Source organism: Amphiura filiformis, chromosome 2, assembly GCF_039555335.1.
Source record: "Amphiura filiformis chromosome 2, Afil_fr2py, whole genome shotgun sequence".
NCBI classification, from domain to species: Eukaryota; Metazoa; Echinodermata; class Ophiuroidea; order Amphilepidida; family Amphiuridae; genus Amphiura; species Amphiura filiformis.
The window spans coordinates 97,370,008-97,514,186 of NC_092629.1; the positions used below are offsets into that span (position 1 = coordinate 97,370,008).

General features: G+C 37.9%; 4 protein-coding genes across 6 annotated transcripts; 2 read left to right on the forward strand and 2 right to left on the reverse strand.

Annotated features, from left to right (window-relative positions):
* The first annotated feature begins 29,751 nt into the window (after positions 1–29,751).
* Positions 29,752–51,781, forward strand: LOC140146885 (protein-L-histidine N-pros-methyltransferase-like). Of its 3 annotated transcripts, none has more exons than XM_072168775.1 (6): positions 29,752–29,879; positions 37,724–37,873; positions 39,783–39,973; positions 40,691–40,900; positions 45,418–45,599; positions 48,128–51,781. In XM_072168775.1, the coding sequence occupies exons 1-6, from the start codon at positions 29,853–29,855 to the stop codon at positions 48,391–48,393; spliced, it is 1,026 nt and encodes a 341-aa protein (XP_072024876.1). In that variant the 5' UTR covers positions 29,752–29,852; the 3' UTR covers positions 48,394–51,781. The 3 variants fall into 3 exon arrangements, with proteins under 3 accessions (XP_072024876.1, XP_072024877.1, XP_072024878.1); XM_072168776.1 differs by lacking the exon at positions 29,752–29,879 and adding an exon at positions 31,748–32,111; XM_072168777.1 differs by lacking the exon at positions 29,752–29,879 and adding an exon at positions 35,244–36,192.
* A 4,112-nt stretch (positions 51,782–55,893) lies between these two features.
* LOC140146884 (large ribosomal subunit protein eL14-like) lies at positions 55,894–73,468 on the reverse strand. Its single transcript, XM_072168774.1, has 5 exons — positions 73,426–73,468; positions 64,155–64,256; positions 59,115–59,309; positions 57,887–57,940; positions 55,894–56,330 (listed from the first exon to the last, which is right to left on the reverse strand). Exons 1-5 carry the CDS (start codon positions 73,426–73,428, stop codon positions 56,256–56,258), a joined length of 429 nt encoding a protein of 142 aa, XP_072024875.1. The 5' UTR covers positions 73,429–73,468; the 3' UTR covers positions 55,894–56,255.
* Positions 73,469–82,843: 9,375 nt separating this feature from the next.
* Positions 82,844–114,538, forward strand: LOC140145344 (probable D-lactate dehydrogenase, mitochondrial). Its single transcript, XM_072167099.1, has 14 exons — positions 82,844–82,900; positions 84,153–84,268; positions 85,668–85,728; positions 86,520–86,661; positions 97,352–97,511; positions 98,305–98,463; positions 100,726–100,842; positions 101,019–101,124; positions 103,590–103,683; positions 104,928–105,056; positions 106,943–107,070; positions 107,986–108,076; positions 109,968–110,079; positions 112,865–114,538. Exons 1-14 carry the CDS (start codon positions 82,844–82,846, stop codon positions 113,049–113,051), a joined length of 1,659 nt encoding a protein of 552 aa, XP_072023200.1. The 3' UTR covers positions 113,052–114,538.
* A 4,290-nt stretch (positions 114,539–118,828) lies between these two features.
* On the reverse strand, positions 118,829–143,356 carry LOC140146886 (nudC domain-containing protein 1-like). Its single transcript, XM_072168778.1, is given in 10 exon segments — positions 118,829–121,359; positions 121,362–121,716; positions 122,880–123,011; positions 123,458–123,602; positions 124,179–124,386; positions 124,999–125,187; positions 129,917–130,262; positions 131,250–131,438; positions 137,191–137,345; positions 143,118–143,356. Coding segments are annotated over 10 exon segments (1,923 nt in total). The 5' UTR covers positions 143,227–143,356; the 3' UTR covers positions 118,829–121,264.
* Positions 143,357–144,179: the final 823 nt, after the last annotated feature.

The window sequence follows — 144,179 nt, forward strand, 5'->3', positions numbered from 1 at the left end:
ATAGTATAAGGTAAAAATATAGATAGGAAGGAAAATCAACGGAAGTACAAAAGAAATCAAAATGAAGGGACCATCTTGGATTAAAATTCGTTGAATTATGGTTTCTGGTCTTTGCGTGCTCTGTATGGACACACGAGGGTTCAGAGGTCAAATGCGCCCCTTAGATGTCAGCAGAATGGCCCAAATTTTGGATATGTTATAGAGTAAAGTATAAGGTAAAAATATAGATAGGAAGAAAATCAACGAAAATACAAAAGAAATCAAAATGAAGGGACCATCTTGGATTAAAATTCGTTAAATCACGTTAAATTATGGTTTCTGGTCTAGATGCGCTCTGTAGGGACTCACGAGGGTTCAGAGGTGAAATCCGCCCTTAGATGTCAGCAGAATGGCCCAAATTTTGGATATGTTATAGAGTATAGTATAAGGTAAAAATATAGATAGGAAGGAAAATCAACGGAAGTACAAAAGAAATCAAAATGAAGGGACCATCTTGGATTAAAATTCGTTGAATTATGGTTTCTGGTCTTTGCGTGCTCTGTATGGACACACGAGGGTTCAGAGGTCAAATGCGCCCCTTAGATGTCAGCAGAATGGCCCAAATTTTGGATATGTTATAGAGTAAAGTATAAGGTAAAAATATAGATAGGAAGAAAAATCAACGAAAATACAAAAGAAATCAAAATGAAGGGACCATCTTGGATTAAAATTCGTTAAATCACGTTAAATTATGGTTTCTGGTCTAGATGCGCTCTGTAGGGACTCACGAGGGTTCAGAGGTGAAATCCGCCCCTTGGATGTCAGCAGAATGGCCCAAATTTTGGATATGTTATAGAGTATAGTATAAGGTAAAAATATAGATAGGAAGGAAAATCAACGGAAGTACAAAAGAAATCAAAATGAAGGGACCATCTTGGATTAAAATTCGTTGAATTATGGTTTCTGGTCTTTGCGTGCTCTGTATGGACACACGAGGGTTCAGAGGTCAAATGCGCCCCTTAGATGTCAGCAGAATGGCCCAAATTTTGGATATGTTATAGAGTAAAGTATAAGGTAAAAATATAGATAGGAAGAAAAATCAACGAAAATACAAAAGAAATCAAAATGAAGGGACCATCTTGGATTAAAATTCGTTAAATCACGTTAAATTATGGTTTCTGGTCTAGATGCGCTCTGTAGGGACTCACGAGGGTTCAGAGGTGAAATCCGCCCCTTAGATGTCAGCAGAATGGCCCAAATTTTGGATATGTTATAGAGTATAGTATAAGGTAAAAATATAGATAGGAAGGAAAATCAACGGAAGTACAAAAGAAATCAAAATGAAGGGACCATCTTGGATTAAAATTCGTTGAATTATGGTTTCTGGTCTTTGCGTGCTCTGTATGGACACACGAGGGTTCAGAGGTCAAATGCGCCCCTTAGATGTCAGCAGAATGGCCCAAATTTTGGATATGTTATAGAGTAAAGTATAAGGTAAAAATATAGATAGGAAGAAAATCAACGAAAATACAAAAGAAATCAAAATGAAGGGACCATCTTGGATTAAAATTCGTTAAATCACGTTAAATTATGGTTTCTGGTCTAGATGCGCTCTGTAGGGACTCACGAGGGTTCAGAGGTGAAATCCGCCCCTTAGATGTCAGCAGAATGGCCCAAATTTTGGATATGTTATAGAGTATAGTATAAGGTAAAAATATAGATAGGAAGGAAAATCAACGGAAGTACAAAAGAAATCAAAATGAAGGGACCATCTTGGATTAAAATTCGTTGAATTATGGTTTCTGGTCTTTGCGTGCTCTGTATGGACACACGAGGGTTCAGAGGTCAAATGCGCCCCTTAGATGTCAGCAGAATGGCCCAAATTTTGGATATGTTATAGAGTAAAGTATAAGGTAAAAAATATAGATAGGAAGAAAAATCAACGAAAATACAAAAGAAATCAAAATGAAGGGACCATCTTGGATTAAAATTCGTTAAATCACGTTAAATTATGGTTTCTGGTCTAGATGCGCTCTGTAGGGACTCACGAGGGTTCAGAGGTGAAATCCGCCCTTAGATGTCAGCAGAAATATGGCCCAAATTTTGGATATGTTATAGAGTATAGTATAAGGTAAAAATATAGATAGGAAGGAAAATCAACGGAAGTACAAAAGAAATCAAAATGAAGGGACCATCTTGGATTAAAATTCGTTGAATTATGGTTTCTGGTCTTTGCGTGCTCTGTATGGACACACGAGGGTTCAGAGGTCAAATGCGCCCCTTAGATGTCAGCAGAATGGCCCAAATTTTGGATATGTTATAGAGTAAAGTATAAGGTAAAAAATATAGATAGGAAGAAAAATCAACGAAAATACAAAAGAAATCAAAATGAAGGGACCATCTTGGATTAAAATTCGTTAAATCACGTTAAATTATGGTTTCTGGTCTAGATGCGCTCTGTAGGGACTCACGAGGGTTCAGAGGTGAAATCCGTCCCTTAGATGTCAGCAGAATGGCCCAAATTTTGGATATGTTATAGAGTATAGTATAAGGTAAAAATATAGATAGGAAGGAAAATCAACGGAAGTACAAAAGAAATCAAAATGAAGGGACCATCTTGGATTAAAATTCGTTGAATTATGGTTTCTGGTCTTTGCGTGCTCTGTATGGACACACGAGGGTTCAGAGGTCAAATGCGCCCCTTAGATGTCAGCAGAATGGCCCAAATTTTGGATATGTTATAGAGTAAAGTATAAGGTAAAAATATAGATAGGAAGAAAAATCAACGAAAATACAAAAGAAATCAAAATGAAGGGACCATCTTGGATTAAAATTCGTTAAATCACGTTAAATTATGGTTTCTGGTCTAGATGCGCTCTGTAGGGACTCACGAGGGTTCAGAGGTGAAATCCGCCCCTGAGATGTCAGCAGAATGGCCCAAATTTTGGATATGTTATAGAGTATAGTATAAGGTAAAAATATAGATAGGAAGGAAAATCAACGGAAGTACAAAAGAAATCAAAATGAAGGGACCATCTTGGATTAAAATTCGTTGAATTATGGTTTCTGGTCTTTGCGTGCTCTGTATGGACACACGAGGGTTCAGAGGTCAAATGCGCCCCTTAGATGTCAGCAGAATGGCCCAAATTTTGGATATGTTATAGAGTAAAGTATAAGGTAAAAATATAGATAGGAAGAAAAATCAACGAAAATACAAAAGAAATCAAAATGAAGGGACCATCTTGGATTAAAATTCGTTAAATCACGTTAAATTATGGTTTCTGGTCTAGATGCGCTCTGTAGGGACTCACGAGGGTTCAGAGGTGAAATCCGCCCCTTAGATGTCAGCAGAATGGCCCAAATTTTGGATATGTTATAGAGTATAGTATAAGGTAAAAATATAGATAGGAAGGAAAATCAACGGAAGTACAAAAGAAATCAAAATGAAGGGACCATCTTGGATTAAAATTCGTTGAATTATGGTTTCTGGTCTTTGCGTGCTCTGTATGGACACACGAGGGTTCAGAGGTCAAATGCGCCCCTTAGATGTCAGCAGAATGGCCCAAATTTTGGATATGTTATAGAGTAAAGTATAAGGTAAAAATATAGATAGGAAGAAAAATCAACGAAAATACAAAAGAAATCAAAATGAAGGGACCATCTTGGATTAAAATTCGTTAAATCACGTTAAATTATGGTTTCTGGTCTAGATGCGCTCTGTAGGGACTCACGAGGGTTCAGAGGTGAAATCCGCCCCTTAGATGTCAGCAGAATGGCCCAAATTTTGGATATGTTATAGAGTATAGTATAAGGTAAAAATATAGATAGGAAGGAAAATCAACGGAAGTACAAAAGAAATCAAAATGAAGGGACCATCTTGGATTAAAATTCGTTGAATTATGGTTTCTGGTCTTTGCGTGCTCTGTATGGACACACGAGGGTTCAGAGGTCAAATGCGCCCCTTAGATGTCAGCAGAATGGCCCAAATTTTGGATATGTTATAGAGTAAAGTATAAGGTAAAAATATAGATAGGAAGAAAAATCAACGAAAATACAAAAGAAATCAAAATGAAGGGACCATCTTGGATTAAAATTCGTTAAATCACGTTAAATTATGGTTTCTGGTCTAGATGCGCTCTGTAGGGACTCACGAGGGTTCAGAGGTGAAATCCGCCCCTTAGATGTCAGCAGAATGGCCCAAATTTTGGATATGTTATAGAGTATAGTATAAGGTAAAAATATAGATAGGAAGGAAAATCAACGGAAGTACAAAAGAAATCAAAATGAAGGGACCATCTTGGATTAAAATTCGTTGAATTATGGTTTCTGGTCTTTGCGTGCTCTGTATGGACACACGAGGGTTCAGAGGTCAAATGCGCCCCTTAGATGTCAGCAGAATGGCCCAAATTTTGGATATGTTATAGAGTAAAGTATAAGGTAAAAATATAGATAGGAAGAAAAATCAACGAAAATACAAAAGAAATCAAAATGAAGGGACCATCTTGGATTAAAATTCGTTAAATCACGTTAAATTATGGTTTCTGGTCTAGATGCGCTCTGTAGGGACTCACGAGGGTTCAGAGGTGAAATCCGCCCTTAGATGTCAGCAGAATGGCCCAAATTTTGGATATGTTATAGAGTATAGTATAAGGTAAAAATATAGATAGGAAGGAAAATCAACGGAAGTACAAAAGAAATCAAAATGAAGGGACCATCTTGGATTAAAATTCGTTGAATTATGGTTTCTGGTCTTTGCGTGCTCTGTATGGACACACGAGGGTTCAGAGGTCAAATGCGCCCTTAGATGTCAGCAGAATGGCCCAAATTTTGGATATGTTATAGAGTAAAGTATAAGGTAAAAATATAGATAGGAAGAAAAATCAACGAAAATACAAAAGAAATCAAAATGAAGGGACCATCTTGGATTAAAATTCGTTAAATCACGTTAAATTATGGTTTCTGGTCTAGATGCGCTCTGTAGGGACTCACGAGGGTTCAGAGGTGAAATCCGGCCCTTAGATGTCAGCAGAATGGCCCAAATTTTGGATATGTTATAGAGTATAGTATAAGGTAAAAATATAGATAGGAAGGAAAATCAACGGAAGTACAAAAGAAATCAAAATGAAGGGACCATCTTGGATTAAAATTCGTTAAATCACGTTAAATTATGGTTTCTGGTCTAGATGCGCTCTGTAGGGACTCACGAGGGTTCAGAGGTGAAATCCGCCCCTTAGATGTCAGCAAAATGGCCCAAATTTTGGATATGTTATAGAGTATAGTATAAGGTAAAAATATAGATAGGAAGGAAAATCAACGGAAGTACAAAAGAAATCAAAATGAAGGGACCATCTTGGATTAAAATTCGTTGAATTATGGTTTCTGGTCTTTGCGTGCTCTGTATGGACACACGAGGGTTCAGAGGTCAAATGCGCCCCTTAGATGTCAGCAGAATGGCCCAAATTTTGGATATGTTATAGAGTAAAGTATAAGGTAAAAATATAGATAGGAAGAAAAATCAACGAAAATACAAAAGAAATCAAAATGAAGGGACCATCTTGGATTAAAATTCGTTAAATCACGTTAAATTATGGTTTCTGGTCTAGATGCGCTCTGTAGGGACTCACGAGGGTTCAGAGGTGAAATCCGCCCTTAGATGTCAGCAGAATGGCCCAAATTTTGGATATGTTATAGAGTATAGTATAAGGTAAAAATATAGATAGGAAGGAAAATCAACGGAAGTACAAAAGAAATCAAAATGAAGGGACCATCTTGGATTAAAATTCGTTGAATTATGGTTTCTGGTCTTTGCGTGCTCTGTATGGACACACGAGGGTTCAGAGGTCAAATGCGCCCCTTAGATGTCAGCAGAATGGCCCAAATTTTGGATATGTTATAGAGTAAAGTATAAGGTAAAAATATAGATAGGAAGAAAAATCAACGAAAATACAAAAGAAATCAAAATGAAGGGACCATCTTGGATTAAAATTCGTTAAATCACGTTAAATTATGGTTTCTGGTCTAGATGCGCTCTGTAGGGACTCACGAGGGTTCAGAGGTGAAATCCGCGCCGTGGATGTCAGCAGAATGGCCCAAATTTTGGATATGTTATAGAGTATAGTATAAGGTAAAAATATAGATAGGAAGGAAAATCAACGGAAGTACAAAAGAAATCAAAATGAAGGGACCATCTTGGATTAAAATTCGTTGAATTATGGTTTCTGGTCTTTGCGTGCTCTGTATGGACACACGAGGGTTCAGAGGTCAAATGCGCCCTTAGATGTCAGCAGAATGGCCCAAATTTTGGATATGTTATAGAGTAAAGTATAAGGTAAAAATATAGATAGGAAGAAAATCAACGAAAATACAAAAGAAATCAAAATGAAGGGACCATCTTGGATTAAAATTCGTTAAATCACGTTAAATTATGGTTTCTGGTCTAGATGCGCTCTGTAGGGACTCACGAGGGTTCAGAGGTGAAATCCGCCCCTTAGATGTCAGCAGAATGGCCCAAATTTTGGATATGTTATAGAGTATAGTATAAGGTAAAAATATAGATAGGAAGGAAAATCAACGGAAGTACAAAAGAAATCAAAATGAAGGGACCATCTTGGATTAAAATTCGTTGAATTATGGTTTCTGGTCTTTGCGTGCTCTGTATGGACACACGAGGGTTCAGAGGTCAAATGCGCCCCTTAGATGTCAGCAGAATGGCCCAAATTTTGGATATGTTATAGAGTAAAGTATAAGGTAAAAATATAGATAGGAAGAAAAAACAACGAAAATACAAAAGAAATCAAAATGAAGGGACCATCTTGGATTAAAATTCGTTAAATCACGTTAAATTATGGTTTCTGGTCTAGATGCGCTCTGTAGGGACTCACGAGGGTTCAGAGGTGAAATCCGCCCCTTAGATGTCAGCAGAATGGCCCAAATTTTGGATATGTTATAGAGTATAGTATAAGGTAAAAATATAGATAGGAAGGAAAATCAACGGAAGTACAAAAGAAATCAAAATGAAGGGACCATCTTGGATTAAAATTCGTTAAATCACGTTAAATTATGGTTTCTGGTCTAGATGCGCTCTGTAGGGACTCACGAGGGTTCAGAGGTGAAATCCGCCCCTTAGATGTCAGCAAAATGGCCCAAATTTTGGATATGTTATAGAGTATAGTATAAGGTAAAAATATAGATAGGAAGGAAAATCAACGGAAGTACAAAAGAAATCAAAATGAAGGGACCATCTTGGATTAAAATTCGTTGAATTATGGTTTCTGGTCTTTGCGTGCTCTGTATGGACACACGAGGGTTCAGAGGTCAAATGCGCCCCTTAGATGTCAGCAGAATGGCCCAAATTTTGGATATGTTATAGAGTAAAGTATAAGGTAAAAATATAGATAGGAAGAAAAATCAACGAAAATACAAAAGAAATCAAAATGAAGGGACCATCTTGGATTAAAATTCGTTAAATCACGTTAAATTATGGTTTCTGGTCTAGATGCGCTCTGTAGGGACTCACGAGGGTTCAGAGGTGAAATCCGCCCTTAGATGTCAGCAGAATGGCCCAAATTTTGGATATGTTATAGAGTATAGTATAAGGTAAAAATATAGATAGGAAGGAAAATCAACGGAAGTACAAAAGAAATCAAAATGAAGGGACCATCTTGGATTAAAATTCGTTGAATTATGGTTTCTGGTCTTTGCGTGCTCTGTATGGACACACGAGGGTTCAGAGGTCAAATGCGCCCCTTAGATGTCAGCAGAATGGCCCAAATTTTGGATATGTTATAGAGTAAAGTATAAGGTAAAAATATAGATAGGAAGAAAAATCAACGAAAATACAAAAGAAATCAAAATGAAGGGACCATCTTGGATTAAAATTCGTTAAATCACGTTAAATTATGGTTTCTGGTCTAGATGCGCTCTGTAGGGACTCACGAGGGTTCAGAGGTGAAATCCGTCCCTTAGATGTCAGCAGAATGGCCCAAATTTTGGATATGTTATAGAGTATAGTATAAGGTAAAAATATAGATAGGAAGGAAAATCAACGGAAGTACAAAAGAAATCAAAATGAAGGGACCATCTTGGATTAAAATTCGTTGAATTATGGTTTCTGGTCTTTGCGTGCTCTGTATGGACACACGAGGGTTCAGAGGTCAAATGCGCCCTTAGATGTCAGCAGAATGGCCCAAATTTTGGATATGTTATAGAGTAAAGTATAAGGTAAAAAATATAGATAGGAAGAAAAATCAACGAAAATACAAAAGAAATCAAAATGAAGGGACCATCTTGGATTAAAATTCGTTAAATCACGTTAAATTATGGTTTCTGGTCTAGATGCGCTCTGTAGGGACTCACGAGGGTTCAGAGGTGAAATCCGCCCTTAGATGTCAGCAGAATGGCCCAAATTTTGGATATGTTATAGAGTATAGTATAAGGTAAAAATATAGATAGGAAGGAAAATCAACGGAAGTACAAAAGAAATCAAAATGAAGGGACCATCTTGGATTAAAATTCGTTGAATTATGGTTTCTGGTCTTTGCGTGCTCTGTATGGACACACGAGGGTTCAGAGGTCAAATGCGCCCCTAGATGTCAGCAGAATGGCCCAAATTTTGGATATGTTATAGAGTAAAGTATAAGGTAAAAATATAGATAGGAAGAAAAATCAACGAAAATACAAAAGAAATCAAAATGAAGGGACCATCTTGGATTAAAATTCGTTAAATCACGTTAAATTATGGTTTCTGGTCTAGATGCGCTCTGTAGGGACTCACGAGGGTTCAGAGGTGAAATCCGCCCTTAGATGTCAGCAGAATGGCCCAAATTTTGGATATGTTATAGAGTATAGTATAAGGTAAAAATATAGATAGGAAGGAAAATCAACGGAAGTACAAAAGAAATCAAAATGAAGGGACCATCTTGGATTAAAATTCGTTAAATCACGTTAAATTATGGTTTCTGGTCTAGATGCGCTCTGTAGGGACTCACGAGGGTTCAGAGGTGAAATCCGCCCCTTAGATGTCAGCAAAATGGCCCAAATTTTGGATATGTTATAGAGTATAGTATAAGGTAAAAATATAGATAGGAAGGAAAATCAACGGAAGTACAAAAGAAATCAAAATGAAGGGACCATCTTGGATTAAAATTCGTTGAATTATGGTTTCTGGTCTTTGCGTGCTCTGTATGGACACACGAGGGTTCAGAGGTCAAATGCGCCCCTTAGATGTCAGCAGAATGGCCCAAATTTTGGATATGTTATAGAGTAAAGTATAAGGTAAAAATATAGATAGGAAGAAAAATCAACGAAAATACAAAAGAAATCAAAATGAAGGGACCATCTTGGATTAAAATTCGTTAAATCACGTTAAATTATGGTTTCTGGTCTAGATGCGCTCTGTAGGGACTCACGAGGGTTCAGAGGTGAAATCCGCCCCTTAGATGTCAGCAGAATGGCCCAAATTTTGGATATGTTATAGAGTATAGTATAAGGTAAAAATATAGATAGGAAGGAAAATCAACGGAAGTACAAAAGAAATCAAAATGAAGGGACCATCTTGGATTAAAATTCGTTGAATTATGGTTTCTGGTCTTTGCGTGCTCTGTATGGACACACGAGGGTTCAGAGGTCAAATGCGCCCCTTAGATGTCAGCAGAATGGCCCAAATTTTGGATATGTTATAGAGTAAAGTATAAGGTAAAAATATAGATAGGAAGAAAAATCAACGAAAATACAAAAGAAATCAAAATGAAGGGACCATCTTGGATTAAAATTCGTTAAATCACGTTAAATTATGGTTTCTGGTCTAGATGCGCTCTGTAGGGACTCACGAGGGTTCAGAGGTGAAATCCGCCCCTTAGATGTCAGCAGAATTGCCCAAATTTTGGATATGTTATAGAGTATAGTATAAGGTAAAAATATAGATAGGAAGGAAAATCAACGGAAGTACAAAAGAAATCAAAATGAAGGGACCATCTTGGATTAAAATTCGTTGAATTATGGTTTCTGGTCTTTGCGTGCTCTGTATGGACACACGAGGGTTCAGAGGTCAAATGCGCCCCTTAGATGTCAGCAGAATGGCCCAAATTTTGGATATGTTATAGAGTAAAGTATAAGGTAAAAATATAGATAGGAAGAAAAATCAACGAAAATACAAAAGAAATCAAAATGAAGGGACCATCTTGGATTAAAATTCGTTAAATCACGTTAAATTATGGTTTCTGGTCTAGATGCGCTCTGTTGGGACTCACGAGGGTTCAGAGGTGAAATCCGCCCCTTAGATGTCAGCAGAATGGCCCAAATTTTGGATATGTTATAGAGTATAGTATAAGGTAAAAATATAGATAGGAAGGAAAATCAACGGAAGTACAAAAGAAATCAAAATGAAGGGACCATCTTGGATTAAAAATGCCCCTTAGATGTCAGCAGAATGGCCCAAATTTTGGATATGTTATAGAGTAAAGTATAAGGTAAAAATATAGATAGGAAGAAAAATCAACGAAAATACAAAAGAAATCAAAATGAAGGGACCATCTTGGATTAAAATTCGTTAAATCACGTTAAATTATGGTTTCTGGTCTAGATGCGCTCTGTAGGGACTCACGAGGGTTCAGAGGTGAAATCCGCCCTTAGATGTCAGCAGAATGGCCCAAATTTTGGATATGTTATAGAGTATAGTATAAGGTAAAAATATAGATAGGAAGGAAAATCAACGGAAGTACAAAAGAAATCAAAATGAAGGGACCATCTTGGATTAAAATTCGTTAAATCACGTTAAATTATGGTTTCTGGTCTAGATGCGCTCTGTAGGGACTCACGAGGGTTCAGAGGTGAAATCCGCCCCTTAGATGTCAGCAGAATGGCCCAAATTTTGGATATGTTATAGAGTATAGTATAAGGTAAAAATATAGATAGGAAGGAAAATCAACGGAAGTACAAAAGAAATCAAAATGAAGGGACCATCTTGGATTAAAATTCGTTGAATTATGGTTTCTGGTCTTTGCGTGCTCTGTATGGACACACGAGGGTTCAGAGGTCAAATGCGCCCCTTAGATGTCAGCAGAATGGCCCAAATTTTGGATATGTTATAGAGTAAAGTATAAGGTAAAAATATAGATAGGAAGAAAAATCAACGAAAATACAAAAGAAATCAAAATGAAGGGACCATCTTGGATTAAAATTCGTTAAATCACGTTAAATTATGGTTTCTGGTCTAGATGCGCTCTGTAGGGACTCACGAGGGTTCAGAGGTGAAATCCGCCCCTTAGATGTCAGCAGAATGGCCCAAATTTTGGATATGTTATAGAGTATAGTATAAGGTAAAAATATTGATAGGAAGGAAAATCAACGGAAGTACAAAAGAAATCAAAATGAAGGGACCATCTTGGATTAAAATTCGTTGAATTATGGTTTCTGGTCTTTGCGTGCTCTGTATGGACACACGAGGGTTCAGAGGTCAAATGCGCCCCTTAGATGTCAGCAGAATGGCCCAAATTTTGGATATGTTATAGAGTAAAGTATAAGGTAAAAATATAGATAGGAAGAAAAATCAACGAAAATACAAAAGAAATCAAAATGAAGGGACCATCTTGGATTAAAATTCGTTAAATCACGTTAAATTATGGTTTCTGGTCTAGATGCGCTCTGTAGGGACTCACGAGGGTTCAGAGGTGAAATCCGCCCCTTAGATGTCAGCAGAATGGCCCAAATTTTGGATATGTTATAGAGTATAGTATAAGGTAAAAATATAGATAGGAAGGAAAATCAACGGAAGTACAAAAGAAATCAAAATGAAGGGACCATCTTGGATTAAAATTCGTTAAATCACGTTAAATTATGGTTTCTGGTCTAGATGCGCTCTGTAGGGACTCACGAGGGTTCAGAGGTGAAATCCGCCCCTTAGATGTCAGCAAAATGGCCCAAATTTTGGATATGTTATAGAGTATAGTATAAGGTAAAAATATAGATAGGAAGGAAAATCAACGGAAGTACAAAAGAAATCAAAATGAAGGGACCATCTTGGATTAAAATTCGTTGAATTATGGTTTCTGGTCTTTGCGTGCTCTGTATGGACACACGAGGGTTCAGAGGTCAAATGCGCCCCTTAGATGTCAGCAGAATGGCCCAAATTTTGGATATGTTATAGAGTAAAGTATAAGGTAAAAATATAGATAGGAAGAAAAATCAACGAAAATACAAAAGAAATCAAAATGAAGGGACCATCTTGGATTAAAATTCGTTAAATCACGTTAAATTATGGTTTCTGGTCTAGATGCGCTCTGTAGGGACTCACGAGGGTTCAGAGGTGAAATCCGCCCCTTAGATGTCAGCAGAATGGCCCAAATTTTGGATATGTTATAGAGTATAGTATAAGGTAAAAATATAGATAGGAAGGAAAATCAACGGAAGTACAAAAGAAATCAAAATGAAGGGACCATCTTGGATTAAAATTCGTTGAATTATGGTTTCTGGTCTTTGCGTGCTCTGTATGGACACACGAGGGTTCAGAGGTCAAATGCGCCCCTTAGATGTCAGCAGAATGGCCCAAATTTTGGATATGTTATAGAGTAAAGTATAAGGTAAAAATATAGATAGGAAGAAAAATCAACGAAAATACAAAAGAAATCAAAATGAAGGGACCATCTTGGATTAAAATTCGTTAAATCACGTTAAATTATGGTTTCTGGTCTAGATGCGCTCTGTAGGGACTCACGAGGGTTCAGAGGTGAAATCCGCCCTTAGATGTCAGCAGAATTGCCCAAATTTTGGATATGTTATAGAGTATAGTATAAGGTAAAAATATAGATAGGAAGGAAAATCAACGGAAGTACAAAAGAAATCAAAATGAAGGGACCATCTTGGATTAAAATTCGTTGAATTATGGTTTCTGGTCTTTGCGTGCTCTGTATGGACACACGAGGGTTCAGAGGTCAAATGCGCCCCTTAGATGTCAGCAGAATGGCCCAAATTTTGGATATGTTATAGAGTAAAGTATAAGGTAAAAATATAGATAGGAAGAAAAATCAACGAAAATACAAAAGAAATCAAAATGAAGGGACCATCTTGGATTAAAATTCGTTAAATCACGTTAAATTATGGTTTCTGGTCTAGATGCGCTCTGTAGGGACTCACGAGGGTTCAGAGGTGAAATCCGCCCCTTAGATGTCAGCAGAATGGCCCAAATTTTGGATATGTTATAGAGTATAGTATAAGGTAAAAATATAGATAGGAAGGAAAATCAACGGAAGTACAAAAGAAATCAAAATGAAGGGACCATCTTGGATTAAAATTCGTTGAATTATGGTTTCTGGTCTTTGCGTGCTCTGTATGGACACACGAGGGTTCAGAGGTCAAATGCGCCCCTTAGATGTCAGCAGAATGGCCCAAATTTTGGATATGTTATAGAGTAAAGTATAAGGTAAAAATATAGATAGGAAGAAAAATCAACGAAAATACAAAAGAAATCAAAATGAAGGGACCATCTTGGATTAAAATTCGTTAAATCACGTTAAATTATGGTTTCTGGTCTAGATGCGCTCTGTAGGGACTCACGAGGGTTCAGAGGTGAAATCCGCCCCTTAGATGTCAGCAGAATGGCCCAAATTTTGGATATGTTATAGAGTATAGTATAAGGTAAAAATATAGATAGGAAGGAAAATCAACGGAAGTACAAAAGAAATCAAAATGAAGGGACCATCTTGGATTAAAATTCGTTGAATTATGGTTTCTGGTCTTTGCGTGCTCTGTATGGACACACGAGGGTTCAGAGGTCAAATGCGCCCCTTAGATGTCAGCAGAATGGCCCAAATTTTGGATATGTTATAGAGTAAAGTATAAGGTAAAAATATAGATAGGAAGAAAATCAACGAAAATACAAAAGAAATCAAAATGAAGGGACCATCTTGTTAAAATTCGTTAAATCACGTTAAATTATGGTTTCTGGTCTAGATGCGCTCTGTAGGGACTCACGGTGGGTTCAGAGGTGAAATCCGCCTTTAGATGTCAGCAGAATGGCCCAAATTTTGGATATGTTATAGAGTATAGTATAAGGTAAAAATATAGATAGGAAGGAAAATCAACGGAAGTACAAAAGAAATCAAAATGAAGGGACCATCTTGGATTAAAAATGCGCCCCTTAGATGTCAGCAGAATGGCCCAAATTTTGGATATGTTATAGAGTAAAGTATAAGGTAAAAATATAGATAGGAAGAAAAATCAACGAAAATACAAAAGAAATCAAAATGAAGGGACCATCTTGGATTAAAATTCGTTAAATCACGTTAAATTATGGTTTCTGGTCTAGATGCGCTCTGTAGGGACTCACGAGGGTTCAGAGGTGAAATCCGCCCCTTAGATGTCAGCAGAATGGCCCAAATTTTGGATATGTTATAGAGTATAGTATAAGGTAAAAATATAGATAGGAAGGAAAATCAACGGAAGTACAAAAGAAATCAAAATGAAGGGACCATCTTGGATTAAAATTCGTTAAATCACGTTAAATTATGGTTTCTGGTCTAGATGCGCTCTGTAGGGACTCACGAGGGTTCAGAGGTGAAATCCGCCCCTTAGATGTCAGCAGAATGGCCCAAATTTTGGATATGTTATAGAGTATAGTATAAGGTAAAAATATAGATAGGAAGGAAAATCAACGGAAGTACAAAAGAAATCAAAATGAAGGGACCATCTTGGATTAAAATTCGTTGAATTATGGTTTCTGGTCTTTGCGTGCTCTGTATGGACACACGAGGGTTCAGAGGTCAAATGCGCCCCTTAGATGTCAGCAGAATGGCCCAAATTTTGGATATGTTATAGAGTAAAGTATAAGGTAAAAATATAGATAGGAAGAAAAATCAACGAAAATACAAAAGAAATCAAAATGAAGGGACCATCTTGGATTAAAATTCGTTAAATCACGTTAAATTATGGTTTCTGGTCTAGATGCGCTCTGTAGGGACTCACGAGGGTTCAGAGGTGAAATCCGCCCCTTAGATGTCAGCAGAATGGCCCAAATTTTGGATATGTTATAGAGTATAGTATAAGGTAAAAATATAGATAGGAAGGAAAATCAACGGAAGTACAAAAGAAATCAAAATGAAGGGACCATCTTGGATTAAAATTCGTTGAATTATGGTTTCTGGTCTTTGCGGGCTCTGTATCGACACACGAGGGTTCAGAGGTCAAATGCGCCCCTTAGATGTCAGCAGAATGGCCCAAATTTTGGATATGTTATAGAGTAAAGTATAAGGTAAAAATATAGATAGGAAGAAAAATCAACGAAAATACAAAAGAAATCAAAATGAAGGGACCATCTTGGATTAAAATTCGTTAAATCACGTTAAATTATGGTTTCTGGTCTAGATGCGCTCTGTATGGACTCACGAGGGTTCAGAGGTGAAATCCGCCCCTTAGATGTCAGCAGAATTACCCAAATTTTGGATATGTTATAGAGTATAGTATAAGGTAAAAATATAGATAGGAAGGAAAATCAACGGAAGTACAAAAGAAATCAAAATGAAGGGACCATCTTGGATTAAAATTCGTTGAATTATGGTTTCTGGTCTTTGCGTGCTCTGTATGGACACACGAGGGTTCAGAGGTCAAATGCGCCCCTTAGATGTCAGCAGAATGGCCCAAATTTTGGATACGTTATAGAGTAAAGTATAAGGTAAAAATATAGATAGGAAGAAAAATCAACGAAAATACAAAAGAAATCAAAATGAAGGGACCATCTTGGATTAAAATTCGTTAAATCACGTTAAATTATGGTTTCTGGTCTAGATGCGCTCTGTAGGGACTCACGAGGGTTCAGAGGTGAAATCCGCCCTTAGATGTCAGCAGAATGGCCCAAATTTTGGATATGTTATAGAGTATAGTATAAGGTAAAAATATAGATAGGAAGGAAAATCAACGGAAGTACAAAAGAAATCAAAATGAAGGGACCATCTTGGATTAAAATTCGTTGAATTATGGTTTCTGGTCTTTGCGTGCTCTGTATGGACACACGAGGGTTCAGAGGTGAAATCCGCCCCTGAGATGTCAGCAGAATGGCCCAAATTTTGGATATGTTATAGAGTAAAGTATAAGGTAAAAATATAGATAGGAAGAAAAATCAACGAAAATACAAAAGAAATCAAAATGAAGGGACCATCTTGGATTAAAATTCGTTAAATCACGTTAAATTATGGTTTCTGGTCTAGATGCGCTCTGTAGGGACTCACGAGGGTTCAGAGGTGAAATCCGCCCCTTAGATGTCAGCAGAATGGCCCAAATTTTGGATATGTTATAGAGTATAGTATAAGGTAAAAATATAGATAGGAAGGAAAATCAACGGAAGTACAAAAGAAATCAAAATGAAGGGACCATCTTGGATTAAAATTCGTTGAATTATGGTTTCTGGTCTTTGCGTGCTCTGTATGGACACACGAGGGTTCAGAGGTCAAATGCGCCCCTTAGATGTCAGCAGAATGGCCCAAATTTTGGATATGTTATAGAGTAAAGTATAAGGTAAAAATATAGATAGGAAGAAAAATCAACGAAAATACAAAAGAAATCAAAATGAAGGGACCATCTTGGATTAAAATTCGTTAAATCACGTTAAATTATGGTTTCTGGTCTAGATGCGCTCTGTTGGGACTCACGAGGGTTCAGAGGTGAAATGCGCCCCTTAGATGTCAGCAGAATGGCCCAAATTTTGGATATGTTATAGAGTATAGTATAAGGTAAAAATATAGATAGGAAGGAAAATCAACGGAAGTACAAAAGAAATCAAAATGAAGGGACCATCTTGGATTAAAAATGCGCCCCTTAGATGTCAGCAGAATGGCCCAAATTTTGGATATGTTATAGAGTAAAGTATAAGGTAAAAATATAGATAGGAAGAAAAATCAACGAAAATACAAAAGAAATCAAAATGAAGGGACCATCTTGGATTAAAATTCGTTAAATCACGTTAAATTATGGTTTCTGGTCTAGATGCGCTCTGTAGGGACTCACGAGGGTTCAGAGGTGAAATCCGCCCCTTAGATGTCAGCAGAATGGCCCAAATTTTGGATATGTTATAGAGTATAGTATAAGGTAAAAATATAGATAGGAAGGAAAATCAACGGAAGTACAAAAGAAATCAAAATGAAGGGACCATCTTGGATTAAAATTCGTTAAATCACGTTAAATTATGGTTTCTGGTCTAGATGCGCTCTGTAGGGACTCACGAGGCGTTCAGAGGTGAAATCCGCCCCTTAGATGTCAGCAGAATGGCCCAAATTTTGGATATGTTATAGAGTATAGTATAAGGTAAAAATATAGATAGGAAGAAAAATCAACGAAAATACAAAAGAAATCAAAATGAAGGGACCATCTTGGATTAAAATTCGTTAAATCACGTTAAATTATGGTTTCTGGTCTAGATGCGCTCTGTAGGGACTCACGAGGGTTCAGAGGTGAAATCCGCCCTTAGATGTCAGCAGAATGGCCCAAATTTTGGATATGTTATAGAGTATAGTATAAGGTAAAAATATAGATAGGAAGGAAAATCAACGGAAGTACAAAAGAAATCAAAATGAAGGGACCATCTTGGATTAAAATTCGTTAAATCACGTTAAATTATGGTTTCTGGTCTAGATGCGCTCTGTAGGGACTCACGAGGGTTCAGAGGTGAAATCCGCCCCTTAGATGTCAGCAGAATGGCCCAAATTTTGGATATGTTATAGAGTATAGTATAAGGTAAAAATATAGATAGGAAGGAAAATCAACGGAAGTACAAAAGAAATCAAAATGAAGGGACCATCTTGGATTAAAATTCGTTGAATTATGGTTTCTGGTCTTTGCGTGCTCTGTATGGACACACGAGGGTTCAGAGGTCAAATGCGCCCCTTAGATGTCAGCAGAATGGCCCAAATTTATAGGGGTCAAATCGCGGCTTGTATTCAGCGTCTGTTGACTCTAGTTTATAATTTGTATTATATCGTGAATTTCAAAAAATTAAAATTATTTGATATCAGAAAGACATTCTTCGTATTCAGAATGCAATTCAATATGTCTGATATGCTCTCATGTCCCACAAAAACACAGTCGAAACGCTCAAAGTGCTAATTCCAGATCCCTTAAAGGAAATTGTATGAGTAATCCAAAGATGTCAAAATGTTTTTTCAAATCAATGTATAGATAATGCATGATTAGTTGTCAAGACTGAAAGTGTCAGTCAACAAATTGATCTTTTTCACGTTTCTTTGTTGCCATAATATTTTTAACTCTACCCAGGCCTGAAATGTTCTAATGTATTATATAGTGAAGTTGCCCTCTAATTTGCATAATTAATGAGCTAATTTGTATAAATGATAATTATGCAAATTAGGGCAGCTAGCTAATTAATTATACATATATTATCTGGAAGTCATCAGGAACACTTTGACCAAGTTTGAAGCCAATATTCTGTTAAATAAAAATGTAATGAACATTTATTCATTGTTTTCAGCAAAATATTGGTAAAAATTACATATTAATGAGCACTTTCAAGTCATATTATAGGCAAAATAACGAATTGTCGATCATAAGAGGATGTACCTTCTTCAACAGCGTACTTTTCATGGAATAACACGATTGCGCAATCTGCATGACCGAACCTTGACCTTGCCTAGCAACGAGCGTGTGATTGGTCAATTCTCAAAAGCTGTGTTTGCGCTGTAAGCACCGGTCTTTGCGTAGTATGCTCTACACCAGTGGCGTAGATTTCTTTTCGCCATTGAGGGGGATGGGGTTAGAAAAAATTTCTTGAAGTCAGCACCTTTTGGCGACAAAATAAGGTTATGGTACAAATGCGCGTGAAGCGCGCGAAAAATTTTGCAATATTAAAGCTAAACTGGTGAAATATTGTACAAAAATTGAATAAATTCGCGCTGAGCGCAGCGAGCAGGAAAATTTGCATATTAAAGCGTTTCATGAATGTGTGCCTAAATCGCTTCCCCCCCCCTCCCTTTCGGCTTGCCAAAGAAACCTCAAAAAAGGAAGTTGGAGGGGGTGTGAAACATGTTTATTTTTTCTAATTTTGCATAACAATATAAACATAAATAATATACAAAACATCAATAATACAAATAGGTATAAACAAAATAGGTTGCATTATTTATATTACTCAAGGTTTATTAGAAAAATGCACTTCGCAGCCAAAGGCTGATTTACATACATTGCACATATAAAAATACATAAGCTAAATAATGAATGGCAAATAAATATAAATTGACAATATTTTAAACAAAGACACTTTAAATGCAAATAACCTTCCTTGCTCGCTCATACAATTTACAAACTGTCACTCACATTTACACAACTGCAACACTCACTTTAAAACACCCACCACTCACCAAATATCACCAATAAAGTTAAATGGTTTACCAGTAGTGCAGTGATTTATTATTGTTTGACTTAATATCCCCTGTTCCGGAAAAATACACAACTATTTTTTTTGGAATTAAAAATATATTATGTTTTGCCAAATGAAGCATATTGTTATTGTTATCATTAATTACACAGGAAAAACTTTGATACAAATTAGGCTCATTTCGTGCAAAAATTCGCAATTTCACTATTTTATACCAAAATCAATGTTTTGACCAAATGTGTGCATATTGAAACCCTACTAAGAACACGGAATATTTCCTTTTCTTTTTCTTTGAGTTGGGGGGGGGGGGGGTCACACCCTTGCCCTTTCCCCACACAGTACATGCCACTGAAAATTTGCCATGAATGATAAGCATACTAGAGTGTCATAGAAAAAATAAATTGTTAAAAGACTAGGAAAAATTTAATCTAGGCATTATCAAAATGTTTACTCAATATTTGATACCACAAAGGTTAGAAATTAAAGTTTAAACTAAGAATCCGAAAAAAATCATGAGACTAAAAATAATTCATCAGGCAATCTGACCAAGGCTGCCGCATGTGTGCGTAACCGGGTTTGAAGACCCCATACAATGTTTGATATTCACCATACTATATGAAAAGTATACATTTTCTTAAGGGATGGCGTATGAGCGTTTGGACAGTATTTATTGTGCGACATTAGAGCACATCAGACATATCGAATTGCATTCTGAATACAAAGAATGCACTTCTGATATCAAATAATTTTGATTTTTTTGAAATTCGCAATGTAAAAATTGTAATACACATTTTATGGCAAATGATTAAAATTTATATTTTGATATATAACGGTACTCAAGTAAACTTTATAAATCTGATGATATGTACTTAAAGTGTATGTAGGTGGGATGAAAATCCGGCGATCAATTTACAATTTTGACCTTTCGTATTGAAGATGTGGATTTTTTTCAAAATTTGAAAATTTTCAATTGATCGTCGGCTTTTCCTCCAAGTTACATACATTTTAAGATATCATTAGATTTATAAAATTTACTTCGAGGACTGTATATATATCAAAAATGTAAAAAATATCAAATTTTAATACTTTATAATTTGTATTATATCGTGAATTTCAAAAATTAAAATTATTTGATATCAGAAAGACATTCTTCGTATTCAGAATGCAATTCAATATGTCTGATATGCTCTCATGTCCCACAAAAAACACAGTCGAAACGCTCAAAGTGCTAATTCCAGATCCCTTAAAGGAAATTGTATGAGTAATCCAAAGATGTCAAAATGTTTTTTCAAAACAATGTATAGATAATGCATGATTAGGGGTGGTGCAATAATTATGTGTACCCCGGGGTGAATTCTCAAAATGGTCTGCCAAAAATCGCTTGTTCCCCCCTTTGGCCGTGCCAAAAACCTGTGCCCCCTTTCGACGTGCCAAAAACCTTTGCCCCCTTTTGACATGCCAAAAAATCTTTGCCCCCCCCCCCTTACACATGCAAGATTTTTGGGAACCCAATTTAAAACCTTAAATTGTCTTAACATATAATGCGAAAGAGCGAGCAGGAAATTTTGCATATTTGAACGTGTTAAATAGCGTTTTCCTCGCCTTTTAGGGCGTAATATAGAAACGGTGCCCAAAATATCTGTGCCAAAAATTGCTTGCCCCCCCTTTCGACCTGCCAAAAATCGCTGACCCCCTTTTGACCTGCCAAAAATGCTTGCCCCCCTTTGGCCTGCCAAAAAATCTTTGCCCCCCTATAATTCACCCCGGGGTACACATAATTATTGCACCACCCTTAGTTGTCAAGACTGAAAGTGTCAGTAAACAAATTGATCTTTTTCACGTTTCTTTGTTGCCATAATATTTTTAACTCTACCCAGGCCTGAAATGTTCTAATGTATTATATAGTGAAGTTGCCCTCTAATTTGCATAATTAATGAGCTAATTTGTATAAATGATAATTATGCAAATTAGGGCAGCTAGCTAATTAATTATACATATATTATCTGGAAGTCATCAGGAACACTTTGACCAAGTTTGAAGCCAATATTCTGTTAAATAAAAATGTAATGAACATTTATTCATTGTTTTCAGCAAAATATTGGTAAAAATTACATATTAATGAGCACTTTCAAGTCATATTATAGGCAAAATAACGAATTGTCGATCATAAGAGGATGTACCTTCTTCAACAGCGTACTTTTCATGGAATAACACGATTACGCAATCTGCATGACCGAACCTTGACCTTGCCTAGCAACGAGCGTGTGATTGGTCAATTCTCAAAAGCTGTGTTTGCGCTGTAAGCACCGGTCTTTGCGGAGTATGCTCTACGCCAGTGGCGTAGATTTCTTTTCGCCATTGATGGGGGATGGGGTTAGAAAAAATTTCTTGAAGTCAGCACCTTTTGGCGACAAAATAAGGTTATGGTACAAATGCGCGTGAAGCGCGCGAAAAATTTTGCAATATTAAAGCTAAACTGGTGAAATATTGTACAAAAATTGAATAAATTACGCTGAGCGAAAAATTTAGCACTTTTAGGTTGAAATGGCCAAATATGGGGTTAATTTGATTGGAAACCCATATACAGGCGTCAACATTGGGGGATGATTGTATGGATCATCCCCCTGGTAAAATATTGGGGGATAAATCCCCCATCCCCCGGATCTACGCCTATGCTCTCTGCTGAATAACTGTGTGTACCCAAGTTGGCTCTCATGATCAAGAATTAAATATTTTGCCTATTGCTCATATTGATTATTGATAAAAACAATACAATACAAAGACATTTAAAATATTTGTATTATGAAAACTGTATGTCCGATTAGCTTTGAAGGCATGTTGATCAGTATTCTTTGCCCTACTCAATTAATCTGCTTTAAAACATGAATAGAGTACTTCCAAAATGCCTCAAATACCACCTTAAAAGACACTTCTGACTCATCAAATTACTGAACTGTTAATGCAATTTAATATCAACAGAATACTTTATGTGTTGCAAAGAGTGTCACCGCTAATTTACTGAAAAAGAGAGCTTGGGACTCTGGCTTGGAGGGCAAAGCTATCACAGTGAGCAAATCTGCAGACTTCTCGAGTATTTAAACTCGATCCTGAGTACCGGGCCTGACTACAATGCAAAATAAAAATCAAGCATAAAAATACTACTCTCTCACGAGGGGCGGTCAAAAGTTCAGAGAACAAGGTATGCTAATTTGTTGCACGGTAATGAATTTGGTATCATTTGAAAGCTTGTTCCTTCAAAACATTATTGTAAAAATATTCGATTTTTGCATCACTGTATATGGTTAGGACACCCTGCAGAAGAAGCCTACCTCCTTGAATTCACAGGTACTACCAGAAGTGAACACAGGGTCATCATGTAATTTGCTCCAGACGGATGTGAAACCCATTTAAAATTTAATAATGTACAGTTGCTGTAAATGGTAATGAAGTCCTTGATATTCAACAGTAACGAAATTGTCCTTCGAGTTCAAGGATGGAATGAGCATCCTTGAAGATCATCCAAGGTCCAAAAGACTTGCTGATGTCACCAATAATGATATACGTGCTGGTACAGAGGCATTGATAATGAATAAAGAACCAAACAAGAAATATGAGATAGCTATAAAATATAACATCTCTGATAATAATAACGAACATTTATACAGCGCAATATATCTGCGATCCCAGAGCGCTTTACAATACAAAACAATATAACAAAAACTAATATCTACACCCTAAAAATACCTTAAATTTACACAACAATATAAAGCAAAACATGAGTAAAATAGGTGGAACGCGGCAATTTACATGCAACACCTATATAATATCTACACCCTAAAAATACTTTAAATCTACACAACAATATAATGCAAAACATGAGTAAAATAGGTGGAATCAAGGCAATTTACATGCAACACCTATAAATATAATACGACACATGATATAAAAGCATCAACAAGAAACTGTCATAAGCAACAAGAACAAAAATAATCACCAGTTAAAGAGTTCTGTTTTGAGAAGGCTCTTGAAAGTGTTCACGGACGGAGCCTGCCGAATGTTAACAGGCAGTTGGTTCCAGAGCGTTGGCGCTGCGGTTACAAATGCTCTGTCGCCGTAAAAGCGCGTGGAGGACATCCGTGGGGTTTTGAGCAAGTTTTGAGAAGAGGAGCGAAGATTTCGCGAGGGGTTGTAAGGCATGGCATGGCCTCCAGTTAGCGAAACCTATTTCGGAAATTTATGCTGATGAGCCTTCACTGAAGAGTGGCTCAGGGAGCAATCGAAAGACTTCCATTTTGTTGACATAGGTTTCAGAAAAAATTGAGACAGGTGCATTAAGGTATGTAGATTGACCATGTTCAAGAATGAGAATTTGGTTAGTACTCTTTCAAGAAATGCGAGGGCGGTCAATAAGTTAGTAGAACAAGGTACTTGAAAGAGTACTAGCCAAATTATTTCTATCTCACTCTTGAGCATGGTCACTACAAACCTTAATGCACCCGTCATGCGATTTTTCATGAAACCTTCTATGTCAACAAAATGGAAGTCTTCCGATAGCTCCTTTAGCCACTCTTCAGTGCAGGCTCTCCAGCATTGATCACCAGCAAACCTGATATTATGAAGCTAGGACTTAAAATTCTAAAATAGGTTTCACTAACTGGAGGCCATGCCTGAACCACAATGTGGTTACTTCAGTTAACTGACCCCTCGGTCGTGAATGGCAGCTTGACAAACTAAGAATAGCGTACAGGATACAATCCGAGAACAGTCACATTCCTACCATCAACCTTCTTCACATGATGGCTTGCCTCAATTTTGCTATCAAAATTGTATGATATATGCCTATGATTGTACTTTCATTTGGCAAATGCTCTGTCATCAAGACTCTCCCTGGATCTCAGAAACAGCGACGAAGTCCTTGCACTATGGTGACCGAGTGATGATCTTCTTAGGTGTGGGAGATCCAGGTGCTTCCACTAAATGCTCTCGTAATTCCAGTGATTAATGTATGTTTTATCACCTTTAGCTACATATAGATCAAACTTGCCTCAGTCTTCATTCTAAGTGTATAAAAGGCGTGGACCTGAATATGTCAATTGGTATCAAATTTGTACATTACGATTCTGGGACCCCATCTAGAAGACACCCTGGAATACCCAATGTTAATGGATTAATGTTGAAAACACATTCAACAGAGTTGTCATATTTTGTGGCTATCTCATCTTTCTTTTTTTGCTCTTTATCCATTATCAATGCCACTTTACTAGCACGTATATCGTTAGTGGTGACGTCAGCAAGTCTTTTGGACCTTGGATGATCTTCAAGGATGCTCATTCCATTCTTGAACTCTAAGAACCATTTCGTTGCTGTTGAATATCAAGGACTTCATTACCATTTACAGCAACTGTACATTGTTAAATTTTATTTGAGTTTTCACCGCCGTTCGGAGAATTTTCTATAATGACCCTGTATTCACTTCTGGTAGTACCTGTGAATTCACGGAGGTAGGCTTCCTCTGAAGAGTCTCCTGCCCACATACAGTGATGCAAAAGTCTAATATCTGTGCAGTAATGTTTTGAAGGAACAGGCTTTCAAATGAGACCAAATTCAATACCGTGCGACAACGTAGCATACCGAGTTCTACGAACTTTTTGACCGCCCCTCGTACCTTGTTCTCCGAACTTATTGACCGTCTCTGCTACCTTCCAGTTGGTATTAGTTTGTACAAGGTCCTATACACACGCTTAGCGTCGTGTGCCTATACGCGAGGAATAACATAATAATGGCATCGATAATTGGAGACTTGTTATTGTTAAAGGGTGTCTCCGGCAATCACAACATGCCTTGTATGTGAGAAAAATAATTATCAAGCACAAATCACATGGTTTTATTTAAACCAAACCCATATTGACCATAAAAACAGATAAAATATCGGCACTCAACACGCAATATTCAAAATTCCTGCGCCAAAATTGTCTAGTGCAATGACATCATGGTTACCTGTGCTCAATTGTTGTCAACCTTCATTGTATTAAGGTCATTGCACCTGGCAATTTCAGCGCCTGGGAATTTTGAATATCACGAGTTGAGAGACAGCTGTATTAATTTGTTTTTATGGTCAATACGAGTTTGTTTCAGATAAAACCATGTGATTCGTGCTTGATTAATTTTCTATCATATAAGGCATAATGTTGAGATTGCCGGAGACATCCTTTAATGATAGTTAAGCTGAATAAAATAAAAACATGTTTAGCATCCAGGTTTTTGAAAAATTAGGAAGGAGGAGGGGCTTTTTTTTTTTCTTGTGGAAAAACCCTAGTTGGTCTGCTTTTGCATGGCAAAAAAAGGAGGCCTGTTTTATTTGATTTTTCTGGTAGGTTTATAGGCCCCTATACTGATCACAAAACTTTCCTTTAAGCACCTGAAGTGCTTCTTATACATTTGTAAGGCTATATAAGGCTATAGAACTTCTCGGAAATGTGCTCAGTAAATTCCTGAAATAATAATAATAAATAAAAAGAAGAATCTTCAACAAAGGAAGCGGGAGGGGACACTAAACATGTTTGTTTTTTACTCGACCTTATTTTATCTATGAACTTTAGTCAAAGCAAATGTGTAAAGTTTTTGAAAAATAAGTTTCTAAGTGACATGCTGCAAACATATAATCTGGGTTGGGCACACCTGTACAACAGAGTTTTTTGTAGGTCTCTTTTAAATAGTGAGACGAAGGAGCATGTACAGATGACTTGATATCCACTGCCACTCTCATAGGAATTCCATCTTGAATTTCATCATAAACCAAACAATTACCTGTCTTGTGTCTATAAAATTTTAGCTTAAGTTGCACTGGTGAAGACCTTCTTTATGTTGGGATTTGAACTGGCCCAGTTCCTTGGATTACAGTGGCATAGCTAGGGGTTGTGGCGCCCAGGGCTAAGGATGCATAATGGGACCCCTCCCCAACCCTTGAAAGAAGTGTGCAAAAAAGAATTGGCACAAATAGGGCCTATCACTTATTAATTTTGGTTATATAAGGAAGTTTAATATCGGTCTTAAACTGATCTTTCAAATGATCTTGTGCTAAATTGCACGCGAAGCACACAAAAATTTTGACTTTCATCGCTAAGAGGGGCGCAGAATCAGTGCTGAATTGGGCAATTTGGTGCCCCCTAAAGGTGGCGCCCAGGGAACGTAGCCCCCTCTGCCCCCATCGCTACGCCACTGTCGCTGTCGGATTACGAGGTCACAAAGCAGCCGAGAGGGCGCCACTTCTGAGTGCTACTTCCAGCGGGTACAGGTCGCGGCACTGGGTCCAGGGCTATAATAGTTGGGACATGTCCAATAATAACTCCAGAATACAAACCTTTGAATAAGCCTCACTGTGGTCACATGCATCATCTCTCCACTAAACACACAAAAGACAAAAAAAAAAATATGACGTTATAAATATTATGTACAATTAAATTTTAAAAGAAACAAATATTGTAGTGCTGCAGTCACTATGCTATTCAAAATCAATGACGTGTGTACATGTGTATTTGAAACAATAAGGCATGTGCACATAAAATTGGTATAGGCCGAAGACGTTGATACACCAACACTTTTCAAATCTATAAAGAGGAACTTGCCAATAATTGATATTTTTCAGTGACGAACAATTCATCATGATCTCTCAGCTAATATAGATGAATATATTACTAAATAGATAAATAAATTCTAGCTATTAAAGCATGTTCAGATAAATATACATAGATAGACAAATAAATAAATACAAATAATTATTTGGATTTATTTGGTGGCTCCACCAATGGTGACCCGCTTAGTTGATATTGTTTAGTAAATATGGTTCATTGCTTATGCATATTACGCACAAGCATAGTAACATCAACCTCAAGATGCACTAGTAATGGTAACAAATAGCTGAGACGAAAATTTCAGCAAATGGTACGTTTGTGCAGTGTTGTAATTGAAGCGATTTGGTGGACCATTTTGACACTAGTATTAGGGTGTAAAATTTTAGTTTGAAAAAGCCCAAACATTTGTGAAATGAGCATGAAGCCTTTTATGCGCGAATTTTGTGGACAAGTTTTCCCTATTATTGTAGGCGATAAATTGTGTTAAACAAATATTGGGAAATGTCGAAAGCAGAAGCGAAAAATGGTCATTTGTTTGACCGTAATTGAGGGGGGGTGTCTCAGGGGATGTTCCCCTCAACCCCTCAGAAGTAAGAAACTTTTGCAAAATGAAGACCTAATTGAAGTGATTTGGTGGACCATTTTGACACTATTATGGTGTAAAATTTTAGTTTGAAAAAGCCCAAACATTTGTGAAATGAGCTTTCCCTATTAATTGTAGGCGTATAAATTGTGTTAAACAAAAATTGGGAAATGTCGAAAGCAGAAGCAAGAATGTTAACGCAGGGGGTGTTATGTTTGGGGGGGATGTTTGAAAAAGCCCAAACATTTGTGGACAAGTTTTCCCTATTATTGTCCTATAAATTGTGTTAAACAAAAATTGGGAAATGTCAAAAACAGAAGCGGAAATGGTCAGTTGTTTGGCCACAACGCAGGGGTGTAATGGGTGGTCCTCAGAAGTAAGGAACTTTTGCAAAATGAAGACCTAATTGAAGCAATTTGGCACTATTTTGTGTAAAATTTTAGTTTGAAGTCTTTCGTGGACAAGTTTTCCCTTGAACAGAGTAAAAAACAACCATTATTTCATAGTTGCAAGATAGACTTGCTTTTTACCACACATACATCCGCGTAAATTGTTCAAATGAATAAAATGTCACACAGCGCAGTCATTAAGCTACGCCACAAGACACAGTCATTATTACTTGAGAACTCTAGCTTTGAATTTGCACACAATAGTTACCAGACCTGAAAAAAAGTCATTAAAAAAAAAAAAAAAGGAAAAAAGCTGAAAATGCTCAGAAAATGCTGGAAAACAGTGTAAAATCAGGTAAAATGGCTCAAATTAGGCTGAAATAAAAGAATTTAATTCATAAATTTCAGGAATAAAAAAAGAGGAAATCAGCTGCAAAGAGGAAAAGTTTCAGGTCTAAGTTACGCATGTGATGCTAGAGTACATTGCTATCATTTTTCTGTCGGACAGCATTGACATTTTTTGCAACGGATGTTATTTATGGATGTTAATATGGATGAAAGTTATTTTGATGAGTCATCTGTGGGCCTATCTTTTGAGTAAAACCTGCCTATTTTGAACAGTCTAAAATTTTGATGAAGTGCAATTTTAGCAACAGTTTTGATGCGATCGCTCGTCGTGATCTTCTAAACTTGGAGCGTGGCTGAGCGGTTAAGGTGTTGGACTGTGAATCCAACGGTCATGGGTTCGAATCCGAGGTCCGCCTGAGCTCGGCTGGCTCTTTGTGTCCTTGAGCAAAGCACTTCACGTGGAGGGCACGTTAAGCTGTCGGTCCCGTGTACATGTATTTCTCACATTAATGCAGTGTGCACGTTAAAGAACGTCACAGGCTATTCGAAAAGAGCAGGGGGGATCATCCCGGTACTGCTGACTGTACTTCAAAAATACACTCATCTACTCTAGGTTCCAGAGTAAAAATAAGTACAGCTTGTCTGTACGCAGTGCGCATTCACAAGATATGAATTATCTTCAAGTTTGGTAATGACGTTAATGGTGATTTGCGCCGCAAGGTGCTAGTGAGTGTGCTGACAAACTGCGCTTGTCATGTGTGCGCGAGTATCTGCGATTAATATTATACGCACTGGCACACTCACCCTTGCACCGCTCTTAGACAAAGAAGTCCCTCAGCTTTATTACATTCAGACATGTGCCATGATGATGTGGATATCCTAACTGAGTATATACTGATATGCGAGCGATTCAATCATTCAATACTACGGTGGCTGGTCTGGTGAAATAGTCAAATACACACGTCACATGTACACGTCACGTCACAACCTGAGGTGAACCAAATTATAGAGTACTCAAGTAACTTGGGCTTGGCTAGACTTCTCGAGTGAGTAACTTACCATTTCATATGGCATGGACATGCATGCATGGTGATGGAAAAATTTTAGCAGGTTGATCAATGAACAGCTGGAGTTTGCTAAATTTTAATACCTCGTTTATCACACCGGTAACACAAATACACATCACGATTGAGGAATCATAAGCAGCAACCAATGAAGCACATACTTGGTACATATCATGATATTCAAGCACAAATTATAGCACTTTTAATCTAAATTTGATTGCAAAAGCATTTTGCCATGCACCTCGCGCTTCCAGTTAAACACAGCCTGTGTGAAAACAAAATTAACAGGAAAATATAGAGCACCACCACTATTCATGCGCCCAATTAGAGTATCGATCATATTGACTGCTCAGCTAATTCCGAATCATTCTGGCAGCTTCACAGTTGTCAAATTTTTGTCTTCGGCCGAGCTATTTGTGATGTTTTTATCATGAATAAATTCGATATATAAACGTCAATGAAGCCCGACAGCAGTTAAAACGTTCATGTATGAGCTCAATTTATACCAAACAGATGGTAAGTATCAAATGCATGGGAATATTATTATTATAAAAGATATGTAGCTGACCAACTATAGTGGAAATTCCAATTGAATGAACGCAGCTTTCAATAGCGTGACGAATTTTTGCGTACACTGCGCGATGTACGCCAGCGTGTGCGACTGTGCGTGAGTAACGCGGAAGTGAATCCAACCATGCCAACGCAGTTGGAGGGCCATTCAACTTTGACGCGCTATTATTAAACTGTACGCTATGAATACGCACACAACGAAAATTCAAATTTGCTTGGTCTGGGTTGCAGTTTTAAAAGCTTCCAAAATTCTCTCTACAACTCCTAATAGCTATATATTTTATAAATAACTATAAGAAAGGCTTTCAACATTCCATATATGTTCACAAAAAATACCGTAGCTTTGCAAGGAATATGATATGGGCACATAAACACAAATTTTTGTCATGAATTGAGATAAAAGAGTAACAAAAACTACTATATTTTAAAACTGGTGCGAGTTCATAAATCAGGAATTTGCATATGATTAGAAACATGGCTTATTATCCTCATACTAAAAATCAAGATTTTTGGTTGGTTAAGACAAAAACCTGCCGGGATGAAAAGGGTATTTTACAAGACGGAAAAATACCAGTATTCAGTAGGCCATGCGACAACAACATTGAGAAAATAAAGTTCATGCGAGCAGTGTTAAACTGCGCGCGCGTATTTCACTGAACGCAGATGAATGGCGCGCTTAGGCGCCAACAAAGTCGCTGCGTGTACTCGCTCATGGTGTCAAGTCACGCTGGTATTGTTATGAAGTTGTTTACTTAATTTTCCTGCATGGGCGAATCTGGGTAACCAATTTAAACCATTATAACAACTTAAATTTTTAAGTTCAATATTTGGGACAAAGACTAATCGATAGATAAAGGTTGAAATTACTTGTCTGGCTAAAAATTAGAATGATTAAAGCGTTAAGACAGAAAATGTCCGGGTTAGAAGTCCTTAGCAACGAAAATAAATATGAAGATAAAGCAAACGCAAAAATCACAAATTCTAACAACAAAGTAGACAAAATGGGAATCAAGTAGAGAATTGTGAAGATATTTTCAATACAAGCTTATTTGTAAATTGCCCAAGATGATTGGCTACACATAATACGATACATTTTAAATAGAAGTTTTCCGCGGGAAAGGTAAAAAAGCATACCCAAGAGTGCGACGGTCATTTTTGCAAAGGTCGCGTACGTTAATAATTTGACCTTTAACGGATGACGCGCACGATGGCCCTCCGACTGAACGCACTCGTGATTGGATAGCATTGTATCCAAGGTCGTGCGTTCGCGTTGTAGTTTGAAATACGCAATATACGATCGCAGTTGGATCGAGTGCAGCTGTTAAAAGCTGCGTTCATTCAATTGGAATTCTTACTATAGATTGTTCGAAATGTTCTAACTTTCGTATGAACAACCGATAGCTTGTGATACTGAAAGTTAGAACTTGCAAGGATGTTATCGTATGTAACGTACTTGTTTACATGTACGTGTGATACATGCACGCAGTTGCCATACAGAGTACAATTTCATGCATATGAATAAAAACTTCTTCCTCAAGTTAGTTGTTGTCTCCAAAATATCATGAAATAGTTCGTGACATATTACCGACACACTGTACTATAATATTTTCTTAAATTTTCATACATGTACTTACGAAAAACGTCAATATTCGTTCTCCGAACGGCTTCGATCAACGCCGTGTTTCTGCTGTATATGCACCCACTGACCTCCAGCAGTGTTGCCAAAAATGTTAGCCCAAATCGCGAGTCAAATAAATTAAAAGTCGATTCATACATTGGTATCTATGGGATAGCAAAATAGGCCTACCATAAATTGCCTACGCCAGATTTGAAAAGTTGCTCAATTACTTTCTTAACCATCAATTGGTGTCTATTGGACAGGAAACTGTAGTGTGGAAAATCTTCAAAAGTCATCCTTTTGGGCTACTAAGTCGCTGCTTTGCCAATCCTGAACTCCGCACGTGCTTATTCCACCAGCCGTCTACACTGCGCATGTACTGTGACCACTGATCAGTGACTGTGACTGATTATGACCCGGATGTACCCAATTGAAAAAGGTCGTCTCTAGCGTGTACATCGGTGACAGTAAATCGGCCATGATCATTCCTTGGAGCATCGCACTGCTGTGACCTAAAACATCTCCAGAATGTACTTCAAAGATGTATTTTTTCTCTAAAAGTAAGCAACCTTGAATCAAGATACATTATGTTAGTCCAGGAAAATTGTAGCCAAATGTGACATTCGAAGAATGTTTTTACTTATGCTATATAAAAAGTATCAACGCTATGCAGACGCGTTTTCAAATAGCAGAAAGTTCTATCTTACATGTATGCACACATAACTCTCGTGTCGTCGTGCATAAAAGATAGATTTTTCGATCAACAACTAGACTATGCCATAGTCGATTTTGATAAATAAAAATATGTTATTAATCATGATGAACGCATTCAGTTGAACTCGAAATTATACTGATATTTATTACATCAAAATACTAGAATGAAATGGTTATGAAAAAGTTTATATAATTATATTTGTGACAGTAAAAGTAAAGTATACGTAGGCTTATATGATTGAATGCAACATATCAAAATGGTATAACTATAAATGGCACTTCAATACTGAACAATTCTAATTTTAGAATCTGCCAGTTTATTACGAGTTAAAAATCGACTATGGACTTTCACTTTTAAGCAGAACTTTACCCAGGGACTTCGTTCTCTAAAACACACTGTCAATCATACTTAAATTTATCAATCAAATCACAAGACTAAGCATGGTGGTACAATACGCGCTAGATGCGTACGTTCATCCACCAACTTTCGCGCCAGCACAAAAGCACCGCATTCCAAAGATAGATGTGTACCATGTAGGCCTATAGTTAATGGTAATGGTACGTGTCGGGAGGATTTAAACAATAACAAGATCTGGGCGACCAATCGCATGCCAGATTCATTTAAAGATGCATTACATCATGACCAATTTTAGTTAGGCCAGAAATTGGCCTAACTCTCCATAGAGTCCCATGTTAAGAATGTTAACCGCAATCCAAAGTCAGTAGTCCACTTGGGAAGCTAACATACAGAGGGAGTACGGTGACTGAAAAGATGATCAGTTGTGAAAATCTATCAATTGTGCACAAATTAATTAAATCAGAGTTTTAAGCTTAAATGCAATATCCAGAGTATGCACAATCATGACAATGGGCAAGTGGAATACGGAGTAGTCTACTGACCAACATGTCATGATGGCCAAACCATGCATCACATGACCTACATACATCGAATGCATGGAGCCGGTATATAAACCATCTCCATACAAACAAGGTAATATAAAAGTTCTCCAGAGAGTCAGTACAAAATGTGTAAACGTAAATACAGTCAGATTGTCATCACTTTTGTCTACATCTTAGGCCTACCGCATTCCTAAAATGCGAAAAGCCATAACTCACACATACGATGGGTGTACACATGACCTTCCGAATAATCACTCAGTCCTAGAACAAATGATTAATTTCTGACATGATCGTGTTCTGGGTCTGAACTGTTTCCATATGAAATCTTGATGGCAAATTGGACAAAAGAAGCACATGGTTCTACTTGACAGCTTTTTAATCCCTATTCATGTTACGTGAATCACGCTATTGTGGACCATCCTTCTGATACTTGAGTGTTTGGACAAGCGGAACGGTCTTTTGTCTACCTAGCTCTGTTTGTAAACAGACGAGGAGGTCGAAATTGTCATCCTCCCCAAATAGGAAAGTCAGCATTATAATAGTACGGCACTACACATGACCATAATAAAGCTTAATTTATTCTCGATCGCCGAGCGATTGCGATTAAACGCTTTTAGAAAGCGATGGACAATCGCCGAATTTTGCGATGCATCGCCTGTCGCTTTTGCATTTATACTTATCACGGCGACAATTAAAATATTCAAAATGCCACACAATACATTTTTAAAACATCAGTTGCTTGCGGACAATAATTATTGCTTTGAATTAATTCATCACCAAAAGTTAATAATCGAGAAAGGTAAATTAATTAGCAACATAAGGGGTGGTGCAATAATTATGTGTACCCGGGGTGAATTCTCAAATGGTCTGCCAAAATCGCTGTCCCCATTGGCAGTGCCAAAAATCTTTGCCCCCCCTTCGACGTGCCAAAAACCTTTGCCCCCCCTTTGACGTGCCAAAAATCTTTGCCCCCCCCTTACACATGCAAGATTTTGGGGAACCCGATTTTAAAACCTTAAATTGTCTTAACATATAATGCGAGCGCAGCGAGCAGGAAATTTTGCATTTATTTGAACGTGTTCAGAACGCTTTCCTCACGCCTTTTAGGGCGTAATATAGAAACGGTGCCCAAAATATCTGTGCCAAAATTGCTTGCCCCCCCTTTCAACCTGCCAAAATCGCTTGACCCCCTCTTTCGACCTGCCAAAAATGCTTGCCCCCCTTTGGCCTGCCAAAAATCTTTGCCCCCCTATAATTCACCCCGGGTACACATAATTATTGCACCACCCCTAATAGATCCAGTTGGTTGTATATGATTGGTTGATGCATTCATGTGTCAAGCAATATCGCTGGGAAGTTGAGATTTCTTCAACTTGCAAAAGCGACATCGTTTTTGCCTCAGCGATTTGAATTGATTGATCGGCTTGACGCTCTGGAAATGTAAGTAAACACTGAGCCAAACCCGTCGGAACCGCTACGGCCATGGCCGTACCACTTAAAAAATAAAAATAAAAACGAACAAAAAAATGAGAAACCCGGGAACAATGATATTTAGTCTCACTTTAGAAGCTTGCAGACCTATTTTACTTTATTGCCAGGGACTTATGAAAGCATTAGAATTTCTATGGTAAATGACATAACTGGTGTGATATTTAAATAGCTGGACAGACCCCAACGGTCACGATTTGCTTCGGTGAACTCACTGATTCTTACTGTTTGAAAGTGGGGATTTTCACATAGTTTGATGGAAGTTTAGCCGTAATCAAAAGAAAACAGAACAGAAACAAATCGGATCACGCTTCTATAAGGGTGTTATATTGTATAAATATGATAACTTCGGTGATTTTTGAATGGATGACTTTACATTTTATTTTAATTTTATTTTTTTGAGGTGTGACTTACGAATTTAGTATCATGTGTAGGCCTACTGCAATTGAGTCTTATCATGAATTGGTAACATGTTTTATGGTTGATCATTTTATTTTGAATGTCCTAGTTTTGAAGTTTAGACCTATTAACTTACTGTTGAAATTGTACTTTTCATTTTCAATATTTTTTAGTGCTTGGGCTTCCAGGGGGGCAAACCCCATGTTTCACCCCCAGACCCCCAAAGTGGGCCGTACGACGAGCCTGCACTGAGCATGCGTGAGAATCGCTTTTCTGCAAAAGCCTTCGAGTATAAATTCAGATTAACATTCCCCATAACGTCATGAACGTTCATAACTTGAAAAATTTTCATGTTCATGTTGGCTACAAATCTATCTTATCTGGGCGCATGTATACCACCAATTCAGTGTCCCATTGAAACACACATGAAAACACGCCTTTTCTTAGCGTGATTTTCACACCTGTTCGGCAATAAATTGACAATAAAAATACTACCAGCAGGCTGCAAAATAACTGAAGCTTAGACAGGCAGTGGTTGGAAAAATGTTAATTTCCCGGGAAGGAAGCTAAATTTCCCACAGTATAGCATGTTTTTATATACAAAATAAGACACAATTTCTCTCAAAATACCAGAATATCCCTCTAGACACCAACATTTCCTGGGAATGAGCTTCCCAAATTCCCCACTTTTTCGAGCCATGGCCTTCGGTGCCCCTACCAGTTGCCTTGATGCCCTATAAATTGCTGCTATTCTTTAACATGTAATTGCCTTGTAAAATAGATGTGCCCTTTCAAAATTGCCTTGAACTGCAGTTGAAATGGGTGCCCTTCAGAATCCTTATTTTGCAGCCTGACTACCAGTCTGTCTGGAACCAGACGTATGTACGCAGCAAGTGCGATCCAATCAAAAGAGTTTGATTGCCTGACCACGCATTTATTGCGCGGTCATTAATAACTCACAATGACTCCTGGAACAAACCGAGATGCGCTACAATGACTTCTACATGTGTGTGTGTATACGCTAAGCGTTAATTGCAATTAACGCACAAGCCCACATGATGATGTCGTGGTTCTGTGATTGGTAGCTCTTGTTGTCGGCGCTAATGTCAAATTCGCCTGGCCGGTCGATTTTTTTGTAGGGTAGGTAATAACAATAATTGTGATGTAATTTTTGGTAATCGTACCAAAACAGATTCAATTAAGTTGCAGAAAATGCAGCCTGAGCTGCTAGATATATATATAAACACAGCCAAAAAAGAAAGTCTCCAGTAGTTCCATCCCCATTTAATCAGAGTCTGATGAGTTTATGGCAAAATAATTTATATAATAGTTTTCTATACACTTTCCTTCAAAGGTTGATACCACATTTGATATCAAAAGTTTAATCATCGTGAGCCAGAGGAGGCTTAAAGGCATTCCTACAATGCACTATGATCGGGAAATTTGATCAATATAACCTAATTTTAAAGGCAAAGTCCCCATTGCCACACACACAAAATGGTAATTTTAAAACTGCAGCCAACAAGCTAATAGTTGAGACTTAGGACTGATATTTGATTTTCTTACAGGAAACATTCATATTGTCCCACTGCATTAATTTTATTCCTAAGTCTCGATGTTATGAATGTTAAATAATAGGATGAAAACACCAGATATTTGCACACAATTCCAATGCAAGCCATGATCAACTGTACCACATGTGTACAAAAGCCAGACATACAAGGTCAGAAACCCCATTGGGTTGTGGGAATGTCTTAAAACATCCTCTGATCGTGAGCATAGAAGCCGTTGTTTGGAAATTCGCGCAATTTTAAAAATGACATAGGGAATTGTATCACGTAGCAGAGCTAGCGTGAGTGCCAAGAATTACGTCGCCTGAATAGGCCGGCAGGTTAAAGGTTTACCCATGCATGTCAAAATGCAAATCAAATACCCCGCTATTTCAATTGTGCGCAGGCAAGTGTGCAATGATTCCTGAACGGGTTGCTTCAGGCCACATGATAAGCTGATACCATGCATTGGATTTTGCGTGGTCAATTCGTAATTTGTCATTTTTAAAATTGCACGAATTTCCAAACAACGGCTCCTATGCTCATGATGATTAAACTTTTATATCAAATTTGGTATCAACGTTTGAAGGAAAGTGTATAGAAAACTATTATATAAATTTATTTTGCCATAAACTCATCATTATGTCTTATTTATATTTTTATCACTTTTTCATTTATACGGTACTTGTTTGGTACTTTTAATTTACATTTCAATATCCTTGATGATGTACTAACTACTATATTGTGATTATGTAACATGTAATTTTTTGTTGCAACACGGCCCCAGGGAAGACCAGCTCAAGGGCTGATCTGGGCTTTTGCGTGTATAAAATTGAAATGAAATGAAATATCTGAATCAGATGATGATCAATTGTATCAACGTAAAAGGAACTTCCTGTTGTGAAAACATGTCAACTTCTATGGTAGGCTTCTGACTTCTGGAGATCAGGGACTTTGACTGGTTGACAGTTGCATTTCTCCACCATGTGTACTAATCGGCAATTAGAGCAATTATAGCAGTTTCCTGGAATAAAAAAAAAATAATAATTTGATTTAAATCAAATAAATAATTTTTTTTTAAATCTCTAACCCTGATTCCTGACCTCATGTATTGTTTATAGGTTGTTGTTGTATTGCTGCTGTTGCTACGCACCATGGATATTGAAGCCTCACGTCGCATACGGAATCCATTTCTACAGACGGTCTATGAACATCATACAAACCCTATATGGGATAGGCAGAGACTCACCCAGCAATTCCCTGTGGAGAAGGTAGGTCAAAGGTCATATGACGTAGGTCAAAGTTCATTTGATGACCTAAGTCAAAGGTAAACTGACTACTAAGGGGGCGCAACAATCTCATACTCACTGTGGACTATATTAGCCGAATGGCATTGTTACATAAAATGCGTAGTGATTTAGTGTTGCGCCTTTTATAAGGATTTAAAAGTTTTCAAAATCCACATTTGTCACTTATTAATTAAATTAGAGAAAATTTGTAGCTCAACACCGAAAATTTCATGTCTCTGCGACATTTCGTTCAAGAGAAATGTTGTTTTAAAGATCAGTGCAAACGCGGAAAATCGTATATTTCGACTTTTCCTCCAATATGCGAGAGTTTGCACAAAACTCACTAAACTAGTGACAGACAACAATTTAAGCACGTCTTTGAACCAAGTTTAATTTCTTTTCTAGATTATCTGTCTTGCCATTTTGTTTTGGCAAGCACTTGTTAATGAGTGTGAAGTACAAACACCCCCCCTGTTTCAGTAGTAACAATTATGATCTTTTTGCATAGTCCTACTGAATATGCAGCAAAACGGCTTCATGCAGATTAACAATGCCTATTAACTTTAAAACTCATTTTTGAGCCTTTTTGAAGATTTTTGGATACAATTTCTAGACTTTGCAGGCGCCTGCTCGCCAATAAAGCATTTTTCCAATAATAATTCATCAGGGTGACTTTTCGTAATCCTTGTTTATCATCATGATTGAAATAGAACACATTTCATGACGCGCATTTCTTATTTTACGCTGAAGAATGTAAAAGGAACGCATTCATAGCGACGGCCGTTACAAGGGGGCGCAACACTAAATAAGCGTCCCATAGGATAACGTGTGATTTTGGCCTACTTTCGAGCGCCATTCCTGGCGTCCCTGCAATACTTGGCAAAATAAATTTGGTATCAAATTAAAGCTCTGTTTCTGTAGATTCCAAAACTTTTGTCGGCATATATCGATGACCGTTGACTTTTTTTCGCTATTTCATGGTGCAAAAAATATGGCCTAAAAATATACTAAATTCACCACTCACATTTCAAAATCGGAAGTTGTCTTCATCCGCCACAGAGAATTGCTTTTGAGATAAAATGTCCGGTTTTTTCTGCATGTTATCATTGAAGACACTTGTCGAATTCATATGAGCTGATATTGAGTGATTTAAAGTGAACATGTCGGTAGATATGGTCGCTACAATCTCATACTCACTGTGGACTATATTAGCCGAATTTCGTTCTTACATAAAATGCGTAGTGATTTAGTTTTGCCCCCTAACCCAACTGTACCACACAAACCCACTCTGGGATAGACAGAAACTCACCAAGCAATTCCCAGTGGAGAAGGTAACTTGTTATGACCCTCTAGGTTGTCAAAGGTCATATCATGGCATAGGTCAAAGGTCAACTAGCTAAACTGTACCCGACGACATAGATAAACATAGATTGCTGAGCTTGAGCTAATATGTTGCCATTTTATTGAAAGTCACACACTTTGACTCATTTGTAAGTGTATTTCTGACACATACTTCGGTGTATAATATTTGCCTCTTCTCTCTACAGTGATACAGTAGTGATATCCAATAATTTTCTTTTGAAATCATTTTGAGTGTATAAAAATGTTGGGTGTATTCTGATACGTTTGGGTGTATTCTGATACATTTATGTGTATTCTGATATATTTGGGTGTATTTATGAGACATTTGGGTGTATTTATGAGACATTTGGGTGTATTTCTGAGACATTTGGTTGTATTTTTATTTTCTAATACAGTTGGATATATTCCTAAGACATTTGGATGTATTCCTGACAAATTTGGGTGTATATCTGACACATTTTGGTGTATTCCTATTACATTTGGGTGTATTTCTGACACATTTGGGTGTATTTATCTATTTCCTCTACAGTGGTACAGTTGTGATATCCAACAATTTCCTGAGCATTTACAGCATCTGTTCATCCAATGTTGCCTCGACAACCAAACAGAAGTGTTTCTAGATAAAAGTTATGAGAAATCTGATTGGTTTTTCACCCAAATGTGGCATTCATTGGCTAAAGTGTTTCTAGGTTTTGTCATGTCTACAACGTCTGTCAATGGGTAAGTCAATGATCTGTGCTCGTTTTCAATCAGGTTTCGTCACAGAGAGTAGACCCAGGGGGGCTGCCATTTTCTTCGGAAGGGGAGGTCATGGATATGTCGGTAACCAGAGTCCATTTTTTATGACCCCCATCTTGGGCTGAAAGTATTATGACACACCCAACATTTGCATGCATTTCTGCTTAGGCCAAAAAAAAAAGGTTTGTCTCAAAGCTCGCGCGTGCATTTGTAAATTCGTGAGATTTGGAAAAAAAGAAATGCGGATTTTTTTTATTTCAAAAAAAAAAAAATTTTATAGTTTTTCCCCAAAAATTCGTAAAATCTGATTTTTGTCTCCAAATTCCATGAATAAAGTCGGGAATAAAAAAAAAAAAAAAAATCTCATTTCGCATTTGTTTTCAAACCACTCGTGAGCTTTGAGACAAACCATTATTTTTTTTTGGCCTTATGCAAAAAGGGGGCCCTGAAAATTTGTATCCCTCTGCTGAAAGGGGCCTTTAAAAAATCACCTTAATTTTTCTCATAGAATATGAGTATTTTCTGTGGGATTGTCATACATTTTTCATGGCCGGGGGGGGGGGGGGGCTGAAAATAATTTTAGGTCCGAAATGGGGGCCCGGAAAATAATATGTGAATTTTTCTTTTTGCATCATGCCCCCCTCCTGTTACAAGTGTTTGGGAATGGTCCCTTATGTTATACTTGTTTTTTCATTTCAGGTTGCTAGGGAGAGGTTCCATGTTTGTTTTTTCCACTAACCAATTCAGGACTTTACTTGGAATCAGTGAGACCTGGAAAGCTGATCACCTGCTGGATCTAGGTGCTGGTGATGGCGCTGTCACTCAACAAATTGCCGCTCATTTCAGACAAATAACGACAACAGAGATGTCCCCTACCATGCAGTGGAGGTTGGGACAGAAAGGATATAGGTAAGAAAAAGACAGGACAAGACAGGACAAGGGGACAGACTTATTGGTTAGTTGCACAGGATAAGCAGGTACAGGGTATGGAGCTCTAAACTGAACATGGTGCTTCATCAAATAAGTAGACAACTACAGGAAGACAAAGACAGGACATAGGGACAGACTTATAGGTTCGTTGCACAGGACAAGAAGGTATAGGGTATGGATAAAGCCACGATTTCTCCGTGATACGGAAAAACAGAAACATTCACGGAATTCGGGGTTTGCCAACAGAAATTTGAAAGTGCCACAAGCCCGACCGACCGACCCTACTTGAAAGGGTCCGTCCGCCCGTAGAACAAGTTTTCTTTTTTTCGTCGCCTAACCAACCATTAAGGGATCTAAAATGAGCGTTTATTGGTTTCGACAGTATTTTTTGTGGGACATGAGAGCACCTCGGACCTGTCGAATTGCATTCTGAATACGAAGCATGTCTTTCTGATACCAAATAATTTTCATTTTTGAAAATCACAATATAATACAAATTTTATGACAAATTATAAAAATTTGATATTTTTCAAATTTTTGATATATAACAGTCCTCGGTAAATTATATAAATCTAATGATATACTCTTAAAGTGTATGTAGCAGGGAGGAAAAGTCGACGGTCAATTGAAAATTTTGACCTTTCATATTGAAGATATGGATTTTTTTCCCAAAAAGACCTAATTTTTTTTGGTGTTTTGGGAAAAAATCCATATCTTCAATACTGAAAGGTCAAAATTTTCAATTGATCGTCGGCTTTTCATCCCACCTACATACACTTTAAGTATAAATCATCAGATTTATAAAGTTTACTTCAAGTACTGGTAAATATCAAAATATCAATTTTAATGATTTGCCATAAAATGTGTATTAAATTGCAAATTTCAAAAATCAAAATTATTTGATATCAGAATGACATTCTTCAGATTCAGAATGCAATTCGATATGTCTGATGTGCTCTAATGTCCCAAAATAAATACTGTCCAAACGTTCATACCCCAGCCCTTAAACAATGATATAGAAGCCTACAAAAATATGACCCATTGATATAGAAGCCTCCAAAAAATGACCCATTGATATAGCAGTCTCCAAAAATATGACCCATTGATATGGCAGCCTCCAAAAATATGACCCATTGATATGGCAGCCTCCAAAAATATGACCCATTGATATGGAAGCCTCCAAAAATATGACCCATTGATATGGAAGCCTCCAAAAATATGACCCATTGATATGGAAGCCTCCAAAAATGACCCATTGATATAGCAGCCTCCAAAAATATGACCCATTGATATAGCAGCCTCCAAAAATATGACCCATTGATATGGAAGCCTCCAAAAATATGACCCATTGATATGGAAGCCTCCAAAAATATGACCCATTGATATGGAAGCCTCCAAAAATATGACCCATTGATATGGAAGCCTACAAAAATATGACCCATTGATATAGAAGCCTCCAAAAATATGACCCATTGATATAGCAGCCTCCAAAAATATGACCCATTGATATAGCAGCCTCCAAAAATATGACCCATTGATATAGAAGCCTCCAAAAATATGACCCATTGATATAGATGCCTTCAAATATATGACCCATTGATATTGATGCATCCAAAAAATGACCCATTGATATAGAAGCCTACAAAAATATGACCCATTGATATAGACGCCTTCAAATATATGACCCATTGATATTGATGCATCCAAAAAATGACCCATTGATATAGAAGCCTACAAAAATATGACCCATTGATATGGAAGCCTCCAAAAACTATTAGACTTTTTCAATAGGGCTAGTAGCCAAAACAAGCCAAAAAAAGACATATAAATAACCCATGCAGCATGCATATCATCATCATCCTTTGGCTGCGGAGCAGGCGACTACAAGTTTCCTCCGGCTACATCGGTCTTGAGCCATTGCCGATAGTTGACCTTGACTCAGCATGCTGTCCATATCCCCAAAAGACACTGGATGTAATTCCAGAACAAGGTTCGCTGCCGCCCGGGTTTCCTCTTGCCATGAGTTGGGGACATACAATGCATACTCTTTTACTGGCTCATCGTCGGGCAAGTGGAGTATATGCCCTACAAATTTCAGTTGACGGGTCCTGGCTTTCTCAACAAGTGGTGCTGTCTCTGTGACTCTGTCAGATTTTAGATGGTAAAATTTGGTACTCTGTCTACTCTCTTGATGTTCAGCATAACAGTCTAAACGCAGGACAACCGATTGTTATTGTTCTGCAAGGCTCACTCAGTCATTTAATAAGGCAATACAAACGATCGAATTTGGTATTCAAATGAACAAAATTTTGAGTTACACCTTTTCAGTGTAAAATTTTTTCTCGGCCAAATGAAAAGCAATAGTTTTCATTTTTTCAGTAAATGTCAGGTCAAATCTGTAATGCTTGATACTGTATTTTTTTTTCAAATCTTAGTGTTAAACTTAGTCGTGAAATTCAGTCATTTAGTGTAAGATTTTCGATTTTGATAGGCTTCAACTCTGCCCGCGAGCCTTTTTTTGGATCAACCTTTTAGCTTTTCAAAGTAATATAGTTCGTTAAAGAAGGATTTTTCCCAACTTTCTAACGCACATCACCGTGAGCGATATATCATAGTTTTGTCAGAATTTCCGCTTTTGATTCCATAATTTTGACTACCAGCTGAAAAATTTCAAATCCACGCGTGAAATACTAGCATTGTGGATCGATATCTCTGGGTGCCCGCCCTGGATACAGTTTTGCCAGAACTTCAATATAGCAAAGAAATTACCTAGTGTTTCGGTATAGTGCCTTTTGTTTGTGTTTGTTTGAAATTGCTTAAACCCACCGAAAGTCATAATGAAGCAGCCAAAACAATACAAGGTTAAACACGGAAGTTTATAACAACCTATTATAATGACCTAAAGGAAAAATCATTTATGGTAACAATGAGCCTTGCATTGTAAGTCATGGTTAAAATGTGTTGAGTACCCACCCCACCCCCATAGGCCTACATAATATTACATACCGGTACCTTATAATATTTATATAGCACGGCTATAGCTATACATTTAGAAAGTAGGTCCTATAGCGCTAAATTATGACAAATAGGCCTACACAAACCCGAACGCAAGTCTTAAGGGTGTAATGAAAATGCCAACCCGCGATGGGGGGGTCATTCAAAATTCACCTGGAGATAGGAGGGACAGAAAATTAAAATCCCTCTAATAACACACGAATTTTTCTAGGTTTGGACAGTGGATTTTCCCATGGACCTCATCCTAGGTAAATAAATAAACAAACAAACAAACAAACAGACAAAATGGTTTTCATAATCATGGAATCCATAGCCCCTATAAATTGAAATTGCAGGCTATCACGGAGCAAATTTCCAAAATCCACCTCATTTACCAGAATTGGGGATTTGGGCTACCAAATCGCTGGTCAGGCAATCCTGGTTTTCAATGGAAAAGGGACCTGGGTTGACAACAATTGAAATATCGATTATTTCTGCTGGTTGCTCTCGAGGTAAAGTACTAAGTTTGACATTTTCGGAGCATGAAGGGGAAAAGGGTAAAATAAAACGGAAATTCTGACAAAACTATAATATATAGACCCACACGATGTGCTTTACAGAGGTGGGAAATATCTTTCTTTAGCAAACTATATTAGTTTGAGACGCTAAAAATGAATTCTGTAAAAAGCTCACGGGCTAACTAAAGGCCTATAAAAATCAAAAATAAAAAAAAAAAAAAAACAATTTATGCTTAATATTAACACCAGGATTTAAAAAAAAAATGTTCATCCAAGCACTATGTTTTTATTTGACATTAAAAAAAAAAAAAAAAATTTTGCTTTATATTTGACCGGAAAATAAATTTCATAGCAAAAAGGTGTATCTCGGAATTGTGTTGATTTTAACATGTATCGATCGACTTTTAGCGCGACTAAGCAGAACAAAAGATCGGTTGTCCTGCGTTTAGACTGATAATACGGTAGCAGGATGTGCCAAATGAGTTGAATTTATTTTCCATATCCTTAGAGATAACCCACGACTCATAGCCATAGAGTAAAACTGTGACACGTGCACATAGTAATAACATCATACAACACAGGGAGTAGTGAGTCGGTGGACAGGGTGGACGAAGACCAGTAGTGGCCCCCTAGGGTGATAAAGGAGGAGTTAAAGGCCCCATACGGCTCCTTGTCCCTGGCCCTGTGAGGCTCTTGCTGTGCACCTGATAAAACAATGACTCATTTAGACAACAATAACTGCACACTATGTGTTTTGAGATCATTGCAGGAAATTGGAGGGGTTTGTTTTGGGCGAGGTAATTTATCAAGGAAAATATCGAGGCCCAACACAAACCCCGGTGATTTTAAGCAGTGACCTCAAAACAGATGCTGCAATGTTACTATTGTCAGTCATTACTGCCCCCCCCCTCTCCTCCTCTTCCACTTATTACACAAGGAAATAAATATATCGCTACATTTATTTTATTTTCCTTTTATTTTCAGAGTTGTGAATATCAATGAGTGGGCAGGGCCTACATGTAGGTATGATGTCATCAGCTGTTTGAATTTGATCGACAGATGTGACCAGCCAATCAGCATTTTGCATGACATCCATAGATCATTATCGCCGGGAGGCATGGCTATTATATCTCTTGTGTTGCCTTTCAAACCATTTGTAGAATCAGGTATGTATTTGATTGACATATGATTAGCCAATCAGTAACATTGGGGGTGTGGCTGTTATATCTCTTGTGTTGCCTTTCAAACCATATTTAGAATCAGGTATGTATTTGATTGACATATGATTAGCCAATCAGTAACATTGGGGGCGTGGCTATTATATCTCTTGTGTTGCCTTTCAAACCATTTGTAGAATCAGGTATGTATTTGATTGACATATGATTAGCCAATCAGTAACATTGGGGGTGTGGCTATTATATCTCTTGTGTTGTCTTTCAAACCATTTGTAGAATCAGGTATGTATTTGATTGACATATGATTAGCCAATCAGTAACATTGGGGGTGTGGCTATTGTATCTCTTGTGTTGCCTTTCAGACCATTTGTAGAATCAGTTATGTATTTGATTGACATATGATTAGCCAATAAGTAACATTGGGGTGTGGCTATTATATCTCTTGTGTTGCCTTTCAAACCATTTGGAGAATCAGTTATGTATTTGATTGACATATGATTAGCCAATCAGTAACATTGGGGGTGTGGCTATTATATCTCTTGTGTTGCCTTTCAAACCATTTGGAGAATCAGGTAATGTATTTGATTGACATATGATTAGCCAATCAGTAACATTGGGGGTGTGGCTATTATATCTCTTGTGTTGCCTTTCAAACCATATTTAGAATCAGGTATGTATTTGATTGACATATGATTAGCCAATCAGTAACATTGGGGGTGTGGCTATTATATCTCTTGTGTTGCCTTTCAAACCATTTGTAGAATCAGTTATGTATTTGATTGACATATGATTAGCCAATCAGTAACATTGGGGGTGTGGCTATTATATCTCTTGTGTTGTCTTTCAATCCATTTGTAGAATCAGTTATGTATTTGATTGACATATGATTAGCCAATCAGTAACATTGGGGGTGTGGCTATTATATCTCTTGTGTTGTCTTTCAAACCATTTGTAGAATCAGTTATGTATTTGATTAACATATGATTAGCCAATCAGTAACATTGGGGGTGTGGCTATTATATCTCTTGTGTAAATTGTCTTTCAAACCATTTGTAGAATCAGGTATGTATTTGATTGACATATGATTAGCCAATCAGTAACATTGGGGGTGTGGCTATTGTATCTCTTGTGTAAATTGTCTTTCAAACCATTTGTAGAATCAGGTATGTATTTGATTGACATATGAGTAGCCAATCAGTAACATTGGAGGTGTGGCTATTATATCTCCTGCCAGTGTGCTGCCTTTCAAAACATTTGTAGAATCAGGTACGGTATGTATTTCACAAAATGTTTAACCCTTCATAACTCATGTAACCGTTCGCAAGTTACGAATACCCTTTTACTAGTCGTTACTTTACTTTACTTTACTAGAGAATCCCTATTACTTACGAAATGGATTTAATGCGTCATAATTTTGAGACTTAGGAACCTCATAAAGTTATAGTAAATGGGCCCCAGGCACTGTAAAAGTGGAATTTTTGTGGTACATTAATTTTCGCGCTTTTCATGCTCAACGCAGCTTCTGTAAAAATAAACCACACAAATGTGTTTTTTTATGTATAATAGGTCAATGCAAGAAAACTCAAAATCGCGAATTTAAAAACAAGTGTAACCAATCAGATAGTTTGTTTTAAGGGATCTAAAATGAGCGTTTATTGCGTTTCGACAGTATTTTTTGTGGGACATGAGAGCACCTCAGACCTATCGAATTGCATTCTGAATATGAAGCATGTCTTTCTGATATCAAATAATTTTCATTTTTTTTAAATCACAATATAATACAAATTTTATGACAAATTATAAAAATTTGATATTTTTCAAAATTTTTGATATATAACAGTCCTCGAAGTAAATTATATAAATCTGATGACATATTCTTAAAGTGTATGTAACAGGGAGGAAAAGCCGACGGTCAATTGAAAATTTTGACCTTTCATATTGAAGATATGGATTATTTTCCCCAAAAGACCTAATTTTTTTTGCTGTTTTGGGAAAAAAATCCATATCTTCAATACGAAAGGTCAAAATTTTCAATTGATCGTCGGCTTTTCATCCCACCTACATACACTTTAAGTATAAATCATCAGATTTATAAAGTTTACTTCAAGTATTGTTAAATATCAAAAATATCAATTTTTAATGATTTGCCATAAAATGTGTATTAAATTGCGAATTTCAAAAAATCAAAATTATTTGATATCACAATGACATTCTTCGTATTCAGAATGCAATTCGATATGTCTGATGTGCTCTAATGTCCCATAATAAATACTGTCCAAACGTTCATACCCCAGCCCTTAAGAAGATGATAATGGGGTTAACACTTTCTCTTTTTACTACAGTGCCCCTGATTGGTTAATTATATGATAATATCATCTGAGTAACCAATCAATATAGAGCTTTTAGATCTATTTTGCCTTCAGCCTTATTGGCTATTCTTACCACATCTCTGATTGGCTAAATATTTGATATAACCTCTTTGCAACCAATCAAAATTGTTCTCTCTTTGTTCTTTACAGGTGCTTTACAAAACAAACCTTCAGAACAACTCAACATTGAGGGCAGATCATGGGAGCATCAGGCAGCGAGTTTTATCAACAATGTCCTTCTACCAGCAGGTTTCACTCTACAAAGTTTTACAAGGTTGCCTTATTTATGCGAAGGTGACATGAGTAGGCCATTTTATAGCTTGGACGATGCTGTGTTTATTGTTAAAGCTGACAGTACTGGAATTGAACACCAAGGTTGGTGTAATGCTAGAACTCAGGACAGTATTGATTTATGACATAATCAATGTCCTACCAGCACACTTAACTCTACGAAGTTATTGGTTGCCTAATTTATGTGAAGGAAAATTTGGGTGTATTTGGGAGACATTTAGGTGTATTGAGGTCAGAAGTATATTGATTTATAGCATCAATGATAACTTTAATATTGTTTGTGACCATGTGTTTGAGGAGCCATTTGGGTGTCTTTGGGAGCCATTTGGGTGTATTTGCGAGACATTTGGGAGTATTGGGGACATGAATATTGATTTATGACATCAGTGACTCTTTAATCATTTTATCTACCACTACGTAATATTATTACGTAGTGGTAGATAAAATGATTAAAGAGTTGAACTTCAACACTACACTATTTTTCGCTGATGTGGAACGTTTTCACTAGGTCGATTAGCGTCTTCAGCAGATGGTGATAGGCCTACTGTGATAATATCTTGTCTACAATCAAGAGATCCCTCACTGATAACAACAATATATGATTGACAGAATGACGTCACGAGGACTTTGTTCCATGGCCAGCCCAAAGCAAAAGGCAGTTCTTTTCAGAACCAAGACTCAGAAATGGCCCGAAAGGTTTTGTCATCTTGCCTTACATAGAAGGCCGTTCTGAGAAATTACACAGCGCATTCACGACTGTGGGAGTATCCACCAACTTCAAACATCAAAATATGCTCCAGTAGCCCCAAAGGACAAAAGTATTAGGAATACACCCAAGTGGCATCTCTGCTGTAAACCCCATGCCAGGTGGTGAGCGCCACGCATTCTCTAAATTCAGTACATTTCCGTTGTCAACCGTTTAACTGAATGGGATTATTTTGACATTTTAAAATGCTCAAAACATCACAAACAAGTAGGCCTATGTTAATACGGCTGAGCAGTTTTGCCGTCTCTCTCCACCCATCATGCCACTCGCCGCCTGACTCATGCATTAATTTCTCAAACATTGAGGTACAGCACGTATACACCCTCTTTCCTAGACGTCATCGATCAATCGATATTCATTCAAGTCATCCGCGCCCAAACGCAAATACCGTGCCAGCGCGCATGGTCAACTCTGCGTGACGCTAGATGTCCCGCGCAAGACTGCCAGCTCGCCGTACGTGTTAAGTTTGTCATGCCATAAAAAGTAAACAAATTTGTAAAACAAAACAAAGTTGATTTTCAAATAGCATCGCATTTTTTCCATATCTTCAAAAACAAGCTGAAACAAATGGTAAACGGTATACAGTTCCCGCTTAAACAATTATTTTGTTCAAGCTGAATTAAAAGATGACAAAACCGAGGAGAAAATATGCTGTATTTGGTGTTTTTAGATTGCGGGCATGTGGGGAACGCACATGTTGTTTGTTTACGTCCAAGACCCCAATGTCGATTACGTGACGACACAGGAAAATGCTCTATATAAGAAGGAAGGGAGTCAAATGGAGTCAATCATTCAGGTGGTAACCCTTTTGAAATTCACACACCCTGTGTGGTAGATTAAAGTCATGTGTTCCATAGGGGGTGTATGGGTTTCAACTGGAATAGCCTATTATGAGAACAGAGATGATGATTTTAAGGATGGGTGGTCCATGCCGTTTGGGTGTATTCCTAATACATTTGGGTGTATTCCTAATACATTTGGGTGTATTCCTAATACATTTGGGTCTATTCTTAATACATTTGGGTGTATTCCTATAACATTTGGGTGTATTCCTAATGCATTTAGGTGTATTTCAAATACATTTGGGCGTATTCCTTATACATTTGGGTGTATTCCTAATGCATGTAGGTGTATTCCTAATACATGTTTGGTGTATTTCTCACACATTTGGATGTATTCCTAATTCATTTAGGTGTATTCCTAATACATGTTGCATGTATTCCCTACACATTGGGTGCATTCCATGATTGTCTCTAACTAACAATTTTATTCCAGGTTTTGAGTTGTATTGCTCCAGTGGTTTTGAATACACCCAAATGTCTCCCAAATGTGTATCACAGTGGACCATAACAGCACATTCCAGGATGGTAACGACCAAATTATGTTAATGTGTATTTTTGAGACATATGGGTGTATTTCTAATATTTTGGGTGTATTTCTGAGATATTTGGGAGTATTCCTAATGACCAAAGAAAAGAAAAGCTGCAGGTACAGCTTAAATTACAATTATTTTCGTTGTAGTATTTAATGTGCTCGAATAAATTACCTGTAGCAACATGACAGTAATGTTTGTGAAGATTCATTCATCCAGGTAGTAAAGAACTATAAAATGTAGGATTTTTTTTAATATGTTGGGTGTATTTCTGAGACCTTTGGGTGTATTTCTGAGACCTTTGGGTGTATTTTGGATACATTTAGGTGTATTTCTAAGACAATGGTTTCACTGATATGAAACAATGTGGAGATAGATTTCTGATATACAGCCATTTTTGAAAGTTTCCAAACTTTTTTTGAGGAGTTTTATAACCCAACATTTAATTTTTATGCCTCCACCGGAGGTATTATGTTTCCTGGTTGTCCGTCCGTCCATCTGTCCGTCCGTCTGTCCGTCCGAGCTTGCGGGTCCAATTTCTCGGAACTGGTAAGATGTAAAGTGATGCAAGTTGGTGGAGGGATGGTCATTGGCGGTCTTCACATGCCAGTAGGTTTGGTTAGTGGTTCAAGGTCACTCAAGGTCATCTAGGGGTCATCAGAGGTCAAATTAGCAAAACCGTCATATGGGCCAACTGGTAAGATGTATAGTGATGCAATTTGGTGGAGGGATGGTCATTGGCGGTCTTCAAATTCCAGTAGGTGTGGTTAGTGGGTCAAGGTCACCCAAGGTCATCTAGGGGTCATCTGAGGTCAAATTAGCAAAAACCATCATATGGGCATGAGTACTGTAAACATGGGCATGAACCTTGGTGGGTACTGTAAACATTTAGAACCACATTTTTTGAAGGTCATTTTGGGGTCATCCAAGGTCACCCACAGGTCATCTGAGGTCAAATAACTTAAAACTGTCGTATGGGCATGAAACTTGGTGGGTACAATAAACATTTAGAGTCAAATTTTTGGACGGCCATTTTGGGGTCATCCGGGTCACCCAGGGTCATCTGAGGTCAAATAACTTCAAACTGTTGAATGGGCATGAAACTTGGTGGGTACAGTCAACATTTAAAGTTTAATTTTGGAAGGTCATTTCGGGGTCATCCAAGGTCATCTAGGGGTCAGCTGAGGTCAAATTAGTAAATACTGTCATATGGGCATGATACTTGGTGGGTACATTCAACATTTAGAGCCAAATTTTTGGCAGGTCATTTCGGGTTGAAATTGCACCGGTTCAAATGATACGCCTCAAGGTGGAGGCAGTGTGGCCGACGCTTTGCGTCGAGAACCGCGCAAGTCGAGAACCGCTCTAGTTTTTTGTAGAACGTTTTGTGTTTGATGGGAAAGTCCCTAAATCTATGATGAAAATGGGCTAATCCAGTTGAAATCCACACACCCCATGTAGAAGACATGATCTCAATCTTAAAACTTGTCTTATGTTCCTAATGTTTTCCTACACCATCATAGCTTATACTAAAATTTTGAATGCCTGCACTTGTGCCAAGTCAATGAATTTGGTGACTGCAATTGTAAGGAAAAAAAATGTGTTTTTGGCTCATTTCCCCTCCAATTGCAAAAATATTAAAATTTGACTTTTATTGCCAGTTAGAAACGGGGTCTCCCTATCAGTCTGAAACACTGTCAGTCCGAACCACCGTCAGTCCAAATTTTTAGGGTTAGTGTTATAGTTAGAATTGGGGTTAGCAACGCTATTAACCCTAACCCTAAAAATTCGGACTGACGGTGTTCCCGACTGACGGGGTGTACCCGTTAGAAATAACTGAAGGATTTGGATTTATAACGTAGCTATGTTTCATTGTCAAAACAAGATAATATTTTCGAAATCCAAAAAATCAGTACTGTTTTTTTCTTTCTTGAAGATACAGTTATTTGCCAAAGACAGTGTCCAATTAAGACCTGCAACCGAAAAATGAGTGTTAAGTCCCAAGTTGGTAGTTTTGAGATGTCCTGGCTGCTGTATTGGTTTTCTTTGTTTCACATGCATCTGTTCAAGCCCACAGCATATCTGTATGTCCTTTGTGAATGGGGGCACAATAGGCTATTCACAAAGGACATACTACTGGCTTGTATATGCTCGGCAAACAGGGAACATCAACTCTACAGCCAGGATGTCTCAAAACTACCAACTTATGAACTTCACGCCATTTTGTGGAGCAGGTCACAATTCACTACGATCCACAACATGCTCATCTATCAAGGCACACTTCTTTAACCCCAATACAGTCGCACATTCATTGAATGACCTATGAAAATTTGGGTACAAAACTCATACTTTCTTCCCCAAATTCAGAAACATTTTTAAAAATCAAATTTTGCCCCAGCCCTTTCATATGCATTACATCCTCGTGTAAGTCACGGCAGTGCAGGAACACAATGAGCTGTTACATCACAGACCAAGTCCCCGCTATTGCTCGGGTCCCAGGGGGTGGAGATTGCAATTGACAGGTGCATTAAAGACAACCTAATTTACCAAATGAAGTGGTCAATACCTTGGAATTTTGTTCTGCATATTTTGATACCTAGCTCATTCGGCACGATGCGATTTTATTTTTCCAAGTTATACCAATTTGAATAAAAAGAGCATTTCAAAAGTTACAAAATTTTACATAGGCTTTTTTCTCTTGAAACATGCCAATTATGAGCACGCCGAGTGAGTGTTGACCTGTCACTTCATTCCATTTTTCACCCCGATGTGGCAGTGACGTCAGTGCGCATTCACTAGGCGCAGCATCAAGTAGCTAGCACACGCGCAATGCACTGGTGTATGCACACACGCACTTAAAGACGTCGCATAGATGCAAGAGACATTTGTGTGTATTTGCAGGTGGTGTATGACATGCAGTCCCTAAATTCAGTAAATTTTCATCGTCAACCGTGTAATTGAATGGGATTATTTTGAAATTTTAAATCGCTTGAAATATCACAAACAAATAGGCCTATGTTGATAAATAATATAAATACAAGCTAAAACCGTTGGGGTTCGATAATGAACCCCACAAAACTAACCGAGTATATGGAAAATGCCATACGGCCGGGCGGTTTCACGAGTTGCCGCGCGATCATGTCATCCGCCGCCTGTGTATTTGTGAGACATTTGGGTGTATTTAGGAGACATTTGGGTGTATTTAGGAGACATTTGGGTGTATTTAGGAGACATTTGGGTGTATTGGGAGACATTTTGGGTGAAACAGCTGCCTCACTTGACGCCACTGCCACATCAGGGTGAAAAATATATAATGAGCCTGTTGGAATACCTGGTAGGAATCACCCTGAAGGCGGAAATAGCCCAAATTTGTCACTTTCAAAATGCTGTCTAAGCCTGTCTTTTTCCATTCAATTTGTATGGAAGGAAAAAAGTTGCATTGTGCCTAACAAGGTATAAAAATACGCAGATCATAATTACCATCTAATGGTTACTTTATTTGGGACTAATTGAAGTTGAGTGTATTTAAGATATTTGCTTTTTTTACAGTGTTCAGATACTTTTTGTACACAGCATATGTGCAATTACAGTGGAAACTCATTATAACGAAGTTGTCAGGGACAGAGAAATTAGTTCTTTATATCCAAATTTCGTTATATCAGGGTTGTAAAAACAATGAATAACAAAAAGAATTTTGTATCTTGGTTCTGGAAAAATACTTTTTATAACAGGGTTTTTCTTGTATCCGATTTCGTTATAATGAGGTTTTACTGTATATGAAACTCGCAAATGACGGGGGTTGAGAGGGCAGGGCCCACTAAGCTCCCGGGTTTTAGCCTATTTCAAGGCTGAAAGAGAGCTATTTTGGGCATGGGTTTCATGAAATAAAATTCAAGGCATTAACACACATTGCATTCAAATACTCACTTCCCTGAAGCACCAAATTGCCATTACAGCAGATTCAACCCATTGTGGAACATTTTTCAAACAAATTCAGGCTACTGGGGCAGGCGATGATACATAGGAGTCCAGACCTCCCAAAGTCAGAAAGAGGGATATTGAGGATAAAACCTTGTACATGTACACAAACCAGGTACCAATTAAGTCAAAGACTTCAGGTGTGCAATACTTTCAGATTTCAGGGAAGGTTTTGCCAGTCCAAATTTATCACAACAGACTAAGGGGTGCACCATTAGATTTCCAGGGGGGGGCATGGGAGTTTTTGAAAAAAAACCCTTTGCCCACTAGTGAGACAAAAAAAAAATTTTGCCTCACTGATGAGTAAAAAAAAATTTCCCCACCCAACTTTGTATAAAAATTAACATTAAAATTGAAAAAAAATAACTTTCCGCCAAAGGCGCGTAAAAAAAATTTGGTGCTCTTGGAGGCGAAAAAAAAAAAAATTCCGCCGCCTTCGGAAAAAAAAAAAAAAAAATTCTGCCTGACCCAAACTCCCATGCCCCCCCTGAGAATCTAATGGTGCGTCCCTAAAGAGAATGCTATAGCAAAATTTTTTGAAATTTGCATCATTTTCTGCTGTTCTAACATTAAAATTTGCCATCGCTGAAATTTTCAGAAAGCAGGACTGTCCCTCTTTTTCACTTTGGAAAACCCCAAATGAGGGACAATCCATCAAAATGAAGGACAGTTGGCAGGTCTGCATATCATGCTGAAGACGTACAGATGATTGACCGGCAGCCTGGATTTGTAGGAAAAACGCCCCACAATGGGTTGAATGGGCTAAAAAAAAAATTATTTCCCGGGGGAAATTTTTAAAAACCGGTAAAATCACACCCCTGCTTCTTTCGACAGAGTGTAGCCCAGATCAGAGAACGAAGCACTGCTGGGGTCCTCTGCTGCATGCATAGAGCCAAACAATGAGTTTGTCAGTCCTAGTCCATTCATGGAGGTTGCAACATCATCAGGCTATTCCAGTTGAAATCCTTACACCCTAAACATGACCTTCATCTACCACACGCGGGGTGTGAATTTCAAATGTGGGTTATCTGAAGATGTGCGACTCCATTTGAAATCTACACCTCCTGTGTAGGAGAGTAAGGTCATGTCTTCCATAGGGATAAGGGGTGTATGGACTACAACTGGATAGCCCATTTTGGAGCAGACGACCCTAAATGGGCAATCCCATTTGAAATCTACACCCCTGTGTAGGAGATTAAGGTCATGTGTTCCATAGGGGGTGTATGGATTTCATTTGGAAAAGCCCACTTTGGAGCAGACGACCCTGAATGGGCGACTCCATTTGAAATCTACACCCCCTGTGTGGGAGATTAATGTCACATCTTCCGTAGGGGGTGTATGTATTTCAACTGGAATAGCCCATTTTGGAGCAGACGACCCTAAATGGGCAACTCCGTTTAAAATTCATACTCCCTGTGTGGAAGATTAAGGTCACGTGTTCCAGAAGGGGTGTATGGATTTCAACTGAAATAGCCCATCGGTGACAAATCAAAACAGACGAGACATAAATACCATATCACAGGTTTCATTTTATTCCCAGATTTCACTTCAGATTTCTGTTATTACGGTGTGATCATGGCTGGTTATATCACTCCAGGGAGAGATAACTTGACTATAGCAGAGGGGAGAAATTACTTGGCAGCTTGAGCCTTGGCTTTCTGAGGCAATTTCCATTGAGTGTAAAAGTTTGATCATGGATGGTTATATCCCTTAAGGGAGAGAGAACTGTCCGTATATAGCAGAGGGGAGAGATTACTTGGCGGCTTTAGCCTTCTGAGGTGATTTCTGTTATTGTTGTGTGACCATGTGATCATGGCTGGTTATATCACTCAAGTGAGAGATAACTGTCTGTATATATCAGAGGGGAGAGATTACTTGGCAGCTTTGGCCTTGGCTTTCTGTGCTGTTCTCAGCTTGTTGACTTCAGCCCGCAGAATCTTGCTCCTCTATAGAGAAGAAAAGAAAAACAAAAAACATTCATGAATATATGCATGATTCTTTTTAACCTATCACATTATGTGTTCATCCATATCAAAACGATGCACTTGTCGGCTGCTACATGTGCCTCATTTCACATGATAGCTATAGAGTAAATACCAGACTCATCTCAAGTGGAGGTCACTTCAAATCATCCCCAAGTGACATGGTTATGTAATGTTCTCTGTATTAATTAATAAGCCATGTGACTTGGGATGATATAAAGTGACCCCCACTTGAAATGAGTCTGGTATTTATTCCCAGTTATTATGTGAAATGAGACACATGTAGCAGCCAACAAGTGCATCCTTTTGATATGGATGTACACATATCATCAATGAACATTCATGAATATGCATGACTTGTCTTAACCAATCACAGATCCTCAATATAACCAAGGATTTCAAGATACCCAAACTGGATACTTTATCTGGCATTCATGAATATGCATGATTTGTTTTAACCTATCACATATCATCAATGAACATTCATGAATATGCATGACTTGTCCTAACAAATCACAGCTCCTCAATATAACCAAGGATTATAAGGGGGTACTACACCCATTGCATTGTTTTTGCTTTTGCTTACATTTTCTCATTTCTTCACAAAATGCAAAAAAAAAAAAAACGCAAAAAAATGCAATGGGTGTTGTACCCCTTAAGATACCCAAACTGGATACTTACAACAAGAGGAATAATTTGGTAAACTATTCAACAACATTTTGAGCAGTTTTGAATTTTGACCCCTGTACTTCATATCTTCATAGCATGACTGTAGCCATGGAATCAGAATAGAATGCGCAGGTTACATATTTGACAATATGGCAGAAAAGATTCTCCAGACTCTTTTTTGAACATTTTGATATATGATTTGTCCATTTGAAATGCAATGTCAAAATAAAAATAAAAATCAAATTAAGACCTGTGTTCTTCTTTGGTGACCAGTTTACTTCTTTTCATAATCATCCGAGGCACCCAGTGGCTCCACAAACTGGGCCAAAATGTTCAAAACACCGGGACAAAATTGTCCGAAAGTTGCAATATGCAACTTCCTTTTGTTTGGTTTTAGGCCACAGTAGACCCATTCTAGCATTTCAGTATTTTGAGCTCTTTCATCTGATACTAAATTTACCATTGTAGCACTTGCAGTTGAGTTGTGAGTATTTTTCATGTTTTGGGCTGTGGAATCGCCCATATTCAACACAGGCTTGAGAGTGAGGTTAAAAAAATTTACCTACCAAACTACAAATTCAATGCTATTCGTATGCGTGCACTTCACGGAAATAATTGAAGATAATAAGCTTGTATTTCATTGCATAAATGTGAGCATCGCTAAAAAACCCGATATACTGTAGCCATGATTTATCTTCTCTTAATTCCATATGAGTACACACACACTATTTTGATTTTTGATGTTATATTAGTTGTTTAAAAAAAGCGAAAATTGAAATTGGTCAGAAATTTTTTTTTTAAAGCGGATTTTGGCTAAAAACCGGCAATCACACAGGCCTGTTAATACTTACAGCTTGCTTGGCTCTCATCAGTTTGTATCTGTCAAAGTCTGTCATTTCAGCACGCTGAAAAGAAAAGTAGAAAAACAATACTTGTTATTTCTCAAAATTTGCCAATGCTGGGGTACATTACATTCAACATTTACTTGGGTACATTTGGCGTGCTTTGGGAATCATTGGGGTTTTTGGGAGACATGTGGTGTACTTGGGGAGACATTTGGGTGTATTTTCGGATAGGGATGGGAACATTAAAACGCATGTACTGTTAAACGCACACATGATCCGTTAAACATTTTGCAATTACGGTAGACGTGTACACGCAAGCCATTTTCAACCTTCAATTTTCTATTCTTCAATGCTAAACGACAGTTGAAAGCAATGAAATCTGAAGACGATCTTAATAATTTATATGAAACGTGCTCAAAACATTCATTCTTTAACAATAATACGTCATAATAATGCATAGTTTCTGACATGTTAGGGCTGCTGCCATCGCAACTTTTACCTCATGTACAGCGCCATTGGTAAAGTATAACCTGTCAGAAATTCCTGTTTTCTGAGGTGCACCGCACCTATCATGTATTCATGAAATCTTGCTTCCAGACGGAGGTGGATTGATGCGTGTTATCGTTAAACACACGCATCACCGATTAGATTAAACATTTGAGAAAGTAATTTAGGAGAAATTTGGGTATACTAGGGACATTTGGGTGTATTTGGGAGACATTTAGGTGTATTTGGGAGACATTTGGGTGTATTTGAGAGACATTTAGGTGTACATGGGAGACATTTGGGTGTACTTGGAAGACATTTGGGAGACATTTAGGTGTATTTGGGAGGCATTTAGGTGTATTTGGGATACATTTAGGTGTATTTGGGAGACATTTGGGTGTATTGGGAGACATTTGGGTGTAAATACCTTCTTTTGGTTCCGCATCTTCTTGTACCAGACAGTCTGTTCCCATTCTTCCATGACATTAGACTTGGAACAGATTTGGGTGTATTGGGAGACATTTGTGTGTATTTGGGAGACATTTGGGTGTATTTAGAAGACATTTGGGTGTATTGGGAGACATTTGAGTGTAAATACCTTCTTTTGGTTCTGCATCTTCTTGTACCAGACAGTCTGTTCCCATTCTTCCATGACATTAGACTTGGAACACATTCGGGTGTATTGGGAGACATTTGGGTGTATTTAGGAGACATTTGGGTGTATTGGGAGACATTTGGGTGTAAATACCTTCTTTTGGTTCTGCATCTTCTTGTACCAGACAGTTTGTTCCCACTCTTCCATGACATTAGACTTCTTGAATGCTTCCCTAACAGTCTTGCTGCGTGCATCATGTGCAATCTTGATTTTATAATCAGTCAATCTAAGCTTGTACACGGGAATGGGGCGTCTGGAAACACCAGTAGTTGGGCCCTCTACAAGAACCTGAAAAGGAAAAGGTCAAAGGTCATATGGTGATAAGCTTCCTATCTTACTGCATACCAGTACTGTAAAGTGGAAATTTTCGCGCTACATTATTTTTCGTGTTGGAGGCTGTTACCACGAAAATAACAATGCGTAAATATATATTTCTTAATTGTGTATAGGTCAATGTAAGGAAACTTAGAATCACAAATTTAAAAACAAGAGCACCAATGGCGCTGTGGCTCTGTGCTTTTTTGAATGTGAAAGTAATTGCAGTCGAATGTGCAACAGGTGAAATCATATACATTGTATGTGCCAGATCACACGCAATCATACATCTTGCTGGTTGGTAGCTATATCTTATTTGCATAGCATAATACATCCATCAATAAGTTTCATATCCACATGAGGTTTTAGTAATTTGACCACAGATGACCCCTGAGTGACCTTGGATGACCCCAAAATGACATTCCAAAAATTTGGCTTGAAATGTTGACTGTACCCACCAAGTTTCATGCCCATGCGAGTTTTTAGTAACTTAACCTCAGATGACCCCTGGGTGACCTCGGATGACCCGAAATGACCTTCCAAAATTTGACTCTAAATGTTGACTGTACCCACAAAGTTTCATGCCCATACAACAGTTTTTAGTAATTTGACCTCAGATGACCCCTTGGTGACCTCAGATGACCCCAAAATAACCGTCTGAAAATTTGACTCTAAATGTTAAGTGTACCCACCAAGTTTCATGCCCATACAAGTTTTTAGTAATTTGACCTCAGGTGACCCCTTGGTGACCTTGGATGACCCCGAAATGACCGTCCGATAATTTGACTCTAAATGTTGACTGTACCCACCAAGTTTCATGCTCATACGACAGTTTTTAGTAATTTGACCTCGGATGACCCCTAAGTGACCTCGGATGACCCCAAAATGACCGTCAGAAAATTTGACTCTAAATGTTAACTGTACCCACCAAGTTTCATGCCCATATGACAGTTTTAGTAATTTGACCTTAGATGACCCCTGGATGACCTCGAGTGACCTTCACCCACTAACCAATACAAACTTGTTCTGTCTGGGGTCAAGATGCACCCGCCCACCAAGTTTGAAGAATGTGCGACCCTACTCTCCGAGAAAAAGGTTTTTGCATATTATGCATAAATTATGCAAATTAGGTAGGTAATTACCATATTTTGCGCTGAAAATCGAATCAGGTCGAGATCCTCTGGTCATGCTACCCCCACCACGTTTCATCATCATAGGGCTTAGCATTCTTACGGATCCCCAGAAACAGCTTCACAAGGCGGATTTCTTCAGATTTCCAACCATTTTGTAGAAGCGTTCCCGCATAAATTATGCAACTTAACAACTAAATGCGCATACTTTTCGCCAAAAACTAATCAGGTGATCAGCAGGTGTGTATCATTCCTGTCACAAGGTTTCGTTACCATGCACCGCTATCAATTTGCGCTGATATTCGCATAAATTATGCAAATTAGCTATGTTAATTTGCATATTTTCACCGAAAACATACAATTACGGAGCAAACTTGGATACCCTTCCTCCCACCAAGTAGCGTCCCCGTAGGTCTTACGGTTCCCCAGATACAGCTCCGGACAAACATTCGGACATCCCACCCCCACACACAGACGGAAATAGTGATTACTAAGTCCCATCCTGAACAAAGTTCAGAAATGAAATTTTATCAATTTGCGCTGATTTTTTGCATAAATTATGCAAATTAGCTATGTTAATTTGCATTATTTTTCACCGAAAACATACAATTACGGAGCAAACTTAGATACCCTTCCTCCCACCAAGTAGCGTCCACGTATCTGCGTAGGTCTTACAGTTTCCCAGATACAGCTCCAGACGGACACACGGACATCCACACCCCGGACAGACAGAAATACTGAGGCGAGACAAAAAATGAAATTTTATAACAAATTTTTGTGACTTGAGATCATTTGCATTTTTTTGTAAACACCAAAACTGTTCTGTCCTGACATGTCTGTTGTGTCATGTGCAGTGTTCGAAATAAGCATGTATCCTCTTGTCCTCTTGTCCAAAAATCACTGGGGACAACCAAATTGAGCTATGTACTTATCCCCTGGACAACCACTATATTTTACCTCCAAAAGTATGGCACATTTTGGGGACAACCAAAATGTTTTGAGGACAAGCAAAATTTATGCTTTAGTTGTCCTCAGGACAACCTCCATATTTTCCTTATTTCGAACACTGGTCATGTGTGTTGAACCCGGTCCAACCGAACAATCGTAAGTTCTGTTCGGATTAGTCACGATTATCGCACTTTCAGTTTCCCACGCGTTTGAACGGGAATTGGATTGCGTACTTTTTCGATGTCTAGTGAGCAAATTTTTTCAATATTTTGAGAAAATGATGTCAAATTTTCTATTCTGTATTGTTTGGTAATAATGTCTTTTGCCAATAGTATGTTTAAAGTTGTAATTTTGTGTTTTTGATCGCAAAGATCGGATATTTTCGCTCCCGATTCAATTCTGAACCCTTCGCAAGGGTGCCGATTTCGCAGAACTTTGACGATAATTTTGCCTTTTGGACACTAAAATGCATTCGATCCTTAATTTTGTTTCAACCGAGTCTTAAATTAGCAAGCACAATAAGATTGGTACCATTTTTATTTACATTGATAAAATTTTAAAGATTTTTTTTCAAGTTTCTAACCGGCGCAAATCGTTAAGTGTGTATTTCCCATTGACATCCAAAATGGCAAATACGAGTCTGATGGACATAGGAACGGCGTCCATGAGACTCAGCGAGTCTAGTTCGGATCTGGATCTGCCTGGTCTGGATGCTGTACTCCGATTAAGCAGGACTAGCCTACATCACATCAGTGTTTATTTCTGATAGATTTCACTTCATGATTTTTTCTTCAATTTCATCACTTACGAAAGTACAAAAGTAGACAATCTAGTAGTCAGTATAACCTCGGAGCAGTTCGTGTGAGACCTACGTTACATGGAATAGTAGTACATGGCTTCCGAATTTGGAACTTCACATGTTCAACTTGTCATGCCGGTCGAGTCCCGCGTTTACAACTAAAATCAAACCACTTCTATATTAAGTCCATCGCTGAATTTTACAAATAACTTAAATAAACATCTTTATATTTAATAAAAAAAATATTATGGTATGCTCGTAAATGCTTCTGAATGACATTTACCAGAAGCTCATGAGCTCAGAATGGTAAACAAACTAGCGTATTTTCACCTCGATTATGCACCGTAGCTCTCTGTGGTTGAGTTTGCAAGGTCAGTGGGTCAGTGAACTTAGTCTGGTTACGCTCCCTCCACAAAAATGTTTGTGTGGAAGGGGCGGAACCAAACTGGCTGCTGTGGAGACTACTGCAAGAATCGATCAATCACACAAAACTGTTTGCTGATTGGTTCAGAAATGGTGATGTCATCAATCAAGAAAAACTAATCGATTTATTGGTTCAAAATAGCCTCATAGAAAAGTACGAAGTTTGTTGAGCATCGCAGCTTATCGGTAAAAACGTGACATTTAACAAAAAAATCGGCACAGTGCTTTCAGTACTGCACTTGCATAAGCCAAATAGTCCCCAGAAAAGTCATTTGTTCAGATTTATTCGGTGATTTATTCAAGATTCCGACATGTTCTTGACTATTGTTTGACATTCCTTACCTATCTCTTTCTTTAAATTATAAAGAAATAGTGAAGAAAAGTTAAGAAGTAGTCAAATAATTTCTGATCTGAACTAAATCTTAAGAAATGTACCTCCATTGGTTTCCGTCTGTATTACGCATCTTAAATTATACAGACCAGAATAATCTCTAGCACACACAGGAACCAAGATATAACTCGATTATCGTGACTATTTTGGTCTTTTTACCCAAAAATAATACTTTTATCGCCTGAATTTCAATAAAATCTGGAGTGCAATCGATTCGAAAATAACTTAGCCAAACTTAGAAACGAAACTTAAGTCTTCATATCAGTCATTAAATGATCCTTAGCATAAAAACCAACAGCGTATTGTGGCCTGAAAATGAATGCTAGTTAGTTGCATGACAAAGGCACTGATAAGCTCCGCTCAGAGCCAACAAGGGAAACAGTTCAAAATTGGCAACGTGCCAAAAATTCATCGCGCAAAAATGTCCACTTTTACCGTACAATCTCAGCTTGTACACAGGTATATGGGCATCTTGAAACACCAATAGAAAGTCGTTCTATAAAAACCTGAAAACAGTGTACAATTTCGGTCCATACTTCATGTCAGGGTTGTAGTTGGAATATTTTCAGCGCTTGGTCAAAATGGACCAAATTCTTAACTAATTCAATAAAAATGTGGAATTTTGGCTTCTGAGTAGTGGACTCCAGTGCTAGCTGGGGTATCACAAAGAGAAGATGATATCCTCCACTAAAGCACTTTTTTAGTTTTGCCGGCTAAAATGGCAAAAACTAAAAAAGTGCTTTAGTTTTTTCATCTCAAAACAAAGTTACAAAAATAATTTCATGAGTGTAACAAGGCCAGATTTTGTAATGATAAAAAAAAAAAATGGGTGTTATTTGGGTGTATATCTTATCCTGCTTTGGTAGATGATATCATCTTCCCTTTGTGATAGCAGCAATTTGGGTGTATTTGGAAACATTTGGGTGTATTCCAAGATATTTTGGGTGTATTTCTGAAACATTTTTGGGTATTTCTTATCCTGTTTTGGTCGATAATATCTATGATGACAACCAGTGTGCCTCATCTTCCCTTGGTGATGGCGGTAATTTGGGTTCATTTGGAAACATTTGGGTATATTCTAAGATTATTTGGGTGTATTTCTGACACATTTTGGGAGTATATCTTACCCTATTTTGGTCGATAACATCTATGATGACAACCAGTGTGCCTCGTTTTCTTCCCTTAGCGATAGCGGCAACGCGCCCAACCTCCACAAAGCGTGAGAAAGTCTGAAAAATACAAGATTATGTGGTCGTATGTCAAAAATTGTTACACTTTGCAAATTGAGAGAGTAGTCACCAACTCTTGATTCAAATGAACATAACTTTTATTCTATAGCCGATTGATATGAAGTAAACAAAAAGCTGACACTATAAGGCTACAGAATAAGTCACTAAGAGTGTACCATGTGTTGATACAAGTGGTTCAGGATTTTTTAAATAAAAATAAGTTGATAGCATAATACCTCAAGATACTATAGCCAAATTTTTAGCATCCAAACGAATTTGGTTTGCGAGATAAAAATTCTTGTAATTTTAAACCAAAAAACCTCATGAAACGATTAATCCATTCACAGTGAATGGGAAATTGTGCGTTTAATATCCACCGTATTCATTCCAATAAGTGCCCAGGGCACTTAACAACTTTAGTCATTTTGGGTGGGCGCTTATTTTTTACATTGTTTACCGGTACCTAATTTTGGGTGGGCGCTTATTTTTTACATTGTTTACCGGTACCTAATTTTGGGTGGGCGGCGGGGGCGCTTATTTTTTACATTGTTTACCGGTACCTAATTTAGGGTGGGTGCTTATTTTTTACATTGTTTACCGGTACCTAATTTTTCATAAGGGGGGGTTTATTAGATACAAAATTATGTATGTTATAAAAGGGTTCTGAGATGTTGTAGTAGCTTTTCTGATGCAGAAAATGTATTGCAATTTTACACATGACTTCTCAGCTCCCAGCTATTTCACTGCATCGATGTCTGTTACTTCAACATTAATGGTACCCTTTAGCAAACTGACAATGCCCTGGGTGGGCGCTTATTGGAACAAACACGGTAATTTAGATTTTAAAGCTTCAGTTGGGCGAGTTGATCTTATAACAAAAACAAAAAATTTGGGATCTCATTGGCACAGCATGTTATTGTGGCCAAGGTCTTTCATAAAAAGCGCCCTCGTGCCATTTTTATGGTATACGCCATTAAGATCCCATGAAAATAATAAGTCCACTTGAAAGAACACCAAGCCCTGAAACAAATGCATATAAAATTGTCAGGATCTTCTTGGCGCAGAGATAATCATAACATGCACGAATACAGGTCAAATTTTACCATTTTGTTGCATTTTCAGACTGTCGTTTTGTTGCGTGCCATTATCATGCAACTGGGAAAATGACACCAGATAGTAGAGAAAGTTACGATCTAATTAGAGATTAAAACAAAAACAAGATCCCAACAAAATTACTTCCTGTGCAGTTCATTTAGATGCGCCAAAACAATTATTACTTGAAAAATAATTGGGATTATGTTGGTGCATGAATTTGAGAAAAATTCAATTTGAATCTTAAGAAGGCTGTCGCACAACGCAAAATACACTAGAAATCCTTGTAGATCACTAGATCTATGCGCCAACAAGTTCCCAACAAAGTTACAAAAAAAGCACAGCGATTTATAGTGCGCTACGCACAGGCACAATGCCTAGACCTTGATCAACAAGCCTCAGCACACTTTACACATGTTTCATGTTTAGTTTATTTATTTGAAAATAAAGGAGGCTCTTTAGCCACTGGGCACCCCTATAAGCATGTAAAATGCATGGCATGTTTGAGCCGTATGAGGGCAGTATCGCACTGCTCAATATAAGTACGTTATTCATGAACTCAATCATGTTTTCTTATTCAGTAGATTTTTTTTGGAGTGTCTGAATTGAGTCAATTGACCCGACGTACAGGAAGTATTTTAATACTTTTGTTATCAACTGTTGTTTACTTGTTTCCGTGATGAAAATGTTCAGTTTCCTTTTTCAAGGCCATGAAACAGGTGAAAAACAGTTATGTTTTTACACATCGGTCTAGTTCACCATGTAAACTTGTATGGCTCAAAATTTGGACTGCACACCATTAAGTTGACTCACTTTACTGTCATCCGTAATTTGAAATCGGTTGACGATTTTATGATCCCCGGTCAATTATTTTAGCCGTGTCATATGTATGATGCTTGTGGGAACCAGCCAAACTTCAGAATAAAAAAAAAATTCCCGATATCAATGTGATGTGGGACTTGCATATGATTGCACTGACAGAGATTAAATTTGGCAAAATTTGACCTTTCCAGGCAAGTTGACAAAACTCTGTATCATGCATAATATGATAGAATACAGATGTAAGCACTGTATGTGCAACGTTTTGATGTTTTTGGGAGACGTGTCTGTGAGGGATCTAAAAAATGGGTGACGGATCTTATTCCTGACCGTGTATAAATATTCCTTCAACAATTCCTCGTACGTGTACAGGTAACGGTTTTATACGTTGTCCAGGACCAGGGCCAGGCAGAGACAATGTAGAAGTTCCTTGTGTACTAACATCAGACTGATCAGTCATGAATCAAGTTGTCTCCATCACGATTTTATTCATGAATTTTTCCTTTATTAACTTTTTTCCTTGTTTTCAGTTGTATTTCATTTTTATACTTAATAGTAGCAAAAATGCTGTTTTCCATGATTTTCTGTATATTTCTACTACTGGGCCAGAGCCAAAATTCCCGTTTGTGGCGGGACGGAATTTTGATAGGCCTTTTAAATTGTAGCTCTGTGACTGTTAATTTTATGGAATCTTCTTCATGTTCTTAATATAAACAAGTAAGTTACAGACTACATTCACATTTCACACACAAGAAAAATAGTCCAAAGAATCAATATGTTGCCACGGTAACACAAATTCATTGATGTGGCGGGACGGAATGATAAACTTCACATGGTATTTGTGAACACAGTACATTTGTTGAATTTTTATCAAAAGTACTGGGATAAAACATTTGTTTCTAACATTGGTATTAACTTCAACTATCCTTCTTTTGTTATGGAAGGAATTTTAAAATTTACCCCCCTCTTTATAGTACGTTCATTAATTTTTAAAAATCATGTCAATGTGGCGGGACGGAATGTGGCGGGACGGAATTTTGTCCACTATGTTAAAATCAAGAAAAAAGCAATTGATTCACTTTAAAACTGACAAAATTGTCTTTTCTTTCACTTCCAATGAAAAATTATTGCAAAATATTGACTGAGAAAGAAATTTTTCATCCCTTCCTGAACTTTAAAAAATCATCTCAAAATGTGGCGGGCCATCACCATAGACCCTGAAAATAGCACTATTGCTGGCATCCTACCACAAAAGGCCTGAAATAGAAGAAGTTAAAATGGCTCTGAGTCTAGCAAAGTTGATGAATTCAATATATTTGTGTACTCAGGAATGTTTATTACCACTAGTTCACCCGTTGCAGTGAGAGTAACTGATGGCAATGCTATTTGACCCCTGATGACCCTTTTGACTTTTTGACATGTTCTCCTCATATCGAGGATTCTTTCTACCACTTTTAAGCCCAGTTGGTCATACTGACCCCATATGACCTTTTCCCTCGATTGACCTCGGTTTGATTTTGTTCATGGTCCCGTTATATGGAGAATTACTTTCACCAAGTTTTACCCGAAATCAGGCGAAGTTTAAAATGCAGCCCCTGGATGACCTTTGACCTCGGATGACCTCGATTATATTTTTACGTGTTCCCCTCATATCAAGGATTCCACCCACCAAGTTTGAGCCCGATCGGACAAAGTTTGAAATTTGAACCCTCCGTAATGACCTTTGACCTCGGTTGACGTCGATTTTGTTTCGCGCGATATATATTCCCCTGGTATCAAGGATTCCACCCACCAAGTTTGAGCCCGATCGGACAAAGTTTGAAATTTGAACCCTCCGTAATGACCTTTGACCTCGGTTGACCTCCATTTCATTTTGGGCATATATTCCTCTCGTATCAAGGATTCCACCCACCAAGTTTGAGCCTGATCGGACAAAGTTTGAAATTTGACCCCTCCGTAATGACATTTGACCTCGGTTGACCTCGATTTTATTTCAGGGCGCACACCTCTAAATCACTCCGCATGCGATGTAATGTGGATGAGTTCGGTACAAACGAAATCTTTTTGAGGTATTTTGGGCCTTTCTGTGGACTTGTAAGGAAAAAGAAGCATGTTATAGCTTAAATAAAAGTTTGAGACCTATAAACGAACTTAGATCCCATAAAAGTTGCATAATCCAATTTTTGAAAAAAGTAGGCCCTCGGATTGAGAAAATGACCAGATACGGGTTTTCAGGGTAAAAACGGGTTTAAAATGGTCATGGTGCTGTTTAAACGCCCATATCATGAAATCTAATCGGAAGACTACCCGTACATTGAAACATATATTAAATTTTCATCGATTTGCAATCGATTGGTGGTATATTTATGTTCAATTTGTTGCCGAAAAGGTCTAAAATCGGGCAAAGAAGAGGCGTGTTTTCACGTGTATTTCAATGGGACGCGCTTATTGGTGGTGTGTCGCCCTTATAAGGCATGATAGGCTTAATTGGCCAAGTAGGCTTTTTACAAGAATCACGTCAAAAACAGGACGGATATGTGTAAAATTCCGATTTTGCGATCTGAATTAAAACTTTACAAGCCACTTAAAGATTTTAAAGTGTTTTATAGTGAAAATGTAATTTAAATTTCTTAATTAATATTGTTAAAGTTCATTAAAGTGATGAAAAAGTCAGCAAATTCAAGCGTTCTGAGAGTTTTCATTAATTTAATATCATGATTAAATTTTAGCACGTGTCCTTAAAACGACTCAAATTTCAGTTTTTTTCGGGGCAAAATTATACTTAATATAAAAATATGAATGTGTAGAAAATGTATAAACTTACTTTTATTACGCTTAAAGAAATAAAATGCAAATATACCATTCAAAAGACGCTGATCACGAGTAACATTTTGAAGAAAATGACCAAGACTGCTAGAATGGTCAAAATCATAAAAACTGTATATTTTCTGCATTGGACACATAACTTCAAACGCAATTTTTTCCAAATCTATTTATCCTAGAGCAATAAAATTTGACAATTTAACCCAAAATGTAATAAAGTTTGCAAATCTATAATGAGAAGAACCGACTTTACAAATGTGCATTATAAGGCGCACACCTCTAAATCACTCCATGCGATGTAATGTGGATGAGTTCCGTACAAACGAAATCTTTTTGAGGTATTTTGGGCCTTTCTGTGGACTTGTAAGGAAAAAGAGAAGCATGTTATAGCTTAAATAAAAGTTTGAGACCTATAAACGAACTTGGATCCCATAAAAGTTGCATAATCCAATGTTTGAAAAAAGTAGGCCCTCGGATTGAGAAAATGACCAGAAACGGGTTTTCAGGGTAAAACGGTCGAAAATGGTCATGGTGCTGTTTAAACGCCCATATCATGAAATCTAATCGGAAGACTACCCGTACATTGAAACATATATTAAATTTTCATCGATTTGCAATCGATTGGTGGTATATTTATGTTCAATTTGTTGCCGAAAAGGTCTAAAATCGGGCAAAGAAGAGGCGTGTTTTCACGTGTATTTCAATGGGACGCGCTATTGGTGGTGTGCGCCCGTAATCTCCTCGTATCAAGGATTCCACCCACCAAGTTTGAGCCCGATCGGACAACGTTTGAAATTTGACCCCTCTGTAATGACCTCTGACCTCGCTTGACCTCGATTTTTTTTCGGGCATATATTCCCCTCGTATCAAGGATTACACCCACCAAATTTGAGCCCGATCGAACAAAGTTTGAAATTTTGACCTTTGACCTTGACCTCAAAAACCACACGGTCAACATGCTTTTTCCAATACCTATCCATATCCAAAATATCGGATCCATGCGTCTTAGCGCGGCGAAACGCATAGCCGGACAGACAGACACACACACTTCGCTGGTTATTTTAGTATAGTAGACTAGTGCACCTGCAGCTGTGAGAGCCCTGATGCTGTGAGAGCACTGGCATGATAGCATTTCTGTTTGACCCCAGATGACCTTGGTGTAATTTTTTTCATGCCCCCCTCATACAAAGGATTCCACCTATCAAGTTTAAGCCCAATATGGCAAAGTTTAAATTTAGCCCCTACATGACCTTTGACCTTGGTTGACCTCAATGTTATTTTATGCGATATATTCCCCTCGCATCAAGGATTCCACCCACCAATTTTGAGCCCGATAGGACAAAGTTTGAAATCCATGACCTTTGACCTTTGACCTCGGATGACCTCCATATAATGTTTTTCATGCTTCCCTCATACGAAGGTTTCGACCCACCAAGTTTGAGCCCGATCGGACAAAGTTTGAAATTTGACCCTCCGTAATGACCTTTGACCTCGGTTGACCTTGATTTTATTTCTCAAGCATTATATTCCCCTCCTATCAAGGATTCCACCCACCAAATTTGGGCCCGATCGGACAAAGTTTGAAATTTTGACCTTTGACCTTGACCTCCGATGACCCTCAAAACCACATGGCCAACATGCTTTTCCCAATACCTACCTATATCCAAAATTTCAGCACGATCGTCGAAGTGCGGCCGAAACGCATAGCCGGACAGACAGACAGATAGATAGATAGATACACAGATAGACAGATAGACAGATAGAGACCGCTTATTATTTTATTAGTATACTAGTGCACCTGCGGCTGTGAGAGCCCAGATGCTGTGAGAGCACTGGCATGATAGCTATACTGTTTGACCCCAGATGACCTTTGAACTCGGATGACCTTGGTGCAATTTTTTCATGCTCCCTCAGTCATACTGAAGGATTCCACCTATCAAGTTTAAGCCCAATAGGGCAAAGTTTAAATTTAGCCCCTACATGACCTTTGTCCTCGGTTGACCTCAATTTTGTTGTGCGCATATATTCCCCTCGTATCAAGGATTGCACCCACCAAGTTTGAACCCGATAGGACAAAGTTTGAAATCCATGACCTTTGACCTCGGATGACCTCCATATAATGTTTTTCATGCTCCCCTCATACGAAGGTTTTGACCCACCAAGTTTGAGCCCGATCGGACAAAGTGTGAAATTTGACCCCTCCGTAATGACCTTTGACCTCGGTTGACCTCAATTTTATTTCGCGCATTATATTCCCCTCCTATCAAGGACTCCACCCACCAAGTTTGGGCCCGATCGGACAAAGTTTGAAATTTTGACCTTTGACCTTGACCTCCGATGACCTTCAAAGCACATGGCGAACATGCTTTTCCCGATACCTATCTATATGCGAAATTTGAGCGCGATGCGTCAAAGCACGGCGAAACGCATAGCGGGACAGACAGATAGACAGAGACCGCTTATTATTTTATTAGTATAGATAGATAATAGTTGATATTTTGGAAAGTTTTGACTAAAAATTTCTTTTTCATCCCTTCCGGAACGTAAAACAATTACCTCAAAATGTGGCGGGACGGAATTTTACACATATTTTAATTTATTTCTTTATTTTTGCAAAGTCCACTGACATTTTTTTTAGTGCTGAAATTGTCTATACAGAAGACCTTTATAATACCATTAACAAAAAAATTTAACAATTCCGTCCCGCCACACCTGTATCACGTTTCAGCGAAAGAACGTCTGTAGGACATACCTGTTTTTAATGACGTTGCAACAATGTTTCTATTGTCAGCAATAACACCTTGCATTCATACTTTTGAGTTTGTATGGAGCACGCTCGTAACCATTATCAATAAGTGAAATCAAAATATTCTGAAAGGAATTTAGGTAACGAATTGAACGACACTGATCTCGCAGCAGCTAATGTTTTCATGTAAACATGGCGTCATTAGACATTTTTAGCCTACGTTTCGTATCCTACTATCGGATCGTTGAAACAAGAAAATCTCATTCCCCGGCCTCATTCACGAATTCACTCACCTTCCTACACCACCAGTTGAAATAAAACTCAAAACATCCAGTGTTATTCCTCAAAACTACATACACCTTCATTAATAAAAAATTGAAATCCTAGTAGAAATCCGTTATCGAAAATTGTTTGATATAAAACGTCAACAAAAGTAATTTTTCTGAAGAGTAGATACCGCGTGTCAAAATGGCGGCCGCAGTCGCATCCCCCAGCTTTGTATGCGTGTACCCAGGTCACGGTCTGTCTACGTGACGAACAGTCAAGGTCAGAGGACAGCGCAACCTGTCTGCTGTCATGCCGTAATATAATGGCTCCGCCCAATGAACCATATACGGCGCTGTCAATCATCCTTATTCACAATCGCCTTTGGATTACGGAAGAAATATTCATACCAGGACTGAAGCAAATGTGGCCATTTCTATGTTTGTACCGGGCAAGTACGGACATTTTTCAACACGGAGCTCATGGAAATTACGACAAATTCGTCCAAAGGTAAGCAAAGGGTTGGGGATCGCATTTTTAACTTTGACTAAACTGTTTCGGAGTTAAGGCACGCTAAAAGTAGACCATTTCGGGGGCTGTATTTGGTGTACATGCATGACATGTGACATTTTGAACAGAGTAAAAAACGACCATTTATTCGCTATTGCTGAAGTATACTCGCCGAATCATGTATCAATACACAAGGTATTGGTACATGAGATCAGGTATACCGAGAGGGCACTATGTGTGTATTTTATTGCTTGCATTCTGAAATTGACGGGCAAATTTTCCTCTTTTTTTTGCCGATTCTGAGAGAAATTCACTCCTGTGACAATTTCTAAATTTTAGGTTGAGTGATGACCATTTTTGGCTCTGGCCCTAGTACTAGTCTTTTCTATGATTTTTTTTCCATGTTTCGTGATCGTGGACATGTCAATTGTAATGTCATGACGGGAAAACTTGCCACTCTACTCCAGGGCAGGGTCTACTCGTTTTAATTTTCGACACAGACATGCAGAGCGATCTAGCTGAAATACATTAAGATAATATCAGATTGTCTTACTCTTACGAAGATACTCATCAACGCCCCAGGTGGGGTCAAACGACAAGGAAATGTAAACATGTAAATTGTAATTTCATTATTTCAGATCGAGTATCTCGAGCTATCAACCACGCGATATGGGCAACACACGGCTGCAGAATTCTGCATTCCGGTACTCGACGTCTCATGCATGGTCCCAGCATTTCGTGTCGCAATATTAAACGTTTCAATTCATGCACTTTATGATATCTTTTTAGATTAACAAGTGGCCATCTGTCACAATAATTACTTAAATATTACATAACAGTTTACAAATAAATAATCATTACAGGTATTTGTGGAGAAAATACGACATTTTTGGACTACTAAATTTTCTTCCGTACCATGTTCACAATCAGCGTGCAAAAAAAAAAGGACGTGGGTTTTCGCTGATGGCGCACTTGATGTCCGGTGTTTTTGTTTTTGATTTAATACTGTACAATTCTAAATTTATCTTTGCTATTTTTAACCAAACTGTTCGATGAGATCTCTCAAAACTAGCTCAACCCTTGATTCTAATACAACATTAGGTAATTCTATTTAAATATTCAACTTTTCTACAAATAATTAGAAAATTATAATTATCGTTGAGAGTCCAAATATTTACGGAGTAAAATACTAGACATAAAAAAGCCAGAAATATCATGATTAGGGGCCGTGCAATAAATTATGAGCCTGGTCAGGGCCTGGTCAGGACGGTAAAATGGGGGGGGGGGTGCAATTTTGCACATATTTCAGTACGGGGCCACATGCTCTAAAAGGCTTAGGCCCAGGGTTTATAAGGTAGGGGAAGGTGGGGCATAACGGACCCCCGAGGCAAAACGGAACCACCTGGAAAAATAGGCCTTGGCAATACTGCCACCTATGCAAATTATATTGAGGAACACAAGTAATGGCTTTGATGATTTACAACAAAAATTTTATCTGAAACAATCCACTGACATTCGAGCAAGATCGAGTCAAAAAATTACTACCCGTCTGGTGTAAGATATGTAGATGTTTAATGCGCTGAAATTTTACTTCATTAATATCAGATTCCCAAATAATTGTGTATATTGTAAACACGACGGTACTAGCCATGAGCTGTATTGGTAAGTGCATGGCCTATATGCTACGATGTATTATGCATGCAACCTATTTCTAAAAAATCGGGTATGTGGCAAAACGGAACCCTAGGTGTGGGGCATAACGGAACAGGGTTCCGTTTTGCCCCGGGCGGTTTGTCCCACAGATGGGTTCCGTTTTGCCCCAATTGGACATAAGTTGTCTTCACTCAAGGAAATGTAGGCGTTATCTAGGGGCCTACTCGAACATGGTATAAAACACTTCGCTGAAACATAGACATATAACTATAGACCTACAGATAGAATTAATGATTAAAAGTTAACCACTTACTCCACAGAGATGGTAGGCCTGAATATTTCTTTCTAATCAAATATTGGTCATACATATTATAGGTCTACTAGGCCTATTGAGAAGTTAACCACTCACTCCTCAGAGATGGTAGGCCCACTTAATATTGTAACTGAAGTAGGCCTACATATAACTAGGCCTAGGGCCTACCGATGGAACAACTGATATAAGTTTGCACCCAGGGTGCCGTTTTGCCCCATAGGGGGTTCCGTTTTGCCCCGATAGTGGGGCAAAACGGATTTTTTTGAAAATATTTCTTCATTTTTATAAAAAATTGTAAGATTCAAGTTATATTGGTTACTGGTATATTAAAGGTAAATACAAACTTCAACTGAACATATACTTTTTACAGTCATAATACTTATGGTGACGTCACAGAGCATCCTCAAAGTTAAGTGTTCCGTTATGCCCCACCTTCCCCTACTACAGAAACATTCAAGCATCATCGCTGCTCTGCCTACCTATAAACGACTTTTAAATTTCGCCTATCTATTTAGTGAAGGACCTTTATACTGTGACTTTTACAGAAATGATTTTCTGGTGCTCCTAATGCAAAGGAGGGATTTACGTCAACCACCAACCAAATACCAACCAACCATATGCAAATTGGGAACCAAACATTAAGGCATGGGATTTGCCGACTGTGCAATAGGGGAAGGGGTAATTTTTGGTACGCCATTTGAAAGTTCAATTTGTAAGCGCTCTTTAAGCAAAGTCATTGTTCATTGAATTTACAACCATGGTGAAACTAGTAACTTTTTGCACAAGATTTGCAATTAAAGAGAATTGGCCATTACTCATTGAAATGAAGCTAGTAGGCCTATATTGGACAATAGGCCCTATTGAAGCGTGCTCTTTCAGTTAATGACATAAAAATCTGAAAAATATTGTAAGGATCACTTGAGGTTTTGACTTTTAAAACCTAAGTACATTTTGGTCAAAAATTGTGCTTTTTGTTTGATAGGTCGTTTTCAACAGATTTACCACATTCGCCTTGCTATAAACATTGAATTGCGTTATCTGTTGACGTAATGAAAAAAAAAGTTTTGTTAGGCGACGAAAAAAGAAAACCCTGTTCTACGGGCCCGACCGACCCAGATTTTGAACAAATTGGGAAACAAATTTTTGTGTACAAATGAATGCCGACCCAAATTTCAGGAACAATTTTTTTTTTTTGTATTATCTCAAATTGCAAATTATTTACAGATTTTGGTGATTTTTTGGGTCATTTAAAAAAAAAAAAAAAAAAGGCCGACCGACCGACCCTACTTGAAAGGTCCGCCCGCCCGTAGAACAGGGTTTCTTTTTTCCGTCGCCTTAGGGGGAAGTGTTAGCTTTCGTTCGATATATAAAAAAAAATCTGATTTGATGAAGGTGTGATGTGCCCTGAGTAATTTAATTTGATTATCTTTGTTTACAATTAAGATCTATTTCATGAGACATTTTATTTTAGGGATTCCCCTCTCAGCAAGTTGAATGGATAGCTGGGGCTTCCCCTTGTCAGTGCAATGTTGCACAATTGGAAAGTCCCCTGAGATTGTGAATTGAAAATGATGTCATGAAATTCCCCTAAGGAAGTGATGTAATGAGAAAGGTTAATGCGGGGGTTAATGTTATAATTAAGGCTTGGGAATTTCCACATTTGGCTAATAATATTTGGGATTTCCCAGGGCTTGATATATAAGAAAATGTAAACACATTATTATTCACAGTTGATAGTGTTGATCTGGGCTAGCTAGCTAATGCTTACAGTCCAATTCCTTCAAAGAAAGGAAATTGCAAACCAGAAATATTTTATGTAGTCAAAGTACTACTATTTGCCACTGTTGTTGGAGAAGATCTAGAATACGTCAAAGAACGTACTACTTCCAAGAAAGGAAAATATAATCTTCTGTCGACTTGCTGAAGTCTGGTGTTTTGATTCAACGCAACTGTCAATATAAGTGGGGACAACTGCATCGCAGACTAGCCATTAATAGACATTGATAAACAACCTAGAAACCACCATCATAAGTTATATTATGCAGGGGTCTGCGACAAAGCAATGTTCAATGCATGATGCAGTCATGTCTACAGTAGAATTCATCTCGACCTTTGCAGGACTTAACCCCATTAAAAGCTATTAAACCAAGATAACACTCATTGAAACAGCTCAACTGATAAAATCGGATCTTCTCTGGTTGTGCACAAGTGTCTGTTTTCATGTGCGATAAAGCTGGTATTCATAGCTTCAGTTGGGTAACCGATTATAAAGGAAACGAAAGGAAACAATGGTATGTGTGGCTTTGTTCACGAAATCAGACAATGGCGTGCTTTTTGTAAACCAGCATTCTTGAAAATGAGCAACATAATGATTGTTGACTTAACACGGTTTGGAAATAATTTCTTCATATTTTTGGTGTTATCTGTCGTTTACATGTCCTTCCTAAAACACAAAAGTACGACCCTCTCCAAACACCTAAATTAGCTAAAAATTTAGGACATGTTACAAAACTATATTGTCTAGAATTTTAGAAGAGTACTTTTAATATTGGCCGGTTATTTTTCACACAGCGACGTTAACTAGGCAATGTACTATTACCTATAACATTAACTAAAACACCAAAGTACGAATATTTCCAAACATCTAAATTAGCTAAAATTTAGGACATGTTAAAAACTATATTTTCTAGAACTTTAGAAGAGTACTTTTAATATTGGCCGGTTATTTTTCACACAGCGACGTTAACTAGTCATATCCCCATACTTTTAACGTAGGGCTATTTGTAGAGGTCACGCGTCAATGGGAAAGAGCACTGTGTATTGTGTATAGGAAAACGGACAGTAACTGCAGTATGGGGGGTCATGTGATTTTGGATACCGGGTTTGAAAATGATGAATATCTCCCGTAAATGATTTCGTATAAAGAAACCAGATGTGGTTCCTTACACTTGAATATAGCAGATATGATAGTCGTTAGCTTGCGTCTTGAGATACTAGCTTGCGTCTTGAGTCAAAAACTGACAATAATTTTGATTTATATGTGCCGAATTATATAGCGCAGTGTATAGGCCAATCGTGAAGGTAGTCTAAAACCATATGACCTATGGTGTACCATGCTCGACTAAAACACAGCGAGGTCAGTAACCGGGGATACTCGGGGGCTATTGTCAGTAGCCTTAGTCAGCCTCCTTCGGCCCATGATGCGACACAAAACTAGTATTAAACAAGAACTTAAACAGGTCGATATAAAATGGCTATGCGTGGCGGTGGATTCAACCTACCATGGCGATCATCTGCCATGAAGATATCGGGGCGATGACACTGTGCGGTACTCAACTTTGGAAGTGACGGTATGTGCCTGTCAATAGGCCCCCTCTTTTGAAGTCGACTATACCCGATGACCCCCTTTTTTTAAAAATCATACCCGATGCCCCCCCCCCTTTTTTTTTTTTTTTTTTTTTTAGTTGCAGTTACCCAATAACCCCCTTTTTTTGGTTGCGGCTACCCAATGACCCGGCCTTTTTTCTACAATAGCATCATCAAAATTTCACGAAATAATGCCGAAACTTGCTCTTATTTCAACAAATTTGTATAGGAAAATTTGGAAAATTTGGAACAAGAAAATAGAATTTTGCTCCGTTTTTCAAAATTTTCAAGGACAATTTGCATATTTAACGTACGGTCTAAGCCTTTTTAGAGCGCGAGCGTTGTATTTAAAAAGCGCCCCAAGAATGGGTGCCAAAAATCGCTTGCCCGCCCCCCCCTCTCGGCTTGCCAAAATTGCTTCCCCCCTTTCGGCTCGCCAAAAATTCTTGCCCCCCCCAATTTTACCCTCCCCGGGCTCATAATTATTGCACAGCCCCTAACACTTTTAATTGGTCATTCTGTATTCATTTGATTTATGTGTATGAAATAAACTCACCACCAAACCAATTCCTGATTATCAAGAACTTTTATTTAAACCAGTGGCCTACCGCATTTTTATATATACACACCATGTACCAAACAACCTCGTTATATGCAAGTGAGTTTTTGTAAGAAAATGTTTACATTTTAGAAACTCCGGCTTTCATTCCGCACCCCTCCCTCGCAAAAAAACAACAACAACACCATGTAGGCCTACTTTTGTCGTGGTGAGGGGGGGGGGTCGGGAGCCCCATCCCCGAAGTCCTGAACGAGCACCCTAGAGTTGGCCATGTCATGGCCTGATGTCTTTTATAAGTCTCCGTATCTGCTACAGTTGAGTGTTTCTAGAATGTTAATGAACTAAAAGTGCATTCACCCAAAACCTTGTTTATGACGGTCAGCTGATCTGTAGTGTACATGCTGCAAACCTGTGAAAATCTGGTCGTCAGTTTTCCTTTGTAAGTGATAGGCCTTTTCTTTTGTAAAGAGATATACACAACAATATTTAACGTTATTTTAATACTCAGTGATCAAAATACAGCCGGGCCACACAGCATACAATCAATCTAGCCCGACACAGCCAGGATCATGTCAGAAATTAGTCCGAATAATCAGACCCAGAACAAAATATTATTTTCTGACATGATCGTGTACTGGGTCTGAACTGTTTCCATATGAAATCTTGATGGCAAATTGGACAATAGAAGCACATGGTTCTACGTGACAGCTTTTTAATCCCTATTCATGTTACGTGAATCACGCTATTGTGGACCATCCTTCTGATACTTGACTTGAGTGTTTGGACAAGCGGAACGGTCTTTTGTCTACCTCTCTGTTTGTAAACAAACCAGGAGGTCGAAATCGCCTCCTCGCCGAATACGAAAGTCAGCGTAATAGTACGGCACTAGTCAGAAATTAATATTTTCAGTTTGTTCTGGGTCTGACCCGGGGGTCTGATTATTCGGACTAGGGGTTCCCAGGTTATTATTTATTAGGCCCCTAACAGTCAATTTTGAGTTTCCCGTCACATAATGTCTGAAAACAAGTGAGGTAACTTTTTCATTATTCATTATTCATTATTTTTCTGCCTTTCATTATATGACCAACACGCATGTAAAATGTGTTGTTATTTGCCGCTCACTCACTTGAAGATGGATGTTTAGCCCAAATGAGATTCAAAAGTATATTAAAAAGAGTTTGCAAGGTTGACAGCAAAATGCATGTTTTGATTTTGATTTTTCCACAAAAAATAAAGGGATATTCATTTTTTGTGTGCAAATATAACCAGTTTTTATCTGTATTTTTTGGAAAATCACAATAATGAATTCAAGTGAGGGTCAGAAAATGAAGTGAGGGCGGGTGACGGGAAACTCAAAATCGACTTTCCTTGGCCTTAGCCATCATACGATATGCCTATGACATGTGGAACAGGGTCAGAATTTCGTTTCACAGTGCGAGAATCAATCTTGATTCTTGCAGAATAGATTTGCGGGAATCATTTGATTCCCGCAAATCAACTTCTGTGTAAACTACAAACGTTTGCGGGAAACAAATTTGATTCACGCAAATCTGTTTACGAGAATCTTTGCGATCTCTGATTCACGCCGAAATTCTGACCCTGTAGAAAAATAAAGTGTAATACCGGTACGGTGTAGTACTAATCAGTATCATCATGTACGAGTTTCATCCTCTAGCCTGGCCCAGTGGCGTGGGCGTGCGTAGGATTTGTTGACTGGGGGCACACAATCCTGTTCCCCAAATGACTGTACCCATAATGTGTGCGCAAACACCGCAAGTGTCTATGCGCGAAGCCCTTAAGGCATGTGGTCCAGGGGCCCGCCTGTATAAACCTTAAATATGGCTGTTTTAGAGTAAGAGGTAGGCCTACTGCTTGTAAAGCGATCACCAATCATGCTTGCACGCTTGACAGTATAATAACTTCGCCCCCGGAACTCGCTGATTAGGGCCTAGTACTTTGCACACCAACCACATTGTAAAAATTGTTTGAAAGCTCTGCGCGCAGGGTTCGATTTACTTTGATAAAATTTGCGTAGCAATTTTTAGCGAAAACCTAGCTTATTTAGGCGATGTTCTATATAATATATATATATACTGTAAAAAATTGCTATACAAGCTGAAATTTGTGTAGCAGATTGTCCAAAATGGGGAGCATTTTGCTCCACGACACCAGTTAAATCGAACCCTGTCTGCCTGACTACTTTAAACTTACAATTGAAATTTTAACACGCTCTGTGCACTTTCACTCTAAAGTTTTGGTGCGCTACATACCTTTCATTTGGATTGTCTTGAGTCTGTGTTGGCGGAAGAGGGGGTCATAAAAATTTTTGACACAAGATAAGGGGGGGGGGGTGGTAAAAAATTCAGCCCACGATGTGCGGGGGGTCATATAAAAATTGACTCCGGTCACCGACATATTCATGACGCCCCCTTCCGAAGAAAATTACATCCCCCTTACTATTTAATATTTTGAATTTGAACAGTTTAAAATTTAGTTGAAGTGCAATAATTTTTTAGCAACATTTTTGATGCAATCGCCTGTGTTTAAGCTCTGCTCAGACAAGATCGCCATGATCATGATATTAAATTAAGCCCATAAATCTAGGCCTACGGCTATACAGGGGTAGCACTAGGTTGCTTTTTGGGGTCCCGGACTCACCAAAATAGAGTTCAGGGGTCCCTGCAAACCCCCAGGTTTTCAATCTAGCACTATTGCAGACATACTATCTATGCTGCATTTGTGCAACTCGGACTTACCAAACTCTACTCCGGACCCCCTACTTTTTAAATTTTCTGCAAGTTCGGGGGTCCCTGCGGACACTGGAGTGTTTAGTTCTAGCGCTACCCCTGCGGCTATATCTGATGCCCAGAGCAGGGATTGGGCGAGAATAGCCAGGGGTTGTATCTGATGCCGGGAATGGGGGCTTTGCTCAGGCTTTATGCTTTATGTCGGGGACTTGGCCGTGTGTTAGCGGGGGAGTTGAACATTAAAAAAAGAAAGCTCGGCCCTAGTCCTGGCCATCCTGGGTACCCAGGGGCTGTGATTGCATTGGATTTGACAGGCACTAGCTGCATGCTCTGTGAGTACATATCGGTGGATTTATAAATTTGACTTTGAGGACATTGTGAAAAATAAATAACCTCTTCATGTATTATTTGGTTCTTGCAGTTTGACGGGGTAGTAAGTCGATCCCAAAGATGAGAAGGGCTTCATGTCATCTGCTACAATGTATGTCTACCCAGGGTATCTGCAGGACAGGGACAGACATGACAAACCAGGTCTTCAGGCACAGTGTGTCATTGAAAAGGCATCTATCACTTAGTACTGCAAGACAACAGGTATGTGTACAGTCAGATAGGATAAGGGCAAGCACAGAGAGGACATGGACAAAGATAGAGGACAGTGACATACAGGACAAGACAGGTCATGAGGCATTTTGTCATGGAAAAGGAGGACTGCAAGACAACAGGTAGGTGTACAGACAGAGAGGACAAGGGCAAGGACAGAGAGGACATGGACAAAGATAGAGGACAGTGACATACAGGACAAGACAGGTCATGAGGCATTGTGTCATGGAAAAGGAGGACTGCAAGACAACAGGTAGGTGTACAGACAGACAGGATAAGGGCAAGGACAGAGAGGACATGGACAAAGATAGAGGACAGTGACATACAGGACAAGACAGTTCATGAGGCATTTTGTCATGGAAAAGGAGGACTGCAAGACAACAGGTAGGTGCACAGACAGAGAGGACAAGGGCAAGGACAGAGAGGACAGGGGCAAAGATAGAGGACAGTGACATACAGGACAAGACAGGTCATGAGGCATTTTGTCATGGAAAAGGAGGGCTGCAAGACAACAGGTAGGTGCACAGACAGAGAGGACAAGGGCAAGGACAGAGATGACAGGGACAAATATAGAGGACAGTGACATACAGGACAAGACAGGTCATGAGGCATTTTGTCATGGAAAAGGAGGACTGCAAGACAACAGGTACCGTAGGTATACAGACATAGAGGACAAGGGTAAGGACAGAGAGGACAGGGACAAAGATAGACTACAATGACATACAGGACAAGACAGGTCATGAGGCATTATGTCATGGAAAAGAAGGACTGCAAGACAACAGGTAGGTGTACAGACAGAGAGGACAAGGACAAAGACAGAGGACAGGGACAAAGATAGAGGACAGTGACATACAGGACAAGACAGGTCATGAGGCATTGTGTCATGGAAAAGAAGGACTGCAAGACAACAGGTAGGTGTACAGACAGACAGGACAAGGAGGACAGGGACATCAGGACAAGACAGGTCATAAGGTGCTGTGTCATTGAAAGGGCATCTATCACTTCATACTGCAAGACAGATAGGTGGACAGACAGGACAAGGACAGAGAGGTTAGGGACAAAGCTAGAGGGTGGACAGACAGGACAAGACAGTCCATGAGGCACAGTGTGTCATTGAAAAGGCATCTATCACTTAGTACAGCAAGACAACAGGTATGTGTATAAAGGAGGACCAGGGCATACAGGACAGGATGGGTCATAAGGCACTGTGTCATTAAAAAGACATATCGTTGGCTGTATTCCATAGTGGCATATCGTGGGGCACCGCGAATAAACAACTTTTCGAGAAATCGGGTTTGATGAAATGCCAAATATTAAATCGAGTTGTGTAAATCAGACATTCATTATATTTTGTAATTGATGGGAAATTTCTGTAGTAAAGAAAGAAATTAACTTACATAATTTATCAAAAATGGTAAAAAATTAAAAAGTTGATTAAATCTACGATTATTTTGAAAAAAATCATGTGATTTAAATCGCAATTACGTTGATTTAAATCAAGCAACCCTGTGGTATGGCTTACTGTAAAATATCCACGGTTTACACTTTTGCCGTACTCAGTATGACGAAAAAGAGCACAGGGACAGGACAAAACAGGTCATTGAATAGTGTAACGAAAATGGATTTTTGCTCATAAAATTGGTTATTTGAGTTTGTGTTATTCTTATTTTTGTATTGTTACACGTACCTATCTCTCTTGGACTAGTTATCATGTTTTTATAACCAAATTTTACCAATTTTGTTTAGTCTTCAATTTCGACGATCTGGTCATACATATTTATAAGCTTACTGAGTTAAGAGTACGGTATTGTATTACTCATCAGACATTGATTTTGTTGCCAGATTTTCATGATCTGAATTCTTTTATTGTGCAAATTAATTAAAGTTTTAATATAGCAAAGCATAGGTGGAAATACTGTCAGAATTACTTTTATTGAAATCTGAATTGAATTTCAGCTCAAATTAATTGATTTAAAATGATGTGCATGCATGCATGGAATGCAGATGGCAGTAAATTTCATGCCTGAAATTGTGCTCTGAATTTTTGTGTTATGGATGAAAGGCACTCTCATCGTTTTATAAAAGGAACTTCCTGTTTATTCTATCAATTGTGCAGTTCTAAACTTCAGAAACAAGGAAAGTAAGTGGATAATCTGCCAGTGACTTAAAAAAATGAATTGATTAGGCTGAAGCCTATTATTTTCTGATTTTATTTATTGATTTTTATATCACAAAGAAATTTGACTTCTGATTGATCTAAATTGCTCAATTGCCAAACTGATAGACAAGCTGGCATCAGTCGACAGCTCCTGCCACGAGTATTACGTGCAGGACAAAACATGTCATGAGTGTCATATGGAAGTTTGTTCACATGGTTAAAATGTATCGTTTCATTTTCTTACAGTTGGCGCCGATATCTGATCAAGCCGTAGAAGCGTTTACTGGTGTTGTAGGAGAGAAAAACGTATCGAGAGCAGAAATTATTAGAGAACAACATGGAAGAGATGAATCTTATCACCCGTAAGATAATAATTGGGTGTATTTCTGACACAATTGGGTGCATTTCTGACACAATTGGGTGTATTTCTGACACAATTTGGTGCATTTCTGACACAGTTGGGTGCATTTCTGACACAGTTGGGTGTATTTCAGACACAATTGGGTGCATTTCTGACACAATTGGAAGTACAGTCCAACCTCTCTTATCCGGACCTCTTTTATATGGATCTCTCTGTTATCCGGCTGTGAAATCTTCACAGGAAAATGTGTTTTTGATGATTTAACACCTTAATTCCATGCTCTGTTGCATCTATGTTGCATAAAGCACTAAGCAATCTTTTAGTGCTATTATCCCATATTAGCACAATCTTTTGTTGTCACAATTTCAGTCCTTGGAACTTTCAATACAGAATTACATGTAATTCACTTATCCGGATTTTTCACTTATCCGGACAATGCTTGGTCCCATCATGGCCGGATAAAAGAGGTTGGACTGTAGTGTTTATGCATTGGAATAGGAATTGAATTTGATTTTGGCCATTTTTCATTTCAATTCAATGAATGGAATCAAAATGTTTTTTTTTTTTTTTTTTTCATTTTAATTCAATGCATTGAATCAAAATGTTTTTATTCTTTCATTTCAATTCAGTGCATTAAATCGAAATGTGATTTTTTTTTTCATTTCAATTCAGTCATTGAATCAAATTGTGTGGTGTTTTTTTTTTCAGTTTGATTCATTGAATTGAAAACCATACAACATGTATTTTGATTCTGCCATTTCACCTGCATTGTCAGCTTATCAGTTACAATAAATTTTCTCCCTGAACTGCTTTGAACAAAATGCCTGGTAAAATGTATCAGAGTTGGATATAAGAATTGAATTTGAATATGAATTGAATTCAAATGCTGTGAATTGGAATTGAAATTGGTTAGCAGTTAATTTCGATAGTGGAATACAGGCTCCTTGCCCCTTTTCTTTTTTTTTGCTTTCCCGATTTTCTCTTTCACATTTAGTCAGGGGGAGCACTCTGCACCACTGCTGGCTATACTACTGAATCCTAGCTAAGACCTCTCCTTTGTACATATACGATTGAGCACTAAATACATTGCTAAATATTAAGCGCCCTCTTTTTTGCATCTATACTGAAGGTGTACATTATCAGATGTTGTTGTGTGGCCAAGGAGCACGGAAGAAGTCAGTCAAATCGTCAAAATTTGTGATCAAAGTAGGATACCCATGATACCGCTTTGGAACCGAACTGGATTTGAAGGTGGTAGCTCTGGTATGAAGGTAAGATGCATTGGGAGACATTTGGGTGTATTTAGGAGACATTTGGGTGTATTTGGGAGACATTTGGGTGTATTTGGGAGACATTTGAGTGTATTTGGGAGACATATGGGTGTATTGTGATCAACGTAGCATACCCATGATACCGTTTGGAACCGGGACTGGATTTGAAGGTGGTAGCTCTGGTATGAAGGTAAGATGCACTGGGAGACATTTGGGGGTATTTGGGAGACATTTGGGTGTATTTGGGAGACATTTGGGTGTATTTGGGAGACATTTGAGTGTATTTGGGAGACATATGGGTGTATTGTGATCAACGTAGGATACCCATGATACCGGTTGGAACCGGGACTGGATTTGAAGGTGGTAGCTCTGGTATGAAGGTAAGATGTATTGGGAGACATTTGGGTGTATTTGGGAGACATTTGGGTGTATTGTGATCAACGTAGCATACCCATGATACCAGTTGGAACCGGGACTGGATTTGAATGTGGTAGCTCTGGTATGAAGGTAAGATGTATTGGGAGACATTTGGGTGTATTTAGGAGACATTTGGGTGTATTTTGGAGACATTTGGGTGTATTTGGGAGACATTTGGGTGTATTTGGGAGACATTTGGGAGATATTTGGGTGTATTTGGGAGACATTTGGGTGTATTGTGATCAACGTAGCATACCCATGATACCAGTTGGAACCGGGACTGGATTTGAAGGTGGTAGCTCTGGTATGAAGGTAAGATGTATTGGGAGACATTTGGGTGTATTTGGGGGACATTTGGGTGTATTGTGATCAACGTAGCATACCCATGATACCAGTTGGACCCGGGACTGGATTTGAAGGTGGAAGCTCTGGTAAGGTAAGATGTATTGGAAGACATTTGGGTGTATTTTGTCTCTCTGTGTGTCGGGTGGGGGTGTGTGTGTGTCTGTCTGTCTGTCTGTTATCAGCTAATCATATCATCATATTGTCTTCTTCCACTTCCAGGGTGCAGTCACCATAGATCTTACACAGATGGACCAGATTATAGATTTCCATCCTGAAGATTTTGATGTGACTGTAGAGCCTGGCGTTACCAGACATGCACTCAATGATTACCTCAGAGATCAGGGATTGTGGTTTCCTATTGGTAAGTCAAATGCACCCAAATGTGTCAGAGATACACCCAAATGTCTCACAAATACACCCAAATGTCTCACAAATACACCCATTTTGATGTGACCGTGGAGCCTGGGGTAACCAGACACCGCTCAATGATTATCTCAGAGATCGGGGATTGTGGTTTCCTCCCTGCACCCAAATGTGTCAGAGATACACCCAAATGTCTCCCAGATACTCCCAAATGTCTCACAGATACACCCAAATTCTCCCAAATACACCCAAATGGCTCACAAATACACCACTTTCTCATTATTCATTAAGTTTCAATATCAGTCAAAATGTGGAATTAAACACAAATCAAGCAATATTGAAGGTGTATGTGAAGCAAATTCCATGGAGCAATTTTAGATGGTGGGTTCAAACTTTCATTCCTTGCTTTTTAAAGCAAGAGAATTAATATGAGCTAAATGGAAGATGCCAATGACATGGTTCCAGCTGAATTGGAGGTTACATGGCTGCTAGTTTCACATCCCAAGCTGCCCAGGAGAGTACCATACTTGGTTGATGGTGCTGTATATGGGCTGTTTCACAATCAGGGTACACAATTAGTGGGTTTCACAAGGGTGCAAAATCAGAGTATCTTAATGTGATTGTTTTAAATGTTAAAGTGGTTTAAATATATCAAATTTTCAAGTTCTAACAATTATTTAGCCACAAACCACTATTTTTTTTCAAATATTATTTTTAATTGGATATATGAAGGAAAATGGCCAAATACCAAAGTTTACAAACAGCATTACAATGATTTGATGCTGCCTTTTTTTAACTCCAAAGTTGTCTAATATTATTGCTGACAAATATAGCTTTCAAATGATGTACAGATTGTATATTATTTAAACATCAATTTTTCACAGAATCATGTTAACTGATGAAAATGGATCAAATATTGAATTTGACTAAGAGAAGTTACTTGCAAGTTTACCAAAACAAGTAAAATCTACACAAATATGCATTTAAATGAAGCAGTAGGTTAGTATCTTGTCTCATGTCAAGTTTGGGGGTCATACTACCTAGCGTTTTTGAGATATGAAGGAAAATGTGTCAAAAAATGTCCCCTCCTTTACATATTTTTGTTGACTATTTAATTGGAGCATAAAATCAAAATAATAACATTGATCAAGTGGATTTTGCTATTTTCATGTCTGTTTGTATCCAACCCATGTTCCTAGGTTCACTTTTCTTTAGTTCAAACAAAGACAATCCCATTATTTGAATAAAATGCAAAAACCATTGATTGTAAAGGAGGAGACTCGTTTTTTTTGACGGGCTGAAATCTTAAAATTGGAATAGCAAATTATTTCTCCACAAATCACACTTAATTATCATCAGCAGTTCCTATTATGAAATTGAATTAGTTTTCACCATCCTATCAGTGTGGGAATATATAAAATTAGAGAAAGTCATAATTTTGTATTATCAAGCGTAAAGGAGGGGACATTTTATGATGTGGCAAAAGAAAAAAATCTATAGTGAATTTCAAAAATTGGTTCTTATCCCTACAATGGTTGCACCTTGAGCTATTAAAAATGTAATTTAAAAACATGGCACCTAACTGCAAAAATATATTGCAGATAGAATAATGCTGTAAAGGAGGGGACATGATTTTTTTGACATCACTTGGTAACACTCTTCCCAACTCCGCCACTTGATGTCCAATCATGATTTTTGGTACTTTGAATTACAGGATACACATGAAACTTTTCACCCATTCTGCACAATTTGGAAGGGTTTTAAGAGTAGTATTGCGAACCAATCAAAGAAAATCAAAAATAGTTGGCAGACTTCAAAAAATGGAATTTCTTCTTACTTTATATCAGGATGCAACTTTGGTCAAAGTCTACAAAAATCAAAATTATTTCATCACTGCACCTTCGTTACCATAGCAACGGCCAAAACATCAAAATGACCGGTTTTAGACTATTTCGGCACTTTTACAAGGCTAAAAAAATAACAAGTTTCAGGATTCACCATATAAAGGAAAAATAAGGTAAACCTTGAGAGTTCCACGACATAATTGGCAACATCTAAGCTTTCTAAAAATATAGTTGTTTTAACAAACAGTCTGTCCTACTTGGGATATTCCATTGTTTCAAATAGGGGTGTTTTTCGTAATTTTTGACTTTCTGAAATATAGCAATATTCAATGAGCTGTAACCCCCAAAGTGGTGCTTTTTATATGTTATATTTTTCAGTGTGGCTGAACTAGATAGTACTGTACCCAAATAAATAAAAAAAAGTTTTGGTAATTTTAATATAGACAAACAGTGTTGCCATAAAGATAGGTATTTTTCCATAAAATAAGAGTTAGACCAGGTTAAAAATGTTACCACACATGAAAGGAAACATTCTCACATAGTTTTTCTGGACCAGTTTTTCATGAGCAACAAGAATTTACGAGGTAAAAATAAAAATCATGTATCCTGAGAACTTCCTGTGAGGGCGCTTTATTCAAAATGGCTGCCAAAATCCAATGAAAAGCTACTATACGTTTAAAAAGGTCGCATAAAAGATAAAAGTGACTAGATTTCGGATTTGTATTGATGGAAGTAATGTATAACTATGTCAAGGTATTAATAGAATGGTACCAACATGTCACAGTTGGGACGCTTTTCAAAATGGCCGCCAAAATCCAATAAAAATCATATATATGGTTAAAATAGTCACTTATGAGGTATGATTGCAGTGGCGTAACATCATAGGGGCACGGGGTTACATGGCCCCCAATCGATCTTAATTTTAAGAATCCAAAAAAAACGGACTGCCACCCATATTGGTTGGTGCCCCCTCCCATATGATAACTGGTGCCACGCCACTGTATGATTGACCAGATTTTGGTTAAGCATTGATAGCAGTAATGTAAATTTACGTCAAGATATTAATAGGAAGGTGCCAGGAGGTCACAGCTGAGGGCACTTTTCAAAATGTCGGACCAACATAGTACACCGTTAAACTTAAAATAGTCACTTAAAAAGAGGTATAATTGACCAGATCTTGAATTAATATTGATCCCAGTACAGTAAAATTAAGTCAATGTAATAATAGGAAGATACCGGGGTCACAGTTGAGGTTGCCTTTCAAAATGGCCACCAAAAAGAGCGGCATGATATCAGCCACAAAGCCACAGATAAAAGTGTTAAGAAAGAAAGTTGTCTTTGATAAGAGAATGTAATAGTTGTCTTTGATGAATCATTCAATAGGTGTCTTTGATCATTGTCATCTCTTAGCAAGTGTTTCAGAGTGCTATATAGCGAGCTACAAAGTGCTATATAGCGAGTCAAGATGGCTAATATATGATCACCAAATCTCCAAAATGACCACCAGAGAATTGTCCCTATGTATTGACAAAGGGCAGGATATTTACTTCATACTCTTCTTGGTTTCACTGAATTCTTTTATTGTGTGTTTATCTTCGAGATCACTCACATCGATATCACTACATTAAGAAAATTATTCTTCATTACCTAGCCTATCTGAAATCAAAGCGGCATATAGGTCATATATATCTTCTTTTGTGAAAACGTTGCATTCTCTGAAAAGAAGATAGCTGCACTTTGAGTCTGCTAAAACCTTTTCCTTCTTTGACACCAATAGACTGCTTTGTTCTCGATGTTGGTAAAGAAACTGTTGAAATCACAAGACAACTGTGATTACCTGGCGATAACTTTGGATGTTATTATTGTCATACCTCTTGTTTTTCTCTCAACATACTTGATGCTTTATGTCAAGGAAAAATGCAACAATGATCAATTGTCTTGCATATAGGCCTACTGGCAAAAGCGAAATCCTCATACATGACTGGTAGGTGTAAATGTCCTGACTAAACCCATCGGGTCAACGGCACATGCAATGCCAGTTGCCTCTGCTGTAACTTCAAGAAGAAAAGTTAAAAAGTGACACACTGGCCTATTCAAAACAACACGGACTAGACATCTGGTTTGAGAGTGGTAAATGGCTAATTTGTGTGTGCCTTTGATTTAAAAGAAAAGGAACAAAAGGAAACTGCAATAAAAGAGCTGAAAAAGTACAAGTTATGAAAAGTACAGAGAAGTAAAAACTGAAATAAATATTGCTTTAAAATAAAGCTTCATTGAAGAAACTGTGTAGTCTCCTTGTTGCGCTGGTTGGAATCTTTTTGCACATCGTATAGGCCAATTTGTCACTTTTAAAACGGGATCTTCGCTCTATTCAATTGCTTGTAACTTTTCTTCTTGAGGTCACATTGGATTCAATGTGGTGTCATAATGTGCAGGATTAGATAGTGCATCTATTACAAAATCCAATTTACCCCAATATGGGTAAGTTTTGAAATAATTGTGCTTATTTTTCCAAGTGTAACTTGGATCCGGGGGCACTCAACTTTAGAAGTGACGGGTATGTGCCTACCGGTGTCGCTAAGTAGAGGCCTATCGGTAACAATGCGTTATTTAAAAAAAGGGGGTCATTGGGTACAAACAAAATAAAAAATGGGGTCATTGGGTATAATATTTTGAAAAAAAGGGGGTCATTGAGTATAAGATTTCAAAAAATGGGTCATCGGGTAGAATTTTTTTATAAAAATGGAGCAAAATTTGAAAGTTTTGACATTATTTTGTTGCATTTTGATGATGTTCTCTAGAAAAAAGGGTCATTGGGTAGCCGCAACCAAAAGGGGGGGGGTCATTGGGTAGCCGCAACTAAAAAATGGGGGTCATCGGGTATGACTTAAAAAAGAAAAGGGGGGTCATCGGGTATTAGTCGACCTCAAAAGAGGGTTGACAGGCACATACCGTCGCTTCCAAAGTTGAGTGGCCCCCTGGGGTAAGGATACTTTCTTGGCGCAGTATATTTAGTTAATATGTTGCCCTTTGTGAACATAAATTATTCCTGTGGACATTTTAGTGGTCATCTTGACTTGGTGACTCGTTCTTTTGCACCCTCAAAACGATAACTTAGAGGTGACAATGATTGAAGACTATGATTACATCAAAGACAACTATTTCAATGTTTCAAATATTTTTTTCAATAACATTATCTGAGGCTTTGTGGCTGATTATACTGTACTTTGATAAATATTAATCCAAATTCAGATCGATTATGCCTCTTAAGTGACGGTGTACCATACATATAAGCTTTTCATTGGATTTGGCAGCCATTTTGAAAAGCGCCCTCAACTGTGACCTCCTGATAGCTACCTATTGAAATCTTAATTTAGCGTTACATTACTGTCATCAATACTTAAAACCAAAATCTGGTCAATTGTACCTCATAATTGACTATGGTAACCGTATAATGCTTTTCTTTGAATTTTGGCGGCCATTTTGAAAAGCGTCCCCAACTGTGACCTCCTGGTACCTTCTTATTAATATACCGACTTATTTATACATTACTTTCATAAATTCAAATCCATAATCTAACAAATTCTATCTTTTATCCGCCTATTTTAAGAGCATAATTGCTTTTCATTGGATTTTGGCAGCCATTTTGAAAAAAAGCGCCCTCACAGTAAAGTTTTCAGGATACAGGATTTTTACCTTATACATTCTTGTTCCTCAGTTTCTCCTTTCATGTGTGGGACCTAGCTCATTTTTAACCTGGTCTATTTGGCCGTTTTTCAGCATAGCTGTATGATAGGTAATAACAAGATGAGCAACAGCTTCACTGAGAGACGTTTTTTCTGGCAACACTGTCATTAAAATGTTATCAAATCGTGTCTCACTTTACGGTGTATTGATGCCAATTTCTTTTGGTACATTATCAACCCTAATCAGGATTTTCAGTGAAAGTAAATGCTCAAAATCCCTATTTTTCCACACTACCTTATAATGTCAACAATCCTAAAAAGTTCAAAGTTTCTGGCAACACTGCTCTCCAGTAAAACAATTACCAGAACTTTTTTTTCTATAGATAGGTAGACCAATACCTTATCTACCTACCCTGCAAAAAATAATTTAAAAAAAGCACCACTTTGGAGGTTACGTCATTTTTAAAAAGATCATTTTTTTTTTAATTAAATTAATGAAAAACACCCCTATTTTACAAAATGGTATCTACCATATTGAAATAATTAATTGTTACGTTTACTTCATTTTTGGAAAAGAACAAGGATGGATACTTTATTGTATGGGAGAAGATTATTTTAATTCACGTTCTTCATACAGAAATATGACCTAATATTTGAGCATTTTTCCAGTTGTGAAAAGGGTAAAAATAGTGAAAATTGGGTCAATTCATATTTTGGCCGTTACCATGGTAACCATAGATGAAGAGGTAAAATTTTAACCAAATTTATACATGTTGACTCAATGTCTAACCATGTGCAATGTATAAAGAAAATCGATTTTTTGAAGTCTGCCACCACATCTTTGATTTTTATACACAAGGTCTCTTAAATTGATTTGTAGTGCTTCACAAAATCTCATGTAAAGGAGGGGACATCATTTTGGAGATTTTTGACAATTTTTTCTTTGGGTCACATTTTTCTGTAATTCAAATATGCAAATGATTTTAATTTCAAAACTTAGGTGCATATAACTACATTTAGAAAAGTTACCCAGTAGTAAAGTTAAAATTCCTTTACTATATAAATTACAGCTTTCAAAATGTGCTTTTTGAAGATGAAACAGCAAAATGTCAAAAAAAGTGAACTTTTCACCATATAATGAAAAAACTAAGGCATTTGTGTGATTTCTTTAATGTGTGATTTTAAGGGGAGCAGACATACTTCATTTATAAATGAAAAGAAATCCTTCAGCTTCTTTCATTAAGCAGCAGGATGCTAAGAAACATGGATTTTGAAATATGTACCCTGATTGTGAAACAGCCCATATATTCCTCCGGACTCGCCACATCAAGATTTGTTAGTGTCACATTTAATTGAGACAGTTGATTTTGTACGCACTAGTAAGCCTCAAGCTGGTGTAGTCATTTTAGGAGACTTTAATAGAACAAATATGAAGTTCTTATGTCTGGGGAACAAGCTTACACAAGTTGTCGATTTACCAACAAGAGAAGGTGCTATTTTAGATCTGATCATTTCTGACTTTTCGGAGTTGTACAAGCGCCCGAGTGTTAGATCTCCCATTGGTTGAAGCGATCACAACTGTGTCAGCTGGGCGCCCGAGTGTTAGATCTCCCATTGGTCGAAGCGATCACAACTGTGTCAGCTGGTTTCCCATTCGGTCTAAACCTATCAATACTATACAGTCAAGGACAATTCAACCAATTAAGGACTCTGATCTCCGAGCTTTTGGTCTGTGGATTCAGAACCAGACCTGGAAGTGTATGATATGAATGATGTTCAATCCAAGGCAAATGCCCTCTATCAGTATCACATTCTAAGTGGGGGCATTGATACTTTCCTTCCATCCAAGACTGTCAAGTTACACTCTCGTGACAAGCCTTGGATGACGGATCGTGTTAAGGCCCTCATTGGTCTGAGACAGAGGGCTTTTGATGATGGAAACAAGTATGCTAGAAATAATCTCAGAAATAAAGTGATCTGAGAAATTCGGAAAGCAAAGGTTTCTCACAACCTTAACAAGATCAGAAAGTTACAAAAACTTGAACCAAGTAAATGGCACAGGGAGATAGGTAACCTTGTTTGTTTGTTTATTTCTTTTTATACTGGGTCCATATTCAGGGGAAAGTTTAAGTATTCCCCTGTTCTTCCATATGGCCCAGTTATTACATACAAAAATACAAATAAATAATTACAAAATGCTTAGAATAATTTACTATATTAACTTAAATTACCGTATTCATTCCAATAAGCGCCCAGGCGCTTAACAAAGTCATTTTGGGTGGGCGCTTATTTTTTTTACCTGGTTTACCTAATTTTTTGTGAGGGGCGATTATTAGAGATGAATTTATGTATGTTATAAAAGGGTCCTGAGACGTTCTAGTAGCTTTTCTGTGATGTAGAAAATTTATTGCAAGTTTACACAGGATGTGTAGTCCTCCAGCTATTTCACTATATCAACATCTATCTGTCACTTCAACATTAATGGTACCCTTTAGCAAATTGAATATACCCTGGGTGGGCGCTTATTGGGGCATGGGCGCTTATTGGAATGAATACGGTACATGAATTTCCAAAATTAATTGGGTACAACAATAATATTAAAAGATAGGTAAAAAATAATACATAGCACACACTATATTGCATTAATTAGACTACATTTTCAAATACATTGATAAAATTAATATTATTATTATTTCTTATTGCACTATGAGAATTTAAATTTTAAAATGATAAAACATTATGCCAGCATAATAATTTAAATCACGATTTCAAAATACAACAAACTACATTCAAATAATCAAAGGAAATGGATAAAAACTTAGTGGCTACAAAATGTAGGATAAAACACAATAATCAAACAGCAAAAAATTTAAACAAAAGAAATTTGGCAAAAGTTGATCCTGTAACAATCATTGCAATGCCTATTATTTAAAAATACTCAACAAAAGAGCCTAAATTTTAAACCAATGTTTGGTGGCAAGAGAAATTTATAAACCTACTATTTTGGATAGAATCTTGATTTAAAAACACCAGTACTGGTTGGTAACGGAGAAATGATTGAACCTTGCCAACTTGAATAAGGTCGAGAACACTATTCATGTCCCCAACATTGACCCGACAAATTTTAAAGCGGTTGCCAATGAAATTAATACCCAATTAGCCAGTTTCTCTCAGTCTCAAACAACACTCAAGCTGGATGATCTCCCTGCATACTTGCCCAGTAAAGATCCACCCCCTATCATTCAACCCTGGGATATTTATGATGATCTTAAGAAATTATCTGCTTCAAAAGCAGGAGGTCCAGATAATGTTCCACCAAGAGTTCTGAAAGAATTTGCCTATGAACTCAGTAAGCCTGTTGCAGATATTATTAATTCTTCTCTCAGGCAAGGTAAAGTACCCTCTCAGTGAAAGGAAGCTAATGTAGTGCCTATTCCAAAACAAACGCCACCTTCCATTGACAAACTTAAGCCAATTTCTCTTACAGCCGGTCTTGCCAAGGTTGCTGAAGGTTGTGTAGCCAAATGGGTTCTTGAAGCTATTCAGCCCTTCATTGATCATAGACAATATGGTAATCAGAAAGGAATGTCAACCACCTACTGCCTCATTGATGTTTACCATCATATGGTTTCTGGAGCTGAAAAGGCTGGTAATGTTAGCACTCTTGTCCTTATGGACTACACCCAAGCCTTCGACATGATAGACCATAGAATTGATGTCATCAATATTTTCGAATATGGGTGTCTCCCTTGCAATTGAGGAGTGGGTGATTGACTTCCTTTCCTCCCGTAAGCAAAGGGTTAAATACAAGCAAACCTTTTCTGAATGGGTTACTCTCTCTGGAGGTGTTCCACAAGGTACCAACATGGGACCTATAACCTTTCTTGCCATGATCAACTATGCCTTGAATGATGTCCAGCATACAAACATTAGAGACTGGAAATATGTTGATGACCTGACAATAGGTGAAAATCGGGCATATAGTGATGATAGTTCAATCCAAGAGAATCTTGATGCCCTGTATGAGTGTCTAAGAGCAATAAATTGGAAGTTGTACCCTTCAAAATGTCAGGCCATGCAAGTTTATTTTGGCAAGAAAGCTACCCCACATGTAGATCTTTCCATCGATGATCAATCATAAATTAGCTGTTGTTGAGAAGTTGAAACTTCGGGGTGTTATGATCCAAAACAATTTATGTTGGGATGAACAAGTTGATTCCATGTATGCGAAGGCCAATCGTAAACTCTTCATGCTCCGCAAACTGAAGGAAGCATCTCTATCACCTGAGGAGTTGTTATTGGTGTACAAGGGGTACATCCGGTCATCTGGTCTTACTCATAATCAGGTGGCCCAGCTTGAGAAAATTCAGAGACATGTTTGCAAATACATCCTTGGTAGAAAGTATACTACCTATGCAGATTCCTTAGCTACCCTTGAACTTCATTCGTTGTCTGAGAGGAGACAAAACATCTGCAAGGAATTTGCCCTGAAAGCAAGCACGTCTGTGAGGTTCTCATCCTGGTTTCCACCTAGTAAGTATCAATCCCACATGACTCTCAGAAGACAACCAAAATTTGGGTCTTTTAGATGTAGGACCCTACCCTTTCTCACCAACCTCCTAAAAGCAATGTAATTTTTTTTTCTTGCCAGTCATTTTTTGATATTGTTCCAAATCCAGTCAAGTGAAATTCTAATGAGTTCTTATTTATTTTCTTGTTTTTAATGTTTGAGTGTTTTAATTATAATGTATGTATTTTTCATAATGCTATTTTTAATGTAAATGTTATGCAATTCAGCCGTTGGCTGCTATGTGATTTTTTAATAAATATACAATACAATACAATATGGTAAGGCCCTTCAAAGTTAATTCTTTCCTGTCGCCAGCATGCGGTTGAAATTGTTTGAATGGTTTATATTGTGATTTTTTTTTAATTTGAAACATTTGGGTGTATTTGTGAGACATTTGGGTGTATTTGTGAGATATTTGGGTGTATTTGGGAGACATTAATTTTGGGTGTATTTGGGAGACATTTATATGTACTTGAGATATTTGGGTGCATTTGGTGTACATTTGGGTGTATTTTGGAGACATTTGGGTATATTGGAGACATTTGGGTGTATTTGAGTGCATTTGTTGTTTATTTGTGTGCTTTTCAGATCCTGGTTCCAGCCCATCTCTATGTGGTATGAGTGCAACTAGTGCATCAGGGACTAATGCTGTACGCTATGGAACAATGAGAGAAAACGTGATGAATATGGAGGTTGTCTTAGCTGATGGGACTATTATTGACACTGCAGGGAAGGGTAGAAGGACAAAGTGAGTAGGGGAGGGGAGGTAGGGAGGGGTATGAGGGCTACTAGTGCATCAGGGACTAATGCTGTACGCTATGTAATAATGAGAGAAAACGTGATGAATATGGAGGTTGTCTTAGCTGATGGGACTATTATTGACACTGCAGGGAAGGGTAGAAGGACAAAGTGAGTAGGGGAGGGGAGGGAGGGAGGGGTATGAGGGCTACTAGTGCATCAGGGACTAATGCTGTGCACGCTCGGCACGATGAGCGAAAACGTGATGAATATGGAGGTTGTCTTAGCTGATGGGACTATTATTGACACTGCAGGGAAGGGTAGAAGGACAAAGTGAGTAGGGGAGGGGAGGGAGGGAGGGGTATGAGGGCTACTAGTGTATCAGGGACTAATGCTGTACGCTACGGCACGATGAGAGAAAATGTGATGAATATGAAGGTTGTCTTAGCTGATAGGACTATTATTGACACTGCAGGGAAGGGTAGAAGGACAAAGTGAGTAGGGGAGGGGAGGGAGGGAGGGGTATGAGGGCTACTAGTGCATCAGGGACTAACGCTGTACGCTATGTAATAATGAGAGAAAACATCATGAATATGGAGGTTGTCTTAGCTTAGCTGATAGGACTATTATTGACACTGCAGGGAAGGGTAGAAGGACAAAGTGAGTAGTGGATTGGAGGGAGGGGTATGAGGGCTACTAGTACATCAGGGACTAATACTGTACGCTACGGAACGATGAGAGAAAACATGATGAATATGGAGGTTGTCTTAGCTGATGGGACTATTATTGACACTGCAGGGAAGGGTAGAAGGACAAAGTGAAGGGAGGGGTATGAGGGCTACTAGTGCATCAGGGACTAATGCTGTACGCTATGTAATAATGAGAGAAAACATGATGAATATGGAGGTTGTCTTAGCTGATGGGACTATTATTGACACTGCAGGGAAGGGTAGAAGGACAAAGTGAGTAGGGGAGGGGAGGGAGGGAGGGGTATGAGGGCTACTAGTGCATCAGGGACTAATGCTGTACGCTACGGCACGATGAGAGAAAACGTGATGAATATGGAGGTTGTCTTAGCTGATGGGACTATTATTGACACTGCAGGGAAGGGTAGAAGGACAAAGTGAGGAGGGGAGGGAGGGAGGGGTATGAGGGCTTCTAGTGCATCAGGGACTAATGCTGTACGCTACGGCACGATGAGAGAAAATGTGATGAATATGAAGGTTGTCTTAGCTGATGGGACTATTATTGACACTGCAGGGAAGGGTAGAAGGACAAAGTGAGTAGGGGAGGGAGGAGGGAGGGGTATGAGGGCTACTAGTGCATCAGGGACTAATGCTGTATGCTACGGAACGATGAGAGAAAACGTGATGAATATGGAGGTTGTCTTAGCTGATGGGACTATTATTGACACTGCAGGGAAGGGTAGAAGGACAAAGTGAGTAAGGGAGGGGAGGGAGGGAGGGGTATGAGGGCTACTAGTGCATCAGGGACTAATGCTGTACGCTACGGCACGATGAGAGAAAATGTGATGAATATGAAGGTTGTCTTAGCTGATGGGACTATTATTGACACTGCAGGGAAGGGTAGAAGGACAAAGTGAGTAGGGGAGGGAGGGAGGGAGGGGTATGAGGGCTACTAGTGCATCAGGGACTAATGCTGTATGCTACGGAACGATGAGAGAAAACGTGATGAATATGGAGGTTGTCTTAGCTGATGGGACTATTATTGACACTGCAGGGAAGGGTAGAAGGACAAAGTGAGTAAGGGAGGGAGGAGTATGAGGGCTACTAGTGCATCAGGGACTAATGCTGTACGCTATGTAATAATGAGAGAAAACGTGATGAATATGGAGGTTGTCTTAGCTGATGTAGACTACCCCGTAGTCCACTTGCCCATTGTGCATACTCTGGATATTGTATTTAAGCTTAAAACTCTGATTTAATTAATGTGTGCACAATTGATAGATTTTCACATCTGATCAGTCACCTTACTCCCTCTGTTTGTTAGCTTCCCAAGTGGACTACTGACATTGCCTTGCGGTTAAGATTTTTAACACAGGACTCTATGGAGTTGGGCGTTGGAGTTGGATGTAATGCATCTTTAAATGCATCTGCCTTGTGATTGGTCGCCCATACCTCGCTATGGTTTAAATCGTCTGGGCCCGCGCCATACACCGTAAACAACTGTCTGTGGTATTAGCGGCGCTTTTGTGTTGACGCGAAAGTTAATCTCTCATCAAACATCTAGCGCGTACTTGTGGTTAATGGACTGATAAACAAGTATGCTTGACAGTGTGTTTTTAGAGAGCAAAGTCCAGGGGGTAAAGTTCTGCTTACAATTCAAAGTTCATAGTCGAAATTTCGGGGTTCGCTATCAACATGGAAATGCTATCAATAAACTGGTAGATTCCAAAATCAGAATTGTTCAGTATTAAAGTGAGCCGTTATAATTATGCAAGATAATGTTGCATTCAATTACTTTTATTGTCACTAATCGTCTGATATTTTTAACTCCGATATGACCATTTTACTATTGAATACTTTAATTTTAATAAACATCAGTATAATTTTGAGTTCAACGAAATGGGTTCATCGTGACTAATAATAACATATTTTTAATAAATTTCGACTATGGCATAGTCTATAGCTGATGGGACTATTATTGACACTGCAGGGAAGGGTAGAAGGACAAAGTGAGTAGGGGAGGGAGGGAGGGAGGGATATGAGGGCTACTAGTGCATCAGGGACTAATTCTGTATGCTATGTAATAATGAGAGAAAACGTGATGAATATGGAGGTTGTCTTAGCTGATGGGACTATTATTGACACTGCAGGGAAGGGTAGAAGGACAAAGTGAATAGGGGAGGGGAGGGAGGGTGGGGAGGGGAATGAGGGCTACTAGTGCATCAGGGACTAATGCTGTACGCTATGTAATAATGAGAGAAAACGTGATGAATATGGAGGTTGTCTTAGCTGATGGGACTATTATTGACACGGCAGGGAACGGTAGAAGGACAAAGTGAGTAGGGGAGGGAGGGAGGGATGGGTATGAGGGCTACTAGTGCATCAGGGACTAATGCTGTACGCTATGTAATAATGAGAGAAAACGTGATGAATATGGAGGTTGTCTTAGCTGATGGGACTATTATTGACACTGCAGGGAAGGGTAGAAGGACAAAGTGAGTAGGGGAGGGAGGGAGGGATGGGTATGAGGGCTACTAGTGTATCAGGGACTAATGCTGTATGCTATGTAATAATGAGAGAAAACGTGATGAATATGGAGGTTGTCTTAGCTGATGGGACTATTATTGACACTGCAGGGAAGGGTAGAAGGACAAAGTGAATAGGGGAGGGGAGGGAGGGTGGGGAGGGGAATGAGGGCTACTAGTGCATCAGAGACTAATGCTGTACGCTATGGAACAATGAGAGAAAACATGATCAGAGGTAGCTAGGCTTAGGTGTGTTTTTGTGACACATTCCATAATTGGGTGTATTTTGTGTTTTACTGTTTTCAGGAAGACCTCAGCGGGTTATAATTTAACCAACCTGTTTGTCGGATCAGAAGGAACTCTGGGTATTATCACCAAGACGACGCTGAGACTCTATGGCATTCCTGAAGTTGTAAGTCTTAATCTATGGATATTTATTAAATGTCTTAGGAATACACCCTTATATGTAAAATACACCCAAATGTATTAGGAATACACCCAAATGTATTAGGAATACACCCAAATGTATTAGGAATACACCCAAATGTATTAGGAATACACCCTTATATGCAAAATACACCCAAATGTATTAGGAATACACCCAAATGTATTAGGAATACACCCAAATGTATTAGGAATACACCCAAATGTATTAGGAATACACCCTTATATGCAAAATACACCCAAATGTATTAGGAATACACCCAAATGTATTAGGAATACACCCAAATGTATTAGGAATACACCCAAATGTATTAGGAATACACCCTTATATGCAAAATACACCCAAATGTATTAGGAATACACCCAAATGTATTAGGAATACACCCAAATGTATTAGGAATACACCCAAATGTATTAGGAATACACCCTAATATGCAAAATACACCCAAATGTATTAGGAATACACCCAAATATTCAGAATGTAGATGACATTGAGACTTTATGACATTCCTGAAGTTGCAAGTCTCAATATAGGGTTATCTTATTAAATGTCTTAGAAATACACCCTACTTTGCTAAAATACACCCAAATGTATTAGGAATACACCCAAATGTATTAGGAATACACCCAAATGTATTAGGAATACACCCAAATATTCAGAATGTAGATGACATTGAGACTTTATGACATTCCTGAAGTTGTAAGTCTCAATATAGGGTTATCTTATTAAATGTCTTAGAAATACACCCTACTTTGCTAAAATACACCCAAATGTATTAGGAATACACCCAAATGTATTAGGAATACACCCAAATGTATTAGGAATACACTAGACTGCTGCCCTCATTCGTCAACCTTCTGGATTAACGACTGAGAAAACTATGTGGAAAAAAAGTGGCAGACTTTTGCAACCAGATTCTGGTTGCACATGAATATTAAGCAGGTTGCAAACTTTCACTGAGACTGCGCATTCCAAGACCGAGTTTGTTGTTTTTAGAACTTCAGAGTGTGATCTTGTCACAACGGTGCAGTACACACGGCGCGGTACACAGGCACTGCTAGTCAGTCGCGCTATGGCGCATTAACCAAAGTCGCAAGAGAATATTTTCATGAGTCCGCCACAATATGAACTGTAAGATAATCAGTCGTTACTACGAAGCATAACACAGTACATGCGCAGTGCAGACTGATTGGAATTGGTCTGGGAATACACCCCTGCTGTATTAGGAATACACCCAAATGTACATGACCTTGTGATTTGCCAGAAACCTTTCAGCAACCAAGGGCATCTGGCTATTTAATGATTGGGGCTAATTGACAAATGACACGGATCCCCACTGTGCTAGGAATACACCCAAATGTACATGACATTGTGATTTGCCAGAAACCTTTCAGCAACCAAGGGCACCTGGCTATTTTATGATTTGGGCTAATTGACAAATGACAAACAGTTTAGTGGCAGTACCAGTTGGGAGAATTGTAACTCAATTTGATCCAATTTGAGAAGATATTCAAAAATTGATTCATTTTTCAATAATTATGAGTTTTGTACAACAGAGTTATCCCATTTGGGGTAATTTCCACTTTGGGTGTTTTTACTTATTATAGATTCCGTATTACATTGAAGCATTGGGAAAAGGTTAAAGAGCATTGGATCTCGACCTCTCTTTTTGGGTCAGATGGAGCAGGATTGCGCTGCTGTGGTCTTCACAAGAGTACGCCATCCACTTCTATCAAAAGCCAAACGTGTTACACCATACATTCCATGTGATGAAACGTTCTTCACATCATTTGTCCAAGATGTTGATGTACATCCCCTTCGACGATGGCCTTCCACTGCTCCCTGAAGAATCTGCTTCTCAACTCCACCATCCTTTCTTACAATGTTGCCAAAGTAGTACAATTTCCTCTCAATGATGGACTTTCTGATGTTTAAGTCTGTGCCAAAAATACAGAGGCCCAAAACAAAACCCGACAATTTCACGCAATGACCGTAAAACAGATGGTGCAAAGTTATTATTGTCATTCATTACCACCAATTTATAAATTATTTTCATGAAAATAACATATTTTTTGACTTAAAATACGATTGAAAATGTATCTTCCTTTCACTGTTTTAATTCGCAGATAATACGCGATCAACAAGTATGCGAGCTTACTCGCGGTGGTTATGCGTGTTAAGAAACAATACGCAAACGCCGGTCAATTGTGTGCGACATTGGAACAATTACGCATTTTGCGGTCAATTGTGAGATATTAATGACATCAATTTGCGTTCGCATTTTCATACATAATAAAATATTATTGGATTGCACGCCTCGTGTTTATTAATGAGGTTATGCATTGATAATAATTCTGTACAAAATAAAGGTTACTCCAAACGAATGTGGAACATATTATGTTTGTTATTTTGTTTGTTTGCTTCCTTTGCAGATGATGTCAGCAGTTTGTGCTTTTGATACAGTCCAGTCTGCAGTAGACACAGTTACCCAGGTCATGCAATGTGGGGTACCAATGGCAAGAATAGGTTAGTCATGTGAATTCTGAGGGTGAGGGTGTCCTTCATATACATTTATATGCTTTGCATGCGGGCCAATGGCTTCAACATAGAAAGTCCAAGTTTTGAAACATTTTCTTAAAATATCAAGAGCTATCTCGAGAAACACTGAACCAATACTGAGCTGGGCTTGTTTGGTACAATTTCTAATGCATGTTTCATACTGATTGCAAATATGATCATGAAAATGTACAATTTTGAAATTTTTAAAGAAAATTGAGAAATTGTTGACACCCGTGTGGAGATGGTTAACAATGAGACGTATTTGGAGAGATTTGGAAGACATTTGGTTGTATTGGGGAGACATTTGGGAGACATTGGGGTGTATTTGGGAGGCATTTGGGTGTATTTGGGGGGCACTGTCCCCACCTTTAGGGATCGCATTCTTGCATGTCTGCACATCATGGACCCCTTAAGTTAATGGTTTGGTCCTTTAAATTACAAGTTGAAATTGACCAACGGGTCTATTCAAAACTGCATGGACCCCTTAAATTTTAAAATGCACAGAAGCTTAAATTATGTGAATCCATCGCTGAGTTGTTCATAAGAACATTTCGCCATTGTCGATACAAAAAAGGAACCAAGTATTTGAACATTTTCAAAGTTCAGAACTTTGGGCCCCTTAAAACTCCCAGACCCCTTAAATTTAAGTTTTGCAGGGCTTAATGGGTCTAGAAAAAAATCAATTGGACCCTTTAAATATTTGAGCATGCGCTATGCCTGACCCACATGTTTCCCATGTTTCCCTATGCTGTGGATTTGTGTGATTTTTTTGTAATGATGGATGCATGTAATAAATACATCCAAATCTATCCCAAATACACCCAATATCTCCCAATTACACCCAAATATTTCTCAAATTCACCCTTATGCTGTGATTTTCTGTGATTTTTTCCTCCTCACAGAATTCCTTGATGATGTAATGATGGATGCCTGTAAAAAATACACCCAAATCTCTCCCAAATGTACCCAAATACACCCAATATCTCCCAATTACACCCAAATATTTCTCAAATACACCTCATGGCGTGATTTTGTGTGATTTTTCTCCTTATAGAATTTCTTAATGATGTAATGATGGATGCCTGTAATAAATAAGTACACCCAAATGTCTTCCAAATATACCCAAATACACCCAATATCTCCCAATTACACCCAAATATTTCTCAAATACACCTTATGCCGTGATTTATTGTGATTTATTTTCCTTGCAGAGTTCCTTGATGATGTTATGATGGATGCATGTAATAAATACAGTAAACTCAATCATAAAGTGACGCCTACATTGTTTCTAGAATTCCATGGATCGGATAGTGGTGTGAAAGGTCAAGTTGATCTTGTAGGTAAGTGTCAAAGCACACCGCCAGTTTCAGTTTGCAAAAAAAATCCCAGATTGCTTTGTAATTAATATTTGGTTAAAGCCATTATGTGTGATTTGCTCCGCAGCCACGCCTTCAATTTTTCTTGAATTTCTACTTTTTGCATGATTATAATGCCCGATGGTGTACAAAAATACCATGTACGTGAAAAACCAAGCCTGAAGTGCTTTAATTACAGTAAAATTTGGAGGCTTTATAATAAGGCCAAAAAAAAAAAGGTTTGTTTGTCCATAGAGGCTTATGAAACAGTTGGGTCGGTAGGTCGGATTTTTTTTTAAAACAGATATTGCACTTGAAACTGACAATTTGAAGACTGGTAAATAAGTCAAAACACACAGCACTTTACTGATTGAACTCTTGAGATGGTTCTGCATGTTATACTGTTCATTTTCTTTCTTTAAATTTATACTAACCACTGTTTTACTAGCACATTCAACGCAAATTTAAAAAAAAGACACGGTCAGGACCAGAGTGCACGGTCGGTCGGACGTGGACAAACAAACAATTTTTTTTTGGCCTAATCCCCGGTTTTATTCGCCCATTTCCCCATAGAGTCAAGTTAGCTCATTGATAAGGCGTTCGACTATGGTGCGAGAGGTTGCGGGTTTGAACCCCGGCAGTGATTAGTACGCTCTCATGGTAAAAATTGAGTTAGCTTGAAATTCCCCTGGACAAGGAACTTACTGCTAATTTGTCTCGTTGTAACCCGTACGAAAATTGGGGAGCTGATCCTGGTTGCGAAGGTTATTTGTGGAATGTCTATGGTGTGCGCTCTTGAAGCAGCAAAGTCCCTGAATTGTTGAAAAGGTTTATGGAATGATGTGGGGCCGTAGTGGTCAGCGACAACCTGTAAAGTGTGCTGAGGCTTGTGGATCAATGTCTAGGCGTTGTGCCTGTGTGTAGCGCACTATAAATCACTGTGCTTTTTTTTTTTAGAGCTCCACAGTTATGCGGCTAAGTGGTTTTTCTTTCATTTTAACACCTCATTATTTTGGCTTAAAATGTTCAGAAAACCCAACTCTGCATGTTTGTGTGTTGTCTTGTCACTTTGCCTTTGATAAAGATCCTGCTAGGATCGAAAGCTCAGGCCCCTAAACTTTGAAAAAAAACCAAATGTATTAGAAATACACCCAAATGTATCAGAAATACACCCAAATGTATTAGGAATACACCTAAATGTATTTGGAATACACCCAAATGTATTAGGAATACACCCAAATGTATCAGAAATACACCCAAATGTATTTGGAATACACCCAAATGTATTAGGAATACACCTAAATGTATTCGGAATACACCCAAATGTATTAGGAATACACCCAAATGTATTTGGAATACACCCACCGATGAAGACGGTAAATTTGCGGCAAATTTGAAACTGAGATAAAGGTAAAAATATGGAGTAAAAAACAATAAAATACATAAGAAAATAGACATCAAAAAACTTCATAACTTTAAAACCAAGTATGCTAGACCTTTGGTGTTTTCAGTAAATGATAGCCTATTGTATGTAAAATGTAATAATTACAGTAACTCAAATTTCAAAAATGCCTCCTTTGGCCCCCCCATGGACCAGATCGTGTCACATATGAACTGTTCCATTCAACTCGGCAAAGCCTTGGCTGGCTGCCTTGCTGAATAGAACAGTCCATATTTCACCTCATGAAAATATTCTTACCATTGTACTCATAAATATTCAATATTTGTATATTAGTTTTATTACACTCTCGCTGGGATCACTGAATGTCTTCCGTAGGCCAGGGTGTATGGATTTCAACTGGAATAACCCATTCAAGCAGTATGTTTTTCATATTCATTATAAACTAGCCATTGTAATTTATTTTCTGCAGGTGAAATTGCAGCCATGAATAATGGATCAGACTTCCAGTGGGCAGAAAGAACAGAGGATAGGAATCGTATGTGGAAAGCACGACATGCAGCATGGTATGCAACGCTAGCGCTAAGACCAGGATCAAGGGTAAGTTTAGAATTTTAGACCTTTTAGTGTGTGTGTGTGGGGGGGGGGGGGGTAAAGCCAAATTTTCCTCCCTATTTTTGTCAACTTTTTGTGCCATTTGTTGGGGGGGGGCAATGCCAAATTTTTGTCCCCATTTGTTATTTTTTGTCCCATTTTCCATCATTTTACTCTTTGCCCCATTTTATCCCTGAAAATGTTGTGTGGAGGGTAATCCCCTGGCTGCGCCACTGACCTTATTAGCATCCAGGCACTTGCGTCGCAGGGAGGGGAGGGGGGTAAAAAATATGAAGTGCCCGTGCAAATTAGGTGCACACATAAAATCAGGGTTGAATTACTTGAAAATTTTGTATAATAATTTTTGGCCGAAACACCAGGTAAATTGACACTGCAGTAACTGCACATAATGGGCTATTCCAGTTGAAATCTATACACCCACTGTGGAAGACATGACCTTAATATCCCACACAGGGAGTGTGAGTTTCAATTGGAGTTACCTAAATGGATGAAAATTTGCCCCTCACATGTATTTCTAATACATTTGGATGTATTTCTAATACCTTTGGGTGTATTCCTAATACATTATTCCTAATACATTTGGGTGTATTCCTAACACATTTGGGTGTATTCCTAATACATTTGGATGTATTCCTAATACCTTTGGGTGTATTCCTAATACATTTGGGTGTATTCCTAATACATTTGGGTGTATTCCTAACACATTTGGCTGTATTCCTCATACATTTGGGTGTATTTCTAATACCTTTGGATGTATTCATAATACATTTGGTTGTAGTCCTAACACATTTGGGTGTATTCCTAATACATTTAGGTGTATTCCAGATATATTTGGGTGTATTCCTAATACCTTTGGGTGTATTCCTAATACCTTTGGGTGTGTTTTTTTTTTCATTTCAGGGTTTATCTACTGATGTGTGTGTTCCAATCTCAAAGCTTCCAGAGATGATTATAGCAACAAAACAAGACATCATTGAATCTAATCTGACAGGTAGCGTATTATCTACATTTCTGGCACATTTAGGTGTATTTCTTTGACATTTGGTTGCATATCTGTTGACATTTTGGTGCATTTCTGTGACTTCCTGACACATTTGGGTGCATTTTTGTGACATTTGAGTGCATTTCAGAGACATAAGTTGTATTTATGTTACTTTGGTGTGCATTTCTGTGTCATTTGGGTGTATTTCTATTATAGTTTAGTGTATCTCTGAGACATTTGGGGTGCATTTTCGACATCCTAGCTTCTGGGGTCATTCTTGAAAGTGAATTCACAGGAATGCTTACAACTTTTATACATGAGCCCCCCCATCCAGTTGGGCTACCAAATTGTGGGTTTGGCAACCCTGTTTGGGTGTCATGCATCAACTATTTCCCAAAAGGCTGCACACAGCTTTCTCCTAATTATTTTTTGTTTTACTCTTCCCTCCCTAGCAGGTAAAATGTTAGGACATTTAGGTATATTTGAGAGACGTGATTTGGGAGACATTTGGGAGTAATTTGGGTATATTTCTCCTGTTCCGTCACATACATAGGCTTAGAGAGAAAACGCAATCTCGCTTTTAAAAAGATTCATTTTCTGTGGTGCATGGTTGCAGAATTTGACAAAAACTAAAAGCTCAAGTTTGACCTGATTTTCCAGCCTGCATTTACAAAACGGTCCATTTTCTGGCCCATCCAAGCAACAACACAAGTAATATTCTTTATTTACTACTCAAACCTTTCAGTATATTGACATTTTAAGCTGATATATGAGGACAATATTTTTGTGTTTTTGATGACAGTCTGATCGGCTATTTGTTTTGGTTATGGAGTCAGAAAAAAGAGGAAATACTGCCCTCAATTATTTTAGGGGGGGAGAATTTTTTTTTTAATTTTCGCCAATTTTGGGGCATAAATCTTTCCTTTTCTCACATTTTGAAATTGCCATCTCGCATTTTATGTCAAAAATTGTGTGTTTTCTCTCAGCCTACCCATACAGGTATAACAGTACAATACAATACAATAAACGGAATTTATATAGCGCCTTAGCATAAGTATGAACAAAGCGCTTTACAATGATCTTAAAAGTACAACTTACACTACATCTTAGGCTACAATAAAATGTACAACATAATTAAAAATAAAAAAACTTAGTTTGGAAACAAATGGATTTTCAGATTAGATTTAAAAGTGGCCAGACTAGGTGAAGTACGAAGTTTTACAGGTAATTGGTTCCAGAGAGCTGGCACAGAATTGCAGAAGGCATTATCCCCATATGTTGTGTGAGTTCTATTACATTCAAGCAGACTGCCATCAGCATGTGATCGTAGGAACATACCATCAGAAAATGTGTGAGATTTTAGGAAATTTTGTATGTACAGTGGTGTTGTTTCATGTCTACTTTTATATGCGAATGTGAGTAGTTTGTAGGTAATACGCTCATTTACTGGAAGCCAGTGAAGCTCTTTCAGCAGAGAAGTGGTGTGTTCCATACGGTTTGCCATGAAAACAAGTTTGGCAGCTCTGTTTTGTATCTTTTGTAGTTTTTGTGTGTTTTTACAGTTGTTCCATATAATAAAGAGTTACAATAATCAATTTGAGAAATAACAAGTGAGCAGACAGCATGGTTGCAAGTGTCTTTATCAATATAACAGCGAATGCGGATGTATTTGGTAGGCATTTGGGTGTATTTGGGAGTAATTTGGCTGTATTTCTCCTAATCCTTCTCATACAGGTACTATAGTAGGACATGTGGATGTATTTGGGAGACATTTAGAAGGCATTTGGGTGTATTTGGGAGATATTTGGAAGACATTTGGGTGTATTTGGTAGGCATTTGGGTGTATTTAGGAGACATTGGGAGTAATTTGGCTGTTTTTCTCTTATTCTCTTCCATACAGGTACCATAGTAGGACATGTAGGTGATGGTAATTTCCATGTGTTCCTAGCTGTAATGGCTGATGATCCTGAAGATGTGAAAAAAGCAACAGAATTTGCTCAAAGAGTTGCAAGGTCAGTGTTTTTTTTTTTTTTTTTTTTTTTGGTGTGCAGTTTTCTTATTTTGGGAGACATTTATCCCGGACATTTAGGTGTATTTGGGTACATTTGGGAGATATTTGGGTGTATTTGGAAGATATTTGATCCAGATTCAACTGATTTTGATCAGTGGGTAAAGTAAGTGTTTTTGTGAGTCTCCTTATTTTGGGAGACATGTGTGTATTTGGGAGACATATGGGTGTATTATTATGCAGTGTGTGTCCCTGATGGGTAGCACACACACACACTATGCAACAGTATTGCATACATGCATGCAACAAAAGCAGGCCTTATATTAGGGATGACCATCATAATTTCATGTTGCCCCTTTTGCTACAAAAGATTGTTTTCTGGAAAGAACTCATCAACAGAAGTATTTTGGTGGTTAAATGGTCAAAATCGGTCAAAAACTTTTCGAATTATGAATTTTCATTTCCCATTCTGACCGGTCATTGGAACGAAATAAATTGACAAAGTCTAAATATAGCAATGTGAGCAAAATTGGTATAAGCATATATTTACCTTTTTATATTTCTTTATTTTAATATATATGCAAACATGAAACAAGCATATTGTGATAGTATCAAAGGGTTTCTTATGAAATGGCACTTTACTAGTCAATAGCATTAAGTATTTCTTCAAACCGAGGCACTGAAATCATGCTTTTAGAAAACATTTGCCAAAAATCATCCATAATGGCCAAAGTGGCACAAAATCAAAAGTCCAGGTGAACTTTTTTTCCACAACAATATACACTACACATAAGAAAAATACTAATGTACTACAAGGGATTTTCAACATAGGAATCCAAACAATCAAGTACCAACATGCACAGCTTTGTCCTGATATCACTTCTGGGGTTTTAACAAAATGTTTAACCTCTATTGTGATTGGCAGCAGCATAAGGTATCTCTTTGATAGCTGATAATGCCCAGCCATTCAGCAAGTGGCTAATAACTGACCTTGATAGGCTTGAATGAATACTGTCATGTGCTACAAAACCATCACACTCCAGGGCATGGTCACTCCATATGCTACAGGGAGCACAGTACTTTAACAATGGAGTGAAAGACTCATTATTGATTAGGCGCGTATTTTAAAAGTACAGCTCCTGTGCGTATATAGCAGCAAGTCAGTGCAGATGGTATAAATATAAGAAAATGTTTAGGGTTGAGATCAGGTGAATAATACAACAAATGAGCATGAAACTTCACATTTATGTTCAGAAAGGTGTCTATTTAACATGATTCGAAAGGTGTTTGGAAATTCCAAAGGTAAGCTGGTGATTTAATTTTTAACTCGAGATCTATTTGTCCGGTTTTTTTTTCCTTTTTACAGAGGGTATGATAGAGGTAATAACAACAACTCTGCCAAATTACAGCTCAGTAGGTCAAGGTGTTCACCTGATCTTATTCATCTGAATATTTTGTGCCATTCTGAGCATTGCTGCACTGGGCCACTGGCAATTAAGCGCACTGTGGCGATGGACCAATTTTGACTCACACTTACAGAAAAACCAAATGAGTTATGATGCTGTAATTTGCAGCATAGTTACAAAACATAATTGGCATTAACATCTCCAATTTTTACAGAAAAATTATGAAAAATAAAAGAATGAGCTCAATTTAGAAATGTCTGTGCAAGCAGTGCACAGTTGAGCTCCCTGCATGTCTATGGGAGTGTTCTAATCAAGTTGATGGTTCATTGGTCATCCCTACTTATATTAAGTATGCCTGGACCAGACAGGGTCTAATTCTGCATAAAACCGGGCAACGCGTTATTTCTATAGATCTGCTGCGCATTCAAATTGCATTGTATTGCATCGTAATTTCATTTGTGTCTATGCTAATTATGTTTACACAACATGAACTCACGTGTTTTCAAGCAAATTCGCCGATAATAGGTGATCAAAAGCGATCGGAATGTTACAAAAGTACAGATCGCATTCAGCTTACTTCATATGAGATGATCTTTGGAAAAATACGGCATAATTTGTCTTGGTGTTTGTGGAATGCCATGAAATAAAATATTTAATACGTTGCGGCAATTCATGATTGACAACTAACAATCGGTGTGTCCTTCGTATCCTCCGCTGTCAATTTCTTATCCACTCACTAATCCTCACAAAAGCTTTGTGTTGATTACGTAATGTGTGGAGGCAAATTGCAATAAGTACGGTAATGAAATAATGAGTAGGGCGGGCTCCGAGGTGGGTTTCTTCTTCATCTTACGTACAATGTAACAGTATTGTTCTCCAAAAAACCCGGAAGCTTGTCGTTTGGAGCTCTAGCTGAAATACAGCAAGATAATGTAAGATAGTAAATGTAAACCTGTATTTTAGCTAGAGTATCTCGAGCTAGCCTGGACAAGGAGCTAAAATGAGCTCCTGGTCCCAAAGATGGCTCCTGGTCCTATAGTTTGTAGTGTGAAATATTGGATACACCAGGAGCCAAAACTGGATAACCATGGGGTAAAAAAAGTCTGGGTGCCTGGTTAATATAAGCCTTGAACAAAAGCATGAATGCCCTGTTGTGCATGCATTTGCATGGATAACCTTGTTTTGGTAGCAATATCTGTGCATTTGGGTGTATTCCTAATATATTTGGGTGTATTCCTAATACATTTGGGTGTATTCCTATACATTTGGGTGTATTCCTATACATTTGGGTGTATTCCTAATACATTTGGGTGTATTCCTATACATTTTGGTTTATTCTATTACAGTTTGGTGTATTCAAACCCTATCTTTTGTCTCTTTCAGGAGAGCGTTGGCTGTCAACGGAACATGCACAGGTGAACATGGTATTGGCTTGGGAAAGAAGACGTTATTGATTGAAGAAATTGGAAGAGAAGGAGTTGATGTGATGAAATTACTCAAGCAAACATTAGATCCATACAATTTGTTGAATCCTGGAAAGGTTTTCTTTATGGAGACACCGGAGGTATAAAGAAGACATTTGGGTGTATTTCTGAGACATTTGGGTGTATTTCTGAGACATTTGGGTGTATTTCTGAGACACTTGGGTGTATTTCTAATATGATTGGGTGTATTTCTGAGACATTTGGGTGTATTTCTGAGACACTTGGGTGTATTTCTAATATGATTGGGTGTATTTCTGAGACATTTGGGTGTATTTCTGAGACACTTGGGTGTATTTCTAATATGATTGGGTGTATTTCTGAGACATTTGGGTGTATTTCTGAGACATTTGGGTGAATTTGAATTTGTATTGACAGGTCATCACCATGTAATTTATTGTACCTTTTGATAGTTGGGCTATTCCAGTTGACATCCATACACCCCCTATGGATGACATGACCTTAATCTCCCACACAGGGAGTATAGATTTCAAATGGGGTTACCTGAATGGGTGACTCCATTTGAAATTTCCCTTGTGTGGAAGATTAAGATCATGTCTTCGAAAGAGGGTGTAAGCATTTCAACTGGAAAGACGACCATGAATGGGTGACTATTTGAAATTCACACTCCCTGTGTGGAAGAATAAGGTCATGTCTTCCATAGGGGGTGTATGGCTGTCAACTGGAATAACCCATTATTGAATTAGTATATGGCTGGGAGGCTTTGTGGTTATTGAACCATGTTATTGTTGTAAACTTGACATATTTTTTTCAAAAAAGTGGTTTTTTTAAAGTAAAATTTTAATACAGAAAGATACTATTTTATATATTTGTTATAATCTATATATTCTAAAATCTAATCATGGCATTTCTATTATATCTATACTCTGCTTTGTATTGGTTCCAATGAAGAATTCAGATGCAAACGAAAAGCTGATAAATGCCATTTTCAAACTTTTTGCATTAAAGGCTTATTCAGTGATCCCAGCGAAAGTGTAAAGAAATTAAATTTGGCAAAAAAAAAAAAGGGAAACAACAGTATTGACAAAATTGAAGCTCTATTCAAATGTGTAGTAAATTCTGACAGATTCATGTAAAATGCCTTTTGTCTTTAATACATAACTTTTGGCTTAACCATTAGCATGCTATGGTACAAAGGTGCCAGAATCTGAATTTTGATGATTTTTAACTATCCTCGATGAGCAAATCACTGAATAGGCATTTAAGGCCACCAACATCTACTCTATAATGCTAGCATTTAACTGATACCTACTTCAAAAAATCCAATGTTTATTTTTCAAACTATAATAAAAAACAGCACATATATTCTTATTATGTTCTTTGTATTTGATACGTTATATTTGCTCGTATCTGAAATAAAAAAATGGATATATCTGTTGTTTTTTGCATCTGAACTCTTCAAATATAGATCTAAAAAGTATCCATTATAATATACAGACCGTAAATGAATTACTGTACCAGTATCCATTATAATATACAGACCGTAAATGAATTACTGTACCAGTATCCATTATAATATACAGACCATAAATGAATTACTGTACCAGTATCCATTATAATATACAGACCATAAATGAATTACTGTACCAGTATCCATTATAATATACAGACCGTAAATGAATTACTGTACCAGTATCCATTATAATATACAGACCGTAAATGAATTACTGTACCAGTATCCATTATAATATACAGACCGTAAATGAATTACTGTACCAGTATCCATTATAATATACAGACCATAAATGAATTACTGTACCAGTATCCATTATAATATACAGACCGTAAATGAATTACTGTACCAGTATCCATTATAATATACAGACCGTAAATGAATTACTGTACCAGTATCCATTATAATATACAGACCGTAAATGAATTACTGTACCAGTATCCATTATAATATACAGACCGTAAATGAATTACTGTACCAGTATCCATTATAATATGCAGACCGTAAATGAATTACTGTACCAGTATCCATTATAATATACAGACCGTAAATGAATTACTGTACCAGTATCCATTATAATATGCAGACCGTAAATGAATTACTGTACCAGTATCCATTATAATATACAGACCGTAAATGAATTACTGTACCAGTATCCATTATAATATACAGACCGTAAATGAATTACTGTACTGTGTATGTTTGCCCTCTCTTATCCAACAAAGACCAATATGTCAAAATTAAAACCAGCAGCTATTGTACCCTTTAGCTCTCATTTCAGACCTTATCTGTTGAAATGTTTTGATAATTAAATTAAAGAACCTGTGCGAAAACCCAAGGAAGGAACGAAATCAAAAGTTGTACTTTAATGTTCTCATCAATGGAAAGCATGGAGCTATACTCTGATCAGCTCGTAATAGGTGGGACTCATAACATCATGGATTGATATAGAATGGTGTACACACAGCTGTGCGCAACTCCTACGTGAACTGCGCTTTGTGTGTTGCGTTACTGACACACGCTTTTGTGAATTTACGCGGGCATAAGTTTGGACTTGATTGGTTCGTGCAGTAACAAAAACCGCATAATTCTCGCCTACATGTACTACAAGCAGATCACAGTATAGTTCTCTACAATAACACTTTGTGTACAAATCAATAGAGCATCCAATGGAGTAAACTGCAATTATTGAATTTGCATATTCCTTGGGATTTTGGATCATTGTGTCGTCATATCTTTCAACAAATCGATTTCAACAAACTAGGTCTTAAATCTGAGCCAAAAGATGCAGGCTGCTAGTTCTAATGACATATCTGTCTTTGCTTAGGATATACAGGAGTGAAAATGACCTGTTCCTTAAGGGCTCTGGTAGCAACGTTTGCAGGACATGAGAGCACATCAGACATATTGAATTGCATTCTTAATATGAGAAATGTCCTTCTGATATCAAATAATTTGATTTTTTGAAATTCGCAATATAATACAAATTTTATGCAAATGATTAGAAATTAATATTTTTCATATTTAATAGTAAAATTCATAAATCTAATTATATGTACTTAGAGTGTATGTAGCTGGGAAAAGTCAACCATCATTTGATAATTTTGACATTTCGTATTGAAGATACACATTTTCCCCCCAAAAGACCTCAATTTTTTAGGTGTTTTGGGGGAAAAAATCTATATCTTTAATAAGAAAGATTAAAATTTTCAAATGATCACCGGCTTTTCCTCCCAGCTAAATACATTTTAAGTAAATATCATTAGATTTATAAATTTTACTTCAAGGACTGTTAAATGTCAAAAATATAAATTTTTAATAATTTGCCATAAAATGTATATTGCGAATTTCGAAAAATCAAAATTATTTGATATCAGGACATTCTTCGTATTGAGAATATAATTTGATATGTCTGATGTGCTCTCATGTCCCACAAAAAATTCTGTGCAAACGTTGTTACCAGAGCCCTAATTCCTTTGTGGTTTGTATATTGTACATAATTTTTGTAGACCAATATAGAGCTGTATATAAAAGTTACCTTTATACAGCTCTATATATGCCTATATTTATATCTAGACAGGGATTGTACAGCGCAAGTAATAAAGCTGTCTAATCCCTCAATGAAATCTTGACAATAGGCTAATTTTGTGTATGCCTACATGAAGGAGAGGTTTAAGAGGTGGTGCAATAATTATATGTGTACCCCCAGGGTGGTGAATTATAGGGGGCGAGATTTGTTGGCAGGCCAAAAGAGGGGACAAGCACTTTTTGGCAGTTTGAAAGGGGGAGAACAGTGATTTTTTTGCAGGTCGAAAGTGGGGGAACCAAGCAATTTTTGTACAGATGTTTTGGGCACTGTTTCTGTATTACACCCTACTAGTTCAAATATGCAAAATTTCCCGTTTGCTGCGCTCACATTGTTTGATAGTGGAATTTAAGGTTTGGATTCCACAAAACCTTGCATCTGTATAGGGGGCAAAGATTTTTTGGCATGTCACAAGGAAGGGCAAATGGTTTTTGGCACATCAAAAGGGGGGGGGGGCAAAGATTATTTGGCACTGTCAAGGGGGGGGGAAGCAATTTCACCATTGAGAATTCACCACCCCAGGGGTAAACATAAGTATTGCAAAGCAAAGCATTTCTTTTCACAGTACTTGATTTAATTAATTTTGATCCTTAAATGGTATACATATCGTTACAGTTTTGGCAGAATGTCAAATAGCGATTTGCCGGTCTGTTAAAATCATGTATATATGAATTCTTAGAAAGAGACCAGAGCCAATGGGTAGCATATGTGCGTGTTTATTGTGAGCCTTATTTAGTGTATAAGTACTGCAAATCAAATGAGGGTGGCATACAGGGTAAGTTAATGGTGCATAATTATTGTTATGAATTTGGCAGACGGCTGAATCCTGATTCATCTTTTTGATAAATTCATGTTAGGTATGGATTATTATGAATTGTAGAAGAAGGGATCAAGTGCTTAAGCTCTAGATAGTACAAATGTAGCATATTAATTTGTCAACAGTGTTCAGCGTGATATGTAAGCGAAAGAGGGAGGCATACAGGGTTAGCTAACAGTGCAGCGCAGTATTGTACTGTCCACTGTTTTTATATGCTACTCTCTTGCGTGAAAGAGGGAGGCATACAGGGTTAGCTAACAGTGCAGCGCAGTATTGTACTGTCCACTGTTTTTATATGCTACTCTCTTGAGTGAAAGAGGGAGGCATACAGGGTTAGCTAACAGTGCAGCGCAGTATTGTACTGTCCACTGTTTTATATGCTACTCTCTTGCGTGAAAGAGGGAGGCATACAGGGTTAGCTAACAGTGCAGCACAGTATTGTACTGTCCACTGTTTTTATATGCTACTCTCTTGCGTGAAAGAGGGAGGCATACAGGGTTAGCTAACAGTGCAGCACAGTATTGTACTGTCCACTGTTTTTATATGCTACTCTCTTGAGTGAAAGAGGGAGGCATACAGGGTTAGCTAACAGTGCAGCGCAGTATCGTACTGTCCACTGTTTTTATATGCTACTCTCTTGCGTGAAAGAGGGAGGCATACAGGGTTAGCTAACAGTGCAGTGCAGTATCGTACTGTCCACTGTTTTTATATGCTACTCTCTTGCGTGAAAGAGGGAGGCATACAGGGTTAGCTAACAGTGCAGCGCAGTATTGTACTGTCCACTGTTTTTATATGCTACTCTCTTGCGTGAAAGAGGGAGGCATACAGGGTTAGCTAACAGTGCAGCGCAGTATTGTACTGTCCACTGTTTTTATATGCTACCCTCTTGCGCTAAAGCATTAATCCTTTGTTCACTAATTCAAAAATAAGTCATTCGCAACATAAATTGACCAAAAACCAAAGTCTGCCTAATTCGTAATGATACGATACCAGTACTCCAATTCATGTGTAACATGATTTTAACAGACAAATCTTGAATCGGCATTCTGCAAAAGCTATAACAATAATTATCCAAATATGCAATATGACAATAAAACAAGAGGCAATTGAAATTACACTTGGTATCTAAACCAGTCTTTATTTTCTTACTGCGTGTTTGATACAAAAACCAGAGATGTAACAGGTATTTATCAAGTGATGCGGGGGTGGCAGTTGGCAGGGGCCACAGCCCCCCCCCCTGTCAGTCAGGTATGGAAATGAACCCAATTGGGGGGAAACTTTGGGGATAACCTATTATGGTGGACTAAGCAAGGCAAAATGTTTTGAACAATCAGGGGATCAAGACACCTGCCTCCACTCTTTTGAAAACCTGGTGATGCCACTGTCTGAAAATTGCCAAGCACTTACATGTGGCATCAAATATTTGTGGGAGCTACGGGGTGTCATCCCCTATAAAAATGGGTTTTTTTTTGCTCTTTTTATGCTAAAATATCATTCAATTCCAGAAATGTTAAACAAAAACAAAAATACACACAAAATCTACCCTCCATCCATAGACAGTATCTACAGTACTACTGCTTCCAGTGGCATAGCCAGCACTTTTTCAGATGGGCAAAGACAAGGCAAGCCACTTTTACAACTTTTATGGGGGCAAACTTTGTCGACAATGGCTAGAAATGGGCTAAAAAGGACTAAAACATCTTGCATATCAGGGCGGCCAGTATCGCTCAGGGGTGCAAGACTTCTCAAAGGGGGTCAGCTACCCCCCCACCCCCATCCCTTGTCTATGCCACTGACTGCTTCTAGATTTTGTTTATTATTTTTATTCATTTCAACATCATTATTCAAATCATCGTCACTACCGGTATCTGATAGTAAATAAAACCGGTCATCCAACTGATCTTGGGGACAGCAGTTACTAGTTATATTTTACTATCAGATACCAGTAGTGCTGATTTCGCTGATTTTGCTTCTGAGGACGCCCTCAATATTTTTCAAAATTCAGTTTTTTTACATGTGTAGTGTTGAAGTTAAAACTAATTCATTTTATTTACCACTACGCATGAATATCCACTCATAATGTTAACGATGTTTTTGATAAATACTAATAAAGAGCCTGATCCTTGGCTTTTTTTGAGCTGTGTATAATAATTTTGGTATCATTTTAAAGCTTGTTGTCTAGTACATTTATATTAAACTCACAAAATGTCAAAATACGACTTGTTCCTGGTTAGAGCGAGTCAAAAACTTCTTTACAGTGTTGCAAATAGACCCTATGCAATGGTATGACAATTGAAATAGCAGCCATGTTGGAGAAGACAGAGTGACATGTCTCTAGATCGATTCCATTCATGCCTGTTTTATTGGGTTATTCCAGTTGCTTTGGAAGACATGACTTTAATCCTCCACACAGGGGTGGGGGTGTAGATTTCAAATGGAGTCATCCATTCAGGTAAACCCATTTGAAATTCACACTCCATGTGTGGAAGATTTCAATTGTAATAGCCCATTGTATTATCATAGAAAATTTCCCCAAAGTCCCCTTGGAGGTCAGAATTTTTTTACATGGGCCATTCAGGCCTAAAAAACTACCAACAGAAAAAAGAAAAAAAATTATTTGTTCTTTCCATAATTTCCAACACTGCACCTGAAGAGCTCTTGCCGTGGCAGAGAAAATATCTTACCCTTCCCAGAATCCTTTGCAACATGATGCAACACCTTATTTCATTAAATGAAACTCCCATACAGGTTAAATTTGGTTTCATTTTGAAAATATACGGCTAAACATGGGTTGATGGGTCGATATTTTGAATTATCTGGATGTGCTCTGTTCATTTCATCACTTTTGAACCATGCAGCACTACCTATAGCAAATCAGTACAGAAAATTGAAATGGGAGAAATGCATTATGGGAAGTGTAAGATATCTTCTATCTGTTGCCGTGGCATAACACTGAAAATTGACAATTAATCTTGCAGTTTCCAAGATCTAACCTTGTTAGTAATGTATACTTTGATCAGCTGGTAATCGGCGGGCCTTTTAACATCGCAGATTAATATCAAAATATTTTATTTTCAGAATTCTCTTGGTCGGGCTGATGTCAGAAAGGGGAAATAGCCTTGTAAAACCAGTGTGCGCATGCGCAGTTCCCCTTTCTTGAGCTGGTTGCTATGCGCGCACTTGTGCAAAGGGGACAATGTTCCTGGATGTCCGACCGAGTGAATTGTTTTGTGATATCTCACCATAAGCATCTAATTACTTTCTTTTTCAATTTCAATTCAAGAAACTTTCTTGAACACACAAAATATAGACCAGACATCTACTTTTCGGCATAGTGGTAAAAGCCTAATATTTCCCGCCTATTACGAGCTGATCAAACTATACAGTCCTTCATTCCATCAATGCCCGCACATGGAATGCACTGCCGCCTCACATTCCAGGAATTATGAAACAGGCCAGCTTCAAAAACAAGGCTATCTTGGCGCCAACCTGTCAGCTTTATCATTGATTTAAAAAAACAGCTCAGTTTGCTTAAAATACTTGTAGGTTAATGAACGTGTATTACTTGTTGGGAGAGAAATTAAAATCATGCATGCGCGTTGATGTTGATGCATCTAATGCACAAGCCCCGAAGTGGGGAGTGCATTAAATGAATCAACATCAGCGCAAGTACATTATTTTGTCTAATTTCTTGAGCAACAAGTAATACACGTTCATTAACCTATTTCATACACGAGAAGAAAAAACAAACCCTATTTTTGCTATTTTTATAACAAAATTATTACTAAAAGTGTTAGAAAATAATAAGCAAATATAACTGCACCAACCTGCAAGAAAAATTATAGAGACAATCAATGTATGGTTTGGATTTTTCTAATGCTTGCCCTGACTGGTTCTTGTTATGTAAGAGTGTATGAAAGAACATTCATACGCTGACCCTGATGATGTATAACTTTGATGACGTAAGCACGAAAATCCTCTCATCAGTCGCATGAATACCGAGAATGTCTTCCGTAGAGTTAAACTTATCAACTGTTGTTTAGCGATGGCGCCAACCACACGTCCACTTTTGCGATTCCTCAAAGAGTTCTCTGTCGGTGTTGGTTGCCGATAGAAATACAAATGCCGTACGCAGTCGCATATTACTACGTACGATGCGTTTGGTGGACATGCTGTGAATTTGCGTTCTTGCTTGGAGGCTTGCACGTAACCAAGGGCGTTGAACGTGTTTATGTGTTGCCAAGGTTGCGGGATGTCATCAGTTGGTTGTTGTGGTTGCCATATAAGGCCGTCGACGTCATGGCGTAGACATATGCATGGTGGTAAGGAGGGGTCGAGTTGTGCTGTAAAAAGGCACTGGTAACTGCCAATGTGTACCTGTATACAATCAGAAAACACCCAAATGTATTAGGAATACACCCAAATGTATTAGGAATACCCCAATGTATTAGGGGTGGTTTGTTCCTGACCCAGGGACTACTTTTAACTTAGCACCCCCCAAAAAAATCTAAATCTCGCAAAGATTTTAAAATTTAATTTGCAATACCATTTTTCCCCTCTCTTTTTATAATGAGATATTTTCACTAATTTAAAGTGCTTATCACATAATTCTACCAACAAATGCTTCTTAAACATATTTTTATTGACATTGTTGTGTATTTTTCTTTAAAAAAATTCAATTGGTCAATTTCTCCAAGACAAATGTGCACTGCCAGTGTTCGAATTTAGGAAAAATAAATGGTTGTCCCACGGACAACCAGATTATAATTTCTGGTTGTCCGTCTAAGTTTTTGGTTGTCCGTAGGCCTACAAATGTGAATTTTGGCTAGATTTATGGTTGTCCGATGCACAACCGAATCAGTATTTTTGGTTGTCCGGCGACTTTTTTAGTTGTCCCGGGCAACCGGACAACCAAAATTTCGAACACTGTGCACTGCAAAACAAACACGCAAGGCAGTTTTTGAAACATACTAATTATTTTTTGCCTTAAAGGGTTAACAGCACATCTGGATTTATTCATAAAAGCGTTACACAAGCTCAGCATTTTATGGCATAACATAATCTATGATAATAAAAGTATCCAACTCGCCAAGGTCCTGGTCATCTAAAAGAACATAGTGATATGTAAGGACAAGGTTACCTGCCCAAATCCTAGTATAAACATTTAGTAATTGTTGGTATTTAGTTCCTACACAAACCTGCCAGTTGACCAGGCCAATGCTTTTGGACCTTTAACTAACATACCTCTAAATACCCCCAAAATGTCTTGGGAATACACCCAAATGTATTAGGAATACACCCAAGGTGACATACCTCATTCAAGATGGTGTGATTTTCAGCATCATATCTAACCAGTGATGTTTTTTCATCTGTACACATATCACATTCATCTAAATACACCCAAACGTCTTGAGAATACACCCAAATGTCTTAGGAATACACCCAAGTGTCTTAAGAATACACCCAAATATATTAGGAATACACCCAAATGTATTAGGAATACGCCCTAATGTCTTGGGAATAAACCCAAGGTGACATACCTCATTCAAGACAGCGTGATTTTCAGCATCATATCTGACCAGTGATGTATTTTCCTCTGTACACATATCACATTCTTCTAAATCATTTGCACCAATACCTGTTCCTCCAGACGACGGGTTTGGATCCGCATCCTAAAATGAACAACAATAATAATAACAAGGGATTTATAGAGCGCTCATTTCAAAAGTCTCTGAGTGCTGTACATAAAAAGAAAGAACCATGAAAAATAATGCATACAAAAGTGTGTCTGATAAGTCTGCTGTAGTAAGATGTTCAAGTTGCTCATGTATGCGGCTGGCTAGGTCTGGATCTACAATATACTGCCCTCTATGGTCGCCTATGACCAGGTCTGCCCACATTAGCCCTTACCCCACAAACAAACAAATAAACAAACAAACAAATTCACATACATACCAAGTCTGCTGTAGTAAGATGTTCAAGTTTCTCATGTATGCGGCTGGCCTGGTCTGGGTCTACAATATACTGCTCTCTATGGTCGCCTATGACCAGGTCTGCCCACATTAGCCCTTACCCCACAAACAAACAAATAAACAAACAAACAAATACACATACATACCAATTCTGCTGTAGTAAGATGTTCAAGTTTCTCATGTATGCGGCTGGCTAGGTCTGGGTCTACAATATACTGCCCTCTGTGGTCACCTATGACCAGGTCTGCCCACATTGGTCCTTCTTCTCGTTTAGTTAACATCACCTCCAACCTTTGAAAAGAAAGCAAACATAATGGCACTTTTTAGGTTAAAATGGCAAAATATCAGGTTAATTTGGTCAGAAACACACGCAAAAAAACTTAAATATCAGTGCGGTCACCACCCACACATGGGGAGCAAGACTTTTCACAGGGGGGCAAGGGGTAAGTTTCCCCCCTGTGAAAAGTCTTGGCTACACCACCGGCTACACCACTGTTAGCAAGGAATTTTAACCGAGTGTTTTATTTAAAAAGTCCCCCATAAATGTGTGCCAAAAATCACTTGCCCCTTCCCATTCTTTACTTGCCAAAAAATTCTGTAAAATGACAAAAATGTAGATTACATGTTGTTGTACCAAGTTGATGAAATATCTCCAAAATGGGCTATTGCACATGAAATCCAAACACCCCCGATGGAAGACATGGCCGTAATCTTCCACACAAGGAGTGTGAGTGCACACAAGGAGGAGTGTTTCAAATGAGGCTACCTGAATGAGTGACTGCATTTGATATTTACACCTTCAGTGTGGGAGATTAAGGTAATGTCTTAGGGGGTTAAGGATTTCAACTGGAATAGCCCTTCACTTACTTTCTTTTATTAAACGTCCACGTGCAAAGTGGAGGATCAACGCTCCTATGCAAAGCGCCCTCAAGTAGCATAACCTTGTCTTTAATACCCAGCTCTAGTCTATCGGCGGTGACATTGAAGTGAATTTCTTGTCTGTTGACGGTTTCTGGTAAAATGAAAGTGACGATGATGTCCTCTTCAGTCTGTGTCCATGTATATAGAGTTTTATCTGTAGAAGAAATGAATAACCAAATTATTTGGTGTTGAATTTGGGTGTATTTGGGAGGCATTTGGGTGTATTTGGGAGACATTTGGGTGGATCTCTTGTCTGTTGACAGTTTCTGGTAAGATGAATGTAATGGTGAGATCCTCTTCAGTCTGTGTCCATGTATATAGAGTTTTATCTGCAGAAGAAATGAATGTCCTCATTACTTGGTATTCCCCAAGGGTCAATCCTTGGGCCATTGTTGCATTTGGGTGTTATATAACTGCCCTGTTCATCAGAATTCTATGATCATGATGATATCTAAGCCTCAGGATATGTGAAATCCAAGTCAAAGAAATCTACCTTTTCCATACACATCCAGAGAAGATATTTTACCCTTCCCAGAATCCTTTGCAGCTAGGTTCCCTTTGTTTTCATGTTGATAACAGACTGGCTAAATATAGGTCAATAATCAAGAAGAAATAAACATACTTTACAAGATCTGGATGTGCTCTGTTACTTGAGGTCCCTTTTGTCACTATCAACCCACGTTGCACTGGACAGCAAATGAGTACAGAAAATTGAAATGGAAGAAATGCATTATGGGAAATGTAAGATATCTTCTTTGATACACACCTTTCGTTTGTTCATTTTGTTCTTCTTCCTTCTTCTTCTTTGCAATTTCTTTTGCCGAATCCTTCACTAACTCAAAGTTGGCTGGGCTTGCAATGAACACACACTGGCCAGACTCATCGATAGCGGCGTATGTGGGCGCTGTTTTTCCTTTGAACTGGCGAGAACGAGTCAACTTGAACTCAGCAGAATCTGGTGAAAACAGAAACATTTGGGTGTATTCCTAATACATTTGGGTGTATTTCTACAACATTTGGGTGTAATTTTGAGCTTTTTGCCTAAGTACTAAGACCCTACATATATATTTAAAGATTTAGAATCAGGCAATATCATTTGGCCATTCCAGTTGAAATCCATACACCCCCTACAAGATATTTTTATTTTCCCATAATTCACATGAAATCACACAAGCATAAATTTTTAAAAACAAATAAACAAAGGTCAAACAAACAAATTATGGAGGGGATGACCAGAAGGCCAGTCACCCCTTTAACAAAGAAATGTTACCATCAAAAAAAGTAAAAACAAAACAAAGCATAACAAACAAACGAGAAACACAATGCTCAAGAATCTCCCTATGGAAGACATGGCCTTAATCTTTAATCTTATGTGAATTTCAAATGGAGCTGCCCATTCATGGTCGTCTGCTTCAAAATGGGTTATTCCAGTTGAAATCTATACAACCCTATAGAGGCTCTGCATGAAATTATTGATCGGCTCCAAACAAAGAATTTGAACCGGTATCCTTCACCGTAGTTATGGCGGAGTACAGGCCATTCAATCAAATGTTGTCATCAACCTATTTGATCGTAGTGCAGGGTTATGTGTGTGAGACGAACTGTCACGGTAGATTGCAATCATGCTTTTGTTGAATGCATTTGAGTAGTCTGCCATATTTTCGGATGATACGTCACATGCATTGCCTCTATGACATGAATACGGTATCTCACACAGGGAGTGTGAATTTCAAATGGGGCCACCCATTCAGTGTTGTCTGCTCCAAAATGGGTTATTCCAGTTGAATCCATACATTCCTGAGGAAGACATGACCTCATATTCCACACAGGATTTCAAATGGAGTCATCCATTCAGGTAGACTATGCCATAGTCGATTTTTGATAAATAAAAATATGTTATTTAATCATTATGAACGCATTCAGTTGATCTCGAAATTATACTGATATTATTTTATTACATCAAAATACTAGTAAATGGTTATGAAAAGGTTTAGGCCTATATAATTATATTAGTGACAGTAACAGTAAAGTATATAGTAGGCTTATTGAATGCAACATATTATGATGGCACTTTAAAGGTGAACCTCATTGAAAATAAAGTTATATATCAATGGAAAGCTTATGATGCCAGGAAGCAGAAAAGAATATTTTTTATTTGCCTAATGCACCAGGATAGACATAATCTCCATGCAAAGATTGGATATTGGCACCCCCCCTAAATTACAAAACGAAATCGTTCAAATTGGGCGCTTTCGATGATGACGCCAACACGGGACACACAGTTACTTCCGGGTTTGATTGTAAACACAATGTCCATGCATTACTGTGGCATGCATCGGGCCAATGCACGAACTCAGTCATTGCCAACTTACTTTACATGAAAAATATCTTCAATAAAATAAGAATAACATGAAGGAAACATCATGATCAAATCAAGAATGAAGTTCCTGAATAAAGTGTGTGATTAAAAATGGGAAAAGTGCTGGCCGGGGTAATTTGGGATAGGCCAAGCCATCCACGATATGCAGGGAATATTACAGTAAAGCACGAAGAGCGAAGATTCACCGAAGAACCGTAATGAAAACAGATTGCAAAAAATAACTGCTAGTGCTACCAGTTCAGATCGTCACACCAAGTTGAGATGAACTTATCACAATGAGAAAATGAAGGAATAGAATAAAGTACATGTACGGGATTTTTTAATTATTTCTTAACTTTACAACCAGTCATGTATGATAGCCGAACTCGTAAATACATACGGGGCGGGGTGAACTCACTCAGTCGCCGAGTGTTCCGTATCCGCGACTGTACGTACTGTACTTGCAGACAAAATGACCGATTTGATATTCACATTCTGATATTTCCAACTTATTGCTACTTCATCAGCAAAATTTATTCCTGTAGATGTTCCAAATATGAGGGAACGATTGATCAAATCTGCTGAAACACGGCGCAACTTGAACTTGTGCTACCGGAGAGACGGTTTAGTCGCTGTGTTTGCCCACCTTGATCGTGCGCTGCTGCCTGTAATTTCTTCAGCATAAAAGCAGCAATTTACGCATCGTGTTCGGTAATCCATAAAACATGAATGTTTCACTTTTTCAGTACACTGATGGTAGTATCATTAAAAGAATCGTGACACAAGTGACAATATTTTAATTTTATTCAGATTTCAGAATTCCATCAAATAACGGTCTACTAAGCCTATATTGTATTTATTTTATAATAAAGTATGTGTTTCTATCAATCGTGATTGTGTGGAAAGAATGTACCGGAGAATGTATTACTGCAATGCGCTATAATATGAAAACCTTTATGGGCTGGATTTGATGAAATCGGCGTTTTTTTTAATTAATTTTTTGATTACTACAAGACAATATTTTTAAAAATCAGATATTTTTAAATGAATCAAGAATAGGGAATGTCACAAACAAATTATTTAATTTGTTATTCGATCATGTTTATTCAGTCCATGACATGAACGGTATACGGTAGCAGCAATCATTTGCGCATGGAATTGATCCCAGCGCGAAATTCAAACTCAATGACCCAGTTATACCCAGCCAGTTATGACTGATTTTGTCAAAAATTTACGGGACATTTTCGTGTTGACAATAATTCTATTATTTCTAATATATATATAGAAGGAATCAGCAACTTGAAGATTCTTCTCATTTCAAGCTTTATTGTGAAAATCAGACTTGCCGGGCAGCTTGCAAAGTACAGGAAGCAAGTCTTGTTTACATGTTTCCGAGTAGGATCACGTGATCACGAACCCTGAGCTTACGCCACGAGCATTCTCAAGGTCAAAGACGATTGATTTGGGTGCTTTTTGGCGCCTTAAAAAGACCAAAAATTCATTCATTTTTTAATTTGTCAGCTTTATTGGTCATCAAAAAATCGGAAAAAATTATTTTTAATATCCTGATATCATAAGCTTTCCATTGATATATAACTTTATTTTCAATGAGGTTCACCTTTAATACTGAACACGGAGGCTGCTCAACCAGTGCTCGATGTTCTACAAGATCCATTTTAGCCTGGTGAACATAGCATTCCCATCTTGTGTCATACCAGCCACCCGACAAGGAAGAGCAAACAACATCTTGAGCTATCATAACATCCAATCTCGTGTGAACACCTACAAGTATTCGTTCTTTGTCCGAACCATACCCATCTGGGAACGTCTACCAACCACAGTGGTTCAAGCATCTTCTATCAGACAGTTTTAGACGCTGGCCCTTCCAGTGCTGAGGACGATGCAACCGCACTCACAAATCTTGTACGTACAAGACGCGCTCATGCACCTAGTACACAAAGCGCCGCATAGTTGTGTACAATGTAGTTATTAATGGTAATGCCACATGCCCGGAGGATTTAAACCATAACGAGATCTGGGCGACCAATCACAAGCCATATCCATTTAAAGATGCATTACATCATGGCTAATTTTAGTGGGCCAGAAATCCGACAATCTCATCCATAGACAACCGTGTTAAACTTGTTAACCGCAATCCAAAGTAAGTAGTCCACTTGGGAAGCCAACAAACAGAGGTGATTAAAAAGATCAGATGTGAAAATCTATCAATTGTGCACAAATTAATTAAATCAGAGTTTTAAGAGTATGCATATAAATGGGCAAGTGGACTATGGAGAAGTCTACCATTCAGGTAACTTATTTTGGAGCAGACAACCCTAAATGTGTGCCTCCATTTGAAATTTGTATAGGGGATGTATGGATTTCAACTGGAAAAGCCCATTTGGCATGTCCATGGATCATTGTCATTTCGCTTCTTTTGACATATGCTCCATTGAACCTCTCAAAAAACAATAATATTTAACAAAGGTGTTGTATTATGCCCTAAAAATGTTTGATTGCCCTTTTCCAACCGACCCAAAAAATATTTAAAAAATCAGTCGGTTTTTTTTAAAAGTGGAAATGTAGCTTTTTAAACATTTTGATGCAGTTCTCAGCCCTACATGTAAATATTGGTAAAATTTAGAGGTGTAGACCCAATCTATTCACCTATAGACGTCAATGGCTGATTCACCGCCGTACATGGGAAAATTGAGAGCTGGATGTATACCGGGTAATTCCCTACCAGGATATATTGTAAAATGTTAAAGGCCGCCGAGCTATTTTTTAATATGCTTTACTCTGCAATATAAATTCCACCAAGCTCTGCTATAAAGTATCCGAACAAAAGTTGGAACAATTTTTACAAGTTCAGCATGTTCCAGTGGTATTTTAGTATTCTTTGGGAATCTTAAAAAAAAAATCTGACCTACCAACCTGAATAAATTTTACATTTGAGTGTATTTCTGAGACATAAGGCGACAAAAAAAGAAGACCCTGTTCTACGGGCCCGACGGACCCAGAGTTTGAACAAATTGGGAAAAAAATTTCCTGTACAAATGAATGGCGACCCAAATTTCGGAAATTTCAGGATCAAATTTTTTTTTTGAATTTTCGCAAATTGCTAATTATTTACAGATTTTGGTGATTTTTGGGTCATTTCAAAAAAAAAAAAAAAAAAAGGCTGACCCTACTTGAAAGGTCGCCTTAGAACAGTGTTTCTTTTTTTCGTCGCCTAAGGGTGCATTTCCGAAACATTTGGGTGCATATCTGAGACATTTGGGTGTATTCCTAATACAGTTGTATTACAGGTGTAAATAGATTTTACCTGATTTCTTTGAGATGCTAAACCACTCCAAGATCACTTCATAAGTCACCTGCGATGATGACGACTTCTTTGCATCCTGCGATGACGACTTCTTTGTATCCGTCTTACTGCTATCTGTTGTCATCTCTTCCTCCGCCTCCCTTCCTTTCTTTTCCTTCATATCAGTACTATCATCTGTTTTCATCCCTTCTTCCTCCTCTCTTGTTCCTTCATCTATTTTCTTCCCTTTCTCCTCAATATGTAGGACCAGACAATGCACAACACGAGATGAGTCACTGACGTTTGATGTGGAATGTAAAATGGTGAACGGTTTGCTGTCACTGGAGAGTTCTTGATGGAACAACACCTGTAGCATGGATTTGGGTGTATTTGAGACAAAAAGGAATTTTGGGTGTATTTCTGACACATTTGGGTGTATTTCTGGCAATTGTTGTGGAATGTAAAATGGTGAATGGTTTACTGTCACTGGAGAGGTCTTGATGGAACAACACCTGTGGCATGAATTTGGGTGTATTTGAGACATTAAGAGGTGTACAGTATTACTAGCACATTTTGGGTGTATTTCTGACACATTCGGGTGTATTTCTGGCATTTGTTGTGGAATGTAAAATGGTGAACAGTTTACTGTCACTGGAGAGCTCTTGATGGAACAGCACCTGTACCATGGATTTGGGTGTATTTGAGACAAAAGAGATATTACTAGCACATTTTGGGTGTATTTCTGGCACATTAAGGTGTATTTCTGAATTTTGAGACATCTGTGGTATGAACAAGTTCCCTGCTAACAAGCCTGGAAATAAGCAGGCACACAGGAGCCATTTACCCAGTGGTAAGTACATTTGGGTGTATTCCTAACACATTTGGGTGGGTTCCTAACACATTTGGGTGTATTTCTTATACATTTGGGTTTATTCCTAAAACAATAGCGTGTACCCGTACTCCTAATACATTTGGGTGTTTTCACATTACATTTGTGTGTATTCCAAATACATTTGGGTGGATTCCTAATACATTTGGGTGTATTCCTAATACATTTGGGTGTATTCCTAATACACTTGGGTGTATTCCTAATACATTTGGGTGTATTCCTAATACACTTGGGTGTATTCCTAATACATTTGGGTGTATTCCTAATACACTTGGGTGTATTCCTAATACATTTGGGTGTATTCCTAATACATTTGTGTGTATTCCTAATACCTTTGGGTGCATTTTGTCACAATGGCTCATATGTAACGAAAGATGCAGTTTTGAAAGTTGCACTGCGTCCATTCAACTCTTTAAAAAATGCAATTGGCATGACCCCTCCCACACCCACCCACCCCACACTCACCTTCCAATGTACTCCATCCTCTGTGTCTCGTCTGCCGGTATCTAACACATATAATGTCCCAGCTCCGTCAGATAAAACACACAAATCAGCAGAAGGAAAATGCATGGTGACATTATGTCGATGACATTTCTTGATGTCGTTGAATCGTGGAATATTGAACACTTCTCGCGGAAGACTTAGGTCCGACTCCTGCAATTAAAATGTCAAATGATTCTTTTGTTAACTAGTCCTTATTGTAGGCACCGGAGTTTCAAGCGCGATTTAAAACGGCAAAATGCACTGGTCACTTTTCAAAATGCGCGAAAATGCGCCAAAAAATAGGTCAAAATGCGCTAAAATGCGCGATCGCCTGTTTTCAATGCAAAACACGAAAAAAACATCGGTAAAACAATGGCATGTCAATCAATTACTTAACGACTTCCGTTCATTTCAGTTTCTGGAAAAATAAAAATAAAGATGGCGACCATCACAAATCGTCGATCGAAATGTCGAAAGCAAGGGCAAATTTCCCCACATTATGCTTGGTTTAATGATCGTTATTTGTATTTTGATGTACATAAGTGAAGTTAGGACCAATATTGCGTGAATTTTGTTGTAAATGCTGCCGATTTGGGGCATAAAATCGTAAGTTTTAACTTTAAGCTTATCGATGGGTCAAAATCGTGAACATTCTCGATGGAATCCAAAATGCGCTTTGGACACCCAAATGCGCGCTTTTGCGCGAACTGCGCGAAACTCCGGTGCCTACCTTATTGTTACGATTTGGGTACCATAGTTTATCTTTAGAAAAAATTAATTTTGTATAATTTCAGAGACATTTGAGTGTATTTCTAGACATTTGGGTGTATTTCTAGACATTTGGGTGTATTTCTAGACATTTGGGTGTATTTCTAAACATTTGGGTGTATTTCTAGACATTTGGGTGTATTTCTAGACATTTGGGTGAATTTCTAAACATTTGGGTGTATTTCTAGACATTTGGGTGTATTTCTAGATGTATTTGGGTGTATATCTAAACATTTGGGTTAATTTCTGAGACATTTGGGTGTATTTCTGAGACATTTGGGTGTATTTCTGAGACATTTGGGCGTGTTTCTAGACATTTGGGTGTATTACAACTGGATGTATAATTTCTGAGATATTTGGGTGTGTTCCTAATACAATTGGTTGTATTTGTGAGATATTTGGGTGTATTCCAAATACAACTGCAAACCTGCTAACCTACCAAAATCTGAAAGAGGGACATTGAGGCCAAACCTTGTACATGTACTCAAACCATGTACCAACAAATTCAAAGACTTGCGGTGTACAATACTTTCACAATTCAGGGAAGGTATTGCTGGTCTGAATTTATATATTAGACTTTATTTCAACACGGAAAGCCCAATTCAACCAAAGTTGTTCTTCCTTGGGGCCGTGCATAAACAAACATACATGTACAAAATAACAAACAATTACAAAAGCTTATTATCTAGGCTTAAACATATTACAATCACAAAATTATTAATTGTCAAAAGCCATTATGATACTCTTATGGTTACTACCATGCTTACAGGCATGTCATTATGTTTTTTTTAGATTATTTTTAATAGTATATAATGTTGGAGAATTTTGGATTTTATTTTCTAGTTCATTCCAGCTTACAGCACCTCTATAAGACAGACTGCGCTTTTTGTACTCTGTTCTTGGCAGGGGTATAGTTACATTACTTTGGCTTTGACGGAAATTATAACTGTTGTTTACATGACTGAAAATATGACCCAAATAAGGAGGTGCAAGATGATTTAAGATTTTGTAGGTTAAAATTAAACAATTTGAGTTTTGTCTGTCAATTAAAGGTTTCCAGTTAAGTTCAGCACGAACATCTCTGCTAGGTGTGTCCCATTTTGCACCACAGCAGACGATGGTGGACTACATTATTCACTGTGGCAACAGCCAATATCGTAAACAAAACAGACAATATGACGGCAACACTGCCTGGACATTGGACGCCCGTGCTGAGTTGTGTTTTTAGCTCTATTGGCCCCGTTACAGAAAAAAAATGCACAAAATATATTTCTCAGTGAATGTATAAATTTTCACACAAAAATAAATATTTTTGGATTCAAAATAACTGTGAAGAAAAAAAATTATAGCCGGGAGTGAGCGGGACTCGATCTCGGGACCCTATGCACCGCAGGCGAGACCCGCTACCATTAGACCAAGCGAACCGTGATACACAATGGGGAAATTTTAGGTATATATCATAAACATACCGTGCGTTATTCATACAAAACATTCAAAAAACAGTACTTACAATGAGGTTCACTGGCGAACCTCAACGGATTTAGACTGATAAAATAGTGCTTAAAGGTGAACCTCATTGAAAATAAAGTTATATATCAATGGAAAGCTTATGATGTCAGGAAGCAGAAAAGAATATTTTTTATTTGCCTAACGTATTAGGCTAGACAAAATATCCATGCAAAGATTGGATATTGGCACCCCCTAAATTACAAAACGAAATCGTTCAAATTAGGCGCTTTTCGTTGATGACGCCAGCTCGGGACACACAGTTACTTCCGGTTTGATTGTAAACACAATGTCCATGCATTACTGTGGCATGCATCGGGCCAATGTACTAATTAAGTCATTGTCAACTTACTTTACATGAAAAATATCTTCAATAAAATAAGAATAACATGAAGGAAACATCATGATCAAATCAAGAATGAAGTTCCTGAATAAAGTGTGTGGATAAAAATGGAAAAAGTGCTGGCAGGGTGATTTGGGATAGGCCAAGCCATCCACGATATGCATAGGGAATATTACAGTAAAGCACGAAGAGCGAAAATTACCAAGAACCGGAATGAAAACAGATTGCAAAAAATAACTGCTAGTGCTACCAGTTCAGATCGTCACACCAAGTTGAGATAAACTTATCACAATGAGAAAATGAAGGAATAGAATAAGGTACATGTACAGGATTTTTAATTATTTCTTAGCTTTACAACCGGTCATGTATGATAGGCGTAACTCGTAGATACATACGGGATGAACTCAGTGACTCAGTCGCCGAGTGTTCGGTATCCGCGACTGTACTGTACTTGCAGACAAAATGACCGATTTGATATTCACATTCTGATATTTCCAACTTATTGCTACTTCATCAGCAAAATTTATTCCTGTAAATGTTCCAAATATCAAGGAACGATTGATCAAATCAGCTAATACACAGAGAAGTGCTCCCGGAAGACGAAGGCTAGCGCTGTTTGGGCATATCCGCCTCGCAGACATCAGCTCCTGCAATTTCTTTAGTATTTCGCTACTACCATCATCCATACAATACAACAATTATATGGATGTTTTTCTTTTTCAGTAGGGCTACACCGATTGTGCTATCATCAAGAACTGTGACAGAAATGACAATATTATAATTTAGATTTCAGAATTCCATCAAATAACGGTCTACCAAGCCTAAATTGTATTTATAAAGTATTTGTTTCTTTCAATTGCCAATTCATGGACAGAATATTTTCCGCAATTAATGATATCCGACCGGGGGATGATCACGGCGCTAGATATGAAAACCTTTTTATGAGCTGGATTTAATGAAATCTTTTTTTGATTACTGCAAGACAATATTTTTTAGCAATCAGATATTTTAAAATGAATCAAGAACAGGGAATGTCACTTGATAAGCAAGTATTTAATTTGATGTTTATATTATTATGCCATGACCGGTCACCGGTCGCAGCAAAAGCATTTGCGCATGGAATTGATCACAGCGCCAAATTCAACTCAATAACCCAATTATACCCAGCCAGTTTCGACTGATTTTGTCCAAAATTTACGGAAAATTTATGTGTTGACAATAATTCTATTATTTGCAACTTGAATATTCCTCTAATTTCAAGCTTAATTGCGAAAATGCATACAAAAGCAGACTTGATCAAATCTGCTGCAACACACACCGCACCGCAATTGCTATACCGTAGGACGAACTTGGCGACTCGCTGTGTTTGTGCATATCCACCTTGGTCGGGTAAACGCTATTTCTTCAGCAGCAATTTACGCATCGTGTTCGATATAAATCCATAAAACATGAATGTTTTACTTTTTCAGTACCGTACACTGATTGTACTCTCATTAAAGAATCGTGACACAAGTGACAATATTTTAATTTTATTCAGATTTCAGAATTCCATCTACTAAGCCTCAATTGTACTTATTTTATAATAAAGTATGTTTCTTTCAATCGTGATTGCATGGAAAGAATGTATTTACCGCAATGCGCTAAATATGAAAACCTTTATGGGCTGGATTTGATGAAATCTGCGTTTTTTTTAATTAATTTTTTGATTACTGCAAGACGATATTTTTAAATATCAGATATTTTCAAATGAATCAAGAATAGAAATGTCACAAACAAGTATGTAATTTGTTTTTCGATCATGTTTATTCAGTCCATGACATGAGCGGTAGCAGCAAGTTTGCGCATGGAATTGATCCCAGCGCCAAATTCAAACTCAATTACCCAATTATACCCAGCGAGTTATGACTGATTTTGTCAAAATTTACGGAAAATTTATGTGCTGACAATAATTCTATTATTTCTAATATATATAGAAGGAACCAGCAACTTGAAGATTCCTCTAATTTCAAGCTTTATTGTGAAAATCAGACTTGCCGGGCAGCTTGCAAAGTACAGGAAGCAAGTCTTGTTTACATGTTTCCGAGTAGGATCACGTGATCAAGAACCCTGAGCTTACGTCCACGAGCATTCTCAAGGTCATAGACGATTGATTTGGGTGATTTTTGGGCGCCTAAAAAAAAAAAAATTCATTCATTTTTTTAATTTTTCAGCTTTAATGGCCATCAAAAAAATCGGAAAAAATAATTTTTAGTATCCTGACATCATAAGCTTTCCATTGATATATAACTTTATTTTCAATGAGGTTCACCTTTAATAACATACGTACAGTTTTGGAATAATTTGAGACATTTTTGTGTTTACGTGTAAAACCAATGACAACGTCAAAATTCAGCCAATCTTGGCCGGCCCCCCCTGCACCACAGATAGTTCTTGCAGCCCTGTTTTGAATAACTTGAAGTTTCTTTGAAACAGTAACACCACAATTTCCCCATACAACATTACAATAATCTAAGTGTGGCAGAACAATAGCATTATACACAGTACATAAAATATCCTTAGGGAGACAATTTGCCCTGCATTGTTTTAGCATGAACATACCTTTTAGGCTCTTTTTACGTACATTATTGATTTGCTCATTCAAATGTGTCATCAATAATTACACCCAGATGTTTACATTTATTAACTTTCCTAATAGTTGCATCATTTATGCTGATAGATAATTCTTTAACACTGTTCTTAATTGTATTGAGTCTTTGTCTAGATCCTATTAGCATAAATTCAGTTTTATCAGTATTAAGACTAAGTTTATTACTTTGTAACCAATTATTTATAATTTTAAATCATTATTAATACATTCCATGATATCATTTGGCGAGTTAGAGGCATAGTACAGCACGGTATCATCAGCATACATATTAACTTTACAATGAGAAACACAATTTGGTAAGTCATATATAAATAAGAAAAGTGAGTGGTCCGTCAATTGAGCCCTGGGGCATTCCACAAACAGTTTCTTTAAAGTCTGAAAGTGTCCCATTTACAGATGTACATTGGGTGCGACCCGAAAGATAATTATCACATTAGACTAAAGAGATTCTATAGCAAAATTTTAAAGTAAAATTTGCATTATTTTCTGCTGTTCTTACATTTAAATTTGCCATCACTGAAATTTTGAGAAAGTAGGACTGTCCCTCTTTTTCACTTTGAAACCCCCCAAATGAGGGACAGTTGGCAGGTCTGCAATTGGGTGTATTTTCAAGATATTTGGGTGTATTTCTGTGACATTTGGGTGTATTCTATACTTACTAATATAACCCTCATCAGCATGATACTTCCAGTGTTATCCACATACAATACATTGCTAGGTTGCCACTGGTCTAATGTTAAGTGGTTTGTAATACCGAATGCCTTGACATGCTGAAGAGTGTACTCGTCATCTCTCAGCTTCACGCTGTCAACTCCTGTATCATAATTAAAATATGCAAATAACACTGCTATTCAAAAGTATCTCATTTTGGAAAATGGATCGCATTTTGTAATCATCTCAAATTGAATAGAATCATTGGCGTACGCAGGGGGGGGTGTTACGGGTGTGAAACACCCCCCTTGGATTTGTCCAAAAAATTTAAATGGGGGAGAAAAGGCAAAGAAAGAGAGAGAGCGACAGAGAGAGAGAGATAGAGAGAGGAGAGAGAGAGGGGGGGAGGGGGAGAGAGGGGGAATGGGAAGAGGAGAGGAGGGAGATGAGCAAGACATGGGACATATTATTACAATTATCATAGGCCTATATATTCCATAACTACCCCACCCACACAAATTTATCTCACCCCTAGGCCTATACCCGGTATTGACCGGCAACGTACGTAAATTGTGTCAATACATGTTAACACCCCCCCACATCATTACACCTTTACCCTGGCATTGTACGTACGTAAAGGTTTTAATTGTTAATTGACATGGATAGGGCCTTATGATGTTAAAACCAACACCTCTCCACATCACACCCCGGACCCTACCCGGCAACATACGTAAAGGTTTAAATTGTGCAAATTGAGTTCGGGCCCTTTTTTCTGTTTGAAGCAATGATTTAAATAGTGTAAAAATTATGCACCAAATGGCTTCAATCGGACCTTCATTTTGTAAATTTTTCGAACTTCTGCAGGAGGCAAAACTCTTGTTCACGAAAGGCTTCATGTACCGTTATTTCACCAATTTTCGGCGTTTTCAAACTAAAATTTTACACACTAATCATGCTAATAGTCCCAAAATGATCCACCAAATCGCTTCAATTAGGTCTTTATAGGGGGGGCAAGATTTTTGGCAGGCCAAAAGGGGGGCAAGCATTTTTGGCAGGTCGAAAGGGGGGGTCAAGCGATTTTTGGCAGGTCAAAAGGGGGGCAAGCAATTTTGGCACAGATATTTTGGGCACTGTTTCTATATTACGCCCTAAAAGGCGTGAGAAAACAATGTTACTGAACACGCTCAATTATGCAAAATTTCCTGCTCGCTACGCCGCATTATATGTTAAGACAATTTAAGGTTTTAAATTGGTTCCCCAAAATCTTGCATGTGTAAGGGGGGGGGGAAAGTTTTTGGCACATCAAAAGGGGGGGGCAAAGGTTTTTTGTCAGTCAAAAGGGGGGGCAAAGGTTTTTGGCTCGGCCAAAGGGGGGGGCAAGCGATTTTTGGCAGACCATTTTGAGAATTCACCCCCCAGTACATATAATTATTGCACCACCCCTTAGGTCTTCATTTTCCAAAAGTTTCTAATTCTGAGGGGGGCACATCCCCCTCAGACTCCCCCCTGCGTCACACAGGCGCGACGGGATGACCGCTACGCGGCCATTTCTTTATTTTAGTATTTTTATCATCCCACCCCCCTTTAAAAATTCCTGCATACGCACATGAATAGAATTGAGACACAATTTGAGATTGAGATATAATCCACCCAATTAGTTTTATTGGGTGCTAACTATATGGTTTGTGAAGTATGGTAATGTATGGAACCAAGTACCGGTACCCAGTGTTTTTTGAGCTTTTCTCCCGTTTTAACTTTAAAGTTTGAAGGGGGGGGGGATTGACAAAATCTTTATCAAGTTTGTAGGAAAAAAATAGAGAATGTAATTTTCAATGTTTCAGAAGTGTTAGCCGAGAATGTGATCATAAATTTAATATACACATTCCTACAGAACAGTGGTTTTATTTAACTCTTAAGCACCAACATTGAGTGAAAAATATGTCAGGTGGCAAATAAAAAACAAGTAGGCTAAAAAAAATTTATGCAAAATACTTTGCACAACAACAGTGTAGGCATACATGTACTCATTTTAGGAATATCCAGCAGGATAGTTGGTTTCATTTTGTTTGCTACTACATGTACTAGTATATAAAATTTAAAAAAAATTAAATAAAAAGAGTTTTGTAATGTGGAAATAAATCATCACAGAGAAAACTGAAACAAAACCCTGATAATGTGGGATACATAAATGTGAAGTATCAATAACACATACTGGTATTGACCTTGTCTTCTTGGCAGAGAAACATGTACTAAATTCCCAATGCTACTTTAAAAATTGGAGCAATTAGGAGCTCTGTCAAAATACAATTTTGGTGATCCCCATCCAACTTCTTTGACCATGAGATGACAAGCTTGTTGTACTAAGCACCAATTATTTTGCAGTTCCGCCATTATGCACTATAATGTGGGAGAGCCTCGAACTGGCAGCATACATGAAAGGAAGAATTATGTAACCTTACACAGAACGTTATGACTAGTTCAATTCCCATTCATGTATGCTGCCAGTTCGAGGCTCTCCCGCATATAGTGCATAATGGCGGAACTGCAAGTAGCTTAATTGGGTGATTATATGATTATGGATCTCATATTGGTACTCAAATTCATTCTCAAATTGCATCTCAATTCTATCCAATTTGAGACGATTTTCAAAATGAGATCCATTTTCCAAAATGAGATAGTTCTGTACAACAGTGTACCACATTTTCTCATAAATACCACTTCCGGTGCATGTTCGTAAATTTTGAGCACATTTTAGGATGTAAAAGACCAGACTTGTGACTGTAGTGTTATCGTCGCCATGTTTTGAATTCTTCCTATAAATAGATGCCGTCAGTGTGACATCATCACCGCGACGTGAGTTCATGGTACCCCGTTTTTACGTACGTAATGGCATTCATGGCCCTAGTGAGGAAGGAACAGGGCCATGATGTTTCGGGCTAAATCTTTTTGATGAAAGTTAGACATGTCCACATTGCTTATTATAGAGGGCGACATTCAATCCAAAAAGTTGTGTCCACAGTAGCTCACAGTCAATGGCTTAACTGTGTAATCCCCATAGGGAAATACAAAATTTGAAATTTGGACACCAGAAACTTGACGACGTAGTCTAAAAAGTGCTGGTACTTTATCCTTGATACAGAAGTCAGCATGCAGTGAAAGTTAGATTTCATAAAATAAAATCGCCTTTGTGTAAAATGGATCATCGTGGTAAAAATGATGCATTACATGCTTTTTTTGTACAGTAAGTCAGTGTAAGGCATTGTCAATGATGGGCGCAGAAAAGTGCAGTTTTTTAAAAACAGACATTTGCCCATAACTTCGCTAATTTTTGACGATCACCTTTTTAAACAAAATAATTTCAATGTGAAATATCCTACTTGAAAATTTTGTGAACATGCCTATGAGAGTCAATCTTTGCCAAGATTGAAGATGTAACTTTGCTACGGAAAGTGCTATGAAAAAAAGGTTTTCAGTTTTGGCTTTCTTTACTCAAGGATGATGCAGTTTGATGGCAAATTTGAATTCACCTGCATGATGGAATACCTACAGTGGTTTTCTTCTTCTTCTTCTTCTTCTTCTTTTTGAAGCTCTACAGAAGCTGCTGTCTTTACCCCGGGGGGCCACTGGTCATTGACAAGGGGGTATCATGCGTGGCCATGGAGTTTCAAAAAGCACCCTAAACAAGTATGTGCAACGACTGAAAATACACCCCTAAATAAGTATAACAAGTGTAATATCCTACCCTAAACAAGTACTGGCGTTTTTTTACCCCTTAGCAAGTAAAACATATATTTTCGACACCCTAAGCAAGTAATAGGCCTACTACTTGAAGCTGCATTTTCATTGATTTCTTTAATAGTAACTCAGAATGGCTCTGCTACCAGGGCAGAATATGAGCTATTTTAAAATTACAAAATAAATGTTACATTATTTTAAGCTGATTTATAGTATCAGAGAGCCTAAGTCTAAGAGGGAATTAAATGAAAAGAAAATTTACAAAACTCTAAGAAAAAAACAACAATGAAGAAAAGAAAATAGAGAAAAAGAAGTCAAGAAATGTTTTTATATCATTTTTGTAGGCCCTATTTAAGTTTCGACAATTTATTCTCCATCCTCCAAATATTATTATAGACCTACAAATCATGTTTCAAAGTGAGACAAAAATCATAAAATAGTGGTCAGATTTTTTTAATGACCTAGGCCTTTATAATATTTGCGAAAAGATGAAAAGTGCATAATATTAATAATCTATTTTAAAAGCTTAAAATGACAACAATTAAGGCCTACTTCTGGAAGGAATCGGATGAATAATAGTGGTATTAGGCCTATTTCATAAGTTGAATAAAGTATTAGGATGAAAATAAGTCAGTAAATAGCGACTGAGGTGCATGGTGCACAATCAGTTCAGCCAAGACCTGCAGGATTCGTGTATGACTGCAGAATTTGATACCAATCCAAAAACGTATTTTAATTCTGCACTAGACTCGCCGAGTCTCATGGACGCCGTTCCTATGTCCATCAGACTCGTATTTCCCATTTTGGATGTCAATGGGAAATACACACTTAACGATTTGCTTGGTTAGAAACTTGAAAAAAATCTTTAAAATTTCATCAATGTATATAAAAGTGGTACCAACCGTATTGTGCTTGCTAATTTAAGACTCGGTTGAAACAAAATTGAGGATCGAAAGCATTTTAGTGTCCAAAAGGCAAAATTATCGTCAAAGTTCTGTCGAAATCGGCACCCTTAAGAAGGGTTCAGAATTCGAATCGAACGAAAATATCCGATCTTTGCGATCAAAAACACAAAATTACAACTTTAAACATACTATTGGCAAAAGACATTATTACCAAACAATACAGAATAGAAAATTTGACATCATTTTCTCAAAATATTGAAAAATTTGCTCACTAGACATCGAAAAATCGCAATCCAATTCCCGCTTCAAACGCTGGGAAACTGAAAGTGCGATAATCGTGACTAATTCTGCACCATATCCATCTTACCTTTTAATATTCATTTGATGTTTTCACAATTTATTCAAAAGTTTAAAATTTGTTTTTTAAATAAAATCAAGATCACTTATTGTGACAAAATTCTGACAAAAATATGATGCTTTTGACGATAATAACATGCATGTTTTTATTTATTTATTTTGTGGATAATAGGCTAGGTCACAGTTCAAATCAATCAATCCTCTGCCGTAGATATTTGTGGTTAAATAATTGTATACAACATGAAAATTAGCTTGAAAATCTTTATTTTTATCCATAATACAAGATAGAAAATTCAAATAATAGTAAAAATATTTTAAAATGAAATTAGAAACTTTGGACTTTATAAAGGAGAATTAAAACTCTTAAAATCAGAGTATACACGTGCTGTGCATACGTACAATGTACATTGTACCATAGCATGTACTACATGTGTACATCACCATTGAATGTTGTAGGGTTGTGTAGCATTGAATGGGTTAATGGAAAAATATTAACAGGGCCAGCTGGGCTAAGTCGGCAATCTTTATGGACTTAAAGAAGAGACTAAACAGAGAACTACACAGTCAAGTCTAGGGATAAACATGAACTTGAAGGACATGAAACTTATGAAGGACTGGAGTCTGGACGGACCCTAAATACGTAAATCTGTTGTGAAAAAGATACCCTTTTTCTCTAATTTCCATGTTTTTGACACCCTATTCACGATACGTCGTACAGTGCCTGATCGTGAAAAAGACCCTTTTACGTGATTTTTGGCCACGCATGATACCCCTTAATTTGTCAATGACCAGTGCCCCCCCCTGGGTCTTTACATCCAGGGGAGCACATTCCATTGGGGATGGTGCAGGGATAAAGGGATTTCCTGTTGCAGTCTTTGTTCAATTGCATGATTGATATATTGGGGAATATTATTATTGCTTTTAAAACTTAAGCTTACCTCCAACATTGATATCGTATATTGGTAGAGAATCTAGCGATAGTTTATAGCCGTCAAAATTAGGGTCTAATAATTCCCGATTCACACTGAGAGACTCTGTGCTCGCCATCTGTCAAATCTTTCTGAAACTGTGCACATACAAGCAAATTTCATACGCAAAACAAAACACCCTACTACGTGTTTTTCTACACGTTTTGCATTCGCTTCGCTTTTTTTTTTCACCTTTGACCTTGAGCTTAGTTTATACGCGATCGCTTTTGCAGGAAAAAAGTGAATCGCAAACGTGCTCAGTGTGCAAGGCGACGTTATTTTTGCATATTGAGCATGCGCGCGACTCACTTTTCTGCAAAAGCGATTAGGTATAACATAAAATTAGGCTCAATCTGCAAGAGTGAGATTTCGTCAACACATTGCGCTCATGGAGCCCCTAGTTTTATGAACATTGTACGAGCCTAGCTCGTTCACGTAGCGTTTTCGTTGTCCCACTGGCCTGTACGTTCAGCCTGGGGGTTACAAAATAGGGGGCCAAAAAAGCATTAATTCAGCTCAAGAGACACATGGACAGTAGCCTCAAAGGGCCCGATGCGATGTCCCATAACTGATTTATTCAGCTGAAGAGACACATGGATGAATCTTTTTGCATTGTTTTCCCATTGGGGTTTACAAAAATATCAATGACAGCAACTTTTTCCTGTACAGGGGCCCATAGCCTCAAAGGGCCCGATGTCCCATAACTGGTTATTCAGCTGAAGAGACACATGGATGAATCTTTTTGCATTGTGGGGTTTACAAAAATACCAATGACAGCAACTTTTTCCTGTAGGCCTACGGGGCCCAGACAGTAGCCTCAAAGGGCTCGATGTCCCATAACTGGTTATTCAGCTGAAGAGACACATGGATTAATCTTTTTGCAGTGGAACAACATGTATTACCCACTGGTGTTTACAAAAATACCAATGACAGCAACGTTTTCCTGTACGGGGCCCCAGACAGTAGCCTCAAAGGGTCCGATGTCCCATAACTGGTTAATTCAGCTGAAGAGACACATGGATAAATCTTTTT

What these genes read in the sequence shown, in the direction of transcription:
- LOC140145344 (XM_072167099.1), top strand. Translation starts at nt 82,844, where the DNA reads ATGAGGCACAGTGTGTCATTGAAAAGGCATCTATCACTTAGTACAGCA. An exon ending in GGTACCAATGGCAAGAATAG is followed by an intron (nt 103,684 to 104,927) that starts GTTAGTCATGTG and finishes TTTTCCTTGCAG; the next exon opens with AGTTCCTTGATGATGTTATG. An exon ending in AGGTCAAGTTGATCTTGTAG is followed by an intron (nt 105,057 to 106,942) that starts GTAAGTGTCAAA and finishes TATTTTCTGCAG; the next exon opens with GTGAAATTGCAGCCATGAAT.
- LOC140146885 (XM_072168775.1), top strand. Translation starts at nt 29,853, where the DNA reads ATGAGCTCAATTTATACCAAACAGATG. An exon ending in AGCAATTCCCTGTGGAGAAG is followed by an intron (nt 37,874 to 39,782) that starts GTAGGTCAAAGG and finishes TTTCCTCTACAG; the next exon opens with TGGTACAGTTGTGATATCCA. An exon ending in CAAACCATTTGTAGAATCAG is followed by an intron (nt 45,600 to 48,127) that starts GTATGTATTTGA and finishes TGTTCTTTACAG; the next exon opens with GTGCTTTACAAAACAAACCT.
- LOC140146884 (XM_072168774.1), bottom strand. An exon ending in ATGTTATCGACCAAAATAGG is followed by an intron (nt 59,310 to 64,154) that starts GTAAGATATACT and finishes TTTCCTTTTCAG; the next exon opens with GTTCTTGTAGAGGGCCCAAC. An exon ending in AGATGCAGAACCAAAAGAAG is followed by an intron (nt 57,941 to 59,114) that starts GTATTTACACCC and finishes TTTTCTTTTCAG; the next exon opens with CGTGCTGAAATGACAGACTT.